Source organism: Dysidea avara, chromosome 9 (genome assembly GCF_963678975.1).
Source record: "Dysidea avara chromosome 9, odDysAvar1.4, whole genome shotgun sequence".
Classification (NCBI taxonomy): domain Eukaryota; kingdom Metazoa; phylum Porifera; class Demospongiae; order Dictyoceratida; family Dysideidae; genus Dysidea; species Dysidea avara.
Window position 1 is genome coordinate 8,683,248 of NC_089280.1, and position 125,323 is coordinate 8,808,570.

The window sequence follows — 125,323 nt, forward strand, 5'->3', positions numbered from 1 at the left end:
CACATAATTAAACTCTCAAGAATCTCTTTTCATTAATTTTAGATTGTAAGAATGGTGATCTTTGTCAACAAAGTGATTTGTCATCAATTTGTCACATCTGATCACTATTATTAGGCCCAGGAATCTAGATGTTATGCATAGGAGTGTATGAGCTCAGACACTTGCCGTTATGGTCATGCAGGGGCGTACGCAGGAATTTTGAAAAGGGGTTTCCACTTCAGCTAAGTGACTGTTATATTAGAGTAATTTATATTATCTGACTGCTCTATTAGAGTATCTCGATCTTTTCACTAAAATCATAATCCAGAACAATGCTATAAGTGTTGCTATCATGTTAGAAACTATTATTTAACTAACATAAAATAAATGTATCCTGTTTCATGACAGGTTTCAAACTTGAAGCTTCAATTCCTTGTGTGTGTGTGTGTGTGTGTGTGTGTGTGTGTGTGTGTGTGTGTGTGTGTGTGTGTGTGTGTGTGTGTGTGTGTGTGTGTGTGTGTGTGTGTGTGTGTGTGTGTGTGTGTGTGTGTGTGTGTGTGTGTGTGTGTGTGTGTGTGTGTGTGATTTCCTTTAGTTGAATGTAAATATAATGCATAAAAGTAAACTCCCACGATAGATGTGGTGACTTAACCCCTGCACCACTCACTTTACTACCAGTTAACCCAACAAAATTATAAAGTCAAAGTATAGTAAATATCAAATCGAATAAAAACACATAATTAGGTAGCAGCTATTATTGTTTGTCACATTGCTAATCCTCAACAGCTACATGGGGAAAACCATGCATTTAATAGGTCTTGCACTAGTATATGTCGAAGATTGTTGACATTACGCATACACTTAACAATAATACACGTGATATATGATGTAATGGTGTGCTGTAATTGGAAGTTTGACAGGTCATTACTTAGTGTTGAGCTCTCTGAGTTGTATCCGTGTATAACGAGCCGATCGCGTCCTTCCAGTTCACGAATCCATTGCTATACTATCTTGCCCCCCGTCATTTCTGGTGCTGTGACTAAAGAAAACTGGATGGATCTCAAGAAGCTGATTTGCTCGCGTCGTGGCCACAAGGGACACATGTCCAAACTCATCACCGGTACAGAAGAGATATTGGCCAGGCTTTCTCAAGCCCAAGAATTAGACACTAACTCAAAGCTCTCTCCTCCCGATGCTGTCCTCCTGGCGGACCTTGTGAAGCAGCTACAACTGAAAGTTCAATTATTTGAAGAACTGGACGCAAAGATAATTGACGCTACCGACGATGAAGAGAAGCTAGAAGAAGCAGTGTTTGAATCGGCTGATCTGCAAGCATCCCTGTCGGCGAAAATCGCACTATTTTCCCACACCTTGGCGACGACTTCGCCTCTACATTCGCCCGCAGTTAACCCGCAGACAGGCGTGGAGACCAACGCTTCGCCCCCTAGCAACTCTTCTACCACTAGTAACAGTTCGGAGAACCCTCAAGCCGAGCAGGACTCTGACACTCAGACCAGTCATGCGGATCACGTGAGTATTACTAGTAATCATAGTGTACGTCAGCCGGCGGTTGATTCCAGTAATATTAGCCAGTCTAGCAGTCAAGCACAACCCTCCTCCTTGCCCCATGAATCCACAGAGCCCAACTTTGACCGACATTTTGCTGTCCGCCTTCCCAAACTAGAAATTCCAGCCTTCAATGGAGAACCACTAGAGTGGCATCCATTCTGGGACTGCTTTGAGGCGGCCATCCATACTAATCCCATCCTTTCTAATGTTCAAAAGCTTAGTTACTTGAGAGCCCAGTTAAAAGGCGAAGCCGCTATGGTCATAGCGGGACTCCCACTGACTAACTTAAACTATAAACATTCTGTTGACCTTTTGAAGGAGAGGTATGGGCAGCCACACCGAATTATTACCAGTCACATACAAACTTTATTAGACCTCCCCAAACCATCCAATAAGTTGACAAGCCTTAGGCTATTCCATGACACTGTAGGGAGCCATATCCGTTGTTTAGAATCACTAGGCAAAACACCAGAGGCACTTGACACCCTCCTAGTACAAACAATGCTGTCAAAGTTACCCGAAGAAACCAAACGAAATATGGCCAGAAACCATACAAACACCGAGTGGACAATAAAAGAGCTCCAGACTGCCATCAGCAATGAAATTAGGATTTTTGAAGCAGGCCAACAAACTTCTCTTCCCAGTCATAATCAGTTTCCCCCTACAGCTTCCTTTTACACTTCGGCTACCCGTAAACCACACACTAGAAGAGAGGCTAGCAGCAAACTGAGTTGTGTGTACTGCAAGGGCAACCACACTGCTATGACATGTGAAACGCATAAGGATGTGCCAGCACGTATGGAGATAATAAAACAGCAGCGATTATGCTTCAACTGCCTTGCACACCACCGCGTATCACAATGCAACTCCAAGAATCGTTGCCGAAAATGTGAAAGCAAGCACCACACCAGTATTTGCAGTGATAAGCCCAGCAATTCGGCCAGTAACACAGTTTCTACCACAGAGAACACAGCCCTTCAGCCGGAGTCTCTAGCACAGCCACCAGCAAACACCACTAGCAATGCATCTCTCACCACTCTAGCTCCTGCTAGAAATTCTACCTGCCTACTAAAGACAGCGATTGCCACTGTTGTAGGAGCTGGCTCACAGAGTGAAGCCAATGTGTTGTTTGATGAAGGATCACAACGATCCTTCCTTACAGAGAAGCTGGTGAGTGAGCTTGCATTGATGCCACACAAGTCTGAGCACATTAGTTTGTCATCGTTTGGAGCTGACAGACCATTATACAAACAGATGGATGCAGTCCTGTTCCAGATTCGAACTACAACTGGAGAATTAGTGCAACTCTCAGCACTTGTGGTACCCACAATCGCTACCCCCATCTCCAACCCCCTTGACACAAACGTCTTGCAGTTACCACACCTACAGGGACTACCACTAGCGCATCCAGTTACAGCAGCAGAAAATTTTGAAATATCACTGCTTATAGGTGCAGATTACTACTGGGAGCTGGTAGGGGACCATATTGTATGAGGAACCGGTCCAACTGCAATGAGTTCAAAACTGGGATATCTGCTATCTGGACCAGCTCTGCTCCCTAGACCACCTAGTGCTAGTATCAGTACCCTACATGTTGCTGCAGGACATGATCAGGAGGAACACAACCTGATGAGATTCTGGCAAGTTGAGGACACTGTAACAACATCTACTAACTCGGGTAAGCAATTTTTGCAATCGTACTGTAACTCTCACATATCCAGACAGAGTGATGGTACTTACTGTGCTGGCTTTCCTTGGAAAGCGGAGCACCCCCCTCTGCTAAACAACTTTGAAGTGTGCCAGAAACGTACTCGGTCATTGGCTTATCGACTTGTCAAGTCGCCTGGGCTGCTGCAGTCATACGACAAAATCCTTTCTGAGCAATTGGCCAGAGGCTTTATTGAACCTGTTACTGAGTGTAACAAGGGCGATGCTGCCCATTACATTCCACACCACCCAGTAAAGAAGGACTCGGCCACTACTCCGATTAGGATAGTCTATGACTGCAGCTGCCGCCAGTCGAGTGACCACCCAAGTCTCAATGACTGCCTAATGCCTGGCCCTCCATTTCTAGTAGACCTTTGTGCCATTATCCTGCGCTTTAGGACTCATTGTTATGGTTTGTCAACTGACATAGAGAAAGCGTTCTTGCACGTTACACTGAAGGAGGCAGATAGAAACTTTACCCGCTTTCTATGGCTGTCAGAACCCCTTAACCCGAACAGTGAATTTGTGGTATATCGATTTAGGCGAGTCCTATTTGGTGCGGTAAGCTCACCCTTTATGTTGTTTGCAACATTACACTATCATCTGCAGCAACACAGTACACCACTATCATGCAACATACAAGCTAATCTGTATGTAGACAACGTTGTTTCAGGTTGTGAGACAGAGCAACAGGCCATACAGTACCTCGAGGAAGCAAGGTCATTGATGTCCAGTGCAGGATTCAACCTCAGGGCATGGACATCCAACTGTGTGTCCCTCAACAAGAAGGCACAAGAAGATGGCGTAGCCAGCAACTCCCATCTAGCAAACATTTTGGGTTTGCAGTGGAACACCAAAACTGACCAACTGTCCCTGATGCCAAGAGTGAATATCACCATGAATCGACAACTAATCACTAAGAGAGAGGTACTGAAAGACACATCTAAGTTGTTTGACCCTCTAGGTATTGCCAGTCCTGTGTCTGTACGAGCCAAACTTTTCATGCAGATGTTGTGGCAGCTTCATGTTGACTGGGACGAACCCTTAGATACTAGCCTCCAAAAAGAGTGGACCACCATAATTAGGGACATCCAACAGTTATCCGGATTAACAATAGCCCGGCGTTACTTTCAGAAGGGCTTCGTCAGAGAAGGCACCCAGCTACACGTGTTTGCAGATGCCAGCACCAAGGCATATGGTGCAGTAGCCTTTCTTACCAGTGGTGACCATGCAATCCTAGTAATGGCCAAGAATCGTGTTGCCCCCTTGAAGAGCCTGACATTGCCCAAGCTGGAACTGATGGCTGCCGTTGTTGCCTCCAGAGTTGCAAGGTTCATCCTTGATGCTCTACAGCAACAGGACACCCCTACCTACTGTTGGGGAGATAGCCAAATTGTCCTATACTGGCTGAAGAGCACCAAGGATCTGCCACTCTTTGTGAGACGCAGAGTCCTGGAGATTAAGGGAGCAGTCCCTGAAGCAACCTGGAACTATTGCCCTACAATAGACAACCCGGCTGACCTGTTGACACGTGGCATCAGCTTCCAGCTCCTCAGCTCACCCAACAACCTGTGGTGGAAAGGCCCATCTTGGTTAACCACATCCACTGCTTGGCCCCAATGGCAGCCAGAGCCTATCATAGAATTACATGCAGCTGCAGCCATAGCTGAGGAATTTACTCCACAGCCAGCTATCCATGTAGTCAGCGGTCTCCACACAGTCATCAATGTCTCTAACTACAGTACATTGAATAGGCTTCTGGCAGTTACCGCATATACATACAGATACATCAACAATTTGCACAAATCCAGGCCCAAGCTAGGCGGCCCACTAACAGCCGCAGAACTCAGCTCTGCTCAAATCAGATGGGTTCAAGCTTGCCAGGAACTTGTGTACCCTAAGGAGATGGCCAGTGCCAGATCCAAGAGTGACCGTCCTGCAGTTAAGAAGCCCCCACTTGTCAGACAACTTCGGTTGTTTGTGGATGACAAGGGCCTCCTGCGGTGTGGGGGACGGATTCACAATGCTCCACTCAGTGAGCTGGCCAGGTTTCCATACCTGCTGCCCTCAAACCATCACCTAACCACACTTATTGTTAACAATATGCATGTTGTTCTTTCCCATGCAGGTGTTGGAGCAACCCTGACAGCACTTCGGCAATCATTTTGGATCCCTTCAGGACGACAGTGTGTGAAGAAACTACTCCGTCGTTGCACAGTCTGCAGAAGACATGGTGGCCGACCCTACACTGCTCCAGAGACAGCACCACTCCCAAAGGTCCGAGTACAAGATGTGCCACCTTTTACAATCACCGGCGTGGACTTCACTGGTGCCCTCTATGTCAAACAGGACTGTGGAGAAGAGCAGAAGGTGTATATTTGTTTATTTACTTGTGCCACATCTAGAGCAGTGCACCTTGAGGTGGTAGCAGACCTTTCGACAGCCACATTTCTACTTGCTTTTCGATGTTTTGCTGCCAGACGATCGCTACCACAAGTGATGATGTCTGACAATGCCACCACCTACACATCAGCTGCTAAAGAATTAACAGAATTACTCTCCTCAGAGGAGATCAGGACAACTCTTGGCCGGGAAGGCATCACTTGGAAGTTTATCCCAAAGAAGGCACCCTGGTTTGGTGGGTATTGGGAAAGATTGATTGGGCTCACGAAGATGGCTGTGAAGAAGACGCTGGGAAGAGCACGCATCAACCTTGTGACACTGGAAACTATTGTTGTTGAAGTCGAGACAATTTTGAATGATCGCCCATTGACCTACATTTCTGATGATCCAGCTGATCCACAACCATTGACACCAGCACACCTCTTGTATGGGCGAAGACTCACCAGGCTACCCCATGAGCAAGCAACTACTGAAGACTTGCAGGATCCGACCTACCGTGATGCTAGTAAGATCAGGCAAGATGCTAAGGTACAATCCATTTTGCTGCAACATTTTGCCAAAAGATGGCGTCATGAGTACCTGACATCCTTGAGGGAGTTTCATCACCCTTCTAACAGAGGAGGACAGCAAGTCAAGGTTGGCGATGTCGTGTTGGTCCATGATGACTGCCCACAGACAAACTGGAAGATGGCAATAATTGAGAGTTTAAACATGGGCAATGATGGAAGAGTTCGTTCAGCAAACATATGTACAGGAAATGGAACTACAAACAGACCTGTAACAAAATTGTACCCACTTGAAGTGACTGACAAGGGTGATGCTGAAAGCATTCGTGATGAGGTGGTGACTCAAGACTCATGTGATCAACCTACTAGCAATCGTCCCCAGCATGTTGCAGCTCAACGAGCCAGAGAACATATAACAGAGTGGGTAGAACGTATCCATGCCCCCCCGGAGGATGTCGAAGATTGTTGACATTACGCATACACTTAACAATAATACACGTGATATATGATGTAATGGTGTGCTGTAATTGGACGTTTGACAGGTCATTACTTAGTGTTGAGCTCTCTGAGTTGTATCCGTGTATAACGAGCCGATCGCGTCCTTCCAGTTCACGAATCCGTTGCTATACTATCCTGCCCCTCGTCAGTATAGCTCACCTACACAAATAAATCATTTCTGTGAGCAGGTGTTGACTGAGTCTCAACTAATCACATAACTCAACTACAAGGAAAACATTAGTTATGCACAATTTCTTTTGACAACACAGAAGTATGCAATGCGTGTAGAGGTATGTTATTGTTATTAGAGCTTTACAGTGACCAGCACTGAAGGTCTGACAGTAACATGTGCTGCAGTCTTTGGATTGCCTAACCTAACAGGAACTGAAGACTTTACGTGATTACCTAACTAACAATAAGGTGTAACAGAAAAAGGCCAAAGAAAGGAAAAAATTCCTCCTACTCCAGGATTTGAACTGCAGGCCACCTGATGTCTAGTCGAGCGCAACACTAAATCTCCTCCAGGAGGGGTGAATTTTCTTCCTTTAAACCTAAGTATTTATTAAGTATGTAAGCCAAACATTCATAGAACAGGAAACAGTTGATTTACATACAGGTAGACGTGCCATGTACTGCACAGCCAAAAAACTCAACTCACTGAACAATTGCTGGATTTGCTCCCCCTCTTCACTTTTCTTGAAAAAACTGTACCTAGGAGTGAATGATATGGTCATTGTGGACACACCTTTTTGCATACCTGGAGAAGTCATCGTAGGTTGGTTTATGTCACACAGCTGTTACCGGCTATGTAAATCATAAACATATGACAATCATCAATGGTTACTATAGCAACAATACTTCAAACACACCCACCTTACAGAGTTTGCATCATGCTGGTGACACCAGACCATCACACATCACTGATATCATGCTCATGTTCCTTGTAGCCACACTGTGGTTAAAATGAGCACAACAAACACAATGTGAAATAGCTACCATATTAATGGTCAAATACCAACCCAGGGTACCTGCATAACACTTCAATTACATGAACAGTTGTGTGCCTTTCCTACTAACCATTCAATGAATATGCGGAAATTCATGGACAAACACACCCACACACACCAATGTACACTGAACACTACACACACACACACACACACGCTGCACAATACACATATACACTGCACAATACACACACACACACACACACACACACACATATTACACACTGCACACACACACACACACTACACCACATTATGCACACTACACTACACACATACGCACTACACTACATTACACACACACTACACTACACACACATGCACTATATTACAATACACACACGCACTGCACTACACTACACACATGCACTACATTACAATATTCTCACACACGCACTACACTACACACGTACACAACATTACACTACACACACATACACAATCCTTGCTAATGTGCAAGGACAAACACCAATTTTGTCCGGAAAATGTCAGATGTCCTACAAGCACTGCATACATACTACATACATACACTACACACACACTGCACACATTGCGCACACCTACACACACAAACGCACACGCACGCGTATACATACACACACACACACACACACCAAACACACACACACACACGCTGCACAATACTCAATACTCACACACACTGCACAATACACACACACACACTGCACAATACACACACACAGTGCACACTACACACACACACGCACGCGTATACATACATACATACATACACACACACATACTACACACTACACCACATTATGCACACTACGCCACATTAAGCACACTACACACATGCACACTACACTACTCACACGTGCACACTACACTACATTACACACATACACACTACACCACATTACACACACTACACTACACTACACTACACTACACTACACCACACTACACACACATGCAATATAACACAACACACACACACACGCACTGCACTATACTACACACATACACTACATTACAATACACACATGTACTACACTACACACACATACACAATCCTTGCTAATATGCTCAGACAAACACCAATTTTGGCTGGATGTCCTACAAGCATTGCATACATACTACACACACACACTAAGCACACACACACACACTACGCACACACACACACACACACACACACCTACACAGTGCTGGTTCACTAGGTAGGCTCAAATATCCCAGTAGCTATATACTAGTAACCCGCAGGAGGTTGCACCATGTCACACAGGTGAAGGTGTGGGCACCTAAAGTCCCACCTGGACTACCACCTGCTGTGGGAGATAAGGACAGACACAGATACACAACTTTACACACTCACACATACACATGCTCATCACACACACGCACACACGTACGCATGCATGCAGTACACATGCATGGATCTATTGTACGGAAGTGACTCACTCTTTAACTACATACACTACAATATGTATTCACTAGTACTATTATTCACATGCCTGTGTTTTTTCACACCTATAATTAATAATTACTGTACAAGCAAGTGAGAAAATTCTAGTGCAGTGTGAATGTTGAAATAAAATTAGAATGCATCACTTAAATTACAATCACTGACTAGCACATTTTTAATTGATGGCTTGTGACAAAATTATGTTCACACATCAGTGTTTATAGGATTACTGTCCCTAATTGCATATGGACAAAAGTCTATGCAAACTGGTTGGCAGTACAGTACCCAATATAATTCCGGATGGAAAATTTTACCTGCTTATTATGTTAGCAGCATGAGATATTGGTTGAAAAAAGTGTAGCAACCCGTGGTATCTTTGGTAGATTGTAATTTTTTAACAGGGGATCCACTCAGTAACTGAACACTGATTTTCAGTACAGCCCTGTAAAGATTAAAAGATTACTGCAGCATAGTTGAAAATTTTTGAAAAAGTGAAACGTCATCACAAAGGATTAAACCATGAAGATAGATTCACCAAAGCTGCACAAAAAAAAAGCGCAAAGTAAAAGTACTAAGCCATAGGCAGGAAGATAGTTCAATCATGGCTCCTACGTTAGGACAGCTTTAGACTTAACAGGACTGTGTGGGGGGGTAGGGGGCTGAACATTCAAATTAAAGCAGCTAGAAATGCTCCAGCACCACTGATGCTGGTGGGAAATAATACCTAATAAGTACATAAATGGCACAGTGTAGTCCCAGCTTGATACTAGTCAGTGACTGGAGGGACAGAAGGCAGAGTCTGTACTACATTTTAAGAACTTCACTTATAAAGGCAGAAATAAGCACAAAGTATATAAAACTAAACACGTACCTACACAAGCATCACTCAAATCCAACTGGTCCAGGTCAATCAACTCCCAGATGGACTCGCTCGCTGAGCATTCAGCACAGAACACTGTGGTACGATTGATTGTGGGAAGCCTAAAGCAGCGTACGTAGCTAGTAGCGTAGCTAGTAGCGTAGCTAGTATACTGCTAATCACCCCGTATTCCAATACCGTACACTACTCTAGTGCTCGTATGGACCGATAGTCCAAACTAACGCACCATGTACCTTTGGACTATTTATCCATATAATAGGTTGCGGTAGTGAGTCGTGAGGCCAAGAAGCACAAAGCGCGCGCCCACAATAATAATAATAAACACGTGACCACTACTGTGATTGATTGATTGATTGATTGATTGATTGAGTCATTTACATGAGGGATTGATTACACAATCTTTTGAAATCGGCATGGCGAAATCTCAGGCTTACTAAAAGATTCCACCTCGAAACCAGGGGCATGTAACCTTTGTGTAATGAGTAACTACCACACGAAAAGTCAGGCGGATTGTTGGAGTAGTTTGTTCCATCGCCCACCCATTTACCATGCATTAATTAAATTATTTATTCAAATGTGCATCGTTTTTTTTTTCATTTTCTTCGTCATCGCATCCCATTGAAGCGATTTTCTTATTATTATTATTATATTTGTTACTGTGCAGAAATCAAAAAGATTGTTGTGCACAGGTATGATCATAATGAATGTTCAGGTTAGTACAAAACTCATCTAAGGTAGGGGAGTGAATTACAAAGGGGGGGAGTGTGTTCCAGAGTCTGATTGTAGATGGGAAAAAGGAAAATTTATAAGTATCAATCATAGTGTCAAGCTGTTTATAATATCCTTCCCTTGATGGACGATGATTAGGTATAAAATCATTTGTGGGTTGCCATTAAATTATCTCTTTCAACCATGAAGTCGTATTGTAAAAAGGCTGCAGCTATCAGGGGCTTTTTACACAATGTATCTGTACATTTAATTTCGCTAAAAGTTGTTTGTTAGTTTATGTGAGATCGCTTTTGTGCTCTTAGAAGATTCAAACTTGCCGCCATGACATCGAGGTGTGAGGCGCCCGCCTAAATTCCCAAAACCCACACAGTGTGGAAGTGGGCAAGGTCATTAGCCATAGCGAGCTGACTGATTTGATAGACACTGTGCTGTCAACTCTTCGTTTAATCAGCAGTCACAGATTTGTCAAGTTTAATTTCGCCACGGTATGCCACCACTAACTCGTCAGCGTGACTCCGGCCCATCAGGGCCGTGCATAGCTCTAGCCAGCTGTTTCATACCCGCTGTAGTTATATAGTTAAAGTAATTTACTGCTACATTACCCGTGCACGTCTCTAATCCCGCCCCAGCCCTTCAGTGTTGACTTAAAAAGCCAGCATCAGCGCATCACCTTTCAGTCACAGCATTTCGTAGACCCTCATGACCACCCACAATTATAGAAACTCTTTAATGATAGCATGATATATTGTAATAGTAAACATTTACATTATGATAATCCCATAAAATTAAGTGGGGCTTTACAAGGCGAATTGACATTTCACTATGGGGCATTTGACAATCATTCATTAAGCACCCATGTATTTTTTCTACACTATGTCAAATCCCCCACATTGCAACTGGAGCCAATGGTGGGGATTTGACACAATAGGTTTGCCCTACCATGGGGCATTTAACATTCGGTTGTGCCCACTATAGCCCCATATATGTCCGAGGGGGGGGATAGTAAGGCAATACATTGATACGTGCATTATATATAATATGGTGCATCTACAGGGGTAAGTACATTAAGCCCGTACCTTGCGGGCCTAAGCATGTTCCTCTCCTGTTTTGAAAACTAATGTTTTATTGCCTGCCCCTAACTGGAGTTTGCCTGACACCTTCAACATCACAAAAAGGTATCTAAAAAAAGTGGTTAATTTAGCTTTGACCATTCAGTGGCAAACTACAACACTCAACAATTATATCAGAGTATACATAACTCTCTAAATCTGTCCAGTTACTATATAGTAGGGTCCATCAGATCTGCTCATATTATTATCACATCAATCAATTGATACATAGTAATTACGGTATACTGTATGTACGCATTGAGCTGAGCCCTCAAAAATATTAACTCATTTGTAGTATTGACTTACCCGCTAATCATTCAAATGCCTGACACATTATTTATAGCCAAAGTTTTCACCATACATTATAGGAAGCCATAAAAGTGTATAGCCTATTAACCTTTCCTGAACTGTTGGTGGAAGCACTTGTCTGCTCTTGGCATCTTTGTTGTCATCACCAACCATCTTGGTTGGTTGAAACGTTGAGAAAAAATCCTCTTTCATTTTTAGCTGTTTTCTCAGGGTTCAGTTCAACTTGTTTGCGGTCTGACCCACACAGCTAGAACAAGCAAGCCAGCTACGAGGCTCTGGCCTACACAAGCATAGTGTATAATCCCAGGAAGCTACTATGGCATGGGAGATTCCTGTCTAAAATTACGACGGTAGTTATATAGCCGTTTACAATGACTTAGCTATACACGAACTTACCCGGCAATTCACTGGGAGAATAGTGTGATGCATTCAGTGCCGTCAGGTGGCATGTCCATTCCGAGGCATACATTCAGTAACAACTCACAGCTGATTCGGCTCCACTTTGTCATGCACAGATTTCGACTAGACTAATTATATCACCAACCCACTGCTTCAACAAGAACAGTAGCCTTGACATTGTCGGTTCTTATTTACGTGAAACATCACGCGAGATATCACGTGAGTCCTTGCAGGAATTTGAACATTATTTTCACAGTTTGAATGAATTTTCTCTTAGCAAGTCACTTTTAGTAGTGCTTCTAAACACTGAACTTGGAAGTTTTTGCTACTAATTTAGCTAGCTAATCTGTTGCTGAAGCTGTTGATTATGCATGCATGCATGCAATGTCTCCTATGTACGTAATATAACACCTAACTGTATGTTCTCTATTCAACAAAAAGTAGTGATATCCTGTGCCAAAAACAGCCCAGCTGTAAAAAAAGGCAAGGCCAAGAATGCACAAGTACATGTTCATGGAGTAACTAAAACCAAAAGACATGATATCAAAATCTGGCCAAGAAAGTATTTACAGTATAGGCACTTTTGTGCACTCATTTTCTATATGCTTCACATTATCACATCCAGCTAGCTGTACATGTGTGCTTGCAATATAAACAATACTACTGAGATGATAAAAGATGATTACACTACATTGTTACCAAAATTACTTTAACCTAAAAATTTACAATTGGTTTCTACTTGGCCTGCACAAAAGTGCCTATACTATAAATACTTTCTTGGCCAGATTTTGATATCATGTCTTTTGGTTTTAGTTACTCCATGAACATGTACTTGTGCATTCTTGGCCTCACCTTTTTTTACAGCTGGACTGTTTTTGGCACAGGTTATTATTTACAAAAAATGTTAACAAACAAGTACACTGGAATTTTCAACTAGAGTAAGGACCATAACACATTGATAAAAAGTACTTGCACAGTAGGGATATATATATATAACACTTCTTATTGTTTTACTGTGATTTAATATTGTGCACTACTCCAGCTTGTTTCAGTACTCTTTATCGATGTGTTATGGTCCCTACTCTAGTTGAAAATTCCAAATTTTTCTGTGTACTTGTACTTATAAGTGAACTTGTAAGTGTTTAGTTACAAGTAGGATCAATTGCTGAAGTTGCAAAACTGCTGAAAATCCACTTATTGATAAGTCTGAAGACGTCTGGGTAGCTCCGGAATGCTTTGGGCCTGTCCATATCCAGGTCGGTTCCCAAGGTCGTAGACCGCTTTCACACCTCTCCATGCTTGTACAAACCCCACAGTTAGTTAGTAATACTCATGCATGTACTATTCATTCGTAGCTATAATTTAATTCAGTACTACTCAGTCTGCTTTTCATGACTTGATTTGTAGAAGGCTCGCATGTCTTAACATGCTCATACAAATGGAGTCAAGAAAAGCAGACCAAGCAGTACTGAACTAAGTGATAGCCACAAATGGATAGTAGATGAGCATTACTAACTAACTGTGTGCAGCACTCGAATAGTAAAATAACATGTAGGTATACTAATTTCTCAGTATGAAGTGGGGGAGGGGGGGGTTAGCTAACTTCATCAAAGGTTGTAATTAACCACTGTTCCAAAAGTCAGTAATTTGATTGGCTGGTTTTGCTTTCTGCACGTGGTGGTTTCATAGCAACAAACCTGTGATTAAAAAACAATAAAACTAATTGTTTAACAATTGTACTGACCTTCTATAGGCAATATCACTGTTTTTTTTTATTCCGCTTAGTGTTATATTGGCTTGTTTAAGCTGACGCGAATGTTAAACTGTCAACTAGCTTCCATCACAGACTCTCGGAGCATCATAACAACGATTTTGCTGGCCAATGGTGCACAGCATTATTCATTGTCTCGAACAACTTGGCAATAGCTTGTAGTGTTTGCAAATTTCAAACGCTTCGAAAATGGTAAGACTGATGCTAGCATTTTTATTCTGTTCTGTAAGCATTTTCTTAGCCTTCTATATATTGCATGCAATGGAAACGGAACACCAATGGAACTACGGGGACTTTTTTTTGTACGCTACTGTACATGTACTTCACTTGACTGTTTTATTAGAATGCATGTATGACTGTTCTATTAGAGTAAATCAATCAGGTTTTATGTTCTTACAAACACTGTTGGGATAGTTTGAGATAGCTCTCACCTTTTCACCTGTGAAATTAGCTACACGAAAAAATCTGATTCATGTGATTTGCATTATATTTTTAAACTGCTGCAACTTTCCAAGCAGCTAACAAGGTATACTATTTCAAGAAAAAAATTAACAAGGCATACTTCATACTTATGATAAGTGATGCCACAATATCGTATATCATGATAATCATGATAGAAGCATTGCATGATAATCGTGATAGAATATCGTGATATAAAAAACACAAATCATTTAGTGAAAAGAGACTTGATATTTGCAAAATATATTTCTCTGGCAACATATAAAACACAAGTGTCAACTTTGTCAATCATTGTTATAAATTGATTGAATAAAACTTGTCCAGTGAAAACATTAACATATTCAATATATTGTGACTAGCTATCATGATAAAAGTTCCATGATATCGCGATATCAAAATTTTCATATCATGGCATCACTACTTCATACACCCCCATATACCCTCAGCTCTGCTGTGGGGTTTGCATGACATTGGAGAGGTGTGAGAGTGGTCTATGGTCTTGTGAACCGACCTGGATATGGACTGGCCCGAAACACTCAGGACATATTCAAATTTGTCGATGAGTGGATTTTCAGCAGTTTTACAACTTCAGCAAATTTACCCTAAACACTTACAAGCTCGCTTATGAGCCTAAAACGGGTCTGCAACTCTGAAAAATCCTGTACGAGATTTCGAATCTTTACAATTTGGCAAGATTTCAAGATTTCAGAGCATTTAGAATCTAGAAATCCGAAAATAGTAGCATCACGTGATACACAGTATATGTAAAGGCACAGAATTCTTTCTCAAGTTTAGATTTTCGTCACTATAAACTTCATGAGAGTTGTGGACCTCTTGTGAGGATGCTGGATGTAGCATTCGAGTATAGAGTGTTTTCATTTCCATAGTAATGGATAATGATGTTGTGCCACGTCCACCATATTGTTGAAACACGTTGTGATACTGTACAGTGGTACAGCATTTGATATTGTCAATACAATGGTAGGCTGTGCTATTAAAGGCTGTAACAACAAATCTGGAAGAGACAAAGTTTAGTTTTATAAACTTCCAGCTGTTAACCTCATGAAGGGCCCCAGATCACTATGAAAAAAGAGGGATATAAGATGGTATTTCCAGTGGCTTATTGGATACAAAAAAGCTTGATATAACCTGTAGTATACTAACAATCACATGTAAGGCTTTAGTTAATGTGTTAAACATACTGAAACCATATATGTGATGGTATAGTGTGGGCATTATATTTGATATAAGCTATTTTAGGTATTGTGGTAAATAAATTGAAACCATATATGTAATAGTATAGTATGCATTATACTAAAGTATGACATGAGTATAATACAGGGCTTATATTAAAGCTTATTTGTATTCAATAAGCCACTGGAAATACCATCTTATATCCCACCTTTTTCACAGTGGATGTTGGAGATAACAACTGAGAGGAGGAGAGCTTGGCTGTCGGCTACCTCTAGAGAAGATTTGAAGAGTTTGGACATCGTTTACGTTTGTAACAACCATTTCGTACAAGGTGAGATTACAGACTAGTTGTGGTTTGTCAGTATTTATTACTTATCATTTTAGGTAAACCAGCTTATGAAAAGAGTAAACACGATGTTTACTGGGCTCCTTGCAAAAACTTGGGCCATAACAAGGTGAATATGAGTACTTTGCAGGCAGCTAGTGATAGGGCAACACGAACAAAGCAAAGAAGGCAACGGATGGAGGAAGCTGTAGCAACCTCCTCCACAGAAAACAAAACTCAAAGTGAGCAGTTATCAGCCTCTTCCAGTGATAGTGAAACTCAAAGGAAGCAAGACAATGCTGTCTTTGCAACTGCTGATATGGGAACTCAAACTTGTGTTGAGTACAGTGAGGTGCTAAGTCGTAGCATATCGGTACAAACCTGTCCACCCCAGACTAGTGATGTTGTTGTTCAGACAGATGATTGTCACTTTTTTCATGAGAAAAACTTTATGAGTAATGATGCTAAGGTACACTATTATACTGGACTACCCAAGTGTGAAGCTTCTTTCAACAATTGAATTTGTGATGAAGCCTTCCTGCCATGATGAAAAACGTGGTGCTCCTTCATTAGTTTTTCTGAAGTTAAGGCTGAACCTAGGAATGCAAGATATAGCATATAGACTGGACATATCATTGGCTATCATACGATGATCCGATTGGCATGATTTATAAAACAGCCGGAGAGGGAAGAGTTATGGAAGACCATGTCTAAATGTTTCCGTGCATGTTATGGAACTAACGTGGTTGCAATTGAAGGGGTCAGCGGAAAAAGGGGACATGTGCCATTTTAGATTTTTTCATCTCTTAAAAATGAAATGGATCATTTAAGACATGTGAATAATGTTGTTACTAAGTAAACAACAGAATTTAAAAGTTCAAGGCAGTCTCAAATTTATTTCTTAGAAAAATTACAGCAATTCAATTATAGCCCCAAATGCTATTTAATGCCCACCACATGGTCACTTTATTTTTCAAATGGCACTTGTCCTCTTTTGCCGCTGACCCCTTCAATTGTAGACTGCTTTGAGATAAAGATTGAAACTCCATCTCATTTAGTGGCCAAATCAGCAATGTGGTCACAATATAAACATTCAAACACTGCTAAAGTATTTATTGCAATGTGTCCACAAGGAATCACTTCTTTTGTTTCTTGAAAGAGGCTTAGCTGAAACAGTAAGTCACAAAATTTGTTAGATTTTGGTGAGGAATCACTATAAGTGGCCCAGTTGACATCAGGGAGATTGAAGTCTCCCAAGAGAATAATTGTGCTTGATTCGTTGACTAGGTTGGTAAGGTAACTATGCAGCAATTCATGGTAAGTATCAGAAGAGTTTGGAGGAATGTAAACAACACTGATTATAAATGGATTTGATGTAGAGATGAGAACAGTTAGGATTTCAACATGAGGTGGGGATGACAATTGACTACTAGTGATGTTATCCTTTACAGCAAGTAAAATACCCCCACCTCTAGAATCTCTATCTTTACGATAAATGGTATAGCCACTGGGTATTATTTCATTGTCAAATATATCTTTAGATAACCAAGTCTCGGTGATACACAAAATGCTAAAATCAGATGAACAAATAAAAGATTGGAAATTGGATAGTTTGTTGACAAGACTTCTAGTATTCATTAAGCAAATGTGCAGATCATTTGGTTGAGTGTCATGTGGGATAGAATGTTGATTGAAATCATGTAAGTTATTAATGCTGTTTCCAGTATTGACGTCACTAGAAATTATGTCAGAGTTATCATTGGTAAAAGCATTTGAATCATTTATTAAGTTAAGAGAAGTGTTGTAGGGTGTACCAGGAACTAGTCAATTGTTGGAGGACTCCATTGCAGTTTCAGTTTGTGGAGATTGGGAAAGGATGAATGAGGAGTTAATGATTTGGCCATGTAGTTTGTTCTGGACAAAGATCTTGTTATAACGAATTCTAATGACTTTACGCTCAATACCACTTTGGATTAGAGACCACCTCTCTTTTAGAAGAAGTGACTCAATTAGTCTTTCTTCTTGTGACATGTCTGGTTTGATTCTGATATCTTTAGAAAGTGATTTAGCTTTAGATAAGAGCAATGATACATCAATGGTTCGGGTTAGTCTAACTAGTATTGGGCGTGGTTTTGTAGATTGGTCACGATACTTTCCCAGTCTCAGTAGATCACGAATAGATAGGGGATTGATGGAGTTTTCACCTTCTGTAACAATGGATGTAACTTTATCTAAGTCGCGAGTGAGCCGTTCATTCCTAGGAGTCCCCTTACTACATTCATTTATTCCATAAATTACTACATTAAACTTGCGATCTCCTTGTGCTTTATCATCTGCCTTGTCAAACTTTTTAGCGGTCGTTGCTGACTGTGTCTGCCTGTTGGTGACAGACACAACAGGATTTGACTGTGTGTCCAGTTGTGACTTAGGGGAAGAGCCTTGAGGGTTAATAACCTCGTTGATTGGAGATGCTGAAACTTTCAGAGCTGACACTTTTTGAGTGAGATTATCAATGGTAGATTTTAATTCTTGCAATTGATTTTCTTGAATGCTTAGACGACAGTGTGGGCAGTAAAAAGGATCTTCTCCTTCTTGCAACATTTTGTACAGTGTCTGTGAGAGTCCGGCACATTGCCGGTGGATCCAAGCATTACAAGTACTTTCACAGTAAATTGCCTCGTGCCCCTCTGTGTCTTCAGTGGCATCAATAATAGGATCCAAACAAATTGGACAAATTGTTGAAGTATCACCTGGAGAGTTCATTGGAGGTCGTTTCCTCTTAGTATGAGGGGTTGCCATGGTGACAATTCTAGTATTAATAAAACACGAGAGCAGACAGTTAAAGTGCAATGGTTTTCTGACCTTTGGTGGTACTGTTAAAAGAAACTAAGCCACGGTACAACAGCGTATGCATCTGGGGGTCAGGATCTTCAGTGACAGAGACGTCACGTCCGTCCGGCTAAAATCAGCCTGGCTTGGTTTCCTGGTAATCCTTGCGACTAATGAAGACTTTGAGAATAGTAAGATGGCTTTGTAGACTCAAAAACACACGATTAGGGCCAGGTAACGTAGAGCACTATAGCACCAAACAACTTCATTCCCGCGTTTTTTTTTTTTACTCAAAGTTTATATTACTTCAGCTTACACAGTTTGTCAGTGATTGTAACAGAATCTTTCCGGCTGTTTAGATCTTTGGGATGCTTATTAAGTTCTCTTTCAATTGATACATAATTCATTATAAGTACTCATAGCAAACCACAAAAAATGTGACTTTTACCTTTGTTCTTAGTTGGATATTTTAATCACTTTCATTTTTCAATACCCTTCTCTCATGACAGTAAGCTAGTTTGAAGTTAAGATGGCAAGTAAATCTTTGGCTACATATGAATTCTTGTTGATGTTTACATGCTACAGGGGATATAACTATGAACACTACTATTACAATGCAAAACTTTTAAATTAAATTATAGTATGGAATCTCATCAGAAGTTGTAATACACATACAGTTGGAGGCATAATAATATTATACAGGTATCATCGGGAGGTTAAACAAAAGTATTAATACTCATTATTGCTAAAGGCACACCAATATCCCCCATTGTTATGTATATCTATGCAGTCATGATAACAACACAATTCTGGTGCAAATATACTGTCAAACTTTTCTGTTGTTCTGTAGTGTCTGCCTGACACGTGTAATTTCTTTCAACATTTTTGATGTAACAGCTATACCTACTTCATAAAATCACAAGAAAGTGGCAGTGCTAAGAAAACTCCAGAGGGGAATAGTCCACCAAGCAAAAAGTTCCAAAATCTGATCATGGTTTTGAAAATTCTGTAACTCAGTAATATGACCATGAAAATAGAAGTAGTGCGGACACTGATAATGTAAACCAATTTTCATTATTTTAAAAGTTGACTTACTGACCTATCACTTTACAACTACTGATTTTTCACAAAAGATGCATCAAGCCAGTGACAGTTTAAGATATCCTACAGTACATTTACGACATTTAAAAGGTTCACCTATGGTAAAGCAAAAAAGTTATATTACAGGGTATTATTTGATTGCTGCTTTTGAATGCATTATGCAAGCGATTATGTGAAAAACTAACAATGCATCAACTACCACATCCTTGTAGGGGTCCAAATTCTTTTCGTTAAAAATAATTATGTGACTGTCTCTGGGAAAACCGTCCATTTAAAAGTATCAAGTTTTAAATATTCAGAGTGTTGTGGCTTGCCAATGGTGCTAGCTGTGTGTACCAAATTTTCACACATTTTACTACTCTTTATTACCTTCCAGATCATCCACTGAAGAAGTAGTCAACAGCTAAGTTTCCCGCCATTTTAGATAACTAGTATTTTTAACCGAGGTTGTATCAGGCGAGCTCCAAAAGAGGTGGCCTGGAAGGCAGGAAAGAGGCTGTTTGAAAAATTGAAGAGAAATGTGTTGGCCAAGTTATGGGCCATTCAGGGCTCAAAACTAGCTAAAATGCATGAAAGGAAATTTACAGCACAGGTCATTGTCCAATACCACGAAACTGTACAGCCACACACAGCCATCTCCTGTTGGCCAGGGCTCCATCAAGACCCAAGACCACTTGTACAGCTTGTCACTTATCTTGAAAAAAGCAGCTAGCAAAAGCAGACCACTTTACTCTAGTAGACTGTGACAGTGAAATTTGATTGTGCATTCGTAAAGCTTTGTGTTTGTTTGAAAAACTCTAATTTCCTGTCTTGGGCGATAAGACCGGTTTTCGCAGATCCAGTCACATAATTATATAGCTATCTTATCCAAAACAGTCAAGCTGTAAAAAAGGATGCATCCCCCAAAAAAGCCATAAGGATGTAAAATCCAAGGAGGCAGCCAAGAAATGGCTGTGATGGTAGGTTAATGGCAAAAATTTTTGATGCCAAGAGCAGGTGGCACCAAACTCACCTGTTAAAAGTTTTGCCATTAACCTACTGTCACAGCCATTTCTTGGCCACCTCCTTGGATTTCAGCTTTTAGTATCACTTCTTTTTGTATCTTATTTGGAGCTGATCTCTCTTTGCGGGTGACTTGAAATGTAGCTGAACTTTCTACAGAGTGACTTGTTTGCAGCTTAACTTTCTACATGGTGATTAAAATGTAGCTGAACTCTGTACAGGATGGCTTGCATATATTGTTTCTAGCTAATCTCTCTGCATTTAGCTGAACTCTATACAGGGTGACTTGTTCCAGCTGAACTCTCTACAAGGTGACTTTTTAAAATGTAACTCTCTACAGTCTACATGGTGACTTGTTTTAGCTAATCTCTCCACAAGTAGAGAGATGAGTAAAATGGCTGTTAATATTACAAAGTTAATAAAGAAGTACTATACATTGCTACCAAAATAATTATTAGTCATTGGAATTGCAGGTAAAACAACCCAACAATTTGGACCAGGTGTTCCATTGTCCCATCATGGTCTCTATCTACAAGAGATTGCACTAACCTTATCATCGTGGTCATTCATCCTTGGTAAATTAACGCTCATCACAAAATATTTGCTTATTGTTTACATTAATTAATGAGTCAGTTGTTACTCTATATTGTAATCAGTAGTAATAACATACACTGATCTATCTATATGACACATATTCATGATATATACTACATCTTAATACTTCAAACATACCTGATCTTATAGAACTTTCAAACTGTATATGAAAACATGTTCTCCGTGTTCACTTTTGATTGTGGGATGTAAATTTTCATGATTGAACTTGAATTAAGAAATTAAAATTAAAATATATTTCATAGTAGCAGTAAAGTTAGCAAACAGTATTTATCGCTAGTGGCAAATTTATGGGGGTTTTAAGGTTTTCAAGGAAACTCCTTTTAACAATGATTATGCAACAGTCGAGTATTTTAATTAATTATTGTGGCATTCGCCTATAATAAGCGATGTGCATGCTTGATATGCATTTATTTTACAGATAGTTTCACACTAAAATCTTGAATTTCCTTGAGGGGGGCATGCCCCCAGACCCCCTAGCACTTCACACACTCACCCATCAGTGTGTATATCAACCTTGAAACCCCCTTTATAAATCCCTAGATCTGCCACTGATAGCTATAAGTGTACCAATGTAAATTTAACCATGTAGTTAGTCATCTCAACCTTACCAGTAGAGAATGAAATTACCAAATACGCATCAATTCACCCTGCCCTTGTTCTGTGTGTTTGTGGTGCCAAACTGTGATAGTCTGGTGTTCCTACTGCAAGTGTACAATTTAAAATTTTGATATGCACAGTAATAATATTTATATGTCATGAGAATGAACTATAACACGTATACATCTACTGTACACTTGCCATAAACCCATGGACAAAAAAAATTAATGAATTAAAGCAATCAATTAAAAGCAAAGTTGTGTGCATGTAGTTATGTAGGTATATGTATTTGCTTGTGAATTAATACTTGCAGTACTACATATATATGTATGAATAATGTATGTATGCAGTCACACTATATTGTTACTTGGAAACAGCTTGCTTTGTTTAACCTTGCTACTAACTCTTCATTAGTCTTAATCTTTTGGTACACCTCAGGTAGCATACCGGGCTTTAGCTGCTCAACAATGTGATGCAACATGTCAACTTGTTTCTGTTTAACTCCGTCATCACTTGCAAGTTCTTCGGTTTCCACCACTGGGTGTAAAATATTCAGTTCCTTGGTTACAAAACTTCGCAAGGATAATTGACCTCCAATAGATCGCTCATGATATATAATCTCAAGATTATTATCTTTGCTTGTAAATATCTTGATGTTGACGAAGATGCTAAAACTATTGCACTTTGACAGCAAGTGTCCGTTTACTTCAGCAATAACATTGGTTGATGAGCTCTGCGGTTCTAAAATGACAAGGTTGAGTCCACTTTCATTTGTGAAGCAGAAATCTCTACATGTAGCACTGCAGAAGTTGTAAGTGCTATCCTCATAGACTGTGGTAAAGGTTTGTGTTGACAGCTGCAAACACCACTCACAACGATCTTGGCAATACCAGCAGTTAACACTTTTACATTTGGTGTCCACGTAGAACCTGAGAAAACAAGTTGATGTTATATACTACTTCAATATAATGTAAAAAATCATGCTTTTGAATTGACTAAATAATAACAATTTTAACAAAAAACATAAATATATTCTTAGCTATTGTAACTGTCTTCATCATCTCCCTCGTTTTGCTTATTAAGTACCCATAAAGTACACAGGAAAATGTACCTCCCATCAAGTAGCAAATGTCGTTTTATGCATTTGATACACCATACTTCAAAGGGAAGAGAAGGTACACATGCTAAAGATTAAATTTAAAAATTAAATAATATGTGTTGTATTATGCTATAAGCCAAAACCATAGGAAAAAAACAATGGTATTAACAGCAAAAGGGCTATTGTTGGTGGCATACAGGTATCACTGTTGTTTACAAACTAGCTACATACCTTGAATAATTTTTCAGTACCAAAAGCAGGAAACAGTATCCCTTGGCGTGTAAAATATTTAGTAAAATATTGGGCAAATCACTTCTTATTTCTTTAACAACTTCAATATCTTCTATCATCTCCCTTGGCTTTCTATCTGGCAAGAATTCTAATGCAGTGAGTTCCTTTACATCAACAAAGAACCCAAATTTAATTACGACACCAGGAGCTGAATAATGTACCACAACATAGGGCTTGTTAGCCTTATATTTTCCACCATCTCCAAATGCAATAAAGTACAATATTTTGACAGGAGCATTGTCATAGCAATAATGTACAATAATGCTATGATGATCAGGAAGTCTAATGGTATGCAAATCTGAATCAAAGTGAAAACCATCTGGGAGAAAATCTAATGTAGTAGGCTGTTGGCTATCTTTGTGGGCAGGAAGTATCTTTCCACCAGTATTTAGCATGTCAGAAAACCCACTTCCTTCAATGTTATACAAGTCCATTGTTTCATTAGGAGGCTCTTGGGCACCTTGAGGACAAAACTGTTTAGGTCTTTGCCACCATGCCTCCAATAGTTCTTGAGCAGTGGAATAAATAACTTCCCAGACACCTTGGTATATTAGAGCATATCTTTCTTCACTGGCGGGAATATGAAAAGAATGAGTTCCCTTTGTCTTGTTAATAACACAGCCAGAGGGTGCAGGAACATGTTCAGATGGAGGCAACTTTGCTAATATATTGATAATACCCACTTGAGCTAGTACAAAATGTGCTTTCTGGGGATATTCAAATACTCCATCTTGTAAATTAGTAGCACCAATTGTAAACTGATAAAGCATTCGCATCGCCAAATGAATGAACCCGTGGTTCTCATCACCTTCCTTAGGCTTTGAAGGGCTGATTAAGATTTCCACCTGTGGTAAATTTTCAATGTCATCGATATGTGGAGCTTTCAACAAGCATTCTCTGCACTTCACAAACAGTTTGTACAATTCATCATCATTTACAAAAGATTTTCTACTAATGTAAGCAATCCCCCTAAAGATAATTCCAATACAAAACAAGTACAACCAACGATCATACGTAATATCCCTCGTTTGAGATAAATGAATGGAAGAGTCAAATGTAGTAGCATCTGTTGCACTTGATGGTCCAGGGTCAGTAGGTTTGGATTGTCCGATACTTGTCTCATCATCAACTTCAACTAAATCTTTACTTTTTGTATCATTTTGAGACAAGTTGCCAGCAGTATTAGCCACCTCTGCAATGTCATATAACTTATCAAAAAATTGTGGCAAAAACTGTGTTTCACCATGTTGACTTAGAATGTCTTCACACGATGAACAGAACATGTAGCGAGTTTCAGTTTTGGGAGTATCACAAGATACAACATTACCTTCATGCAATGACAGCAATCCTTTCATGTTGTTAGGTATGTAACATCCACTAGCAAATCTTTCTAAAATTTTTCTAGGACAGAAATGGCTTCGTCTTATATCTCGTGCTTTTTTCAAACACAGAAGACATCTCATGCAATCCTTTAGGTTGTTTGTAGCTCTAATGTAGTCAATCATGGCTCTGTCTAACATCCACCGATCGTCATCTTCCATTGATCCTTGATCAATACTAGCACCTAAAAGCTTAATAGTTTTATACATGAATGAAAAACAAGAATCTCTGTGTAAATACATATCAGCTTCAGGCAAAGAGACAAACTGGAGTAGTCTTTGTTTTTCTTTGTAAATGTAAAAGCAAGATTTACCAGCCAAGTATCTACTTCTGCCACACAAATCTAAAGGTGGTGAAGTTTGGATACCATTGCAGTAGCAACTGTAACACTCATGGTATCTGCCATACTTGAAGCACTCCTCCATGTATGTTAGAAACTGTTCATTGTCTGCCCAAAAAGGTAAGAGTAAGCAATGTTATCTTTTCAACTATGCAGTACTAAATACATACATGTATTTCAGAGAAAACTTTCTAAACATAGTTACTTGCAAGCAATAGTATATTTATGCATGGTAAATTATAATGTGAACATAGATGTGTCAGCAATAGAAGCAAAAGAACTGTAGCTACAAGTGTCCCCATGAGCAACAGACTGGTAAAGCACTTGTAACTTGCTGGTATACTAACTTTAAGTTTGAGCTAAATGTTTTTTAGCAGTGCTATAAAATCAAGCCAAAATTAAGTTTCAAAATCAAGATTATGCATAATAGCTGATTGATTTATTGGAGTGCATCAAGATATTTCCTGACTGTTAAATTTAGAGTGATTGCTCTATTAGAGTATCTCATTCTCATTTCTGTAAAATGTAACGAGAGGTACCGTAGATTGGGAAATTTTCGGGTTATAAAATTGCCATGTGATTAAAATCCGAAGTGTTTTGATTTCGAAAAGGTAAGATGCATACGAGAATACTTTAACGCAGAAATTTATGGATGTGCATAATCACTTCCGCGAACTCATACAATTTTCCTGGCTAGAAATAGCTATAGCTATATCTACAGAAGTATATAACATTTACAGTCCCTTGTATTTCATACTGTTTTCTCCTTGCCTTGAGTCAGTGGAGCTTAATACAAATTAACCAAAAGATTAATGGTACCAAGCAGCTGCAGCTATTGCATGCTAGCTACATGCATGAGTAGAGATCCTCGCTATGTAGCTAACCTACACACACGATTATTATGGTTACCATTGTGCTGTCATACACACAAGCATGTCCCTGGGAAAGTCCCAAATTATAGTTATGTTGGTGCCACCTGTAGATATAGCAATCCTTTATAGCTCAGGAAAATTAAAAGACTACTGAGACACAAGCAAACTACCAGATCAGTTCTTCATCCACCTCACAGTCAACCGATATTTGCAGACATGCATATACACGTGCTAATCTACACCGTTTCCAAAAATATGTAATAGCTAGCTAGCTAGCTAGTAGTGCAGGTGTAGCTACGTATACAATACTGGATCTCCGGCTAGCATTAGCCCTGGCTTGTGCTTTGGCTTGTGCTTAGTCTTGTGCACCCAGGCGCGCGAGACTAGCTTGTGTTGTAATCTGAAAGGAATATAAAATAGTAAAAGCACACTGGAGGCATATATTTAATACAAATGCAGTTAATTGCATTTGATTACGACTGGTAATTTGTAGGCTTACACTATGGTACAGAGCACAAAAAAGTAACGAAGAAGTCGTGAGGACTCGTAAATGTTCATGAAGTCTATTAGGTTGCAAACAGAATTTCTAAGGTATGCAAATAGATTGCGAGACTTATAAAGTGCTTGCATGTAGACTGTGTGGTTTGGTGGGGTTCGTGAAGCCACATATATAAAACCAAAAGGACCAATTAGTGGTCATTTAATGCAGGCTATTGGTCAGTTGCTAGGTTACCCACGACACCTTCAGGAGCAAATGTCAACAGCTTATGATTCAATTAGTTCACAAAGCTTATATAACCTGTTCGTTAAGCTTACACAACCTGTTTGTTAAGTTTATGCGACCTGTTTGCTAAGCCTATGAGACCTTTTCGTTAAGCTTATGCAAGCAGCTCGCAAGACCTTGCACTTAACGAACATGTGCGAGCCCTTGTGACTACTTCGTTACTTTTTTGTGCAGTGTACTGTAGGTACAGTGTAGAAAATTTTTTTGTGGGATTTATTTTCATATAATTGGTGCAACTAACCTGTAAATGTGGTCTCCTTCAATGCCCACAATATACACTTGCTAAGAGTGTTACAGTCATCCTCAGAGTCAGTTTTACTTTTCAACACCCCATACAACACATCACATAATTCGCTAGAATTCAGCAATTGAACAACTGCAGCATGTACTGTGTGTTGCTTCTCTCTCACTTCTCTATCTTGTTTTGTATAAACTGCTTTTTTGCCTTTCTGTACTTTACCAGATTCACTGTTAGATGACAGCACTGCTAACATACTCCAAAGTAGCAGACAACCAGCCTTTTCCACTTCGGCATTCCCACTGGTAAGAGCAGCAAACAACAAGGGCATTAGTTCAGTCTTTGAACAAAGCATAATCTTATTTTCGACATTGACTAGCATTGTCACCAACGAGACAATCAATTCAAAAGCAGAAAAAGACGTGTTACCAACTGTGCTTATCAATTGCGTAGAATGTAAAGCATCTCCAATATGAGTCAGCAAGGTGTTGGTCTCTGTTTCGTTCAGTTCAACAAGAGGTCTTGCCTCTGAAAGTTGTTGTGCAAATGATGACAGAATAGCCTTACACTGGAAAGCAATGACCCAATTGGAAGAATTCAAATATGGTTTTACAAAGAACGAACAATCCTTTTCTTCAAAGTATACCAGAAACACACTAGACATTCTGCAATTGTAAATGATGCCAACAGCCATTGAGAGCAACTGATCAATAAACTACAGGAGAAATGAACAGATAAGTACACACCACACAATTGTCATGCTGTGTACACAATGAATTATAACAATCATAAACTACTTTATACTTTAATATATAGCTAGTATAGTAAAGTTATATATTACAATTGGTATAGGGATCATACATGTAGCAAAAACAGCACTGAAGGAGAAATGATATTTGAGGCTGTGAAAGAAAGACTTTCAAATCATAAGTTTACTATCATTATCAAAGTTGAGTATGTTGTGCAAACAATAAAAAGCAGAAAGAGAGGGGCAGGAAATAAATAATTATGTTAAGCTTGCTTTTAAATAATTCCTGACTGGAAGATGTCACAACTTCAAGGCAGCTATTAAATTCCCATAAATGTTGTGTAGTTACTTTACAGATTAAAATTAAAATCCACTCTTTTTAGCCATGATTAGTATGTGATCAGCTGAGCAAGTAGACAAAGAAGAAGGCCATTCCAACAAGAATTGATAAACTTTATTTCACTGCGTGTAAATGTGTACCCATAACTCACATCCCTTTAGCCATATGAACATGAAAAAAGATTTTCTTACTAGAAAGCGATTAAAACATGTATAAAACTTTTATGTAGCACATGTATGTTTACCCAGTATGTTTTTATAGCAAAACAATTTTGAAAAATGACCAGTTTTTGTTCAGCCAGTCACATAAATTTATATCCATACAGCATCCACAACCCACTTAAACAACATATTCTTACAGGATTAGAACCACTCTGCCTCAGTGCTAACACTTGGTCTATCTGCTGGCATATAAATCCATTGAAAAGTATCATATCACAAAACTGTTCACTTCCATCAGTAAAGGCCATCAACAAGTGCTGTTGTAGCAAAAGACAATGTACAAGATCTTTAGTAGCATTGCCATCCACAATTTCTGTAAAAAATAAGTAGGATCACAAGTGACTTATTGACTTAAAAGATACACATGTATTTAGTGACACAATAGTATCAAGAGTGAATTCTCTCCATTATTAACTCTTGGTATAATTATGCATCACACAATTTGTAAAGTAAAAATTCAAATACAAAAATATGTAGTCCACATTAACAAAGCTTACAGATACACCAGTGAAATACATATACAAGGCCCATATTTCCACATACCTTGGAAAAGTATTTCAAGAAAAACATGATAGTCTTTGTAAGGCTCAACAAGAGCTACAATGGAATCCATAATTGCATGCTTCAATTGTGAAGGTGCTTTTGCAAACAGCTCCTGCACTTCAAGCAGTGTAGTGCAGATACTATTTAACGTCAAATCAGAGACTGGCTTAGAACTGTTGCCTTTCATTTGGTTGCATGCAAATTTGAATTTCTCAACAAACATGTCAGCACCATCAGGCTGCTTCTTATTATCATTATTGTCAACAATCAGCTGTACTTGGTGAGCCATGAGAGCCTTAGAGATGAACCCCTTGATGACATCAGGGAGTGTAGCTCCTAGAACATCATGTATAGAGGTCTTGCCATAGTAAGGTAACAAATTTATTGGGGTCATGTCTTTAGAGACAAAGTACTCTACAAACAACTGCTCGTAAGCACTGCGATGATAGTATACAACATAGGTAGTGTCTTTAGGAAAACTCTCAGTATCATCGCCAGAGCAAAGTGCTATGTCTAGTTGTATGTGATTCCCATCTGGGTCAGAATGATTCCCTTGGATGAGCAGTAGTTCATTGTGATTGTCCTGTACCTTCCTTGCATGACTCCAAAAGTTGTCAGGAAGCTGCTTTGGTGTGAAAACCTTTACTAAAAGCGGCAGACTACTGGGGGATGTGTGCTGAAGTTGACATTTCCTGGAGCAAAACTTTAACTGCATTCCTTTTTTATCCTGCACTGTTTGCCCATATATGGCTTTGTTCAAGCACATTTCACAGAGGTCTTTACAATACCAACATCTTTGTAAAGTAGAACACTTCAGATCCGTAGTAGCAGGAGCCCTACATTAAAAAACTATCAACACATCTTAAATGTATGCAACCAAAAGCTCACCTGTCTGGCCCAGAAACACGATGAAGAAGAGATTGCAATGATGAGAATCCTTTTTCCTTCAACATCAATGGAATGACCTTTGGTATCAGTTGTCTGACATTTGATATGTTTTGGAGTTTATCTATTATCATTTTGGAATCGCTACCAGGTAAGAATTCTTCGGCTGTCATATCATCAGGATTTATGTAGAACCCAGCGTTCATCACAAACTTAGGAGAGTAAAAATGATAAAGTACATAGGGTCTATTTGAGCATTCCCCTTTGTAAGCAACTGCCAAAAACACTATCTCACCATCTCCATCCTTCAAGTCAAAATGTAGATGGAGTAACATCTTATGGTCTTCAGGTAACTCTAGTGAAGAGCCATGTACAAATATGATTTCCTTGGGCAAAAGGTTGACCACAAGAGTTTGAGCACCTTCAGGAGATGGGTTAATTATGTTATTAAAATTCTCCAGATCTCTTTGCACAGCATCCACCAATCCATATACCATTCTCAACTTGTCATCAGGCACCATCATTGGACCAGTGACCCTAGTTGACGAAGATCGCTCCAACCAGCATTGGTAAAACTTGACAGAGGAATGCTGAAAGAATTTCCACAGCCCGGGTGGAATAATATTACTACGTTTGATATTTTCTGGCACTCCGTAAATGCCACTTCCCATACTAATCAAGCAGTCATCAGAAATATGGACTTTCTGTGAAGGTGAAAACTTTAAAACTATATTAATGATACCAGTGTGAAAGATGAAATAGTGGCCTTGATGGGGAAATGAATCGATACCAGTGGACAAATCAAATCTTACTATTCCATGAATGCACATCATGTGAAGTGTTTGATTCATAAAGACATATCCAGAATCTTGTGGCCTAGGAACAGTAGGGTTGATTAAGATGTAGATGTCTGGTAGTTTGTTATTTGGCTGTTTACCAGCATATAAGAGAAGCAAATATTCCCTGCATGAAGTATAAACCTGGTACACTTCATCTTCGTTGATGATGTCTCGTTTGTTTGACATGAGTGACAAGCTTCGGAAGATAATCCCAACACAAAACTGATGTAGCCATTGTTTATAATGCACTCTAGTACTATCTGACTTTGCAGGATTTTTAACATCATAAATCGCTCTGAAAAATTCAGGGACAAACTGGGTTTCGCCATATTTGGAAAAGGTTTCCTCACAATCATGGCAGTACAAGAAATAAGTAATTTCCTTTGGTGACTTGGCTTGTTCTCCTATTGCATCAAGCTTAGTATCTATAACTCTGTGACTTTTCTCTGGCCTCACAGCACCGGTGGTAAAAGCACTTAAAATTGAATTTGGACAAATATGGCTTCTGATTAGTGCTTTGACTATCTTACGACAAAGAAGACAACGCTTCAAATCCTTCAAATTATTGGTAGCCAAAGCATAATCCATCATGGCTATGTCTAACATTTTAGATCCTTCTTTGTCAATACAGTCAAAATCTAAAGCTTTTCCTAATGCTTTGATTGCCTCCCTAGCTTTATCATAACACGAAGCATGCCTTTGGTGAAACTGTTTTGGAGGTAAATTTTTTGGTATGGTCTTTTCCATGTGATAAAGATGATATGCAGATTTGCCTTTTAAAAGAAGTGCTTTATTTGTTATTTCAGCGACATGACAACTGGTTAGTATAAAGTCACTCATTTCATAGCACTTATAATGGTGGCCAAACTGGTAGCAACCAAGAGTATAACTCAGATGAGAAGTAATATCTAGAAATGGAACATGTACTAACAGATAGGTTACATAGACAGTGCAAACATTTATCAAAGCTTTACAGCTCAAGTGCTGAAAGTCTGTAGGACACCTGGTCCAATAGCCTGTTTAAAGTTGTTACATAAAGTATGTTTGAAAAGGTGGAGAAAGGAGTTAACCAGCTAAGCTGTGAAAAAAGGTTACATGCAGTCTTCAAAAATAATTATAGCATTGAACAATTCAAAATTACAGCCAGTGGCTAAGAAATGGTTGCAAAACTTTAACATCATTGCAGATGGCTGCCTGCTGCCACCTCCAAACACTATAGAAATTTTTAAAGGCCAAACACTCTTTTCACAGTTTAGCTGTTTTGTTCAACATATCATTTGCTTTTTTTTTGGTACATGGAGCACCGCACTATGATATTAGATGAGGTCACAGTGCAACATATAGTAGTTAGATTGTAGGGGGTGATAAGTATAGTTTTGTGCAGATACAGTGCAGCTACATAGATAATTTGATTAGGCATAAATTCAGCCATAGTTTATCAAAAAAATCCAATGAGATAACTATAATGTGTGTTCCGAATTTTCTAGCAAATAGCAATCTTTCACAATTGCACAAAGAGAAGTTTAAGTACATACCTGCTGAAGTACCAGAGGCAATAACAAATAATACACATTTGGAAAGCATGAACAAATCAGAACTATCATCAGCTTTGACAAGCTTCAAAACTGCATCACTAATCACAGAATAATAGTTATCGAGGACCTCTTTAACATCTAATGGTCCCAGCAGCACCTTCCACAATATTTCCAGTGTGACTTTCTGCTCTACCGCATCAGATGATGCAAGAAATCCAGGCAGAAGGGATATGAAATCAATATTAGCTGCAAATGCCAGTAAATTATCTGGGTTAACCAACAGGAGGTTAACACAAGCCAGCAATTCTGAAACAGAGAATTTACAATTCTCTATGGATGCGGATCGTTCAGAAGAATGAGCAATAGTATCCAATAACTTGAACAAAGTTTTCAACTCATCTTCACTTAACTTGGCCAAAACAACTTCAATTTTTCCTTTCGACTGAATCACTGAGCTTAGTATTACTCTACAATGGAACTGTAGTTCCCATCTAGAACAGCCAAGAAATGGCTCCAGTGCTGATAAACATTTGGTACCCTCAAAATAATGTACAAGCTTTTCCTCTTTACAATTATAAATGATACCGATATTGATCAATATCAAATTCTGGGCAAACTGTAATGGGAAAAATACAATAGCTACTATACTTGATACATACACACATACATACTGTATGCATTGTATACCTAGTACAAGATAATGAGAGGAATATCGTAGTTATCACCCAAGTCCGAGGCAAAGCAGAGGATGAGGGTGATAACCACAATATTGCCTGAGTGTACTGAGATATAACTACTTTATATCCCAGTGTAAATTACAGCCTCTAAACCATCATTGGGGTGATAACTGATTTTCTAGGAAGTAAGACTTGCAAGATTTGCCGTACAAGATCCTTGCCCTGTTCTTGCAAGAAACGTGCAATACACATTTACTATACAGAATTAAAATTTCTAATGAGTAACAACTGTACACAAAGGCAAAGAAGTTATTTATTCAATATTTATGTACCTTATCACCCGCAAGAGAGTTGGATAGTTCTTTGACTTCCATAAAGTGTTGCATCAGGTGTCCCTCATTTACCAGGTGTGCACACAACTTCCTACTAACTCCAGTCCAAGACATCAAGTAGTGGTGAAGTAATAGCATACAATGTCCTAGAGTCCCATCCACTCCTTTACCCAGGTCTGTAAAATAAAAATTAATACTAACAATGACAAACCATACGTTGCACCATTCAGCATGCGGGTTATCCATTTTAAATAATCATATTTGTATTCACTGAAACAATTCTGCATTAGTGCTTGTTTTATGACTAAAAATAGTTGAATAATAAATATACTTTCTGACAATCTGACAGCCAGAAATAAAGTACTTGGAGGCATGCATGTTAAATGGAAAAAATTACCAGAAAAAGCCGCAACAATTGAAGCACTATTGTTTTATATAATACTTAAGTTTCTTATAGTCAACTAGCACAGTTAAACTAATCCAGTGCTCAGCTTTACCTCAAAATCTACTGATTTCTAAACAACCTTGTAACACACACACACACACACACACACACACACACACACACACACACACACACACACACACACACACACACACACACACACACACACACACACACACACACACACACACACACACACACACACACACACGAAATAAAGGAGTGAATTTCACTAGTGATTTCTACCATACAATACTCACTCAGTGACAGTCACCCACTTTTGTAGTGACAGTCGTTCGCCATATTCATTTGTAGTGACCCCAAGTAGTGATGTGGTAAACATTGTGACCATCACAACTTATTAAAATAGTGAATATAGTGTACTGGGCTTTTGTGGTAAAAATTAGTAGTAAATTTTACTACTTTGTTTTATTGCGCAATGTTTTAACCAATATTTATACTATGTGCTTTTTTAGTGGAAAGGATTTTCAAGAGTTCAATTATGCAAGCAAACATCAAACACTATATAGCTACTTGTATAGACAGCCACAACCATTAATTAACAAGTGATTTGTACAATCAAGTGCATCAAACGTGAAAAGCAGTTGTTACTGAACAGATTGTTATATAACAATTATAACAGAGCTGATTATTATTGATATGGGGGGAATTTTCTGGGATTCCACTGAAGCTCTTCATGTGCATGTGAAGAATTGACCAAATTATGAATACTGTACACATATATGCTGTCAAGAAACAGACCTATAGCAGCAGAAGGTGAGTGGTTGTAAATGAGAATAACAAAATAAAATGGAAATAGCCATTAATTTATAAGCACAGGATCAAAGTCAGCCATACAGACAGAACATAGCCGTAATGAAACTTTTTCCAAGCCATACCTAATCGAAAGGAAAGAAACTGTTATATAGAGCAATGAAATTTGCTCAAGCAGCACTTATTGGTATTATATGCTGCCAATTAATTTTTAAAGACAAGATTACAAATTGTTTGTGACAAAGATTTCTTTATGAAATCAACAAAACATGTTTTATTATTATTTTATTATTAGCACTTTACAGTGACCAGCACTGAAGGTCTGACAGCAACATGTGCTGCAGCCTTAGGATTACCTAACCTAATTTCAGGGACTTAGACCTAATGACTTGACATACTGACTGATAAGGTGTAACGTTGAAAAAGAAACTCTCAGCAAATCCTCTTATGGATTAGGACAATGTAATGAACAGGTAAAAACCATACAGAACATATAGGCTCTGTTCTCTACTGTTCATATATCATTTAGAGAGTGGCATAGCCAGGCCTGCAGGGATGGGTGGATACACTCACCCATACCATACAACTAACCGGCACAAAATGCTAGTCCATCCTTAGTGGACTCTACTGACATTTGGTTTAATAACTGTTTCAAAATTCAGCTATATAGCTGATAAATGCTACGATGCTCTTCCTGCAGCTTATTCCACTAGCTAGTCTAATTCTACTGCATGAACGACAATAAAAGATAGAAAACACTCCTTGTCTTGTTCTCTTTTAGCTCATCTGTACTCTGGATGTGAAATTCCTTTCTTCCCCGCGATAACGCGTAATGTGGTGCATTAAATAGAAAGCACCGAAACTACTCGGATCATGTGATGTAATTATTGAACTTATCAATATCAGCTGCTGATTTACAATGAAAATATCGGGTATGCACTACTTGTCTCATATATGAACTCTTTATAATAGCAATAGCAAGCAGGTGCCGCTATCCTAAAGTGGGCACATGCCCACCTGGCCGTGGGCCCATGCTTGGCTATACATCACTGCATTTAAGATGAAAATGTTGTCAACCATCAGTACACTTCAAGCTTTAGTTACAGTATATTATGGTCTAACTCTGAGGAGTCCAACATCATTCCAAAGATTGAAATGTCAGTCACCATTTATTTGCAAACATAGATTTCTAATCAAGATACCAACATGTATAATCATCCTAATGAAGGTAGCTAGCTAGTTATGCAGATTTTTTTTTTTTTGTAGATAGGAGATTTCAAATGTCATGTGCACCCTGGCCTTGCATGAATGATACGAGTCACACGAGTAGTCTATATTACTGTCTTGCTCATGCATGAAATTAATAATATGGCTCAGTACCGATTGCATCACATAACGATACTACGTACTGCACGTAGCAGCCAACTTACCGACAAATATTTTACTGATAAATCCATAAAATGTAGGCAGAGCAAGAGAATCCGTCACCAGAAGATCGACTAATAGTTGCTTGTCTTTATCAGTAGACGTGGAGTCATAAATTTCACGTAGACCATTCAAAACGTCCAGGATATCACTCGCCCCGTTAGCGTTCGTAACGTTGGTCAATGTAGAAACCACTGTTTCTAGTAACTGACGAAATATCTCTACTGTGTCTGTGATCAATGGCTCCGACATTGCACTGCTTGGCAAGTTCAATTCTCGCCTCAGGCTCGCCCTGAAATTTGCATACAGTAAAACGTTCAAAAAAAAATTTTTTTTGAAGCACTTTTGAGTGCGCGAAATTTTAACTCTTTTATCATGTTTTTTTTGCTACAATTTTATATCCATAGGCATAGCTACACTATTTCTCTTCCTATAACGGACCGGATTGAACCGTGTATTATGCAGGACAGATCTAGAGAGCTGCACTATTATAATAGCATTTGGACAATGCAGCACATGTTGCCATCTGACCCTCAACACCACTATATTTGTATATAGCCATTTTAATTTTGTATTCTTTTATCTGGTGTTGTACATGTACATGTTATACATGCTGTGTGCACTGACTTGTGTCAGCTACTCGACACTGAATTATACTTTTCTCTATCTAGAAGCCAAAAAATCATATAGCCTACGGCTAGCTAGCACATCTATCCGGCACTACTGTCAGCCAATTTCAAAATGAAACAATAGCCTGATGGCACCCTTTAAACACAACACTGGCTAGCTACATACATGCAGTGCACACATGTGCAAGCACACGTAGCTATAGCTACACTTATTAGAAGCATTTCGATGCAATGTAATTATGTAGTGAGTGTGTATCAATTAGAATAATATAGTTATCACATTTGGTGTCGGAAGTGAGTTTGTGCAGGATTATAACAATGTGTAAATATAGGTATGAAATCTGGATAATTATATTCAGTATTCTATTGTAGCAAGTACTCAATCTCATTAATGCAAATAGTTAAACTTTTACAAATCATTACATCTCACGAGAATGCTATTCACAATATGGTACATAGTGTTATGTTGTTGGACTGGTACCCTAATTAGGTGACTAACACAAGTAACATGATGAGTCTTATCCCGATGTCTTGTGATGATGTTGCTTGTCCTTGAGACAATCAGACATTTCATGGCTATAGACAAAGTTTTGTTGTGCTAATGTACAGTTTCAAACGGTACATTAACGCAACAGACCATTCTATCAGATTGTTACACACTTTACATACATATGTATACTTGCTTGTTTATTTATCACTACCTTTACAGCATACACAAGGGTAAAATTACAGATAATATGTGACACAAGGTCCACTGGCATAGGGGTGCTCATGGCTTTGATAATTGCAGGCTCACCCAAGCCAATACGAGACCAACCACTGAATTTATTATAGAGAGCAACTTACACAATTCGATTATGGGTCACCAGCAACTAACATTGTGACTACGTTTGTTAACATGAACGGGAAAGTCCTTACAGAGCTTTACACTAGGGGTAAGCTTTGCTGTAGAGTAATTATCTTGCGTTACTCGAAAAGTGGCCATGGTCCATTGGTGAATATGCTATAGCACTACTTCTCACCTTAAACTAATGTTTATCAACTCACAGGATGGCAAGGATGACGCCTCCATCCGAATCCTGTAGGATGCAAAATCAGATGCATGGCTTTCATAACATGACCAATAATAGGCCATGGTTTAACTGGCCAGCCAGGGTTTATAAGATATGTACCCTGAAATTTGAAGTTAGGTGGCTTCATGGTACATACACCTGAAAGCTCAAGGGCTACGAGTGTGTATATCAGAAAACTCCCTTGCAGCCGTGGTATAACTGCTACATACATACATAGGGGCAGTGAAGCAGGTTAAAGTGTGTATGGGGAGTGCAGCTGCTTTTAAGCCTCTAATAAAATTACATTGTAAAGTACAGTAGTTATTATTGATATAGTCATTGTTGCTATAGGCCATGTAATTTTATTTTTCGGATCAGGAAAGTTAGCTGCAGGCAGGTGGCTCATTATTTATCACAATTGTACAGACACCCGACTGTTTTATGAGAGTTAGCTGAATGCTCTATTAGAGTATTTCAACTTGTTATTGATCACTCTATTCTGCTATTTTAAAAAGTCAACAGAATAAAACCCCCTTCCCTGACGTTGAGGTGGGTCTTTAGTCCTTCTAGCCTATGCCTAGTTATGTAAGCAAGTTAGTTTATTACTTCCATATAATCAGTAAACACTGAAAATTAATAATGGTGAAAACTTTCATGATATCACAATAATGACCAATTTAAGCAGTAAGACATAGACATATAGCAATGCGGGCGAGGGACCTGAAACATAAAATTAACAATAAGTGGCCTTATATATGACACCAACAGTGGTCCAGGGAGTTGCTGATATGAGGGGGACTGTCCATGCAGGGTATAATCTCTGACAGTAAGCAGGCTAGCCTTAAAAAGTTCACTAAATAAGTATATATAATTTTACTACAACATTGACTTATCACTCCAAAAGAGAGTTTGTTAGGAGGCTATTTTCAATTAAATAGACCATCTCAAGAATAGTTTTCTTGGCATCACTGTAACATTTAGCAATACAAGTTACAAATGCAGTCTTAAACAGGGGTGGTGGAGAAGGAGGGGCAAGGAGGGTTGCAGCCCTTGTGAAAAAAAATTATGGGGGGCTTAGCCCCTGTAGCTGTGATGGAGAGCCAAGCTCAATAGCATCAATAATTTGAGATACTCTATAATAGAGCAGTCACAGTATTCTCAGTGTAGCAAGCTATGTATGTAGTTATAAATAAGGAGATATAGTCTAGTTGGTGGAGGGCAACTATTACCAGCAGGTAGCGACTTTTTTTTTGGTCTTCGACTTAAAATTAGGCCATGGCATCACCAACCTAGACCCCCAGTCCCCCATAAAAAGGGTGTCTCCGCCGGCTCTGATCTTAAATCCTAGGTAAGGGTGATATATTCTGTGTTCTATACTTTTTGGAACACACGTTTTTGAAAGCTTGTTGACTATACAGAGTATTTGAGTGAATGAGTGTTCTATTACAGTATATTGCAGTAGTCGATTTCATTCTGAGGGAGGCTTATAGCTCTCCTATTTAGCCAACTGAAAAGGGCCCCTGATAGAATTTTATGATAGCCACAGAATCAGAAATCATGGAATCATACTGTTTTAGCTAACATTTGCACTTCATATTCTGTCAAGGGACTTTGACTGCACAAATACAATAATTGCAATGGTTCCAAAGTTGGCAACATTTCAAAATTACATGTCAAGGTGCACTTTAGTTGTTGAATTAGCTAGGAAATGAGATTACTGAAAAATTTGGGAGTTATAGTTTTTCCAACAGCTTCTTTACCCTCTTGCACACTCAACAGATTATAACAAACAGCAGATTATCATTCAATAAGATCACTCCTTACCATTTTTAAGATTCGTGATCAGTTGCTTCCACCACTCCAGCTGGTAGGTGTTGCCCAGTCCACCCACATGAACCATTTGTAGTGTGTTTGTACACTTAGCTTCTTCCTAAAATAACACAGCAGCAGCTTTCTGCAGTAGCCATACATGTGAATATACCATTTCCAGCTGCAGTGCATAGTCATTGTTAACAAATCTTATTCCATGAAATATTCTTGTCTCACTGACCACTACACTCTCTTGAAAGGACAAGTCTGGTACATAACACAGTGATCAATAGTGAGAGGGTTGATCACCTGATATAGTTTGAGTGTTACTTGTGCTGGTCAGCTCAAGGGATTAACAGTTCAATAACATAACACTATGTACTACATTGTGAGCATCATTCCTGGGAGATTTGATATGTAACTAATAATTGATAGGGAATCCCATACTTACCAGTACAAATCTGGATCGCCTAATCCATATCCTGCCAGCAAACAATTTCCTCTTTTAGCACACTGAACACCCCCTTGATGCTCCTAATATGATTGATTTGCTGGACACATTTCTCTAATCTAACAAGAACTGATAATCAACAACAGCCCCTACTGTCACTCCTAATTTTATTTCCTCCACTGAGCCTGCTTGTTTTAATCGCTCAAAAATTCTAGAGTTTTGTCTGGTCCATTTGATATTCATCATAATGGCTATATAGTATATACAAATGATTTTAGTGAATAGCTGAGTGTCAAGGAAGGTTGTATACAATCACTGGACTGGACTAGTGGACTGGACTGGTGGACTGGACTACTGGACTCAGGTATTTTCCCTTTTTTAACCAAATATTTGGGCAACTGGTTGCAAGTATTTTAATCTCATGTAGTTAGACCACTCCCCCACACATAAAGAAACCCACATGCACAAATAAAAGAAAGATGTGATCATGCCAGACTTGTCAACATTGCCCAGCTTCAGCTATGTACAGAGGTTCTAATAGTTCTTGCATGTCAACAAATCTAAAACAGAAGTCACATGCGGTAATTATAGTTTAAAGTTCAAAATGAATCAATTTGAAATCTTGTGCATGTGATTTCACTTGTTATTGCCGTCGTGCAAAAACTATAGAACCTTTTTATCAGCTATTGAATAGCAAGACAGTTAACTGTCGCCACTTAATTTAGCTGACTCCATGACTATAACTTGCATGGTTACTACAACACCACATACACATGTACTGTATGGTTTGTACTTCATGATAAGACAAATGGTAATCGTACAATAGAAATTATGCCAAGAGAGAGAGAATTGCACACAATTCTAAGATAACAGACAGTGCCAAGTAGACAGATTCACCTGCATATTTTTACATTCAATGTAGCAATAGCTACGACCAGTTGCCCAAATATGTGCTAAAATGAAAAACAAACAAAAAAAACTGAGTCCAGTAGTCCAGTCCACCAGTCCAGTCCACTAGTCCAGTTCAGTGATTGTATACAACCGTCAAGGAATCAGCAACTAGTAGTATATCCTCAAAATACCTGCAACATTGAATTTCAAGATGTGTAAGAGTCTTGTTGTGTTCCATTAGTTTAATGACATCTGGAACTCACATCCAGTTACCAAAATCAAATTTCAATGTTACAATATTTCCATTCTTTTTAATAGTACTGAAAATCTTGGAGTAGATCATTGAACCATCAAAATAATACCCAAAATGAAGATCAGTATATTTCAATACAGTAGATTTTCACTGATAACGACATGATAATCAGGTGAGTGAAAGTTAAACCTAATATACTTGGTTTTGTGCAATGCAGCAGCAATAATGGGATAAGATAATAATGTCATGCGTACATAACTCAATTCAATTTATTGCATTGGTACTGTTAGTGATGACAAGATCACATGAACTCCTTTGTCATTCAAATGATTCTGCGACAACTCAATACCGGTGAGTGTTGGATGAGCAGATGTTAACGATTTACTAAGGTGGTTAACACCAACTGCAGTAATACCATTGCATTTGAGGTTAAGATGTTGGAGTGCGCTGTCAGCATGTACATGATGCACCAGCCTTACCACTCTACTGTCCATAATATCATTACTACTAAGATCAATAGACACAATGGAGCCACTATGATACAACATTTCTCCAATCTTATCTGCTCCCACAAGGCCTAATTTGCACTCTGTCATTCTAAGATCACGAATTAAACCATTTCTTAGACTAGCAAAACAGGCAGCTCCCTTGGACCAATATCAGAGTAACTGACTGAGAGTGGTGCTACTGGTGAACACCTGATTCAGGGCTTATAAGTAGATGGTACACAATTATCACCAGAACCCACATCATTTCTAAGATAGAATTGTATCCACCTAACATCAAGTTCAACAATAGGAATAGTAACTGGGTAAGGCAGGCTAATGATTGATGTATGTGGTATGCTAAGAATAAGGTTGCTTGCTATCATTTTATATGTGACCAGATTTGTGAGAAGGTACCTTTTTCGCAAAAACAAATTGGCCCATTTTAAAACTTTGGAGCTTCATAACTTTTTTAGTATTGTATATAATAGCCTGAAATTTTTCATCAGTGCAGCTAAGGTATCTGCATTTTATGCTTAAAATTTTGATGTATAGCAGCTTTAATGTACAAATAACTATCTAAATAAATTCTTTCAGAATGGAAATCGTAAACTATAGATAGCAGCTATAACTAGTTATGATGTGGAAGGATGCTCATTGCTCAGTATGACAACTTTACCTACTATGGGCACACTCATTCAGGGGCAGATCCAGAGTTTGACAAGGAGGTGCATCAGAATAGTAGGTATATGGAGTAGAAGGGCTAGGGGCATGCCTAGGATTTTTCAAAGGTGGCTTCCACTGGATAGTATAGATGCAGGATGCAGGAGTCTGGGGGTGCAGCCCTTAGACACTGATGACAATTTAATTTTACAGGCTGTCAAAAGCCAATAGTCTGACTGTTACATATAAAATGTGCAAGGTCAATATTAGCCACTATCTAATTATTTTCCTGATCTCACACACGCACTCACACACACACACACGCACACACACGCACACGCACACACACACACACACAACACACACACACACACAACACACACACAACACATACACGCACACATAGTCAATGGAACATGTAGGCCAGTATGCAAGATAGGACATGCCACAAAAATATGTAATGTCACAATAATTATTTCATTATGCTTATTTAGCCTAGCTGGAAAGCTAGCTCAAAGAAATACTGATTAGCTTGTGCACAACTAATGTGGTTTCACAACAGGATAAGGTAACTTCCTGTATAGAGCAATCAAACAATGTAAGGTGTGTGTTCATCACATGGTTAAAGAGAAGCATGGCAAACCTATAAACTGCATGTTGGGTACCAACTTCTAAATAATAAGATAACAATAAAACAAATGACCAATATTTAAATGTCCAGGCTTTAAATTAACTGTCCCTCTCTTTCTGGAAATTCAGATTCCCCTATCTTCCCCTGTTAACAACCCTAGTAATGCTGAATGAATTTTGTTTTGTCGCTAATTTGTGCTTGTTGTTGCCATTAAAGTGTATTGTAACGTAGAGACAAAGAACTGACCAGCCTTTTAGTTAATAAGAATTAAGTTAGCCATATTGGTAAGTATTGAAGGCAAATATCACCCATACTTGCTACAAGTACTGTCCCTTCATCTGTGCTGTTACATACATGCATTGCTACCTGGAATGAAATTATTTCTGTAATTATGTGTTAACACAGATGTAGCATTTACTAAACAGTGTTACTGACTGACGTGAGCATACTTCCAATTTGGTTGACTTATTTATAGCATAAAAATAAAATTAATATGAAAGTACAAACAAGGATATAAATTCTACAATTATACCACACACATTTTATGAGGTTTGTGGTGCATATAAAACCTTGATGTAATAAATTTAGTTTTAACATGTACAGTAGCTAATACTTTGGAGGAATCTCAACTTGCATCTTCTTGTAACCCACAACATCAAATAACTGTAAAATAAAGAAACTATAGCTAAAAAAAATCATGTACTGGATATGTAGTGTGTGCGTGTGTGTACATACATACATACACACATACATATGTGCATGTGTGTGTGTGTGTGTGTGTTTGTGTGTGTGTGTGTGTGTGTGCAGTGGCGGATCCGAGATGGGGCATTTGGGGCAAATGCCCCCCCTCCTTCAAGAAATTGCATACAAGATCGAGATACTCTAATAGAGCAGTCAATTACTCTAATAAAGCAGTCACAATGCACAATGTTCATGAGGCAGTGTAGCTTACCTATGAAGCTATAAATAGGATTTTATTTTACATAACAGACGTGGTAGTTGGTAAGGATAACTATAGCTATTATTGTCATGACTTTTTTTTTTTTTTTTTTGGTCTTCAACTGGTTTTCAGCAAGTTTTTTTGGTCTTCAACTGTTTTTCAGAAAGGTGCCCCCCCTCTTTCCAAACTCTGGATCCGCCCCTGGTGTGTGTGTGTGTGTGTGTGTGTGTGTGTGTGTGTGTGTGTGTGTGTGTGTGTGTGTGTGTGTGTGTGTGTGTGTGTGTGTGTGTGTGTGTGTGTGTGTGTGTGTGTGTGTGTGCTATGTAGCTATATAATATGTACATGTGTGTGTTTGTATATGGTATTTGAATTGATAACTGATACCACAGTGTACTTTTAGCTCATTTAGATGCAACCGGCAAACTACATCATGCAAATATATTTATTCACATACAGTTTAAGGAAATTCCTTACAGGACATACTTATGTCATTATAGTTTGGAATAACAGTTTATAGTACAAAGTACAACTACACACTACAGCATGGCTGCTTAATTGAAACCTAAAAATGTATGCTCATATATGGCCACACACTTTAACACAAACCTTGTCAGTTACTGATATAGCTAGTATAAGCACTTGTACTTCATGCATGCAGCACTTTGTACTTACTATAAGAATTCTTCACATGGTTGTACCATTGAACTTAACTAACACTTATAGGGCCTGTATGCATGTATGCTCACATTTACACATTTCTTTGACCCAGGATCGACATTCATAAATGGATATGGATTGGACTTGTGATCAAAACTGAAGAAGAAAACATGCACATTACAATATAGTGTTCAACTAACTTACATATTTCACTATAGAACATATACGGCACAAAGTAACAGATTAACATTTATATACATGTATCTACTATATAGTATACATATATAGCTACATCAGTGAATGCAGGTCGATCTCTATAAGGCCAGGCAAACTTGAGTAATTGTTTCTCATCCCCGCCCGAATCTCTTTTTACCCCACCGACTCTTATTTTATTATTGCTGTTATCAATTAAGTGCACACTGACATATTTTGATGCTAAGAAGGCTGGCTATCATTTTACAGCACAGCAAAATGTTACTTGCACCTCAGAAACAGTGGTAAAACATAAGACTATAGTTCTTAAAGGGCTTTAGCTAACATATATAGTAACAGACAAGTGCCGGCATGATTTGGAGTAGTAATGAATAATGAAAAATGACCTCCAGCCCACATGGAAACCCGTGATGAGAAAAAAGTAACCAAGTTTGCCTGGCATCAAGTAAGCCAGCATAACACAAATTGAGACACAACTCATGCAGTTGTATACACCTACACTATACCTATGCTTAAATGCTTACCTTATTTCAGAATTCACCATTGACACTCTTATCAGTGAACCAACCCCAATTGAACAAGCAAAGGATACAATAGTAACCAATGGAATTACCTGTAATAGTATAATATTGGTAACAAATAAACAAACACTTTAAGAGCAGCCGGTGAGGGCCCCAGAGTGACAGACGCAGGGTATACATGATAGCCGGCTATGCCATATGATTTAAGCCTTCTCACAGGTAAGCATTCACAGAATTATCCGCCTGCGGAGATTTGCAACACTCGCAGTCTTAGCTATACTGATGATTGGTATCAAAGTAGCTAGTAAATCTCAGGCTGCTCAGCAAGTCTGCTGCTGGGATAGCTTCTTGTTGTTGTTGTTGCTGTTGTCGTTTTTGTTTTTTAATACATAGACATTCATGCAAGCGCCACAGCCAGTTTCTGATACATTTGTCTGCTTGTTTTAGAAACTCAGGAGAGCCTTAGTATTCCCCGGTGTCACAGTATCGGATAGCCAAGCCGCGGCGCTTTTACAATTATATTCATACATATCAGTATTATTAGGGGCATTGTGTTGGGGGAAGCCATATGAGATACGGATAGGATCAATGCATCAGAGATCTAGTGCAGACTACTGAGACCAGGAGCTATAAGCGCTTACTTCTGGATTTGATCTCATCTGCAGGAAGATATTGCGCATCAAAGACGCCATTTCTCAGATAGCTAAAGCTCGCTTTTTCAACTCGTCGCTTCACGGCAACTATTAAACTAAACACAGTATTCTCAATCAGAGATTAAATATACAGGCTCTTGAACCCTGTACTTCCCATGTACTCGGAAGTGCAAGGGACAGCAGACAAGAATGTACTGAAGCACGAGTTCGCGTACTTTTGATTAGCGCTAAGCGGCGCTGTGAGATAGTTTTAGTCGGCTCGGTTTTAGTTTAGTAGATACTGAACCGAAAGTCGGTTCAATAAACCGTACCTGCTATTGAACCAACAGTAAAGCTAACATACAACTAGTTGCTTGATTCTCGTGTAGATGGATCGATGACCGTCAGTTATTTTGTGCGAGATTTTGTGTTATCCGCGAAAAAAAAACACCTTTTCGGTTCAGTAACCACTTCCTTATTTTATAACTCAGAATTGATTATTAAACTAATTGCATAGGTGATTGACTGATTGTCTAATAAAGTATTCAATATCAGGTGCATTGATGACATGTTCAGGAAGGGCCTTTGACAGTCTGATAAAAGAGGGAAACAATGAATGTTGTTAATTTGATCTATAGCTGCCAAAGGTATGTATCTCATGTTGTGACCCAGTAGAAGACTGTGGGTAAGATGGTCATGTGGTACTACAATTTGCTTGTTAACACATATTTAATGTATGTAGCAAGCTAGTTCAGTTGACTTGACTCCTTTAATTATACGTTCTAAAGTTGGCCAGTGTGCGTACAGATGCATGGATTGTGACACTAGCTGAAGTTGTTATATGCACAAGCCTCATGATCACTGAGCAGCATCGATTCTGTTAATATCACTGATTATAGATGCGGGGACCAGACAGATCATACTCAAATTGCTAGCTATTTGGGTGCATAAAATTAGTCGCTATGTAACAAATTGACTTCACAGTAGTTGACATTGATCAAGGTTTAATTTTGTTGTGAAGAAGGCTTTGGTGGTGATTTTGATGGTGTGTTCAGACCATGAGAGATTACTTGTGATGGTGACTACAAGATATTGTTTTACTGCATAATAATAATAATACTGAGTGATAGATTAAGTGTCTTGTGGGTGATATATAGATTTAATTTTAGGAACATTTGGTGCCGGCAAGATGATACTCCAATGGCTCTATGCCAGTAAATGAGAAATCACGGTAAAACAACATACCATGTTATGCATGATTGTGTTGTGTTCTGTGTGTATATATGGCTTGGTTTCACACACACAGGTCAGGGACACCTGTGCATGTGCTCTATTGATACTCAGGTGTTATGATGAGTTAGTACAGGCAAATCCTCCTGGGGCAGGACTAGTAGCCCACAGAAGGCTGTACAGGCAAAGCTGTGGGCACCTGAACCTATGCCTATCACGTGAGACATGGCCAATTGGCATTTACTGATGACACAGTAAGGTAGGCTGCTTCTCCAGTTAACACCAGGTTGCCAGCTTCCCATTTAACAGCTGGAGACGTGTGCTTGCACAAACACAATTTAGCTACAGGTTTTTCATACTAAAAAATAGGGTATAAAAATTAATATTGGTATACTGACATTGAGTATGCTATATTACAATACATTGGCATTGGTATTCTGCATCAAGTGAACAAATAATGTTATTACATTTGTTGCATATAGCATGAAAGAAAGCCACTACTGCTATAGTCTGACAAAAGATATTAATTGTTTAGAAGTCTATTGTCTACAAGATTAACAATGGTTTGTGTGTGCATGTGTGTGGCAGCATAGCCAAGTAGATAGCTCCAGCCTACCTGGTAAACGAAACATGCCAGGATTGATGCCTGCAGCTGGTTATGTCCAGTCGCTATTGCTGTTGAACAAGAAACTTTACTCACATTGCTCCAGTCTACCCAGCTGTTTAAATGGGGACCTGGTGGCCTGACGTCAACTGGGGAAGCAGTCCATCCACATCAATAGGTACTTGGTGTTAACTGAGGAAGCAAATGCCAATTGTTCATGTCTCACACAGAGGGTCAAGGTCCAGGTAGTGGCACTAGTGGGACTTCATGATCAGCTGCCTACACCTTCACCTGTGGGACATGCATGGTACAGCCTCCTGCAGGTCACTAGTCCTGGGATTTGCCTGCACTGATCTGACTCATAGCAATTGACTATAACCCCAGTGTTGGTTCACTGGGTAAGTGTGACTGTGCTAGTACAGTAGCTGAATGCCTTGCCTTATGTGTGTGTCATCAACACTACTAATATGATTGGTACCCTGGTACAATCTGTCGTTTGGATTTTGTTCTGGTTTATAATCAGTGGACTAGTGAAGTGTACCAGAGTTGCACTACAGTAGTGTTGTGCGTATCAAATTCACACTAGAATTCAAACTATGGTGAAGCATCCTGGCAGTTTTAATGGGTGCTGAAATGTTAGAACCTTGTGGAGTGACATCTGTACTGGCATATCAAGTCAAAGGAGACAGGACAAAGGTGTTAAACAACATGTCCACAAGGCACTACCAGTAGTGGGAACAACACCCATTGGAAGGCTGCACTTGTGCTTGTGTGCATACGCACCTGTTCATTAATCTATAGTCACACTGCACTGCATTGAGCACATGGTGTAATTTCAACGTGAAACTGCATGTGTGCCCAAACTAACAACTGGATAGGCAATTTGCCAAATAGCTGTTATACAATTACAACCTACCAATACCACTAGTCCCTTTTTGCTAGCTAGTTAGCCTATTATTCAACTCTAGCATGCAATTAAAGTTTTTTCCAGAAAAAGAAGTAACTAATCAACAATCTATCATAACGAACTGACTAGCAACAATATGCTATGATAAAGATTGCAATTAGCTAAAACTTGGGCACAGTACAATGTAATTGATAATGTCATATAATGACACTAATATATTATTAATACATTGCAATCATTAACGTAACACCTGCAGTGACTAATACTTTGGGGGGATTCTCCATGATATTCTTGTTGTAATCCACAGCTGCAAATACCTGAAGAAGAATTACAGTATCATTTATATATGTGACTACTATATGTGTCTCTATATGTGTCTCTATGTGTTATGCTGTCTGTTTCCACTAGGTAGCTTTATCTAGTACTAGCTTCATCCTTCATCCCAGGGACACTTATATGCATTCTAATTAATGTACTTTTTGCATAAAATATAGCAATTTGCTGAGTTTTGATTCATAAAAATATTGGAAAGTCTCTTGGCAGCTGGGGGCTGCACCCCTAGACCCCTGCTTCTGGTAACTCAATATACTGCTGTTGGAACCCCCCTTCAAAAAATCCTGGCTACACTCCTGAGTACGTACATTTTAAATTTTTTACCATTTGACTAGCAGTGCCTCAGTCAAGATTCAATATTTAATCTCAAGGTATTTAGTTATTTACATAAGTCATAGACAATATATGTCCGGAGGTATATATTATCTATGGCTAAGTCTTTTTTGTGTTTTATTTATTATTATTATTACTGGGCAGGTAGTGTTTACTGATTATGCCCAGGAAAGAAAATTACGAGGGGGGGGGGGGGGGGGGGGGTTTACAAGGAGGGAACATATGTATTTACAAATGTTATTTAGAAATAATTTCTTATCAGTCAGTCATTTTAATTAATGAGGTCAATAATGAGTTCCAATCAATGGTAGTTCTTGGGAAGTAGTTATTTCGATATGCTGTGGTGTTTGTGCTTGGGATATCAATACTAGCTACATGTCTACTGAGTAAGTAGCTAATCCCTCATATTCAGTTACAAATCTCAGTCTTATCCACAATTTCGATTCAATAGCTATTTGGTTAAAAGTGGTTCCTGGAGATGCAATCTTGGAGGAGCATGTCCCTATACCCCCCTATACCCCCCTAGCTACTAATTTACACACTGCACACATTGTTCCCTTTCTATGCACCCTCCAAGAACTGCTAGAACTGCTTGCCAAGAACTCCTAACTACCATCTTTATTCAGTTCATTTAATGCATGCACAAAATTACTATTAATGTGTATAGTACGTATATCAGCCACATGCATGTGTATAGTGATACCATTATGCATGCCCTCCCATCTGTATATACGTAGTTGTAAAAATAATTTTAGCCACTGCAAAGCCTATTAGAGATTACCTCTAAAAGTGTGTGCATATTATTCATTAAAATGTGCATTATCACCGGGGAACAACCTTGAAATGCATATATATATTATTTGAATATAGGCCGGCAGTTCACTACCTGATTAAGATTTTTTTTGTAGCAGTTAGTCAGTTATACAAAGAGGTTTTTTGCTGTTAAAAGTACTATAGCATTTCAGCTAATGTATAGACAATTAGTGATAACAGTACACAGGTGTGAAAAAACAGATGTGCTTGGTTTGGTTTCATTGCAAGCTTAGAAAGTTGCATGAACAGACTGTGCATTTAGCAACATGTATAATATTGAAAATGTATGACTATTAGCAAGAGTTCATAATATATATTATATATGTACCACTTTCACACCTCGGATCAAAGGAAAGCCAGTGCATATATATCACATATCGCACTGACTCAAAATGTTAACGAGATATACGCACTGCCACCAGTGTGTATATCTCGTTAACTTCAGACATTGCACACCTAATAGGAGTGCACGCTATATCCAGAAATGATCAAATTTCTTTGATGTTATACTGTTATCTCTTCTCTTATATAGGGAATCAAGCAAGCTGTGATTGTGGGATTGAATTCTGCCAAACAACCTGTGATTGTGGGATTCAATTTTAATACATCAACAGTAGTTTGTTTTTTACTTTTGTAACTGTAGCAATTAAAGTAACATAATTAACACTAGTCTCTTAAAATTGCTATATTAGCAAAAATCAAATCAAACTACTGTTTGATGTATTAAAATTGAATCCCACAATCACAGTTTGTTTGGCAAAATTCAATCTCACAATCACAGCTTACTTGGTTCCCTATATAAGAGAAGGGTATAGCAACTAAAGATTTTTCCAATTAGGTGGGTCTACATGCTAAAGTAGAACATATTAGTTATACCATGGGAACTTGTGCTTTGCCTGTATATACGCACTCGAACTTGGGCCTGCGGCCCTTGTGCTTGTGCGTATATATCAGGCAAAGCACTTGTGCCCGTGGTATAACTATTACATATATTTATATAGGGAGGGGAGGGGAGGATATGAACTCTTGCTATTAGGTTATAACCAAATTGGAGCAAGATGCATTTATACAAATGAGCCAAATTGTAAGATCTCACTCCTCGGTTATTTAAACATATTTGAAGTCTCTGACAATAGTCCACAAAAATAAATAATTTAGTGATACCATGGCATCATGCATGTTATAGCTATAAACTTTTTAAAAAGTTTTTTTTTTACACACTGCAGAGCCTTCTAATTTCATGACTATCCTGTAGCATTGTGTGCATATTACTCATGAAAATGTGTATCACGTGCACAACCTTGAAATACATATAATTGTTCAATTTTTTACTTCAATGGGATTATTAACGGTTTACCCTCATGCAGATATTGTAAATGCTAGACCTATAAATAGTTTAAAACTTTGTTGGACAACTTTCTTATTGATTTTAAATTTATTTTTGTATAGATATTGCTATCATAGGCATAGCAACCCGGGGGAGGGGCAAGGGGGCTTTTATTTATTTTATTATTAATGCTTTACAGCACAAGTGCTGAAGGTCTGTAGGACACCTGGTCCTACAGCCTGCTCAAAGACTTTAGCTACTTAGACTTTAACTACTTAAGGTGTGTTTGAAAAGTTGGTTGTTGGCTGGAGCCCCATTGTGGCTTTCTGATTGTAATTGCAAAAGATTAAGATATTATTCTAATAAAAGAAGCAGTGTAGCAAGTTGTAAATAAGGATTTTGTGCACTTTATCAGTGATACGTACATGCAATGTATATTTGGTGGAGGGCAGCCAATCTTAGGCCACTCCAAATAAATTCTCTATTTCCCGTCCACCGCCCGCATCTGGTTACTCTCAGCTCTAAATTAGTCCATTATTCCATATTCTTCCATTATTTTCTGGTTATTTTTGCATACTGACAGACTCATATCTTGAAAACAGTGTCAGCTCACGTGTCAGCTCACGTGTCAGCAGTGCTATCATGTCAGCACAGACTTCACGTTTATGCTACTTAAAAAGGAAAGAACAAGCTTAAGCATGGTTTTTCCAGGCAAATCATTGAATGGTTTGAAAATTATAATGAAATAATGGAAATGGACCGCCCGCATGCAAATATGCCTGAGTCCAGGACGGGAAACAGAGAATTTATTTGAAGTGGCCTTAGCTAGCAGGCATTGCATTTTTTTTTCTCTGTTTAACACTGTGCCCTACCAAATCAAGAGTCTAAAGCTCCATATCTAAAAACAATATCTAATTGATTGGGTATACAGGCTGTGCCTCTACCCTGTATCTTGATCATATTGATATAGTATTGTTTTTGAAAGGAATGCAGTCCACTCATCGTTGCCTGGTTGTTGAAAAAAATTTTAAACGCATCATGTATGTGCATGCATCTTAATTAATTCATCACATTAGTTTCATACCCCATTCCACTGGAGGGGGTACGTGTTTATCAACTAGATATCATGTGCACCTTATAATTTCTAATCAATATAAGCATGCAGTAGCTAATAGCTAATCGATAATTGTCAGATAGCTATGGGGTTGGGGTGTGTGTGTGTGTGTGTGTGTGCTGCTGGCAACTGGGGAAGCAGCCCACCCAGCTGTAGCCTGTAACATCAATGGGTACCTGGTGTAAACTAGGAAAGCAAATGCTCAACTGTTCATGTTTCATAAATTATTATAGCAGTTCATGAAGGTCCAGGTGGGACTTCAGGTGCCCACACATTCACCTGTGAGACATGGTACAGCCTCCTGTGGGTTACTAGTTCTGCCCCAGGAGGATTTGTCTGCGCTGACTCATAGCACCTGAGTGGCGCACAGGTGCCCCAGTGTCCAGCACTGTGACCGCGTAGCGGCAGCTGAAAGCATTGCTTTTTGTGTGTATATACCACACTATACATTGAGCACATTTAATGATGCTTCACTCTCTCAACACAATATTGTTCCATTATATTATAAACAAACTGTGACAATAAAAAATTGAAAGGAACTACAAACAGTCACTATACAATCTATAACTACATGCAGGGTATATAATAACACTAGCCCCCTATTGTTACCATTCAACCAATACATCTTAATTCAATAAAAAGTACCGGTAATGGGAATAACTAAACAACAATCTAAATATAACTATCCAGAATACAGATTCCTTATATGTATATATACCGCAAAATATGAAATGCTGTATAGTTATACTATAATTGGATTTGTGATTAATTGTTGAATCTAATAATATACTAACAAGTATACTGAAATATATATACAGCACAAAGATAAATCACAGGGTATAATACTAATGACAAGTTGCAGTGGTCACAATGTACATGATTTAACCATGTACAGTGACTAATACTTTGGAGGATTCTCGTTAATCTTCTTGCCGTAATCCACAACTGCAAATACCTGAAGAAATATAGTAACAATAATTGCACTTGTGTATTTACAAAATCTAAGCATTGCCTTTTGGCAAAATACACGTGGAGATTGTTAGCCATGCCAGCTACGTAGATGCATACTCATTTCATAAATACAGTGTATATGTCAGAACACTAACTCATAGGTTACACAAGGCATTAATAGTGAATTGCTCATTTGTGCCATCAAAGCTAGTCCTATGGTGTCATAAGAGAAAGAGTCAAGATTTGAATGGATTTGTTAGTCAAATACCAAAAAATTTTATTACTGTGGAATACGCTTGCTAAGCAGACAGTAAGTATATAAACAGAATAACTTGAGCAAACCATATACACACCCATGGGCATTACCCTGGTTAACAACATAAACTACATAATTAAAATTAATAATAATGTGTGGGTGTACAGTACAGTACAGAGTACAAGTTTACATTGTTAACTAGGTATAGTCCAGAAACCTGATAAATACACAACACATATTAGGGAAAAGGCAACCATGCATTAATTGGTTGCATTTTACTAGCTGTCAACTATACAATTATATGCTCTCTTAATTACATACTTGGACACTCCTTGTTGTTTTCCTTATAGCATATTTATATTCCCAGCAATTATTTGGGACCAACTGTTTCAGTGGCGGATACAGGGGGGTTGGGGTTTGCAATGGTTTCAGCTGAAACCCCTTCTGAAAAAGTGCACGTGCCCCTAATTTATTTACGATTCGTGTGAATGATAAAATCATCAACAGTTTTGCATAGCTAGTGTATCACATTGGAAACTGTTCTACTGGTCAAACTTCAGTTTGCCTTTGAAATCATTAAAAATAGCATTACGGCATTAAGCGCCTCTAAAAATAATAATTATTTTAGTTCAAAACTTTCTGCAAAGGCCTGGATCAACTATGAAACAATGTTTTGGAGTGATTTTTATGATTCACTATAGATCTATGCATGTAGCTATAGGCCACTGAGCTATAAGACTGAGTTAACAACCCCAACTGGATTTATAGCTAAGTGGGATCACAGTTATTGAAAACTTTCTGAACCTGAAACCCCCTCTGAAAATTCCTAGACCCACCACAGTGTTTATATGAGAACCAATTATGGTGTATAAATATATACTGATGACATGTGTATAGTGCATGTGTATATACAATCCTATAGTAGCATCTCAAATTATTGGATCAGCCATTCATGCGCAACTCGGACACATATCATAACACTCACCTTAAAACATTTGTTTGAGTCAGCATCATGTTTCAAAAATGGGTGTGGGTTGGAATGCCGATCAAAACTGAAAATAAAATTTATACTAGTAGTAAATTCACAAACGGTGGCATATATATATATATTCAAACTCAGTAGTTGGTATGATAGTTAATAAGGTAAATGAATGGTGGCCATGTACCAAGGTTCATAATTGTACACTTTAATTACATGGGAACCAGAATTTTTTGCTACAATATATAGTGGTTTCAGCAGTAGAACTGAATGTATAATATTTGGTACCAAACTAGCTCTTTGGCTGTATTGCGTCCCTTAATTCAGAGTTGTCAAGAGAGAGTACACTTCCATGTCCTGCGCCAACTTCATAGCTATAGAAGCAATGTGCTACATGCGGCTTTCAGCCACAACCCTGCATGACACATTATAATCATTATTATACCCAAAATTCTTGTCAATATGTACAGGAAAAGTGGTAATTTTACTAGCCAAAAACTTTTGCCCTGCAGCATAATACATTATATATAGCTAGTTAACACTTACTCTGGCTAGTCCAATATATTAGATCACACACGCAGTATGATGATCATACTAAGATACTCATGATCAGTATAAGCCATGCATTGATGAACATGAGCGCACACATAACTTATCATTATAGCACCGATTAAATAAATAAATATATACTGATATAACACCATCCTGATTTATAATGAACAAAAAATGAAATTACTAGAAGTACTGACATGTATATGGATCCACATAGCATTAAATATAGCCTATTATATAGATAATCAAGTCAGTTAACGCTGGCAGAAGTATTTATGGTATCGGTAACACAACAACACCTACCTGATTTCAGGGTGCACCACTGATATTCTCACAAGAGCACTGATTCCCATCACACAGCCAGCTGATACAATAGCAACCAATGGAATAACCTACAGTGTTGTAACAACAGGTACAGAGGTAAGGGAGGCTCGAGTAGCTGAGAAGTGTGTAAAGCTAGCTAGTGAACTTGGCGAGCCAACTCAGGTTCTACGTATAGATACTGAACGAGTGCATCCACCCTCCTTTCTTACTTCTGGGCTTCGTCTCATCTGGCGGACGATGTTACTCAAGAACGCCATTTCTGACACTTTACTCGTAGTGACTAAGCGAGCGGAACCTACTTAGAAGCAAATACGATATTTGCATACCAGCCAACATACCGTATGTAGCAAAGCGTGAAATGTAATTAGCGCAAAGCGGCGAAAATCACGTGATCCTTTGAACAGAAGCTGGAGCAAGAAATACCCTAATACAACGTTCACAATTCTCAGCATTGCACGTGTCATAACCAGCTACAAGAGTAGTAGCCTACTTCATATGTTAATTTCACAGATCCAGTCTACCTGTATAGCATACATCACATACAGCATATCAACGGTATAATAATAACATCTTTAAATATTTGTTACAACAACCAAAATGAGTGTTCTACAAGTGCCTAATACTCTGGAGGATTCTCCCGGATCTTCTTGTTGTAATCCACACCCTGAAATACCTGGAAAAGAAACAAAATTACAAAATATAGCATATTGTATAAGCGTGCTCACCGTTCATATACTTGAGCATTAGAATACACTAATCATTATGCAATAGAAACATTGACAAATTTTGATTAATTGTCCTTTCGTTTACCAAAAGCTTTTTTTCTGTCCAAGTATATTTTCAGCTAATGCTATTTATATGCAATGTGTAGTGACACGTGATGAAGCAAAGCAACACCACAGTTCTATACCACCACAGTTTCCTACTATACTATGCAATAGCAGGATTTTTTGAGGGGAAAAATTTCATGATTATCACGGATTGGCAGCTATCCACAAAAATAGAGATTTGTATCAAAATGACATTGTTTAAGGCAACCAGAATAGATATGTTGCACTGTATTATGACATAAACAACTACCATATACCCAGAAATTTTGCGGTATGTATATTTCATGGTTATGTACTGTGTCAGGATTTTTGCATTTTAAATTTCACGGATACCTCTTAGCCCACAATTTAAATCACCGTTGCTTGATATATTTCTGTTTTCGACCACACAATTACAAAGGGTCTGGATTGAGTTTTGTGTCATACAGATTTCTAATGTGCATCTGAACCAAGTAGAAAATCTCTGCCTAGTCTTGCAGTAGGCCAGCTTCTTTCATGAGCCACGCCCACTTTAATATTGGGAATGTGTGGTACTGTTTGTAAGCACATGTGGAGTCCACATATGTCTACAAACACTATCACACACCAGGAGCCACACTAATTCATCAGTAAGGTGAGTTGAAGTTTGTAGGACACACAAATTTTCATGTGATAAAATTTCTCTTTACTAACCGCAAAAACTGTGCAAATTATGTACCGCAAAAAATATAATATCCAGGTATATAATAGCATCCTGTGCCACCACAGGTTCTTTGATGTTCTCGGTATTGCTGGGGGCCACTTGGCATACAATCCAAGTCTAGTGTTTGTATTTTTATGCAAAGAAGTAGAAACAATAAATCTCACATGTACAACTTGTGCAGAAAACACACATTACAGGCATGTGTGTGTTGTGACAATTACAGGCACTCACCTTAAAACATTTATCAGAGTTGGCACTGTAGTTTCGGAATGGATGTGGATTAGAGTGGCGATCAATACTATAATAAGAAAAAATTTTTAACAGATCAGATCAGTGACCCACAATATCATCAATCCATGCACTACAGTGATACGCCAAACACTTGGTTATAGTTTAAGAGTGCACATCAACATATCGTAAGCATAGAAATTTTTGTGGTGTATAAATTTTCACGGAATTCGTGGTTTGCAGTTGATCCACAAAAATTAATCCGCATACAGCTGATTCACAAAGATTAATTAATTTAGAAACTCACATCTCAGCTCGAGCAGGCCTAATAACCACCGCCACCAATGCACTTTCCTAATATAATAACGTGCATAATAGCATATTAATTCTATGTAATGCGTGACGTACGACCTGACAACGACACGTGCACTTATTCATCGTGTGAATAGATAGTGATGGCCTTGTTCAACCCGTTTCCTCTGATTCCAGCAGGCAAGATTCTTTTGTGGCGAGTCAACTCCACAAAATGGTTTGCTTAGTCCCAGCCTAGTGCACCAGCGTAAACAGAGTAGCAAAGCTGTTAAGCTGTAGTGACCTTAAAGCGCAAATTTAGCTCCCGCTGTTCCTCGAGAAAATAAACTGGCTCGTTGAGATTAAACCACGAAAATTATACCCACGAAATTTAATACACTTGCAAACTTGTCTTTTTTGCAGACGAAAATTTTACGCACGAAATTTAATACGCTTACGGTAGTTGTAAACAACCATCAGTGTTGTGTGATACAAGCTCCTGATATTGTCTATCATACTAATCGCCCTATCATTTTACCACAACACATATATCAGCACGAAGCTACGTATGTCAATAAATCAATGACACGTAGCATTCAGTACAACACAACATAGTCCCTAACCAACACTCTCTACTGCAAATAAGTCACTACTAAAGAAACACGCTACTGTCTTAAAAATTGTTTCTCAAAAAACTTATCTACATATACTATCATGCTTCGTGATATATGATACTAGACAAAAATTATATCACCATATAGAGTGTCTTGTTCAAGATAGGGTCTGGTGAATTTGCTTCTGAGTTTTGTAAACCATATAACAAGTACAAAGCAAAGTTAGAGGAATTTAAAACTGAGATATCATAACTAAATTAAAGTATAAAGCTTGTTCAAATCAAATCCACCAAATTTCAGTTACCAGACCCTACGCTGCCAACCAACCAGTAATGTCACAAATTTAAAGCGGTGAGGCAGCAGCCTGGCCATACGAGACTAGTGCCTCCCCCTTTTAAAATTTGTTAAAGACACAGCAATTTTTAAAGCAGACCAACTGATTACTAAATACAGATAAATATGGTAACACAATTCCATCACTCTGCAGCATAAAGATGTACATACCTCACTTCCGGATGTACCAATGCATTTCTAATGAGGGCAGTTCCAGCTAGCAAGCAGCCACCAGATATGATAGCAAACAATGGGATCAGCTGTAGTAACAAAATTACTCAGATGTACACATGTTCTATTTTGCTATACAGTGGGTTTGTTATACATAGAGTATACTTTCCAACAGTGGAAGTATTTTACTCACGTGATGTCTCTGTACAAAACCATATAGACAGTCACCATATATGTGGCTGTCTCAGCAAAAACCTACCTAGTTTGCACAAGCAGGCATTTTGAGAAAAATAAGAAATTTTAAAAATCATAACATTACGCATGCTACAAAGAAAGAATATGCAAATTTTAATTGAGTCATTACTCAGAGAAGCAAGACTCAAATCAGTAAAACCATACATCATCTCATGCGCTGGAGAGTTAAAAAATCTTTGTTTTAATTCTGTAGCCCTAGTGGTATGGTCACATGAATTCATTTATGATGCGGTAGACGTAAACAAGACCGCTGTCATTTCTTCAATAAAACTGCCTTCATGCGTATACATGCACAAGTGACTACACAAGTGACTACAGGGTTTAAAATGTAGTTTGGTTGATTTGCCAATTCATGGTGAGCATTTAAAACCAAATCCCAACTCTGTTGGACTAATGCAAACGTAAGTTATGGCTGCAAATGTAAGTACCCGTAGTCTATTTTCAGTCTAGTCGCTGTTTTCTTTGCTCTTCCTATTGTCTCGCTAGTGTTATAATTCTAAAACTACTCACCACAATAAGCTGAAATTTTGGTGATCTATTCCTAAGATAATGCTGAGAAAATAAAATATCTGAAGTTGTGTGAACTAGGCATGTTTTGCCTGAGATGGTCACATACTGTGGTTACAGGCATGAACTTATTTCTAATGGCTATATTTGTCAACTGGTTGTAATTTGTCCACTTGTAATGAGACAAATTGCTTAACCTAGCCTCGTACATAAAGTGTTATATCCAAATGAAAAGCATGCTCTGAAACCAATGCTGCATAGTATAGGGATGGAAAGGTGGAATATTCCAATAGACACAAATTTTAAGAAATTATCCAAGCCACATGATTAGTTAACCATTAAACAACACATGTACTGATGACCAGCACGCAAGAATTCAAGTACATGTAAACAATAAGCGTACTTTCAAAAGAACTGAAGTAAAGCACATAGCTATACATGTAATTCATTCTCAATGTACACATATTGTACCTCTCTTAACCCTTTAAGGACCGCTGCCGTAATATTACGTCCAAAGTAGGTATTGCTCGAAAGACCAGCACCGTAACATTACGTCCAAGATTATTGGCAGTAAACAAAGAGCTATAACTCCGCAACAAATGAAGCTATTAGATCGAAACAGGGGCCACTGTATTCGCCATTCACAGGCGATTCTTTTGATATATAAGGCCAACTTATCACGCAAAACTAAGCCTGTGTAAAATTCCTAACAAAGTACATACATTTAATATTTACACAACAATAAAACTAACATTGTAGAAATCGCTCCATAACTTTGGCTGTGTTCATCGTATTAACTTCAAATAAAGCTCAGAGTGCTCACTATTTAGAGGCGAATAATTTGATATACAAGATCACGTGATGCGGTTTTAAAAAACTAAAATGGTGGACTGTTTTTATTGATTGTGTCACAAAGAAATTGATCGCGTGTAGGTGTTTGAAACTCACCTTAGTGCTTTTAAGACATTGGTTCTACACTTTGGTAAGTTAAATAATGTTGTTTATTATTGTCAGGCGAGTCTTTTAGTATAATTTGTTATACAATTTAGCACTTGTAGGGGCTTTGTCAATGCTACAAACTTATTATATTTTTAAAAAACACTAAATGCGCAATAATCATAAAACGTGTGGGCTTTCAGGGTAGACTATGCACACAATTTTTGGTCCTTAAAGGGTTAACAAACTCCCTGAATTAAGGACACAATAGAAAAAACCTTCATAATAAAGACAAAAAGTTTGGTGCCAACAAGTCTGTTTAGTACATTTTTTTTACCTCTGAAAGAGGAAAACTTCTATATTACAGCAAAAAGTGGCCAAAAATTCTCAGTCCCAAAATGTCCGTAATAGAGAGTTTCACTGTATAGAGTCAAAAGGTACAGTTAAGGTTACGGGTTAGGCGCTTAATAATAGGTTATTATTTTTCGATGCTTGATAATGGATGGTGTAATATTGGCACGAAATTCAAGCAGGTGTTAGTGAGAAGGTTGTTAACTTTAAAGCGTTGTATAGCCACGTGATAATAGCGGAGGAATCATACAAAGTGAGTGTTAATAATTTACTGCGGAAGGTAGACAAGCGTAAAATTAAGTCCTGCAATATGGTTGAACCAGCGTTTAGCGCTACTGCTTAATGTGGTTATTATTCATCAAAAGTAGCAGCTGTCAGCCAATTAGCACTAATTTTTTATGTCAGTGTCTATGGGTGGTTATATTATCTAGGTCCTGTCGTGGAGACTTTGTGGGAAAACTGTCTAGAGGCTGGTTAGTTATCGTATCTTTCAAGGATAATGGCGATTAGTTCTGCTACGGAAATACCGCGAGTGCACTACAGTGCTGTTACAATCGACCTAGAAATCACTAAGTAATAGCTTATTAATGCTGAATATCATGGTCTGGCTTCCCATGAAACCTGGTTTTTGATGAATAACAACTCAACAGTTTCGCTGTTTAGTGCCTGCATTTCTGTACAAGTGCATCCCTTGTTGAGTGTATCACCACTTTTGGTATTTCTTGTACGTTAATATACCATGTTATTTTAGTGTGTTCTTCCGTGCAAAACGGTTAAAACAGAACTATAAGCAAAGCGCCTACAAAAGTATTTAATGGGTAACCCGTAACCTTAAAGTAACAATCTGATAAATAACCACTTTTAGCTGGACTTCATGCACTCTGTACAGTTAACTCCACAGCAATGGTTCTAGTGGCATGTAGTAAACCACTGAAATATGTTATTTATACTAATGCATTGGCAATAGAAGCACAAAACGTTATATTCTTTACCTGAAAACATAGTCTACAAGCAGTATAGCTGCTTAATCACATCACTTTCTCTATCCTAGCTGTTTACACTATAACTGCTGTAATAAAAATTAATAACGACATGGGCTGAACCCCCTCCCCAAATAACATCACTATGACGTTAAGTGTACCAAAATCAGTTAGGAGATTCCCCCTAAACAGGCATTGATAAGTCCCAATAAATTGCCAGCATCTAATGTGTCACTACCAAATATTTGCCTCTTACAAACTCTTTAAACTTTTGTGACTGTCCTGGGAGACTTTACCGCTTTGTCCTGAAGTAAGGCTAGTAGTCATAACTACAGACAACATATTGCCCACCATAAACCTTAGCAACTGCACAGATGTTTAAGTGCACAACTTCTGTCTTCAACACCGTTGGAAAGTATACTGTATGGTTAATACTAGCAACTTGTACAAAGGGCTGCGCATTAAATGGACTACAAACAAATACAGACGTACATTTTCCACGTGAAACAATATACAACCTTGTGAGCAATATGTATACAATACCACCCATGATAGCACTTGCACTTGGCAATCTAGCTCATTAAGGCTCAGTTAGGATGAGCTGCTTTAACAAAAAGCAAGAATGTATTAGTACAACCCGTGCACGCGCAAAAAAACTCAGTTTAACACAAATTCCTTACTTCCCTGTGATTCCCCATCTGCTGGAGGACCTTGCGCACCATAGACGACGACATTTCTCGTTCGGCTCTCTTCTCACTCTCTCTTCGTTAATATACCGTAAACATTCAATATGTTCTAATTTTTCAGTGAAATTCGAGCGTCTTTCGTTGCAATGGGTAACCAAATAACTAGTACTGCTCCTACACAAATTCTACCGCTGGAAAGTTATTTCAATGAACTACAGGAGTATGGCAAGCCGCACAGGTGCTGAATAACCCTTATTCTAAGTAACGCGCACCATGTATAGAATTGTGAATATTTTAATTGCTTACCTATTGTATTTTGAATGTATGATGATCATAGATTTCTACATGTTTGTGAAGCTAATTGTGTTGTTTCTAGTCTTGGAAGTACTCGATTCCTAAAGGTTGCCAGAACAACTCACAAGTATGTGTGTGATAAATAGTTGTGATTTTGTTGTGTGTGTGTGTGTGTGTGTGCGTGTGCACATGTGTATGTGGTGAGGCAGCATAACCAAGTGGCTAGAGCACCAGTCTGGTAATTGCAAGGATCCACATTCAATGCTCAGCTACTATTGTTGTTTCTTTGAGCAAGAAACTGTACGCACGTGCAAATTGCTCCAGTCTACCCAAGATGTTAGTCTGACCACCCTTTCACAAATGTGTCTGGTGAAATACAGATCCCATATCATCTCTAATGCTGAAATTCTGCACTAGCCAATTTATGCATGTCAATGACGTTAACACACAAATTGCTTCGGCAATGCAATGCTTTTATTTGAATTGTGTAAAACTCTGACATAGACATAACCACCAGTTAATGTACACTGTCTGATTGAATTCCTTTGAAATGATATGAGATTTGACCCTTACTTTATGCGAATGAGTACTCTCTTGTTAACAGAAGTGGTGGAGAAGTTGTGGTAAAGATATTCCCCAAACATGACACCTCAATTCAACTTGGAAAATTTGAGAAGGAACTTGACAGTAAGTTAGCCATGTATGATAAATATACAGATACATTGTAGACAAAATAAATGAATGAGTATATGAGACATACAAACTTTAAACTACAGTATAACGTTGTCCCTAGTATGCTGCACGTACGTAAGTGCTAGAAGTTTTTGGGGACAGCTTTTGTACAATATTGGCCATGGTAATACATTTCTTTGTTACGTACAGTATATCCATTGTCAGCATGAAGCTCCACCATGCTCATCCTTGTGCAATTTGTACCATGTTCACTTTGTTGTTGTCTTTTAGTGCTTAGGAGGAAGCTACATGGGGTACCTAATGCTCTCCCGTTCTTACAGTTTTGGGTAAGCAATATGACCAACACTCTTGATATATATTCTGTATGTAGCAGTACAGTATAGGTAGCTAAAACGTTCTCCAAAAGGTATATATTTTTTATTAAATCCCCAAGTGATTCATGTTTAATGCTCTTCCCCCCCCACAAAAAAAAAGAACAAAAAAAATTTTATGCCATAAAGAAATACACAATTCTTTTAATGAACATTTAACGTTAAGAAATGGAATCCGTGAAGCCAATTATCTACAATTTCATTAGTAACCTTTAATATGTAATGCTGTGTTGTTTTGTGTATAAGGTGGCTGACAAGGCAGCTTTTCTGGTACGCCAGTATGCCCGATTCAACCTTTATGATCGTCTGAGGTGTGTGTGTGTTGTGTTGTGTTGTGTGTGTGTAACTGTGTATGTTGTAATATAACTTTCATATTCTGTAAACGTAATGTATTCATTAATCAGTCTAGGTGCCTAATTCAGTGTGTATATTGTTTGCATGTATAACTTGTATATTTGTACGATGTGCATGTGGTGTCATCCATATGTTTCATGCTGTTAGTACTCGGCCATTTCTGAACACAATGCAGAAGAAGTGGATTGCCTTCCAATTGTTATCAGTGGTCCATGACTGTCACAGTAGAAAGGTACTAAACAATAGCTATGGTTGCTCCTCCTACTATATTTCATGATGCAAAGTTTGGTTTATAGTGAGCTTGTATAGTCATTCTATTGTCCATTTCTGCCTTTACAAAAGACACCTTGGAATGTGGACATACACCTTGATAATGAGAACTGTTTTTCATTGTATTAGCGTTAATAAGGACAACATAGTGTATGTGCTTAGACCACTGAACACTTTAAAGATACAGTAAAAATGTGCATGAGCAAACTTTCACAACTATTATGCTTAGAAAGATTTCACAGAGAAACTTTCATGATTGCTTCATCTACATACAAGATGTAGCCACCACGGAACATCGATACCACAAATTAATATAAATTTTGCAATTTTATTAACTCACAAAAATAAACGAGTGCTTATTTTGCACGATTCCTAAGTGTCCAGTATATATAGCACAGTAGACCCTCAGTTATTCGACCCTCGTTTATCTGTACCCTTGTTTATCCAAAATTGGAAATGACTGTTCTGTTAGAGTATTTAGAGTACAGGTGTATGTTCTATTAGAGTATTTCAACAGTGCTCATTTTCAAAAATGTGCTTGTCTGCCATTCAGTGTGGTTCAAAGGTACTCATGTGATATATTGACATGTATATACATTGTTATGTACCTTGAATGTAGTGTATTATTACCTCTCTGTGTGTACATGTTACAGATAATTCATGGTGATATTAAGAGCCAGAACGTATTGTTAACTGGCTGGGATTGGTAAGCCATTTACACAGTAACTGTACAAAGTGTATGTGTATGTTGTAGGGTTCTGTTGACTGACTTTGCTTCCTTTAAACCAGATACTCTGCCATCAGTAAGTACACGTGTGTGCGCGCACGTACACACACACACATGCACACACACACACACACACATGCCACCACCACCATTACACATTGTACAGTAAACCCTCAGTTATCCGACCCTTGTTTATCTGAAATCGGAATGATGACTGTTCTATTAGAGTATTTTGAGTAAAAGTATATATATATATTCTATTAAAGTATTTCAACAGAGCTCTGTATATAAATGTATGGGCTTCAATTATCTGAACAATTCACTTATCTGAACACTTTTACCATTTCCTGAGACACATTGGGGTTTGGATAACCGAGGTTCTGTACAGTTGTACAAAGATTCATATGTAGTTGCCTGCTAGCTGTTATTAAACCCGATCCAACTTATTTCAGGATAATCCAGCAGAGTACGCCTTCTTCTTTGATACATCACGGAAAAGGACATGCTACATTGCTCCAGAGAGATTTATTGATGACCAAACTAATAGTGGTGTGGCCCTTGAACCAGCTGACATCTTCTCACTAGGGTATGTACAGCCTTCTAGTTTGAATTTTCTCAATAGCCATATTACTGATTGTTTGAGAGATGCATGCATACATGCACACAATGAGAGTTAGCAATTTTAAAAGTAGTCCTTATTAGGGACATCCTTGGTAACCAATATAGTGAACCTCATCTCTCTGAGCAACAGTTATCAAACATATTTAGCCAATCTCCAACATGATTGTACTATTAGAGTAGTTGACTGTTCTGATAGCTGAAATGAGTACACTGTAACTTTTACCTGTGCTTTTTTGCTTTTATTCTGATTACCATTTCAGCTCTAAACACTGTGTAGTACCAGGGTGAGATAACCAAGGTTCCACTGTAGGTAAATGTCAAAATGCAAACTACCTTTTATACAAGCCTTCTGCTTTCTTACATGTCCCCAGTAAGCTAGTAACATATTGTATAACCTTGATTTCTTCAGGTGTGTGATAGCAGAGATGTTTGGGGGAGGTGCCTCATTGTTTGACCTGTCTAGTTTACTGGAGTATCGTAATGGAGAGAACCCGCCATCTCTACCAGAGTATATCAAGAAGATTGAAGATAAGGGCATAAGGGTGAGTACAGGATATTTAAATGTGCACTTCATGACTTCGTAAATAAGTTACCAAGGCCATTTTTTGTAGTCCCATTTTAAAAGTCCGAAAGGATTTATTTATTTATGTATACGTTGTAAGCCAGTCAAAATTTCTTGGCCTTATTGTGCTGGTAGCTGCATTACAGAATTAGTGTGTAAACTTGGCCTTTATAGAGTGGTGGCCTTCTATACAGATGGCTACTAAGACAGCCCCCACTCTATACACATATACACAGCATTGTTCAATTACTCTAATTAAAGCATACACCTGTTGACAAAACACTCTAATAGAACATTCACTTTCATGTTCAGATAATCAACCGTTCAGTTAATCGGTGTATCTTCTGTGTAAATTTTCTGTAAATTCTAAAAGGCATCCAAGCACAATGTGCTGTATGACTTGTTTCTAAGAGGCTACATTATTCATACGTCTTGTGAATCGGTGTCCAACATTGGCATCAGCACATGGGGCAGCATATTTGTTTGTGTATTATACCGTATGTACGTACATAGCAATGTAGGTGTTACATTTTTTGAAGGGTTATTCAGGACCACCCATCACGAGAAAACTACAATTGTAGTGAAATATCACTTACCATACAGGTCACGTATCCATCACTTTTAGTAACCAGAAGAGGTAATACTGTACTACATTGGTGAAGGAAACTCGCGTAGTCTCTAAACCAGTCAACTTTAAATATCCCAACTTAACAGTAAAAATCTACTTCTCTACTGCATCATCATCAAAGTAGTGATGCATGCCTTATACATACAGCCTGTACAAGCAACCCAGCTCAGCTATCAGTATAATAAGCATAGAAGATATTGTATTGTTAGGCAGTTCCTTGATAGTATAGTGGTGAGTATCCCTGTCTCTCCCACAGGAGACCGGGGTTCGATTCCCTGCCAAGGAGGTGGTATTTTGTTTCTTAGCTGCTACTCACAATACAATACCTACACACAGTATTGTACACAAATCCTAACGCTTACCATTGCAAATGACTTTTATGACTGGGATTAAAAGTTGTGAAGTCAGAGCAAGAAATGTCCAATGATTGCACCTTATTCATAGCTTGGTTATTTTGACATGTAATTGTAGATATGTATCTGTATTTGCTTTTAAGTGGCAAGTATGACCAAGCCCTGCACTAGCAGTAGGTTGTGTCACAGTTGTAGTACATGGCAAATTCATAGAAAAAAGCAACTCTTACAATTCCTTATCCCAACTCCAGCTCATCAGTAGCACATGGGGTGTATATTAGCACACAAAACAATATTTTTTCCTGCAGTTCCTTGGTGGTATAGTGGCGAGTATCCCTGTCTGTCACACAGGAGACCGGGGTTCGATTCCCCCCAAGGAGTTTGCTTCTTTTTTTTCTTAGCTGTACTGCTCACAAGCAAGGTGTTTACAGTATACTTTCATCATTTTACATAAAGTGGGATTTTTCATGAAAAAAAAGGGTGAGCCTTAATAAACAGGGATGAAATCTGAGGTTGCAGCCAGTGAAAAATAATAGCAGTAGTGGACTAATGGCAATTAATTTTAACAATTAGAGAGATTAAAAGGTAACAAGTTGATGTTGTGCTACTTCTAAAAACCAGGCACCCATGCAATTAATACTGTCCCATTCTAACTAGATTAATCAGCCGTGTATATAATTTAGTTTATATTCATGTTATAGTTATTATTAATTCAGCTAGATAATTAGAATTTGTAAATACTGTAATTTAGTGTATTTCGTAATTCATGAATTATTTTGTAATTCGGTAATTACGTTGCTATGCACTGCTAAGGAAGCGTAACTATAACAAACCACTTTAAACCACAAATTACGCACAGAAGTATCTTCTCAACTGTTTTATAGTGTGTCTATTGTGTTTTCTCATGTGAATTGTATAGAGAAAGCCTCGAAGCTGCCCTTCATTTTCGTTCGTGTAAGTATGGGTAATGCCCCCCTTTCAACTCGAAGGATACGCTACCTCTGGTAGCCTAAGAGGTCTTCAGTGTTGTTTTAAAGTTGTTAAACGTCTATAAAACCGAAAGGGAAGACCGTTTAAGAAGTATATGAACAGGTCGCCATACCCGTATTTCAGACCTCCGAGAAGAAACCACCTCAGAGCAAAGTTATGTGTGTGGAAGTTTAATACAGACTTAATTTAGCTTTCAATTCTTACATGCTGGCTGCTTTTTATAATTTTTTACGTTTTTGCTCACGTGGGTGCATACGGACAAACAAACATAGGTAGGTAGGTAGGTAGGTAGGTACACACACACACACACACACACACACACACACACACACACACACACACACACACACACACACACACACACACACACACACACACACACACACACACACACACACACACACACACACACACACACACACACACGTTTTTACGAAAACAATTTCAGTAAACCAGGCGCGCGCCCACATGGTTTAAAAATTAGGTGATGTCCAAGCAACTAAAGCAAGTTTATACAAATATCTATCACATTGTACATTGTTCAGACACTATGACCATATATAGATGCAATAATGCTTACTGGGTATATACAGTGATGTGGGTACACCCATGTATGTGGTACATGTACAGTATGTCATTATTTGTGTACAAAATCCCTAATGTTACATCACAGACTTTGATGTTATCCATGTTTCACTTTACTGCATAGACAACTCACTTTCTGTACAAAGTTCACTTAAACTACTTCACTATGAGGTTGTATTGCACACTAATAGAATAGTTTAGCTGCAGTAAAACATTTCTGCTGGTTGTAAACTGTTTTCGTAACCTTGTCAGCTAAAAGTGCGGTTCGACCTCATGGGCTTGTATTGTATATCTTTTCCACCAGTGAGTACAAACTAATTTGTACACTAAATGCATGACGCCTGGCCACATAGGTTCTGTCCAATTTATCCAGTAGAATTGCACTGCTTTGTAGTAAGAGGTGCAAAAAGTTACCGAAACACAGATCCCGTGTACACCCACTTCTGTTTCCAATTCCAGTATATTTCAAGCACTGACTGAACAATGATGGTACGTATGATATTTTGACTACTGCACCTTTTTCATAGCTTCGGTATTTTGGCATGGATATCTGTTAGATGTTAGACTGTACTTCACAGCAAGTCTGAGTGATCTGTTCATAACGAATTACAACAAATCTTTATTTCTATGACACAAACTCAGCAATAATACCCTATATATACCCTATATTCATGAGCCAGCTCAGCTATCACTATAATAAGCATAGAAGACGTCATTTGGTTAAGAAGTTCCTTGGTAGTATAGTGGTGAGTATCCCTGTCTGTCACACAGGAGACCGGGGTTCGATTCCCCGCCAAGGAGTTTGTATTTTTTTTGCTACTCATTTGTATGGACACACCTTAAAGGTGACTGGACAATGTAGGGTTTTCCATGCTAAGTTGTACATGACCCAGCTAATTTATTAGCGTAACAAGTATAAGGAATTTTTTTATATATATTTGAGTAGGGATCATAGAAATAATAAGCAAGTAAACAAGGGAGGTCATCTACACCTGCAGCTATACTAGTGAACAGTTAATTCCTTGTAGCCATGACTGAAGTAGGGATTAAATGTCCACTAGTATAGCTGCTGGTGTCGATGACCTCCCTTGTTTACTTGCTTTTTATTTCTACCCTACTCAAATATGAAATTTCTTTTTTATTTACTATTTTGTAGCAATCACTGGTGAGCCATGCATACTTCATCAAAGGAAAGAATGGCGCTGGTCAGACTTACCATGTATCAATCACTGGAAAGTGTTATTGCCATTCGCTTCATTTTCAGCTTTGTTACACCTGTTGTACAGCGTTACAAACAAAAAACAGTGCAAGAAGTGCCTCAATTCAGTTACTATGCAAAATAAACGTGCATCCTGAGTATCAATTACTGGGAAGAAAACGGCTATTTCGCTTCATTTTCAAGTATGTTCTACCCGTTATATGTCATTACAAACAAAGAACAATATGGGAAGGGCCTTTGCAATCAATCCACTAATTATACGGATGATTCTCGTAAAGGCTAGCTTGCACTGAAGCCACCAAGGGTTACCACAAGTCAATGCCTTCGAGGCAGTAGAGAAAGAAATAGGACACAAAGGAGGACAAAGGAAAGTTTATGATGTATGCACTGTAGCTGCTGAGGTTGGCAAAATGGCTCGTCTTAGGTTGAAGCAATGTCGAACAGTGAAGAAAAATCAAGTCCGTAACTGTAACCATAGTTGAGTTATGCTTGGCTGAAGGCATCAGTTGGTCAGATGTGACACAAAATCGACAATGATACCATAATATACTTAGATGAACTAACTCAACTATTTGTATAATAATCAAAGAAGACACTGTGTTGTGAAGTAGTTCTTTGGTAGTATAGTGGTGAGTATCCCTGTCTGTCACACAGGAGACTGGGGTTCGATTCCCCACCAAGGAGGTATTGTTTTTTTTCTCAGTTGCTGTTCATTTATGTGGACATTCCTTGGAAGATTCAAAGGATTACACACAAAATGTAGGATTTTCCATGCTAAGCTGTGTTGCACATCATGACAACATTTAGCAATAACTTCTACTCTATTAGTAACTCTTGATACAGGTTTTTGCAATTGAATTCGGCGACTTTGCAATTGAATTCGTCCCGTTTGCAATTGAATTCGTCGGTTTTGCAATTGAATTCGTCCCGTTTGCAATTGAATTCGTCGGTTTTGCAATTGAATTCGTCCCGTTTGCAATTGAATTCGTCCCGTTTGCAATTGAATTCGTCGCTTTTGCAATTGAATTCGTCGCTTTTGCAGTTAAATTCGTCCGTAACAAGAATGGCAGCTGGAGCAAACACGAAAACATGATGTAGCAGCTGCTACAAGAACTTGTTCATGTACAACAGTAGTAAACAACTCTTTATAAGGCAATAATTCTTCCTCTACAGCCTCTCCAGCAACATTCCAAACATTCCAAACTCTACTACGCTTTTCGCAATGGGTGTGGTCACTCGCGAGCAAGCTAATTAACTTGTCAGACAGCTATCACCTTCGTGTACCACCAGCTTCAATTACCTTCTAGTGTCTCAAGTGTAACTCTCCAAGGCATAAATAGTTCATCTCATAATGAACGGGTTGGTTTCTTGCAGCCGTTTTGTTTATGACGAATTGTAATGCAAACGCGACGAATTCTATTGCAAAACCGACTAATTCAACTGCAAAACCGACGAATTCAATTGCAAACGGGACGAATTCAATTGCAAACGGGACGAATTCAATTGCAATACCGACGAATTCAATTGCAATACCGACGAATTCAATTGCAAACGGGACGAATTCAATTGCAAACGGGACGAATTCAATTGCAAAGGCGACGAATTCAATTGCAAAAACCTGTAATAAACACATGGTTGTTAAGCAGTTTCTTGGTTGTATGCTGTCTGTCTGTCACACAGGAGATTGGGGTTCAACTCCCTGCCAAGGAGTTTTGATTTGTTTCTTAGCTGCTACTCATGATGTAAACACCTGGATGGGTGTTACTATTCACTGGATTGGACTACTACACTAACATACATGTATTTTTGGGTTTTTAACTTTGTACAGATTTATTAAGTCTTGCTATAGCTATAGGCCTTTACTAAATACCAAATATGAAATAAACAAAAACTGTCTTCTAGGGATTTCGCTTCTGCTCTACAACACCTATACGCTCCTTAGCCGTGTGTGTAGTAATGCTGCAGGACTGTGATAGCGATGGTCATCAGCAGCTGCCAATGATACCCTTGAATGACATACATAGAGCGACCATTGGGCTGGATACCATATAATCTAAGAATCTGAGATACACAGTCTAACTTGGGTTAAAATACCTTTAATATACAAAATTGTCACGCATCAATGAAGTTCTTTCTGCTCTTTACATGTACTAGATGGCGCACTGTACAGTATTATTTGAGACTGAATTTATTAGAAAACTGATTTTATTAGAAATGCACTGGTGTATAGATTTGTAACTCTCTATCACTAGTTAACCATTGCCATCACAGCCTTGCAGCATTATCACACACAAGGGTAAGGAGTGTATGAAATCCCTAGAAGACAGTTATGCTTATTCCACTACTCATATTCGGCATTTAGTAATGGGCTAAAGGCTCACTGTCTCTGAAGGTCTTTAGCTAGCAAGACTTACCATAAAATGTGCAAAAACCAAAAATATGTCAGTCCAGTAGTCCAGTCCAGTGAATAGTAACATCCTACCTGGATGGTTCCAAAATAGGGAAGGTACAAACAATGGACTAAACTACTGGAATGTATTACTGGACTGGTTTTTTTTTTGTTTTGTTTTTTTGGCGCATTAGCCATCATACTTTCTTCAATGCACTTGTTGCTTCCGTGGTGTCTGCAATATACATTGTACAACATTTTCCATTGCTTCCACAACTGTCAGTCTGTAAATATCTTTTTGCTGGGATTAAAATATTGTGAAATGAAAGGTAGCACCCAAGAAATGTCTACTTATTGTCCTTTTTGAAGATCACACCTTATTCATAGCTTGGTTTTTTTGGCATGTACGTATTTGTATTTGCTGGGCTTGCTTATTTCCTCTTCTGTGACAAGTCTTAAGTAAGCCCCATACCAGTAGGTCGTGCCACAGTTGTAATACATATGTGGTACATGCATGGTTAAAAGTTGAATAACCCTTACAATTTCTTAAGTGGTAATTACAATGATATTCCAAACTAGTGCTAAGCAGTTTTGATGTTTTAAAAACAGTATGGTATTGTCAACTTGATATTGCGGAATGAGTAAGCTATTGGCATGCATTAGTTGATGATCTGTAGTTATAGAGTCCCTAATCACAGTAGAATTGTGTTGAAAACTGATTGTAGTATATACGTATCCATGCAAGTACACTTCTTCATACAAGCTTATTATTTAATAAGACTTAGAATCCACTGTATTTGCGGTAGTCAAATATTGGACAGTATCAAAGACAGATACTGCGGTTTAACTAAAATATTGTCGTATTGCTCAGCACTATCCCAAACAACATGTACTGTTATCCCATACATAAATATTTATGTGACCCAACTCAGCTATCAGTACAAGGCGTGTATATTAACACACAAAGCGTTACTTTTTCCTGCAGGTCCTTGGTAGTATAGTGGTGATTATCCCTGTCTGTCACACAGGAGACTGGGGTTCGATTCCTCGCCAAGGAGTTTTTTTTTTTTTAATCTTAGCATAGATATACAGACAAGTACCCGGGATTGGAATCATCCGGTTTTTCGTGCCGGATCATTGTTACCGGAAGTAGCAATACCTTCGAATTTATAACACAGAAGACTACTTCTACTCTTGTGAGTACTTCCTAAAACATTAATACTTAGTTGCCGTACGCTATAAGTCTGGTTCCCTGGATAATGGTGGCTACGCATCGAGGGACACACCTACAAACCAGGCCCTACCGCTAATTAACCAACCCCTTTCGCGAGGAAGGCTTACCAACGACTAAACAAACACTCTCACATATTGAAATTTTACAGAAACGTATTGTGAATGGCGTATTTCACTATCCCGCCTTTTCGAAGGGGGTAACAATGATCCGGCGAACGCGTTTGTATTGAAGTTATTGGCTCACGTGAGATGATTCCAATCCCGGATACTTGTCTGTATATCTATGATCTTAGCTGCTATGTACATTGCAGGTGTCTGCAATATCCATTGTACACAAACCCCAGGATTTTTAATTGCAATCTGTCAAGATGTGAATAAAGGCAAAGCTGGAAAGTCATAAAATCAAAGGTTGCAGCCAAGAAAAAAATTTGACAAAGCAATTTATTTTAACAGTGCTAAACATTTTGGATACTGCACATTTTTACTGCTTGGCTATTTGGCATGTAATTTGCAAGGCTTGCTTTTTCAACAAACATATAGTCATGATTGAGGAAGAATGTTGTACTTTGCAGCAAGTCCAAGTGATCCCCACACTAACAGTAGTTTTTTTTTGTCTTCGTGACAAATTCACAAAAAAAAAAACATCTTACAAAAAATTTATTTATGTGGCACCAAAGCACCAATGATACTCTTTATTCCATATATAGACGGGCTGCCTTTTAAATCGTGGTCATTTTAACCAGTGACGCTCTCTGAGTTTTGTAGGTCAAAAAATGTAATATGGCTAATGGCGGTGACAAACATTTCGGTTAGTTTTAGCATGTTAGTGCTAGTCAACTTTTAGTACGGTGAGTATACAGTATAAGGGTTGAGCTACAATATAGCATATTCATCACGTAAGGTGAAGAGACATGTCCTGTCCCATAAGTTATGATAATCTCATCAGGTTTTAGGAAGCAATGAAAATTTGCACTGAAAATTAATATTCTTTGTAAAACCTACATGAAATGGAAGCGCATGTTGTACAGGGACCCATCCTAAAACGGCAAGCTTTCTATAGATGAGCCAGCTCAGCTACCAGTATAATAAGCGTAGAAGATACTGTTTTGTTCAGCAATGCCTTGGTAGTATAATGGTGAGTATCCCGGTCTGTGACACAGGAGACCGGTGTTCAATTCAAGAAGTTGTTGTTGTTGTTTTATTTTATTTTTTTCATTTGTTCTGCTCACACTGCAGACAGGTTCTGACATAACTATTTAAAATACTGTCAAGTACTGTTATACAGCTACAAAAATAACTGTTCTGTTTTCTTTGATATCAGTGATTTCACTAGTACGGCTGTGTGTACATATGTTCTATCTGGCTACATTTTATCCAGAACAGTGTTGCTCAGACATATAAATACTGTAATAATGGTAGATGTAGGATTGAATGTACATACACTTAATACCTGCTGTTCTGCTGTACTAGCTAGCTTATAGTACATTCTAATTAATGTGATACTTTTGTGTGTTTTGTGTAGCGGCTAGTGAGACATATGATACAGAAGAACCCGAAGGACAGGCTGAAGGCATATGAATATCAGCAGATTTACAGAAGTGTGTACATGTTGTAATATCAAATGTTTGTAGTGTGTTGTGTGTTGTGTGTGTGTGGTGTAGTATAGTGCATGTGTGTAACCGTGTATACATATTTGCATCTTTCGTATGTATGTATGTATGTATGTATGTATGTATGTATGTATGTATGTATGTATGTATGTATGTATGTATGTATGTATGTATGTATGTATGTATGTATGTATGTATGTATGTATGTATGTATGTATGTATGTATGTATGTATGTATGATGTATGTATGCGTGTATATCTGTATGTATGTATGTATGTATGTATGTATGTATGTATGTATGTATGTATGTATGTATGTATGTATGTATGTATGTATGTATGTATGTATGATGTATGCGTGTATGTTTGATGTATGCATGTGTGTATGTCTAGTCAAGTGTCGTACACCCCTATGCATTATACTGTGTATACCCACAGAGGTGGCATTTCCTGATTGCTTCTACAATTTCCTCTTCCAATATTTTGTTGATTTCACAAAGAAATCCTTCACCTCACCAGATGAAAAACTGCAGCAGTAAGCTGTCTGTGTGTAACACACGTGTATTCACTGTATACTCAGACTTGGGGTCAAATACAGTGCATAGTATTTAATCATAAATACTACCAAATTTTGTCAGGACAGTATTTAAATACAAATGCTTTCTGAAGTATTTAAACACAATTTTTTAAATACTTTGTTGTTGTTAGGTTTTCCAATTGACTCATCTACTTGATTGTCTATCTACACTGTACACATGTTATATCTTTACGCATAACATCGTTATTTTTGTTATTACTGTAAACTACTGCTATTAAATTGTAAGGCAACATGCTAGCTCTATGAATGTACAAGGGGTGTATGTGTATTGTACACTATTGATTGCATCTATTAAACATCAGTCTTTTATTTGTTAGCCTGCATCTCTCAGATTGAAATATTTTCTGTGTGGTCTTTCAGTAGGTGCATACAAAGCTGGCACAAAAATTGAGTTGCAAGCTATGCCAACAGGGAATGTTTAGTTTCCAGTACTTAAGTGCATCCTTCTCTTGCAGTAAGCATGGTGACAATAAATATTCTTCGATGTGATATGATAGTATTAGAGGATACTGTCTCACCTATCGAATCATTGAAAAGGTCATGTCTTGGCTGGGGGCTCTGACTCCTAATATTCAAATGACATTGCTTATGAATGTTGTGATCAAAGATCTTATTTTAGTAAAACTATTTGAAGTGATTGTAAGTATTTAAATACATTAGGAAAGTATTTAATTATAAATACAAATACATCCAGTTTCTTACAATTACTCAAAATTTGTGTTTAATAAACACAAATACTCATGTATTTGATCCCAAGCCTGACTACCAATGACTGTTTAATTAGATCATTTTGATGTAACTGTATGTTGTATTAGAGTACTTGATTGGAGCTCTGAAGTACACCGCTTGTTTTGTTGCATGTAATGAATAGTAGCCACCATCTTTGTGTACATGGAATTGTAGACGTTATGCATAGATATGGTTGTTAATATTCCTGTTGTGATGAGATTGTGTTGTTTTTTGTAATCCCATCTGTAAATTAGATTTACATTTTGAATTCTGTAAGTATAGTAAATTAGCTGTTTTAAACTGGATGTTTTGACTGTGTGTATACTGTATATAGCAAGTAACGCTATTGATTTTTAAATTTTGTTTTAAGATGTGGTGGCATTTTACCATTGATCATTTGTGTTACTATGAATGATTCTGTATAAATTATATACTCTGTGGCATCTAATAGTATTCTAATTCATTCACACAGATTACACACAGACATGGACAACATCATCACCATAGTGATACAAGATGGAGAAGTGGATGAGGATGGATCTGATGCTGGAGGTCAGTGTAAGAATGATAACCCATCTAGAAGACTAGTTGTTGCTGTGTCCGTGTGTGTGTACTGTATAGTGTGTTTGTGTCCGTGTGTGTGTACTGTATAGTGTGTTTGTGTCCGTGTGTGTGTACTATATAGTGTGTTTGTGTACGTGCGTGCACGTGCCTCAGTACATAGTACAGTGTAATGTAACTATACTATTCGTCCCTACAGATATCTTGGTGATAATCCTGTCAGCCATTACCTCATTTCTAAGAGTTGCTAAGGTTAGTACTAGACACTACTCTTGTAATTACTGTACACCCCCTGACCTAATAGTGAGCCATGTTATAGAAAGTTTTACTACACACACACACACACACACACACACACACACACACACACACACACACACACACACACACACACACACACACACACACACACACACACACACACACACACACACACACACATGCACACACACACACATACACGCACACACTAGTACATACAGTGTAAACAAGACCTCACTGCTTAGTATTAGGTGTAAGGTATGTACAGAAGTTCTGTGTATTTAAATCACAACATTTGAAGGCCCACCTGTGCATTAAATATAAAGTTTTTAAACACTCTTTACTGGAACCAATTGTCCAACTATTGCTGGAACAAAATCAAATTATGTAATTCACAGCACTAAAATATACAGAGGTATGGAGCATGTTTAATGATTTTGTGTGTGTGTGTTGTGTAGTTTGCCAAGTCAAAGTTACAAGCTCTAGAGATGATGAAGAAGATCAGCCATCATGTTACTGACCATTGTATAGTGGAGAGGATTGTGCCATTTCTGGTATGTGTCATATATGGTAGGGGGGGTACTGATATTGCGATATCTGTAATATCGGTAAGAAGTGCTGATGTTTCAATTATGTACCATAATTGTCGCCAAGTGGGTATTTCTGTTATACAAAAGGTAACGTTTTGATAGACACTTTTATGTTGTCTGTTCTTAGATTAGAACCTTTTAAGATCAGATGCAACCCACTGCCAATAACTCCTGTGTGTATATATGTATGTATGTATGTTGTGAGGGTCTTCTATTTTTTTTATTAAATACAATGCCAAAACTTGAAGCTTATAAGCAAAACTATTATGCTTTTGTACAGAATGGCCGCTATTGAAATTTGTATTGCTCGGCTGCATTTGTACATTATACTGTGGTTGTTTGCATACTTTTCAGGTTCATTTGTCAAAGGACCAGTCAACCCGGGTCAGAGCTGATAGTGTGCGACTACTAGCCTACTGTTTGTCTAGAATAACCAACCTTCCCAGGAGGTGTGTGTATTGTGTCTGTCTGTATGTCTGTCTGTTCGTGCTGTGCATGGTGTGTCTGTGTGTATATATAGTATGTATATCATTGAACTAATTGTGTGTCTTTTTCATTCCAGTGATGCTAACCTATTCCCAGGATACATATTTCCACAACTGGTAAGTGAAAATGAGTGTACCTATTTGTCACTGCTTTCTAAATTCTAGACAAGTCACATGTACAGTACATGTACAGTACATGTACAGTACATGTACAGTACATGTAGTGGTGGGTCCCTCTTTAAGGCTACATTCAATAGATGTGTACCTCTGTCTCTAGTCAGTACAATTAGTATTTTTAAGCAATCCTTTAGAGAGCATTGATAGTATCCATCTTGAAAGGGTTTACATTGCATGTAGAGGATTTTGGACTTTCCCGTTACACGTGTATGCTTAGTAGCACTGTACGTCATAAAGTGGTGAGTGTATTAACTTGTTTAGAACTCCTTGGTGGGTGATCCTGAAGTTGCTGTTCGTGTGGCGTATGCTGAGAGCCTGGCTAGTTTAGCAGAGACCTCACAAAGGTGTGTGTGTGTGTGTGTGTGTGTGCGCGCATGCGTGCGTGCGTGTGTGGGTGTGTGCACTGCTTGCATGCGTGTCTGTGTGACATCATATTGCTAATGAACCTTTCTCAATTGTAGCACCCTTGCCAAATGTGCTATATATACTATTGTGTTTCCTTTTGTATTCTATGATTGTCTTTCTGTATATGACACTGTATGTGTATGTATATAGCTATAGCATCTTCTTTGTACACACTTGCATAATGGGATATGTTCTAGGTTCCTTGAGTTATCACAACACATTGCTAACCAGTCAGCTGATGATGCTGCCACTGCTGTGCAACTACAGGTGGGTGGGTAATGGGTATGCATGTGTGTTGAATTGAAACATACCACTTCTGTAATAAGACCACCTCATTATAGTGGCCATTCAAAGTAAGTCCCAAGTATAACTAAGATATATGTACTTCATGACCCTATTAACAAAGTTATCTGATTGTTGAGGTCAGGGTCTTACAGTGAATGTGTCCTGAGGTTTCACTGTACTGTGAATAGTCACCCTTTGTACTCGTTATAGGCTCAAGGAAGTTACGACACAGAACTGGCATCACTTCGAGACTCCATCCAGTCCAAGGTGGTCAACATATTCAGCGATCAGGTCAGTGCTACCACCTTCCCCTATTGCTAGCAATACTAGCCCCACCCCCACTATTACTAGCAATACCAGCCCCTATTGCTAGTAACACTAGTCTTATCCTACTGTTGCTAGCAACACTATCCCCACTATTGCTAGAACTATTAACCCCACCAATCTATCACCAACATTATCATTGCAGGAAAATGTGGTCAAGAGGGCACTGGTTGAGTCTGACATAATCAAGTTGTGTAGGTTCTTTGGACAACAGAAAAGTGAGTCTTACACCTATTGTATGTGCAGTTTGCAGACTTTAAAATTCGATCTGGATCTGCAAAAACCCAACACAATTGTGCATTTTTTGGATTCCTGTTTATTAAATAGTATTTTTAAAAGTTGTTAATTTAAAGGTGAAGTAGGAATTTGGCATTGAGAAAATAATTGTTATAGATCATGAGCTGAAGTAGGGACTTTCCCACTGAGCTATGCTGTAATACCATCATTCATCCCTTGTTTCACTACTTTTTGTTGCATAGATCCTACTTCATTTTTAAATTAATATTTTTTTTAAATACTAGTTTGTCTAGTTTTTTTGTTGTAGCACAGCTAGCTACAATGTAACTTGTGACTGTTGTATTAGAGTATATCTCGAGAGGTGTGCAGCTAGCCTGACCATAAGGGGTGAGGTCATCTTGTTTACTGTAAAGTAAACAGCTAGATTGGTAAAGAGGTATGGTCTCTGTACTCTATCGCTATTAGTCCACCTAGATCTTTAGTTGATGGGCTTGGTTGCGAACCTATCGCTAACTTGCAGATATCTTAGCTAGTATATCTCTTATAGTAGTGCCCAGAATGAAACGCTTCTGAAACCCAGCTCTGAAATAATTCTGTGGCATCTTTATTATGTTGCTGAAAGAAAGTGTTGATACAAAAAATTTATGCCTCAATATGGTTTCGTTGGATGAAGAAGAAGACAAGTAGCCCGATTGAAGATGAAAGAAAAGACAAAGCACGGAGGGCCTACACTCGTCAGAACCCCAAAAGGCACATCCCACTGTTGAGTTTGTTGTTGTGGTGTAAAATGGTGGCCGTGTGCTGCTTCGCTTGGCCTCTAGCCTTGTGACTGTGGTCAGTGAGGCAGTCAGTAAGGCAGTGAGACTAAAATTTGAGTTTTGGCGATTTTTAAAAATTTTATATCAGCCACGTGTAAGTGTTTTGTTGTATTTAATATTGTTTTACGTATTATATGGACTAGTACTATTCCGTAAAGGTGATTTTCGTGGTGTAAAATGTCTCTAGGATGATTTTTAAAGGTAGAATTTTGGGTGGTGCACGAAATTTTCACCATGATCTCTACTTAAACGGTATGGTACTTTTGTTATTTATAAACTACTTAGCCAAGTGCATGCTCTGGTAAAGTTTCAGCCTCATATTGGGAGTTACAGCCCTACAAAGTGGCAACAAAAATCAAATTGTACAGCAAGTATGTATGGGGAAATTAGACTACAGTCACTTACTAAAACAGTTGTAACTTATGAGTTCAATGATACACAGAGTTGAAATTTGCACTATCGTGTTTGCTATGAGTAAAGGAATCAACTACTGGGTAAGTATTACCTTGTATCACCTTTCTTAACTACATACAAAGGTGAAATTGGTAAAGAAAGATTGATCGCGTACTATTGTTCTCCGACATGATGTAAACAAATGCCCATATGTTCCTTATCCTTACATTTACTGCAGCAAAAGAAAAGTCTTCAAGCTGTTTTTGAGTAAGCAAACAGGATGATATCCTGGTGTTTTATTGTTAGGCTCTTCACAAAATTTAATATGCTACTATTTCACCCATTGTATTCAATTGTAAAGTTATGCTTGCATGATTGTGTCGGGGTTTTTGAAGATCCAGTCACAAATTGTGCATTACCTACTTACTGTACATAATCCCTTCCATTTTTACTAAAGCTCCATTCCTTGTAAATGTCTTTCAAGGCTATGTCATGCATGTGCATGCGTGCAATTCATCTAACTAAAGACAGCACCAGTAAGTCATCACAGAAGAACTTAATGTAAACTACAACTCTAATCACACACGCGCGTGCACACACACATACGCACGCACACATGTTCACGCATTTGGTAGTATAGTGTATGTTCAATGTCTAAAAGTAACTTATAATCAAGTCACTTTAGATGTTTACTGTATTGTTCCTTTCTTGAGTGTTTAGTTTTAATCAGATTTGCCTTCCCTTGCTCCCTACGTTCAACTGATAGACAGCCTGCGTACCTGTTTTAATTTTAATCATAAATTTTGTATGAATTCCATTCCCAATGCCACATTGTTCTAGAAATTTTGATACTGGTCAGGTCTAGTGTATCTGCAACACTTCTGCGTACTGTAAGTAACTCAACAGAGGTTGTTCCCTTTTATGGTATTTTAATGTAGAAACAAACAACGTAAACTCACACACATGCATGCACGCACGCACGCACATACCTCTATGCTGCTTCTTTGACCAAGAAATGTGATAATTTTAGTGCTTGCTTGTCCTTCATGTTTGTTAGTATCATCTTAATATCAAGATAAACCAACTGTTTTCTTTTTGTCACTGTAGCTAAGGATGTACTACTGTCTCACATGATAACATTTCTCAATGACAAGGTGTGTATGTGTGTGTGTGTGTGTGTGTGTGTGTGTGTGTGTGTGTGTGTGTGTGTGTGTGTGTGTGTGTGTGTGTGTGTGTGTGTGTGTGTGTGTGTGTGTGTGTGTGTCCAGTATACTTGTGTCTGTACTAATACTAACTGTCAGGTGATATCACAATAAATAAAATTTATCTCTATGTAATTCAAAATACGGTATGTATCTTACAGGTAAAGTTCTTTTCAAAAGGTGGGCCTTGTATTCCCCTCCCCCCCACTGTACTGTGTACTGTTACTAGCAAACATTTAATCCTTTTTTGTCAGTTACAGACATAGGGCATGCACTTAGCTCGAACATTTGAAGCTTTTTCTCAAGCACTTGCATAAGACAAGCATACAATATTTCAAAAGCTTCGAGTACAAAATAAAGTACTTTAAAATTGGAGCAGAGCACACAACTCTTATTTTCATGTCTGTACATTCTTCATTATGTGTGCATGCAATGTATTCTAAGCCACTTTATCAAAAACCTTAAGCACAAACTCAAAGCAGAAATGCTTCAAAACAAATAGAGCTTGAAAGCGCTCATCCAGAACTTTAAAATGTGTACTTGTAGGCACAAGAGTATGCTTGTAAGTGAGTTCCATTATATGAAATGGGCCAACAATGTCATGATAACTAAAACCCACAATCACAAGTGATATGATAATGTATATAAAGGACAGCCAAAGGCTGACAAACTGTCACTTGAAAATAAGTAATGGTAATTATTTAAAATTTTTGCAAGGCCATTTATTGGCCCAAAAAGTTAAACAACGAAGTAGTTAGTAACGAGAGTACCATATTTCCTCATATAAAAGCCTGGGCATGTACTTCTTACAAGTATATTAAAAAAATTGAAATTTTCAATTAGAGTAGGGACCATAACACATCGATAAAAAGTACTGAAACAAGCTGGTGTAGTGTATGATATTAAATCACAGTAAAACAATAAGTTATAGTTATATCCCGGTACGAGGGTGATATCATTGTTATTACACGAGTCCGAGGCGGAGCCGAGGACGAGTGTAATAACAATGATATCATCCGAACATACGGGATATAACTATTTTATATCCCAGTGCGCTGGAGTGCACAGAAGTTTACGGATAGTAAATCAAGTTCCGGTTGGAGTTCCCGTCACTGTGCTCAAGATTTCGTCCGAATTGTGTGGAGATTCTACTTCATAGCTACAAGAGAGACCTTACATACTGCCTACAAACTGTAGCGAAGGGCGGTGTTATGAAGCAGCGGTTCCAGGTACGATTCGCTTTCGTCAGAAGTTAGTATGGTGGTGTCGCGTGGTGTGCAAGAGAAAAATAAAGACCAACAAGTGGCTACCATAGTCCGAGATAGAACGATGAAGCTAGAGGAAGTTAGTTCTTCACCATAGTGACCGTTGGGAGTGATTGCTGGAGCGAAAATCGTCACGGACAATTCTTGACATTTATTAAACTATCATATTGGTAACTTGTAGTGTTATTATGTAAAGGATTAACAGTTTTCTTGTAAGATTTAGCTAGTTTTAAGTGCTGTATTGGTGTGTTTTGTATCAATATTTCCTTATTTGGCTCTTTGTTCCATTGGTAAACAATGCCATTCGCAGTTATTATGATGTCACGAAAGAGACTGAGTGGCTCCGCAACAGGGTGATAAGTTAGTTATCACTGGGTGATAACTAATATATCGTACAGTAGCAGCGCCGCTCTGTCTAGCTGTATGGTTGTTATAACCCAGCGCGGTGCTTTGATACTCCCACGCACTGGAATGTAAGAAGTGTTATATCCCTACTATGTGGTTTTATCAATGTGTTATGGTCCTTACTCTAATTAAAAATTTCAAATTATTTTTGTGCACTTGTTTGTTAACTCTTTTTGTAAATAATAATTATGACTAGTGAACCTATGCATACTGTATCAAAAGACAGAAATGGTGCCATGCGCCCCAGTTATATCAATTGTCGTCTGAAAAGTGAAGTATCCATTACGCTTCGTTGTCGGCTATGTTCAACCCATTACACAGCAGTATGAATCAAGAACTATTCGAAAAGCACCTCTACAATCAAAATAGCCACTGTGAAAATACAGATGATTTCCATTACGAAGAGAAGCCATCACGTGCTACCGCCAAATCGACACTTTTCGCTGTCAGCAAAGATGAATGGGACACAACGGAGGACACTGGTAAGTCCATGAAGAATGCATTATACATACTGCGGTATGCCAAAAGGCATCTCTCGGGCCGAAGCGACATCAAACAGTGAAAAAATCAACCAGTAGCCATAGCTATTATCGAGTTACGCTTGTCTGAAGGCATCAGTCAGTTAGTTACTCAGTCAGTAGAAAATTCCGTTAAATAATTGTTTTTAAAAAATTCCATAGCAACTTGTTGAAAGCATTTCTGGTTGATCTGAAAGCTTGTTTGGGCTTAGTTTTACCTAACCAATACTGCCTCATCGTCGTCAGGGAAAATTGAGGCTTGTTTTTGGGTGATATTATTTTGTGGGCCACGCCTACTCCTTTATGGTCCCTACTATATACAGTACAATATACAATACTATCATACTGTATGATAAGCCATTCGTGAACCAGCTGAAAAATCTTGTTGCTCCTTGTAGCAGCTGCTGTTGACATAGATATGACAAGTCACAGATTTCAGTAGTTGTAGTAAGGCTTGTTCGACAATTACACTATGTATTAAGGTAGCACCCCCTGAACTTCATTTAGGACCTAAATGCTGCTTTTATATGAGGAAATATGGTATGTAATAGGGAGGGAGAGTGTCGAACTACACTATAGACTGTGAAAAGTGAGCCCGTAAAGTAGCCCACATACCTTTGTTTCTTCTTGTAAACCTGACCGCTGTTGATTGTTTGGTCTGCATGGAATTGCAATGGCTGAAATTCCATCTAGGCATGTTGCTTTCACTGGTAGAACTGTTGAGGCAGGGGATAGCAACCATGGGGAAACCTTGATGTTTGTTTTCCAGATTAGCTGCTTGTGTCTCTCTCTTTGTAAGGCAAGTCCCTCTGCGAGATATACCATACTTTTCTCGAGTACACCGCTCTTCACTCAGTAGTCATGTATACAAAGTGCACCCACTGTGCTTATAATTAGTCACCAATAAATACTAATCACTAAGTTGTTTGAACAATGCTACAGGTATAGGACTGTATGGGCTCATTTTTCACAGCGTATAGCACAGTTCGACACTCTATATACTCTTGTTAGTAGGGATAGACAATTTTTGATTAGATAATTTCTTTAAAATTATTGGTACTATCTGATACCATTTTGGTTAGAAAATCAAGCAAAATATACTGCAAACACAACACATGGTTTATTCATATAATTATAAGCAATGAAGCATGAAAGTACCATTTACCTATAGGAGACTAAGATGTTCATAATACCAATCATAGCCAATTTTTTTACTAACTGGTCATGTGATTTACCAGTATCAGTATTGGCTCTTGAGTATTAATACTCTCTTTGAACTGCATCATATCAGTGGTGTTGATAGTTTTGGTACTGTATTGCCCATCCCTAGTAGTAGTTAGGTTTGATGTTTTGTTATGTTTTATAGTGACCATCATTTCTTTATCTGTGATGGAACCAGGGATGAAGTGAATGGCATCGAAAATCTTCTTTGGCATATTTTATAGGTTTTACTGTATATGTACAAATTTTCGAGGGATGTAATTTTCACAGATTTTGTAGCTGCTTTGCTCTCTGCAGAATTTTCCTATAAACTGTAATTCATTTCCACAACATGTTTTGGTCCTCATACTGTAGGGTACATCCCTGGGTATTATTTTAATCCTTATTACATTACTGGTAAAATGACACTGGATACGTAGCTATGGGATAAACAGTTCAAAAATAAGTATTATTATAGTTCTTTGTTTACAACCATGTGTAGCAGCAGATATACAGTATTTACTTGGTTAAATGCCACGTTGTTAATTTACCTTACTTCCAAAAATTGGCACAACGACTTCAAAATTGACCACCACTCGATGCTTGAAAGCAATGTTAAAGCTTTTATTTTCAAAATCAACTGTGGCATCACTCAAGTGTGGCTACTATTGAAGGTACAGTGTGTAACCAAAGAAATATGGTATCGGCCTTAAGGATTAGTGGAGATTCAAGTTTGGTCATTGACTGAAGTAATTAAATGTGTGCACATGTAGACGTCTTCCCTTGTCTGAGTACCCATGACCCCTACATGAATTTAAAATTACCAATGTTACCTTAGACTTTTTTTTTTTTTTTTTTTTGAGTTTACAAACAATTCTTTACATGGAATATAAACATTAGCCTGTTTAGATTGACATCAAAGACTAACTACACAAGGATAAATTCTCCAACTATATATATTATAGTTTGAGATTCACTGATATGACTGTTAGCCAATATTCTGATGACCAATATTATCTAGCCAATTAAATAAACCAATCCGATATGATAGCAAAGCTTCCCTCAGACAATTTGCTAAATGGACTGTAATCAACAGTTGACAATACACTAACTTGTGTACATAAACGGCATCTTTACAATGTTTCTAAAAAAATTACTATAATGACTTGAAACACAGTGAGAACTTGTAATGCAGCCAGTTACAATAAGGGAAGGGGCATCTAGGGCAGGAAAAAAGGGAACTACAGCCAGTTACAAGCCTATGTTAGTGAATTTACTGATCTTGTGGTGAAGAACACTTGAGAACGCCTGCTAAAGGAACTGTAAATCAACAGCACAGTGGTTGAGGCATGTCTAAGTTTATTTCTTGGATGATTTGAATACGTTTAAGGGTCCAATACAGCAGATGGAGGTTGAGAAACATGAGGAAAAACAATTGCGATGGCGCCACTGGCAAGATATGCACAAGATATTATCCCTGCCAGGCGGAGAAGCAACTCAGGAAAGTGTAACAGTGATACCATTGTTTGTTACTAACCCAGCTTTGTAAACAAACTGAACTAATCTTACTTCAGTGAAGCATAATGAAGCGTGAGTTTTGACAGTATGAAGCACTACAGGCAACAACTCTTGTTAATTGTTTTCCTGCAGAACGTTTCAGTACTCTAACATGATATAAAGATTAATTGCATGACTAAACCCACGCCCCAATCAATTACTGAAACGCTAAGTAGCTATTCTGCTTCATTTTCAAATATGGTCCACCCGGCATTAAATATACCTCTGTGATCAATCCAGAAATTGCAACTAAATGCGTGCCTCGACTATCAAATAATGAAATTTAAAATGGCTATACCACTTCAGTTTCAGCTACATGCATATGTTCCACCTATTATACAGAATTGCTAATAAAGAACAGGGCAAGAAGTACCTCTTCAGTTAATTAAGTGTGAATTTAAGCACCAGAGCCAAGACATATTACCACCAATCAAAACCTATATTGTAGTAGATGAGACACCAAGGAGACTAAGGTAAGTCCATGATGCGTGAATTGTAGTGCTGTGGTTGCCAATAAAGCACATCTCAAGTTGAAGTAACATCAAATAGTGATAAAACCAAGGCCTTAGCCTTAAGTTACATATGGTTGGCTGAAGGCATCAGGCAGTTGGTTAGTAAAAATTTTATAGAAACTTAGAAGGGTTTGGAGTCACTCTGAAGACACTTATGGACTTGGTTGTGTCTAACTAGTGATGTCCCAATAAGAGATTTTACCCCCCCCCCCCCCCCCCCGAGCTATCCAATCAGCAGATACTGAAGTTCACATCGTGAGACTGATACCAGAAGTAAGGATTTATATAATTCCTACTCTTGTGTTTGAGTTACACTATATGAAATAGAAATGAAATGCCAACAGTGTCATGATAAATATAACCCACAATCACAAGTGGTTTGGTAGTGTATATAAAGGAGTGTGAAAGCTTGACTTGCATCATACATTAAGGTAATAAGTTCAGTAAAGAATTTTGGCCCTATATATAAAACAACAAAGTAGTTAGTTTGATGGTGGATCTTGTCTTGATCTGTTCATCATTACATTGAATAATTTCCAAATGGCTCAAGGCATGTAATGCCTGCATGCTATTAGGAATTACATGAGGAAGGTGAAGTTGAAATATCAACATGTAATTGATTAATTACAAGGTCATAACAGCCATTTATAGTCCACGTGACACAAAAAGATCAAAAATCTTGACCAGTATAAAGGCACCACATGGCTCCACTTGACCGGTTCTTTGAAGATAAAATGCAATGATGAACAATCACTCCCTGCAGCTTGCCTAAAAGCTATGTACATAGTGTGTGTATACATTAGACATGAGTACATGTGTAACAATGTCCAACTGCTGATAGAGTGGTAAGCAACACACAAGTAGAACAGCAGCATGAAGAAAAAAGACAAATGTACAGTGTTAACCACACACAGGGACGGGTGGGGGGGACATGTTGATATTTCAACTTCACCTTCCTCATGTAATTCCTAACAACATGCAGGCATTACATGCCTTGAGCCATTCGGAAATTACATTTCGGAAGGCTCTGTTTCATATGAACATGTAAGTTTGAAGTTACTGGGAGTTGGCTGACTGAACTGTACACCCGAAGGATGTTCTGTCAGTAGTCTCCCTCTTATAGAAGGTTTGGAAGGTGCCTGTGGATGATCAGTCAGCCACATTCAAGATGTCTGAAACAGATACTCCTGCCCAAGCTGCAGAAGAACCGCTCCTCTGACGGAATGAGCCTTGAAGGTATTAGTATCAATGCCTGTTTCTGACAGGCACGTTTATAACCATCTTGTGATAGTAGAACTGGAGACAGGAGAATGCTTTCCAATGAGTGAGAGAAACAGGTAACTGTTTGACTGGTCTTTTCTATATGAAGCAGTTCTCTCCTCGTAATCTCTAAGTGATGTTACTGGGCATATTTTCCTGTCTGATGGAAAGGATGGGAACAAGAAATTGGCTATAGCTTTTGAAGGACGGCTCTGTTTGGAGAGATGGGTGGGTTGAAACATCACTCCATTGTATGTATATGAACGTGTAGAGAGGTCTAACTTTGATAAATCTGCTGATCTTGATGGTCGTGTCAGACACATCGACATTGCTGACTTTAAGGTAAGTTGCCTTATGCGCTTTATTTGGCTTGCAGCTTCGATGTAAAACTCTTGAACTTTCTTCAGAAAGTATTGTACATCTGGTGCTCTGCTCATGTATAGCTGTAATGGCAGGCATAAAGCTATCTTTGTACCCATGTACATTGAAGTTAGCGGCAGCAAGTTGACTGTTGAAGCTGGATCTATGTTTTGAAGTGGGGTTTGCTTCCAGTAAGCTTCTTTCATATAGCAACTTAAAAATTCCTTATATATTGCAACAAAGCTTGCATGAAGACAGTGTATAGACACTTTACTACTCTGAAACATCAGGTTCAGGCCATTAAACTTGGGCAATACAAAATCTAAAAAGTAATAGTACAATTTCCAAATAGGATTCTGCATTAATGACAAAATTTTCTCAGTGACTAGCAAATTGTCTTTCTGTGTAGCTGCTTGAAAATACTGTAACAGCGCATCCCACTGTTCAATCATTCTAGACACACAAGAATGAAGGGATAGCCAACGTGTTTGACTAGCTCTCAGCAATTTGTGTGGTTCTGTCTCAGTGAAGTACTGAAATTGTTGTAGTTCTGACTGCCGTTTTGCACTATGGCAAAAGTAATTATATACATCATGTAATAAATCTTCAGCTGTCCGTGGCAGTTTCTCACAAGCATGTGATGCACACAGGTGTGCACTATGACATATACATCGCATGAAATAAATATCTGGAATCCTTTTTTTTTAACGCGATGCTACACTATTGTGCTCCCCAAACATAACATTAGTGGTATCAGCGGCAAAACCAATTAAATTACCTACAGGAATTCCTTCCTTCTCAAAGGTACCACAAATAGTTTCATATAGTGTTTCAGCATCGCCACTACTTAACTGCACAAGGTCAAACAAATCGCATCGCACTTTTTTGGCCTCCTTATCATACACTCTTGTTACAATACCCAGTTGCTTGCATACAAAAATATCTGTAGTTTCATCTATGATGACAGAAAAGTATGATTTCTTGAGAAGTTCTACTAACTTTGTATGATAGTGGGATGCCAATGCATTCTTAACTACACATTTCATCTTTGTTCGTTTACACTTGAAGTTAGCAGCTATTTTTGAGTCTGGACATAAAATTGGCAATAGGTCACTAAGATGGTCCATTAGATTAAAGGACAAGTCATGCTCACTAAGAAACGCAGCTGCTCTTAGTTCAGCATCCCGAACATTTCTTTCCATTGTTTGATCCACCAATACTGCATCTATTCGGACCAATGTTGGGTCAATCAGTTCACCGACTCGCTGCACATGATATTGGGCTCTGCTGTGTTTCTTTAGAGCAGTAACTGTTGCTGCCAGTTCTTTCTTACACACCTTACAATATGCTTTATCTGGCTTACCCTTCACTTGCTCTAGCCATCCTTTAAACATTTGATATTTCTCCCACTGCTTTCGATAATTCTGCTTGTAGTTTTTCTTCTTTTCCACTTGCTGTTTCTTTGATGGTGGTGGGACAACCTCACAGTCACTATCAGTGCTACTTTCTTCTTCCTCTTCTTCGTATTCTTCGTTTAGTCCACAAATTCGCCCAACTACTGAACTTGGAGTACCATCCATGTTATACACGTGCTAAGCGTGGTGCTAAGTAGCGCGCCAATTCTAGCGTGAGTCATCATCACGTGTCCAGAATTTTCAAAATGTCAACGGAGCGAGCTACAGAACAAGTCGTTGGTGAGGTCGTTTGAAATGAATGTGATACAAGAATTAATTAAACCGTGTATTCAAAGCAAATGAGCCCACTAGGGCTAAAGTGTTAGCCAGTTCACTACGTGAGTGCGGATGGGAAAACCATGTACAGGAGGTGAGCCAAAGCAGGGAGAAGTCATTCAATCTGTGTGAGGACAAAGAATACACGTCGATGTGAGGTGCTGCTTCAGTGTTACGAGTCACGTGACATGATGTGGCTAATGAAGTGATGTCTACACTTTCGAGGTATCTGGTCTAGATGGACTGCCCTTGCCACCACCCCAGCACTAGGTGTTAAAGTGCTGGACAGCTGGGAATACCAGCAATCAAACAGGACCACCTGGCTCAGCCAGGCGACCCTTGGAGCAGGCCAGATCGATATGTGATGTTATAGGACAACGATTAGAAGAACGATGACCCCTCAAACACATCACTGCAGATCTCAACAAAGAGAAACAAAGTCTACATCGCAGCCAAAAGAGACATCTACTGTAATTGATGGAGCGTTTCTCAGCCAACATAAAAGCTAGCTTCCTAAATACAGTTGTAGCAGTGGGCCCCATGCCACCTGTTGCCGCAAACACTAAAGGAGGTAGCAAGTAGCTATAGTACACTGGTATATATACAGCTGTAAGCTAGCTGCGATGAACAGCAGCATGTAGCTACCTAGGCACAGCCATGCACTTTCAAAACATATTGTGTATGCTGTAGTCCTCATGAAGGTGGACTCATATACGCATTTTTAGTACCTTGCACGCCAAGTCCACCTATTTATAATGTGTGGGCTTGGTGCATGCTGTGTTCGGAGTAAAAAGCATGGGACTAAGTGGTCTATGAACTTTTTATGAACAAAATAATTTTTTTCTGTGAACATTTAAAAAATTTATCTGGCAACACTGAGTAAAATTGCCATTCTCATTTTTGCAAGGCCTTTATTGGCCTAATACACAAAACAACAACGTAGTTAGGTTTGATGGTGAATCTTGTCTTGGCTTGTTGATCATTACAAATGCAAGGAAAATGTTTAATTAAGAAATCATAGAATTAAAAGCAAGGAAGATCACCTACACCAGTGGCTATACTTACATGTGACTCTCTGTGTGTGCATGCATGCGTGAGTGTGTGTGTGGTCTGCATAAATATTGTTTATTATCTTGTTGAATAGATTGACTGGCAACTTCATGGACTATTCTTTGATGCTATTGTTGACATAGCCTCCTACGTTGGCTGGCAAGGAGTCTCCATGTTGAGGCCGTTACTAGACCAAGTGAGATACCATGTTCTCTCTATGTGGAGGACTTCTAACAGAACATCTTTGTCATTCTCAAGCTTTAGTACTAAGGCCATATTCATATGTTCACAGGTGGACCATAGTTAGTACTGCCCCTATTTAAAAGTTTAACTGTACAATTGCTCCCTACCCTTTCTGTGTATATGTACTGATGTACACCCTGTACATTGTATTCTCCTGGTTATGACAGGGACTGAGTGACCCAGAGGAGACGGTAGTGTGTAAGGCACTCGAGGCTATCACAGTGTTCTGTGAACAACACTTGTTTGATCACCAGCGACTGCTAGAAGTGTTTACTGAGTCAATTCCCTTCCTCTGTCACCCAGTGAGTGTGTTAATTAATTATTTCTCTGTGTGTATGTGTACGTATCTGTAAGCATATATCAAACTTACTACATGTTACAGTGGAACCCCTCTATTGCGGACATCTTGGTTATTAAAGAAGTATTCTGATTTTAGTGTAATACAAATGGGACCATGAACAAGTTTCCTGATTATCGAGGTGTCCACATTTCATAGTGTCCTTTTTTTGAGGGGTTCCACAATAGAAATGTCCATACATACTAGAGGTGTGCGATATATCGAAAAATTATCAATATCGCATACCCCTAATGTATCTGTACAATGCATAGCTTGTTCTGTTATGTAACTTAGTAGTGATATTTAACAAACAATAAGAGCTTCTGTAGGTATGAGTGCACTGATACTTGTTGTAGAACATTTGGATCCGTTATGGATGTGTCGGGTTAGTATGTGCAGTTGCCAGGCAACTAGACAATGTAGATGTCCTCTGTTACCTGCTACCCAAGCTAGAACTATACATCAGACAACCAATCATCCAGATTAGGGAGGAAGTGAGTGTGTGTGTGCGTGCGTGCGTGTGTGCTTGCATGTGTGTGTGTGTGGTCTGTGTGTACGTATGTGTGTATGTGTTAGTATTTAAATGCGTACATTATCTGGCTGGGTGCAGGCAATGCTGTTGAGTGTTCTGAAGGATCCACTACCTCGTGCTTTGTATGATTATGTATTGAAGAGTAGTAAACTGAATGAGATCATGGAATGGTAAGTGTTGTGTAGTGAGTGCATGTGTAAGTTATATATATTTATTAAACAGTATGGTAGCACTGTTTAGTAAGTCACACAGAGCTATGTTGTAATAGTATATCTCTTGTTTTGCTAATTTTTATTGCTGGAATCCTACTTCACTTTTAAATAGCGTCTAATTGTACTAGTAAATCATCTAATTGTCAATATTCTCACAGCCTAACAGACAGACAGATAGCGAGGAACTTAGCAAGACCAGGCTACCTAGTACAGTACTCCAGAATAGATAAGGACCTTGAGTCTGTGAGTGTCAGCTATACACATTTTTTGTCAGCTATAATGAATGTTATTTATTCATAGATATTCCAGCGGATGAAACCACTTGGTTTATGTGACCACCACGAGGACCAGTTAATGGTAATGTAACATGTGACTTGGAGGAGGGGACCTTTTTCATAGATTTTTCATATTCCCGAGTTGGTAACTCATAATTTCCCGTGAATTTTATCAAACCTGTACCAGACTACTACAAATAGGTTTTAAGATAGCAGATTATTACTTTACAGTTATATTCATAGTATCAGCTAGCCTATAGTAACATGTACAATACTTGTGCTGCATGTTACAATCCCTGAATGGACAAGGTAACCAATATTACACAGGGGTATTGTTACAGGCACTAAAAGAGTCAATGAAGAAAGTGAACTACGCTAGGCAGTAGTAAGAAACTTGTGTGTGTGTGTATGGAGTTTACCACATGCAAGCTCAAGTACTCTAATACAACATACATTTATTATTTTTTTGCTCTACAAAACAGTCTCTTTTCTTTCTGTCAAGGGTAAGATTTGAATAGTCGAGACCTTTATTACCAGGATCAGATGTTTTAATGCTTCAGATATTTACATGCATACAAGCATGTGTACATTGTGGGACACCTGAGCTAGAGTTAGGTGATACACATCATATACTGCTAGGATTTGCAACATTGGAAATATTTTTGTGGATTTGAAAGTTCCTGCCCTTCAAAATTTAGCCACACAGTACTTTATCTTATAAGTATGCAGCGTAGATGTAGCAACCTGGGGGGGTGGAGGGCGGCCCTATTGATTTTCTGGTTTTAGTTTGTAAAAGGATCAAAATACTCTAATAGAACAGTCAGGTGCTCTAATAACGTAATTGACATCAGAAGGCTAAACTTTCAAAATTTTCCTACAAGGGCCATGCCCCCCCAGACCACCCTAGAGAGATCATGTTTCTCTTGCTGAGTGTGCGCTGTACCTAGCTTGAAACAGAGTCCCCTATCTTAAAATGTCTTGCTACACCATACATGTGTGTGTAGTAGTAGTTCACTTGATATTTTGGTTATGTGGTGTGTTTATGTGCACACTGTTACAGCGTGATGGACGTTCCTAAATCAGATGGTGTCACTAATTTGAAACTACATTCTGTTTCACTGAATGAGAAGAATTTGAAGCAATTTGCTGATGGAGCTATAGCCATTGATGGAACAGGATTAAACACACCCTCCAATACTGGCTCAGTGCAAACTGCTAAAAAGTATGTCATATCTCTAAATTTAAAAAGTATTTTCAACCTCTGTTTGCAGTAGACGAAGTAATACTATGCGTCATAGCAACACTATTGCTGTTGATTCCAACCCAGTAGTAAGTTTTAATTGAAAAGTAATTTAAAATTATTTTAAAAGTTCTCTGTCTAACTAACTAAAGTGACAATATCTCTTTACTGTAGAATGATGACTGGAGTGTAATGTTTGGGGAACAACCCACTTCAAAATCATTGCCACCTCCAGCAAGAAGAACATCCAATCAAGCTTCTCCGGTGCCAGAGAGAAGCCACGACAACAGTAGCACAATTAAACCTCCTACAGCAGAGAACCTCTCTGCTAGCACTGGCTCCATAACTCAGGACTCCTTGGCCAGTCCACTACCAGCCACTGTTACCACTTCAGATATTGTGGATTATGGACGTAGTAGAACAAGGGCCCATAAGAGGTCTCGCTCTTTGGAGAAATCTGCTAACTTAAGTACTAAAGCATTGGATACTGTCAATACCCAAGCACCAAAATGTACGTATGTACGTATGTATGTATGTATGTATGTGTTCTCTCACACTTTTCTTTATCAGTAAATAACTCATCTAATATGAATATATTTGGTGTAAATAATTCATTTAAGGCCACGAAAAGTTAATTATATATTTCTGGTTCCCTTCCTGGTCATTTTTTTTGTTGAATGAATTGTGCAATCACCATACAGTAATTCATAATATTTTATATCTGTTGAAAGGTTTCCATCTTATAAATACTTTTTTTCTTATAAAGATGCACTAACTTTATACATCAACTTTGTTTTTCCCTATACTGCTACGTCAAATGTAGTGTACCACATCAAAAAGTTGATATTTTAAAAAAAGCCTGGTCACCTGGTCATTTTGGGGAATTGGTAGGACCAGAAACATAAAATTAATTTTGCACGGCATAATATGACTATATTTACGTACGTACTAACACCCTAACCACTGCGTACACTACAGATTGTTCATTGCATACTTCACTACATTTCATTAGCTGCATTGAAGGCCAAGTGTTCTACTGATCTTGATGAGCTGTTAAACTTCAAGGTGAAGCAGTATGGTGAAGGTAACAATGATAACTTGTAGTGTTACTATTACTAATAATATTGACATTGTAGATATGCAGGTTATGGAACTGACATCAGATGATTATCAACTGTTTAACAGCGTCTCTGGGTACAGTATATGTGTAGTGCGTTGTGTACGTGTGTGTGTTTGTGTGTGTGTTTATTTGTGTGTGTGCGTGCGTGCGTGCGTGTGTGTGTTTGGCTGATTTACAAACTCCACTGCCATATTACGTACACACATACAGGGAGTACTTTGTGAATACAATGATTAAGTCTAAAGTTGTGTAGCTTTAATGACACTGGACATTGTAGATAGTATAAAATATATGACAGTTATGTAACTGTTATTGTACATATCAGTAATTCCATTGAGTGAACAACTGTCACCGTAATATCCACACGTGTTACTACTAATATGCTTGCGTTCTCTTATAGGTGGTCTCCAAAAGGACAACTTATTGCACATTTTCATGAACACAAGGCAGCCATTAACAAGTTAGTAAGATCATAGACAGTGTGCCCTCAGGTTATCTGTGCCCTTGGGTATCAGAAACTGAAACTACTAAACAGTGTTACTGCTATGCCCTATTAGAGTAGTGGATAGGAACTCTATATTTAAACTTAAACAAATGGGTTGAACACTTTTAGTCATACAGGGGTTAGGATCTCTACTACATTGTGTGTGCATCTCCTGTTGTAATCCCCTCTGTTATGCACTACCCTCAAGAATCCGTACCACAAAATACCACAATTTGTATGCGACGTTCTCAAATGATGGAACAACCAAATTATGGGATGGAAGCAAGGTTGAGGGGAAAACCCTAGTCACCAAATCAAAACTAACCTATCACCAAGGTAACAACCCAATACTTGTAGAAACACTTCAACTAAACTGTGTTGCCTTTTTCAGGTGGTGGCCGTGTCAAGACAGGTACATTCTGTGAGAATGGTAGTTCATTAGCTTGTGCTTCTGATGATGGGCTAATAGCATTGATCAAGTGAGGCTGCTGTCTCTTATGTTAGTACAGGGAGAGTTGATTATCCTAACCTCGATTATCTGAACTCCAAATGATTGCTCAATTAAACATTTTGTCAACAAGTCTTTATGTAATGAAATAGATCAAAGCTCTGTATATAAGTGAACGAATGATTGTTTATTTATGTAGGTTTCTCATTTTACAAACACCCCTCCCCTGTATTAATCGGATAAATAACTCTTCATTGTATATGTTTTCGTAACAATTGTGTATTGCTAAATTCTTGTGTGTTTGCGACAGAAAACACATGCAGATGATGGTAGCATGCACTTTGCTATTTTCCCTTACATACATTGCTCTTAGGTACATGAAGATATAACGAGTGACCCTTGCTCACCTTTGGCTCTTGACTGTTATATTAGAGTGAACTTACTTTTTGTTTTGACAAGTGTACACACGCACACACAAACCTCAAGACATATGAATTGTCAGTTATCTGAACACTAGGCAGTTCTCAGAATATACGTACCATGTGTCACATTTACATGTGTGAATCACATGTGTTTCATGTGCCTATGACCATCTCAGCGAAAACCCGTGTAGTTCGCACACCTCCAATTTTTTTTTTTTAATTTCTCAATATTATCTGCATTGTCCAAGGAATGGTTCACCAAAGTTTCAGCCTTCTGTGGTGAGTAGTTTTGGAATTACAGTGCTAGAAAGTAGGAAGAAGAAGGAAATCGATTTGTACAGTGACTATACTAAAAATAAACTACAGGTGCTTGCATTCGCAGCCATAACTTCAATTTGGATTAGTCTACAAAGTTGGAATTTGGCTTACAATGTTCGCCATGGATTGGCAGATCAACCAAGGTATAGTTTTAGCCCTGCAGTCACTTGCGCATAGGCGTATGAAGACAGTTTTGTTGAAAAAACAGCGACTATTTTGTTTACGTTTGCTGCATTGTAAACAAACGCAAGTGACACGCAAACTAATGGGGCTGCAGAAATGATACAAAGATTTTCGAACTCTCCATGAGTAGGCGAATAAGAGAGTTTTAATCGATTTGAATCTTCCTTCTTCGAGTACTGGCCTGATAAAAACTTGCATATTTTTTCTTGTAGCACGTGTAATTTTATGAATTATTTTTAAATGTTGATTTTCTCAATACGCATGCTTGTGCAAACTAGATGAGTTGTCACTGAGATGGTCACATATGGCATTTATTATGTCAGCGAGGCAAACACAAGAAGTTGAGTCTGTAATACTATTTTTTTGTCAAGTATGTTCGCAATTTCTTATAAAATGACTTGATCATTAAAATCTGCATCTACAACAGTACGAATAACTTACCGGGAAACAAAACAGTGTTGATATCTAAGTGTGGCCAAGAATGAATGTACAGTTAATGTAACAAACTGTATGTACGTGTGTGCGTGCGCGCATGCGTGTGCACGCGTGTGTGCATGCATGTGTGGGTGCATGCGTGCGTGTGTAAAATAGCAAAGAGTGAAATGTAACTTGGATCATTAAGTAATCATCAATCTGCATTCAGTATTTGTATGATTCCCATCAATAACTACTACATGTACGGTTGTCTCACACATACAGGACAGAGCCAAGGGAAAAGTCATCATTATATTCCAGACAACAACTTGATGTTTACAATGATGGGTATGCTGTAGAGATCTCTCACTTTAGTTCAGGTTTGTACTGACTGTAATGTACAGCTAGACCTCTCATAACTCAGATTCTTCAATAAGTACACAAGGAAAAAATCTTCTATAAGAAGGACAAAACTTTTGGTCCCAACAGGTCTGGCTCCATTTGTATTACTGCTGAAAGAACACTCTTTATTGCAGCAATTTTGATCAAAAATTCTCAAGTGTCTGCTATAGGGAAATTCCATTGTATACCTTTCTTGCTCTGAATACATATGTACCATTACTACTTTTCATAATTCAAATTGTTGGCCCCAAAAATCTCACTGTTTAAACAAATATTCAACAGTTTGTCTGAAACTCAATGAGTAGTTGAGGCTCAATGCCAGAGTAAGTTCCATATTCCAAGTTTCCAACAGTTGTGGCTTTCTTACCTAGGCAGGGTCTGTGATTTTATTCTGAGTTTTTGTTTCAAGATTTTAGCCTTCTCACAAGTCAAACAGTTCTAAATCTTCCCAGCACTACCACAAGTTTGTCATGTGATAGGAGTTGTAGTATGTATTAATGAATAGAAGGGTGCCCGTTTAACAGGTTCCCTTGTACACCGTATACACATTTATTACATACCTCTCTCCTATGTGTATAGGCAGTGAGAGTGTACTAGCTTTCATTACTACAATGGGTAAGATATATGGATGGGACTTGAGGAGTCAAGACGTGGCATGGAAATTATCAAACATGCCAAAATATGGTAACTCTGTAGTACAACATCTTGTGTATACGTGTGTCTGTAAATTTTAGCATACTACATAGTGTGGGCTTTTTAGTACTTGTGTCACGTTGTGTGTGTTGTACAGGTTTGGTTACTGCAATGACAGTTGACCCTCATCAGAACTGGCTAGCACTTGGTACTAGTCTAGGCTATCACCTCATTTGGGACATGAGATTCCAACTACCCATCAGGCAGTGGCAGCATACTGGACATGGAGAAACCAGTAAGTGTGTCTGTCCATGTGTGTGTGCGTAGACTGCGTACATGCATACGTTTGTGTTCACGTGTTGTTAAATATTGTGTGATGCGTCTGTAAGTGTGTGACTATACGTGCCACTCCTGTACAGGTCACATACACAGGGTACATGCACTCAGTGCTAACCCATTCCATCACGCATCAGTGATCAGTGCTATTAGTGGCAATAATGAGGTGTCCACTTGGAACATGGAGACCACCACCAGACAGAAGATGCTCTGGGCCAGCCCCTTACCACCATTTTCTAAGATGACCGATGATGTAAGTTACAGTGTATATATGCATAATAATACAGCTGTACATACAATTTTTTTTTTGTTACCTATATACACGTAAATAAGAGATTTTTTTTCTCTTCACTTCTAGCCACTCCAAAAGAGTTCAGTACGATGTTTGTGTGTGGGAACGATAGATGAGAATATGGTTATCCTGACAGGAGGAACAGACAGGAAGATTAGATTATGGGATATAACTAACCCAACCTGTTCCTCCTGTTTAGTAGCTCCTTGCAGCCGAACTGAGAAATTAACAGTGGACTATAAGTAAGTATATAGAAACAACATTTAAAAAGGAAGAAAGGGTGAATTCAAGGTGGCTGTTATCTTTGTGAGGAAAAGTGATACTGACAAAAGGCCCCTCCCTTTCTATTTCTGTATATTGAGTTTTGTAGAGTGATGTATAGGCTAAAGTACAGCAGTGTATTATTCATTACAGGGAGGGTGTCATAGAAGGTATAGAAGTGATACAGGAGAACAGTACAGTTAGGAGGATACAGACCAGTCAGGAACTAGTATCACTAGAAGATCCATCCAAGGCACATCTTGACATCATCACAGACTTGGCAATAATCAGAAGTACTCAACAGTTAATAGCTAGCAGCTCTCAAGATGGAGTACTGAAACTATGGAAATAGTCTAGCATGTTGTACCATTAATCATATCAAATTTTTATTGTCATAATGTATATTAATTTAATTTCAATTTCAGCTCTATAAACTACTATCAAACTGTTGTTTCTATTGCTGCTTTAAAAACTCAGATAATTATTTTTATTGATAAGTAGTGTAATATGGTCACCCCCAAAATGCTGGCTTCGTATATATTTCACTGAAATATTATAAATTATGGTGTTTGCTAGGGTCATTTCTCAATGTGTCACTAACCATATCATACCATGAGTTTATAATTGATACATAACTTCATAAAATTACTATTCAGTCAAAGTTTACTATTGGCTACTGAAAGTACACAAGGTTGGATTTTTGTATGGATTCACATAGTAGTGGTGCAGTCTAGTATGTGTGTAGATAAAATATTGTATACTTGTTATATCTTTGTAATAGCAAGTTGTAGGTGTCTGAGCGGGCAAACTTGAAAATGGTTTTCAACTTCGAGTGGAACTTCAGTATCGACAGCTCTCACAAACTTGTAATCCTTGAGTAGGTTGATGATGGCCATTTTTATTTTGATATGAGCCAGTCGCTTACCAGGACACATCCTTGGCCCTTCTCCAAAGGGAACAAAGGCAAATGGATCATAGGGGACCTCAGGGTTACGACCAAATCGCTCAGGATCAAATTTCTCAGGGTCAGGCCAGTAATCAGGGTTATGATGTAAGTTATGTATGGGTATGTATACCACAGTGTCTTTAGGAATCACGATACCATTGCTAACTGTGCAAGTCTTTGAACACATTCGTGCCAACATGTTTATACCAGGATATAGCCTGAATACCTCACGTAACATCATTTCAGCATATTCTATATTCTCTGCTGCATCATAAAGTGTAGCATCAGGGTTGGCATCAAAATAACTGTTGATCTCTGTGATCAGTTTGTCTTGTACATTAGGATGAAGTGCTAACAGGTAAGCTGTGTAAGTAAAGTGATGAAGAACACCTGATAATACTATCACAAGGGTTGTAGCAATGATTTCTTCTTCAGTTAGTTTGTTAGTACCGTCCTTTGTAGAATCATCTTCAGCATCAACAAGAAATTGCAGGAGGTCTTTCCTGGATTGTGTCTTGGTTTCTTTTCTTTCTTTTACAATTTTAGCAGCTACATCTTGAAGTGGGTCCCACTGCCTTGCTAATGACGATGTGGAAACAAATTGTTTCACAACTGGTGCTAGCATTGGAAAATGAGAAAGAAATGCAAACACTTTTTCTTGGCCGTACAAATTCCCAAAAGTTTTCTGCAGTGTTTCCACAATGACATTGGAAAGTTCATTTGATCCATTTTGAAGGTTACACTGTCTACCTAACACAGTACACAAAATGAATTCTATAGAGAAAGCATTGAAATGCTCAGTGACATCAATACTATCTGCCTTACTAGAAGCTTTAACCATAGCCTCTTTGAGGTTGTCACAGCTTTTGTCCATAGTCATCGCAAGATCTCGTAGCTTTTTACCAGTGAAATTTGGTGAAATCATTCGTCTCATTTGTTTCCATTTTTCTCCACCAATGGTGGGCAGAGATTTGTTATATTTCAGCAAAAATTTTAGTATGTTACAAGAAGATTGAGTGCGATCAGAAAAGATATCAAAATGTTTCACCAATACATCCTTAATAACACGAGTGTCTTGAGTAATTATAACTGGCATTATACCGAAATACATCAAGTAAGTTTGACTATACTTTTTGTGCCATTCCTCATAGACTTTGGGTGCATACTCTCCTTTTAAGACCTGTCGAAGATTTCCGAATACGAATTCTGGTGCCGGGCCAGTGATACAGCTGAACTTCTTAGCTTGTATCTTGTAGGGCCAATAGTAGTGACTGTAAAATAGATAGACTATCACCAATACTAGTACTAGTAAAATTGAAAGCAGTAAAAACATTGTTGACTTATTTCCCACATCAACTAATTATACTGCTCCAATGTAAGTTAATGTTACCATAGCAAAGTTCAATGTGACAACCCACAATTATTTCACACTCTTGTTTACACCTATATGTAGTCAATGGTTATTGTACTAAATACCCTATGTACAAATTTGGTACAGTTAGACAATGGAATTTCAAGAATGCTTTGATATTACAAAGTATGTCAGGTTTTTATTGTGGTAAGAGGCCTGTGCACAGCTGTCTTGACTCCTATATAGTAGGGCTGGGCGGTATTGGAGTTTCGCTTCACGATATATCGTGCAGAAATATATCACGATATTACTATTTATCGCGGTTATTAAAGATGACTGCTATATTAGAGTAGCTGACTGCTTTATTAGGGTATCTCGATCCTAGCTGACTGTTCTATTAGAGTATCTCGATCTTTGTAAAAAAAATTGACTAGCTAGTACTAGGTCCTTGTTTGCAGTAGTATCACGTGATTATTTGAGGTGCATTATAACAACCTTAAGGGCTTAATAAGCTGTCACAAACACTAAAAATCGTAATAATATCGATATCGTGATATTATCGTTTCACCGAAATCTACGCGATACAGATATCGTTTCATTGCAATACCGCGGTATTACTATAATACCGAGAAACCGCCCAGCCCTACTATATAGCCACAAACTTTGACAAACAAAATTGTATAATATACTTTGTAGGTTCCTACAATCACAGCTGTACTGTCCTCCCTAAAATTAGCAAACAAATGAAGCTATCTTTTAACCAAAATGCGTGGTCATTTTTATAGCTTATCACTTGTGTGCGTTGTAGCTATATACAGGTTTGGTTACAGCAATGACAATCCCTCATCATAACTGGCAATATAGCACTTAACCTCATTTGGGACATGAGGTTCCAGCTACCTATCAGGCAATGGCAGCATACTGGACATGGTGAAATCAGTGTGTCCGTCTGTGCGTGTGTACACACACTCACATGTTATAAGGTAGTGTCTGCGAATGTGTGAGTATGTGTACCATTCCTGTACAGGTCATGTACACAGGGTACATGCACTCAGTGCTAACCCATTCCATCATGCGTCAGTGATCAGTGCTATTAGTGGCAACAATGAGGTGTCTACTTGGAACATGAAGACCACCACTAGACAGATGATACCACCAATTTCCAGACCGCAGGACTCATACTTCAAATTCGACTTTCTTAAAACAAAAGGCATAGAGGTGATATGGAGAACAGTAGTCATCAGGAACTAGTGACCCATCACGATAGCTAGCAGCTCTCAAGATGGGGTACTGAAACTGTGGAGATAGTTGCCTAACGTTGTATCACATCATCTCAAACTTTGTCACAATGTGTGTTTGGATTCCAGCTGATAACTATTCATCACATGCTATCAAAGTAGCTATTACCTTAGCCTAGTCAAGGTATTACCATACCCATTATAACCTAGACCCTCAGTTATTCGAAATGACTGTTCTATTAGAGTATTTTGAGCACATATGTATATTCTATTAGAGTGCTCTGTATATATAAATGTATGGGCTTCGGTTACCCATTTATCTGAACACTTTTATCATTGCCTGAGACACATTGGGGTTCGAATAACCAAGGGTCTACTGTAATAAGGCCACCTCATTATAGTGAAGTAGGTCCTTCATGACCTCATTAATAAGACCAGGAACACATCAAATCCTTTCAATGCCTTCTTGATAAGACCACCTCATTATAGTAACCATGCATGTCAAGTTGGTCCCAAATATAGCTAAAGTGTACTTCAACAGAAGCAAGGAGTTCAAAGAACTCTTTACAGACAACTGGTGCTACCTCATTACTGAAATGAGGCTGGTCACCAAGGTGTCTCATGTGTTACTAGCATTTCACTGTACTTTTACAATACTGGCAAATTAATATGTAAACTTCAAACAATACTAAGTATATAATAACTGGTCAATATGAAGGACTATAGTTTTAGTGAGCCGACTCCTCATAGACATGAGTACTGGACCCCTCTACCAGTTGGAAGTAGTGTCCACACAGACAACGTTGAGCTGGTCCCATCTTCAACAAGAACCACTGGTGGCCATGATGGTTCCTCTCACCTGCAACATGGATGATAACTTTTGTAACACACAACTAGTACACTATACACAATAACTAGTTTACAATTCAAATTTTGACGTGTGGAGTGAAAAGGAATTATTAGCCGATCCTTTCACTTATAACCGGATCTGTAAAAGATGCATCAAGTACAATTTTAAAGTGCTACCACTTCTATCATGCATTTCCTAGTATGATGAGAATCAAGGTTTTGAAACTGACTGCTATATTAGGGCAACTGACTGTTCTATTAGAGCACACACCAATCTAAGCGCATTTGCAAGATGGAGAGGACAACTCATGGTTGGTTCAGACGACAACTTGACATTAGAAGAGTGCAGGCATCCGGATGGATGCTGTAAATGAAAAAAACTATTAGTGATTGCGACATGATGCAGGATAATGACATAATGAATTCCTCTCTCCAACAACATCATAATCTGTCAAAACATAAGCGGTAAAGTCACCTGTAAAAACAACTGGCTCTGAATCCATCTAATTGGCTGACACTAACCTGTTCTAAGTCTGCTTCCATGAGCAATAGACTGTCATCTCTCTCAGCACTACACTATGTGATGTAAAGACATGCCTGCACATCAACTGTTTTGATTGGTATTAAATAGAATCGTTGTACCATTTCAATCCTCCACGAAAACACTTATTCCCTTGTCATATTCCAGTGCATGTTCATACATAGACCTTGTAGTTTTTTGCAAACATTATCTATGATGTAATTCTATTATTCTTAGTACTTGGTTGTAGAAATGAGTGACATACAGCTACACCAACATGACAACTACTAATAGGACATGTACACACAGTGCCATCAGCAGTGTGTATAATGATACACATACACAGGCAAGGGAGTTTAACTGGTAACTGAAAACCACAACTCTAAAAGCCTATATGGCACAATAGCAATTAGCGACAGACCCTGTTGTAACTAGAGCAGTTACTGCCGGTGCATCAGTGGCACAGTGAGTACATACTATATGCACACCCAACATACAGGAGATACACACTATTGTAGTAGTGTATGCACCGATACATTATTAGCAACCATGAAGGTGGAAAATAATTCAGCTAGCAAGGACGAAGCATACAATACGAACAATATTGTTGTTCACAAGCACATCTACTGGCATGACAACTTGGGACTCACTGTCTTGGTACTGGCCACATTGTTGTGCTTGTTAATTACCTGTTTGCAGTGGGCATTGTATATAATGGTACATCTGTTTCAGCCACGAAAATACCTAATTATTACATGTGTGTACCTTTATTCACTGGCAATCGTTCAGGGACAGACAAGGTGACTTGTCATTAAGAGGAGGAGATAACACTGCACACGTCTGGATGGATGCTGTAAACAAGAAACCATTAGTGATAACTTTCAGGACGTGATGAGGATAATGGCATAATGAAATCCCCTCTGCAAATATATAATCTAGACAAAAGTGGGGACCCTTTGAATCCTAAGGCAACCAAAGTCTGTTTGGCAGAAAAGGACAAATAACAATTGTTGGATAACTGGACAAGTGATTCCAACAAGTGTAATTTTTTAAGCAAAAGTTGTTTCCACAAGTGGACAAGTGGTAGATTGGTGGTATGACTTATGGAAGTAGCTACTGACTTGTTTGAATCGGGCATTTCCTGAAGTACGCAGAATGTGAACGCCCACTGTTATTACTCCTAGAAGGGCACAGCACCCCAAAGTTCGATTTGCTAGAAGAAACAACATGTTATTTTTAATGTTTGTCCCTACACACCACTCACAAAAGTGTAGGTCAATAACTTCACCATTATTAACTCATCCACCACACTCAACAGATTCATGTGCCTCACTGGTTCCAATGGCTTCATTGGGACACATCATTGGACTTACCTCCAGCAGTGTTGGATGTGATGGTTCCAGTGGAAGTTGCGATTGTACTTATAGCTACAGTGGCAGGTGCATTTTTCACCCTAGTTGTTTGCAGCCTTCTTACTACACCCAGCTCTTGTTAATAACAGCTTTGACCTTTCTTGTTGCTTCCTTGCCTTTCTCTGACCTTTCCCCCATCTTGCTTTCTCTTCTCAATTCTTCCCATTGCTGCTTCTTTGCATCTGTTCAGCCTTCCTTCTTTTTTTTTCTAAAGTGGATCTTTCTTTGCCTTTTCTTGTTCTTCAAACATGGCCTGCATGTAGCCTTACTTTGGAACTGACCTTTTCGGTGGAGCAGGAGTACTGGGGGTAATTGGATTAGTTGCGCTGCACAAACGAGAAAATCTTTTAAGGGTGGGGTGGAATTCATAGGTGTTGATGTGATAATGTCTTGTGTTGTCATACTCTGATTTTTCTCACAGTTAATATCGAGATAACAGCGTGATCACAATTCAGAAGCAGCAACTGCTGCTCAAAGTTGTTTTTTTTTTTGATGGCAGTTGTGGAAGCAACTGGATATTGCAATTCAGGTGTAGGAATTGGTGATGACTGCTCATCATGTGAAGAGACTGGTTCATCAGTTGTCAAATGATCAATGTGTTCAGTCGGAACAGGGCTGATTGGATGGGAAAGAATCAGCTGTCTTGTTCTGAAGGGATAGGACCATTTACCTCCGGATGACTGAGTCTCATCTTAGCGTGCCACCTTAGTGTGTGATCGATTGATTGATCTTCTGTGTGCCATGCCCACTTTTAAACCATCGGAATTTAGCTTGCTACCACAGTTGTAGCCTATAAAGTGATAGATAATGCATGGAAAACGTCCTTTTAGCTTTAGGTGGTGTTTACCTATGCACGATTGCAGTATAGCGGACATGCCCATTTGCAATTGATCAATCGTGTCATTCAGTACTGCTGCTATGCACTTTCCAAAGCTTATAAATTTACTAAATAGAATTAGAAAGATAAGACTTAAGATAAATACAAGAAAACCTGTAACCTGAAAGCTAACACCGAAGCTTCAAATGTTCGAACATTTTATTAACGAATGTTTGAAGGTAAATTTCAATATTCGTCCCAGTCCTAAATAGAATCACTATCAGGGGCTACATTCAGTTTAGACTTCGACTATTCCTGTGGTGGAAGAAGCAACACAAATAGCAGAAAAATTAGGGGGATAAATGGCACCAGAATATGATGCTAGTGAGAGTGACAGCCTTCGCAAAAAGACTAATAAAATTAAACTTTGTCAGGATTAGCCTGAAAGAGATCATGACTGATCTCCATTGAGCCTTAAGTGGAGAAAATGTTGCACAGTCTAGAGGTTACGTACAAGTTGTGTGTCTATGAATATCATGTGCTAGAAGGCGTTGGAGCACAGTGGATCTACTGTAGATGTGGCAGATGGGTACATGAAGATTGTGTAGAAGGGACTGTACGTAGTGGACAGCAAGGGACAACACGAATTTTAGATAAATTTACAGAGTAAAAAATGTACATCACTTCTGTTGTGCATACCCGATCGTGATGCTTTTTGTCAAAACACTATACAACCAACTGTGTTGCATGCGGTATGTGGGGTAGTGGCAGAGTTTCCGCAAACATTGTAACTAGTCAATTTATTTTTGGCGTTTGTAGTGATGGTCAATAACGGGTACTGGTGGTCAATTATTTTGCATGCGCTTAACACTATCACTTGTAGTGAAAAGACTAGACAAAATAGTGAAATTTTATCCAAGATCATAACATAACTTTTGAAGAGACAAGCAGTCTACATACTGTAGGTAGCTAAAAAGCACAACACAGTCTCATGGAGCAGACCATTTCCCAGGAATGGTAATTTCACACTAGTGGTATCTGCAACGTTATGGATACTGTAGCTGAACAATTAAAAAAAAAAAAAAAAAGAGTACTTGGAAGTGCTTCTCCATGTTTTGTACTAGCCTGTATACCTTTTCAATGGTTATAACAGAGTTTTGGAGGTTTAAAAAAGACAAAGTGTGAAGATACATGAGTACATAGTTATGTCCTGCTATAGGACGAACATTGCCTCAATCAGTCCCAATGGTTCAGGCATAGTGGTAACAATAGTAGTGAAATGCATTTGTACATCCCAGCCAAGATCCAATGATATTTATTATCTTAGGGAGAGCATAAAACCAGTAATTGATGATAAGAGCAAATTTCCATAAGCTTGGGTATTACTTGTAGGTAGACATTGCTTGGTATATGTAGCTAACTCAATACAAATACAAACAACTCACAAATGCATCCAACTATCCTTTCTTCAAACATGGAAGGTACCAACGTTGGTTTGCCCCTTGTACCTCCAGGTCCCTCTGGAATTTTCATGTTAAAAGGATCCTGCATTAGGCGAAATGGAGGTAATTCGTGTCCGAGTCACAAACAACACACGTTGTACAGCATTAAAGCTCACTTCAATCTGTTCATAAATCGCGTCAACTTCTTTTCTTTCTAGACCAGTTCCTTGGTCTTTTACCGAAGCAATTTCACGCTTATCTGAGGAATATCTCGCTGAAAACACCCTCGTGTAGACTGGGGCAGAAAGACGCGACATAGACCATCTCAGTAGGGCCATTGTGAGCAGCAGTAGAAAAAGCCTCCTCTGATCTCGTGAGCAACCAACAAATGCAGCAAAATATTAGAATGTGAACTCTGACCCAGATCACGTGCGCAAGTTTAAAAATGGCGACTTTAAGACAAGCTGTGAGAAGGTTCTCTTCCTACGTCGAACATGTAAAAGTAAAAGAAGAGGCTGCGGATGGTAAGTGTAGTAATTGAGAATGTTCAGTGTTAATAAGGTAGGGGCGGGCATTTCCGGACAAAGTTTGCACACGCATTAGAAATTTGTTCATTCCTCCTCGAAAGAAAAACGGATTTTAAAATGCTTAGTGCCGAATTGTAGCTAATGAGCTAGGCTATCGGTGGTATAAATTGTGGGTGGTGAAGTATAGGGTACTAGGAGAAAGAGCAGTTTAAATTTGTAGTTTGAGAAATTGTCAAAATTTTATGTGGCTGGGGTTTCCGGACACCACTAAAAAAAGACGTACCTGCCATTGTTATGGGAAATGCTGCACTCTATTCAGTGTCAAGGCCCAGCAGAGACTGATAGCATTCTGTTTGTGTGGTTACTTTGTTGGTGACAGCGATTTTTAAGAAGCAGAACTGCTGCCAGCCTTGCTCGGACCGTGCGTCTGTCTTGCAGCACTTTCGAAGATGCGACATTTGATCTACTGCTTGGAAATCTGTATCAGTCCTTGCCTTAACACCGAAACAGCATAGTTAAGTAGTGTAGCCCCGCGGATCCTTGCTTGGGGCTTCTCTGGGCTGCTGGTTGTGTTGATTGTGCGTGCCAGTTAACACGTCGCAGGTAATGGGCTTGGATTCCAGTTGTACTATCTCTAAATCATATATCCGTTCACTGAATAGTGTGACTGATCATTTGTGCTGCCTATGGTCGCTTAGAATTATGAACGGTGCCCTCAATCTCCTGTTAACATGCGTAGTAAAAGTTTTTTACACAAAAATATTCTACACGCGCAAGCGAATTGTGATGTATCTCGGCAATCCTTAAAGCTATCGAAACAAAACTTTAGTATTTTATAGTACACAAGTAGAGTACTTAGGTACTTAAACCATAGCCTGATTGGTTTCTATTCCATCCTTCAGTAGCAGATTAAAAACTAAGTGTCCGGAATACCCAGCTGTCTGGAAACCCCCTTACTTACCTTACTGTCTCAATAAGTGAGAGGAGTGTACATGCTCGTATGGGTGGTTTGAAAGTGTCGCATTTACATGTACTTCAGAACAAGCATGTCAGACATTACTTCTTCGTTGTCTTAACATTAGCACGTTTAGTGCGTTAAATCAGTTGTACTGGACCCACCTATTGATATTTTTAGGTCTTCAGGGTTACTCGTATTAGGCCAGGCAAACTTGATACAAAAGTTCGGATTTCCATGTGGGCGGGAGGTCATTTTTCATTATTAAAGAAAATACTCCAAACCAAAGTGTATGTTACTATGTACTTATCATCACACCCCACCCACCCCAGGTCGGGCAGCAGGTGGAGATTTGTGTCTCCAGGGTAGGGGGCCTTTTCAACTGAATAGTCATACTGTTAGTGAATCCCGGGGTAAATGATATGAATTAGTAGACTCAAAAGTTGTCCTCAGGAGTAGCGATTTTGTCATTTAGCTTTTGGAAATCCCCACCACTGGTATAGGTGGGGTGTGACATTGATATAGGTGCATTAGAATTGTATAGGAGCAAATTTTGGCTTTCTTGGGACCACGTGCACTTTCTTTTGAGGGCTTAAATAATAACGTACTCATTTGTGTTATAGCTCAAACTAGTTGTTCCAGTCAGCTCCTTACTATTACTTTTGTATACTATCATTGCTAAGTTATTGTGATGTTACAATGTGCCAGTTTCTGAATTACATGCTTGTCATAAGCAGAGTGGATACTAAACTTCCATTCATACTTGATGTATTCTATATTGTAGCTGGGATCTCCATGTGGGCAAAAATCTCCATGTTCGTTGCCCTTCCCATGATCACCATTTGTGCAGTAAATGCCATCAAGTTGGAAAATGCACACAAAGAACACATTGAACATCATGGCCGACCACCTTTTGTGCCATACAGTCACCTACGACTTAGAAACAAGGTGTGTTTATAATGTAGTAAGTAAAAATCTGTTATGAAACTTGAAAAGTAAATCTTTTTGACATTTGCTGTTTTTGTTTCAGCCATATCCTTGGAAAGACGGAGTCCGTTCACTCTTCCATAACAAGTTCCACAATGCCTTACCAACTGGCTACGAAGAAGAGCAGTAGAGTTAACTTCTTATTAGACAGCACCATGTTATGGTAGTATATTATATACAGTTGTGTGAAATAAGAGGTTACTATATGATTATGTTAACTTTGAATAGTAAGGTTCAATCCTCTCTTGAAAATTTTCATATTGTTTCTCGATATCTTTTAATGTGCTACCTTCAAAGTTTTTTTCTATCCAGTCTGTCTTCTCATTACACAAAGAGTTGACTTTCATCTGAAATGTATTAATACACATAGTAATATTTTCTATTTAACATAACCTCTTGTGTGTTATTACAAACCTTATCATCCTTATTCCATTTTCCACTTATTTTCTCTGTGTCTGTCAGAGTAGTTTTGGCTTGTGTTATAGCTGACAACAGTCTAGTCCTGGCCTCTAAATTGACACGAGAACCATTAACCAAATACAATGGGTGATCTTACCTGACTGATCCAGGTACACCACACACTCTTCTTTCCCATACCGATCTGCTATATCCCTGGGTGTTTCATTGTGTTGGTTCTTCACTGAATGGTCTGCTCCTCCAGACACTAGTGACTTGACTGCTGCCAACTGGCCCCATGCAGCAGCCACATGTAATGCCGTATAACCTGTTGGGACATGTTATGTATAACATGAAACCCCAACATCTCTCCACATGTTACCCAAAAGAATACACCAGCATTATATTAACCTGATGAATTTCTAGTATTAACATCTATCCCGTTATTGAGTAACAGTGTGATGACGTCATCTTGGCCCAGAAGGGCAGCTAACGTGAGCGGTGTTCTGCCGCACGAATCCTTCACTTGCAAGTTCGCCTCTCCTTCTAATAATGCTGACAAACCTTCTTTGTCCTTGTCACAGATGAGAGAAAATACGGAAAGATCTTTACTAGATTTGCTTTGCAAAGACATCGCTGTTGCTAAGGTCGAACGTCGTATTTAAGCGGCGTTAATTAGAGTGTTTGTTTACATTGCGCGCATTAATTAGAAGTATTTAACACAGGGTCTTCCCAAAAATTCCTGACGAGATGTAAGTTACATTGTCTTAATTTAGCAACAGCATTGATGTCTTTTTCTCTTTGTAGGCATTACCACGAGGACGAGTGCCATCCGATGGAATTGCTAAAGTGCATGAACTCTTTACGCAAAGAACAGAAGCTCTGCGATGTCATTATTGCAGTAGATGGACACGAAATGCCAGCGCACCGCGTAGTATTGGCTGCCAGTAGCCCGTATTTTTTTGCCATGTTTACCGGCCAAATGGAAGAGTCTCATCAACGCGTTGTGCAAATACACGACGTGTCCCCTGCCGCCATGCAAACACTAGTAGATTTCTGCTACACATCTTCTATGCAAGTGGATGAAGAAAATGTCCAGAGTTTGTTACCAGTGGCATGCTTGCTTCAGATGAATGGAATAAAGGCTGCTTGTAGTGAGTTCTTGAAGCGACAACTCGACTGGAACAATTGCCTCGGGGTGCAAGCATTTGCTGAAGCTCATAATTGTGTTGAGTTGAAAGAAGCTGCAGACTCATATGCTTTACAACACTACCTAGAAGTTCTTGAAGGTGATGAGTTCCTTGAACTAAGCACAGAAGAACTGGCCAAGCTTTTAACAAGTGATGAATTAAATGTAAAAGGAGAGGAGCAAGTGTTTGAGTCAGTGATTAATTGGGTGAAACATCGTCCAGATGAACGTTCTACTTGTTTTGACATAATCCTGACCCATGTGAGGCTACCATTAATGGATCCACAATATCTTGTGACTAAAGTGAGTTCTGAACCTTTGATAAAGAACAACAGCAAGTGCCGAGATTTAGTTGATGAAGCTAAAGACTATTTATTGCTCCCAGACCAGCGTGCCTCTAAACAGAGTGCTCGCACACGACCCAGAAACCCAACAAAATGTGACGAATCTCTGTTTGCAGTTGGAGGCTGGTGTAGTGGTAATGCCATCAGCATGGTGGAACGGTACAACCCTCGGTCAGATGAGTGGAAGGTTGTGGCCACAATGATGAAGAGAAGATGTGGGGTAGGAGTATGTGTGTTGGGTGACTTCCTTTATGCAGTTGGTGGTCATGATGGGACCAGTTACCTCAATAGTATTGAACGTTATGATGCTAAAACTAACCAGTGGAGCTCCAATGTAGCACCGACCAATACTTGCCGTACTAGTGTGGGCGTGGCTGCTCTGGACAACTACATCTATGCTGTGGGAGGGCAGGATGGTGTGTCCTGTCTGAATATTGTGGAAAGGTGTGTAGTGTATGTTCGTGCGTATGTGTGTATGTATGTGTACTTGAGTAGACATTTGAGTAACAAGTATGGGGGTAGCAGGATGGGTTGGGTATACCATAATTAATTGGTCATTAATTTGTAACACTTTAGCAGACAGTAACCAACATTATGAATACCTTGAATTTAATATAGCTACAAGCTCTACCATGTGTGGTCAAACAGTAATAAGTTACACCAACAGGTTTTCTGCTGATGTTTTGTCAAAATCAAAATTCAGGTTTTGACTTTATTGAAATAAATAGTGAAATAAATAGTGAAGGTGTTATGGTTAACACTTAGAGTGGCTAATAAGTGATGTATATTGATTGTTATTCAATAACAATAATAACATAGAGGAATGCTTTATTGTGTGATAGACATGATGTATTGATGGTCAATACTGTCTGCTCCATTAATGTTTATGTAGACTGTTTTCTTTGTATCAAGTTTCTTCTGTTAGCCACAAATTTTTTAATATAAAGTGATTATGTTACTTTGAATGCATAGCAGGTTTTAAAACATGTAGTAATGTCTTCCATGGTCAGTCAGATTGAAGGCGTTCCATACTTCCTAAAGCACTACAGGGCTTGCAGGTAGTGAAATTTAACAGGTGGTAAATTTCATGTCAATTGCTTAGCAACATAACTTTTGTTACATTTGGTCTAGACTTACATAACCTACAAAGTTACCCCACACACCTCATGGTAGAGTAGGAAATTTGGTCTACATATATGTGACCAGGCTTCATTGTACAAATATGTGTGCACAAGTATAAGCCACAGGCACATTGTGTACCCACTCTGGTGTAAAATTAGAAAATTATATGCTACTTAACTTTAAAAGATAGGCAGCATTTTCAATCACACAATATTCCACTTTCACTCTGTTTTTTTTGTGTGTTTTTATTGTCCATTAAATATTGCTAGGTATGAACCTAAGACAAATCGGTGGAGTAATGTATCCAGTATGAACACGAGAAGACTAGGCGTGGCAGTGTCTGTGTTGAACAACCAGTTGTATGTGGTGGGTGGGTCCGATGGGACCACACCTCTGAACAGTGTTGAGAGGTGAGCTAGCTATTAGCATATACAGTGATGTCATCTTGTGTGCTACCAGGAGCTTATAAGTACCGAAGGCATAGCCTTGAGGCATTTATGAGCTCCTAGTGCTACCAAGCGAATGATGCTCTAAGGCCATGACAAATTTTACAGTATATGTTTCACAGATGCAGCAGGTCAGTATTTTGGCAAACTTTAAATCACGTAATAAAAACATTGTGCAAGCAGCAATAGGTGTATTAGCAATATGGAGGGAAATGGAGCTCATTTGCTTTATTTTATGTTAGGCAATGGTCTGACTTTAGCCCCTATACCTGTCAAGATTAAGATAGCGGTGACTGTCATAAATACTCTAATAAAACAATTATCTGCAGCTAAAATGATTTACATTTTTATTTGTTTTTGACCTGCCATGTCACTGCTAGAGGGCAAATAGTCCCTGAAACATGAATAATTTGGTATGGAAAGTAAGAGGCTTTCTGACATTTACAATTTGCATTTTTGAAAAGATGTATATTATATATAGTTTGGGAAGTTTTATTAGTTGTTATTTTATTATTTTTTCTACGCTTGTTAAAATTGTTCAGAATGTTTGCAATTGTGTCAGTATCTTGTGTTTGATTTCAACACTAACAGTCAGTATCTCAAAGTAAGCACTGTATACAGCTGTCCACATGCTTCATTACACAAGAGTTACCTGATGACATTGGTAATTGCATTTTATACCTAGTGTGTGTGCTAAATCCTGGCCCTGCTATAGAAAATACAAAAAGCAGCAAAGCTGATCCACATGTTGTCACCTGGCATTGCAGAGTATGGATCTGGAGATAGTACATCCATATGTTTATTCAATTTCCCCGAGGGTTTTGCACAATAGTGCTTCATTTTTGAAGGATTTTTATTTTCAGATGTTTCAAAACAGGCACTTCTCTTTGCTCTTTGAAAATAATCCCAAGTGTATCTTAGTTGTTCTATTAGAGTAATTTCCCTTGTCAAAATTGTATATTGTGATGGAATAACATGATACTGTATAACTATATGTATTATTGCCATTTGTAATCTAGTTATTATTTTTGTTAGATATGACCCCAAAACTAATCGTTGGGTATCAGTTGAACCAATGAAGACTAGACGTAAACACTTGGGTACAGCAGTACTTGATAACATGTTGTATGCCATCGGTGGAAGGGATGAGAACACAGAACTAAACAGTGTTGAGAAATATGACTATGCTACTAACCAGTGGACCTCTGTAGTGGCCATGAACTATCGTCGCAGTGGAGTAGGACTTGCTGTTGTTAATGGACACTTGTATGCCGTCGGTGGATTTGATGGCTCCAACTATCTTAAAAGTGTTGAATGGTTCGACCAGTCCACAAACCAATGGAGGGTTGCTGGCAGTATGAACTACCGACGTCTTGGAGGTGGTGTTGGTGTGCTCAAGTTGCCTGAGACTTAAGTGCACACGCAAAAATTTGTCTGCTTATGTATTATATAGTGTTGTATATATGCTGAAATTTTTTAATGCATAAACATACTGTACCATAACATATTTAGTAGAGGACCTGACCAAGTTTTGTATATACTTTATTTAGGAGAACGTATCTCAACTCTTTTGGAGTAATCTGGACTAACAACATGGGAACTGTGTCGAAACCTCACTCTACTGCAAAAATGTGAAAATAGCCACACATTTATAGTTACATGTATGAATTAAATTATATCTCCAAACTGGTCGACATTTAGAATGTACGGTAGTGGGAATACAGAGGTCATGGCCCTACCACTTTTAGTGGTTAATGATTGCTCGAGTCCAATTTTACAACTACTTAAATTTACACAGTGAAAATGGTAACCTTTATGACTATAGATATATTTAGGCTTGCTGTAGATTGTAGTTTTAAAATAGGTCACACATCCTGTAGTAGAGTTTCTGTCGTACTTAAATTTCCCTTCACCTCATATTTGTTATACAAAGCACAGACTGCAGTGCGTGATAACAAGTGCATCACTGAAAGTACATTTACATCTGACAGACCTTTGGGTCTGAGATCACAAACCCAGGAAGCAGGGACTAGCATATACATTGCCAGTTCTTTCAAAGACAAATGCTTCAATGCTTGAAACTGATGTGGCATCTTAATATGCAGCTTGGACCCATAGATGCTGTTGGCACAAGTTCAGTGGATGTGTGTTTTCTTACATTTGCTGAAGTATAAAGTCTATATAGTTTGAGGGCATTGTTACTGAATGCAAAAATATGTCTCCTTTTGATGGTTTCAAACACTTCACCAGGAATATCTCTGCCATTTTTACTGCATGCTTTGTCAGCTGTGGGCAGTCAAGTTTCACAATCAGAAATCACACCCAGCTACAGTCAGTGCAGGGAGGTACCTCTCTCAGTGCTCTATGTATAATTTACAAATATACTCATCATTCATTCCTGAAGTGTGGACCAGCAAGAGGCCAAGATTGACTGTGATGTGATGCAGCAATCATAGAAAGATCATCACCTGATGACTGTGATGATGTAGGCCCTTAGAATGTCCTGTACATGGAACATCATGCATGCTTCCTCATGTGTGCAGTTGAGCCAACAAAATGGAGAAACATACTCAGTTAATTGTTAACATCCATGAAAGTACTTTCAGTACTGAGTACCATTAGGGATGTCGACATTAAATTTTGTTGAGTGCCATCATCTAGGACATTCATTTGTTATGTAAAGCAGACGGTGTCTTCCTACAGTTTAGTAGTCAATTTTTTTTGATAGCCTTGCAGCTGAACATTCAGTCAGGCCCGTCTTAAGGGCCCAAATTTTTTATTAGTATGGTCATTATTTCTTAAAAGACTGTAAGTGAATAACAGTAAAAAACATAATCCTTTACATATTCAGACACTTATTTTAGTTCATGCATAGTTTTATATTAGGTTGCACATTTTTAGTAGAAGAAACAATCTAGCTACTACTGCGGATTAAATCATTATTACAGTCATGTCAAACAACTTGCAGCCATCCGCGTTATATAGATCTACTTCCTGGCACTCCAGATGAAGCCAGCACACACTATGATCAAGAAACCAATGAAACTCAATCCTATCCAGACTTAACTTGCAAAGTCCAAAGTTTATTTGAGCAAATAACGCAATTAGAAGGCAAAGTTACCATTGTATTGGAATATCTTAAACAGCTAAACATATGTTCTCCCCCTGCCTCTCTCCCATCCTCAGAATCCTCACTCCAACGAACTCGCAGATCGTGAGTCAAAAATGTAATTTAATAATCTATAACCTGCCAGAGAGCCCTACTCCAAGTATGAATGCCGATATATCCATCTTCATAGACTTGTATAAATTCCTGGGTGTATAGACACACAATTTTCTTCAATCACTTTACTTGACAAATAAGATTAGACCTCCACGTGTATGCTTAGACAATGAGGTAAATAAATGGAAAATCTTGCCTCAGTCACCCCAACTTAGATTTGATGGAACAATGTATATGTCAACCCTGACATGACTGCTGCAGAGAGGAAAAATTAACCAGCTGTTGCAAGAAGAAGAACTAAAAGAAAGAAAGAAGAAAGAAATCTAGTTATCCGGAAAAATAAGATAGTATCTTTGAGTGTTCTCAGGAATCAATAAATCTCTCAATCCACAGCACGTGGTTTCAACTACTGATGGTATAGAAACTCAACTCATATTAACTAGATATTGCAGAATCATCAAACATGGCAGAGCAATTATTACAAACAAATAATAATAATAATGCAAGCATATTAAATGGGAACACTGAAGAGCGTAATAGGTAAAGCACTTGAATAGCTACCAACAACATATTATTAAGTGAGCAAGTTGGCTTTAGGGTAGGAAATGCATGTGAGGCTAAGCTAATATCAGTTGTTGAAGATATACAACTAGCCATCCCAAGTTGGCATAATCTTTATTGACAGCATTTGATACAGTTCCGCTTATAGAAATACATACAAAATATTGAGATGGTACAACATCATGCTGCTCATTGGCCATGGGTTACTGAAGTCAAACTACAAATATAAAAACAGTGTTTCAGTTAGTAGGTTTACAATTATCCTCTCTCCAACACCGACGATATGTATGATAATATTGTTTACTCCTCATCAGTTCTAACAATTCTTTGTTACTTTTCCAACACTACCTATTCCACCTGCCACCATGTTCACCCTCTCCGTTTTGAGATTCCTTTTTCTCCAGAACAAATCACTACAAATTTAGCTGTTACCGCAGATCTATCTGTGATTGGAACAATGTACCCACTGACACTATTAAATCCCAAGTATTTTTAGATGGATTATAATTTGAGTAGAATTCATTTTGTGATTTGTAAGCTTTTCCCTTGTACTTTTCAGTATTCATAATCAAATAATAGGTGAACATTTTACATTTCGGTTAAAATTTGAGCATATTAATTTGACACCCACACACAAAAGAAAAGTAGGTTTGCATAACCTATGTGAGACTGTTAAAACTGTGACAACCTATAGCTATTAATTTTAATGGTACACACAAAAAAAGTCTAATATGTAAAAAAATTCCAGGTTAAAAATTAAATACAAATAATATTCTCAGGATTTAGCTATATATTTAATATTTGTGACCTGATTTGTGAAAAGGTACCTTTTCCACACATTGTACATACCAGCAAACAAAATGATGTAACACTTGACCCTTTCTACTGATTAACTTCCTCCGAGTATCAAAATGCAGCCAGATACTATAGCAACACTCATGGAAAATTTCAGGTTATTATATACCATGATTTAAAAGTTATGAAGTTTCAATAAATAGGTCAAATTTTGTGTGTGAAAAAGGTACCTTTTTGTAAATCCGGTCACATTTTATTATCAACTTTTCTCAGCTTTACCAGTTAGGCAACACAGAAGGGAGAGCCTGTATGAGGCAGGGGCGGTGTAGCAGGCCAAAGAGTGAGGGGGCCAGGCCAGCTGTAAGTTGAAGACCAAAAAAAAAAGGTCACAGCCTGCTGACAATAGCTGTTAATCTCCTTATTATAACTACACATACATAGTTAAGTAGCTTGCTACACTGTTTCTCTGAATACTGTGACTGCTCTATTAGAGTATCCAGATCCTGACTGTTCTATTAGAGTATCTCGATCTTTTCTTGCAAACAGTGTCCCATAAAAGTGGGGGGCCCTGGCCCCCCCGCATATGGTATGAGGTATTTACCACTAGCCTATATAGGGAATTGACCTGCTCTCAGGAAAGTCAGGATGGTCTAAATTCCTATTGCATATACATACAGCTATTATGATTATCAAACATTCCTACATAGTGAGCTATTCAATATCCAAGAGCTTAAGTTTCTTGGATTAAGATTGCTTTCAAAATAATACACTCAACTATCAAAATTGTCTTCGGTCCAATTGAGGTGAAATAGCATGTAAAATCAGCAGAAATACCCTCAGATTTAATCAGTATAGCTAGTTTCAAAACAATTGATTATAAAAATATTCCTTGTTTTGTATTGTTTTTTTTGTATTAATGCTTTACAGTGACCAGCACTGAAGGTCTGCAGCAACATGTGCTGCAGCCTTAGGATTACCTAACCTAATTTCAAGAACTTAGACTTAGTGACTTATAGCTGAAAAGGTGTAACAGAAAAGGGGCCAAAGTAAGGAAAAAAATCCCTCCAACCCCAGGAATCGAACTGCAGGTCACCCAATGTCTAGTCGGGTTTTGAGAATGGGTATGTCCTAATATTCCATCCTGATTTTAAGATTATTAGTACTTTCTGGTATCACAGTGCCAGTGCATGCAATGTCTCACACAAATTGTTTATTCAACAAATTCACATACAGTAACATTATGCAGTGCACGTAGTGAGTGCACTAACTGATCAAATTCAATAATTATGTACATGATACTCAGCATACAACTCTACCAACCATAGCCATAGGATCTGGCTTCACAAAATTGCACTATTTCAACTTTTTTCTGTCATGTAGACCTTCACTCAGTCACCCCCAAATTAACATCAAGGCTCGGGTACCATCTGGCCTCTATATATTCTGAAAGGATTGTGAAATGATGCGAGTCTAAACAACTACTGCCTACAATTAGAAATATGGTAATTTGATCGAGAACGTTATTATGATTATGAAAATAATGAAATAGTTACATGGGGACTTTGTTCATATCTGACCAGAAACTGTGCTGGACATTGCAAGGAATTGAAGTATTGATGAAATGAACACGCATGTAGCTACAGTACATTCTATTTTCTTGCACTGAATGGTGTTCAGAGGGATTTTTTTATTGCAACAGCTTTTTTGTAGAGGAGATTCCACCTACCTGTATGCCATTATATACCTGAAATTCTGCTTACAGTTATATTATGCTAGCATTGTGCCAGCATTACCCTCACCTTCTAATAGGAATTAATGCTAGCGCAATACACTCAAGCCTAAATGACACTACCTGGCTACCAGCTATATATACATGTACTTAAGCATTCAGTAGATAGCTGGCAAACTATGCTTGAGTATAGAGGACATTTTCTTCAGTAAGTCACATGCAAACCATGAATATATACATTAATTTGTAAGGTTATAATTATCTAATCCAAAACAGCCAAGCTGTAAAAAAAGTGTGCGGCCCTCAGAAAGGCTATGGTGAAAAAAGATGTGAAATCCAAGGTGGCGGCCAAGAAATGGCTGTGATGGTAGGTTAGTGGTAAAAATTTTAATAATGACAATTCAGGTGAATTTTTGTGCCGCTTCACAAAAATTCACCTGAATTGTCGTTATTAAAATTTTTACCATTAACCTACCATCACAGCCATTTCTTGGCCGCCACCTTGGATTTCACATCTTTTTTCACCATAGCCTTTCTGAGGGCCGCACACTTTTTTTTACAGCTTGGCTGTTTTGGATTAGATTTCATTTCTTTTTGTATTTGTATACCCCAAAGCCGGCCTATGGCCAGCTTTGGGACTTTTTTAACCTATGTTTTTTTCTTTACTACAGGAAGAAGAAAACATGAAGTAGATGTACTTTAAATATTTTATCAGTAAATGTACAAATTATATATACTGTATAATACATATGTGACCGGATTTGCGAAAAGGGGTCCAATTTGCCAACTTTGACAATTGATAACTTCAGATTGGAAAGAGCTATTGCCTTGATATTTGGGCAGTGGTGAGCACCACTATAGCTGAATACATGGTGAAATGTTCAGGTTAATAATTATGTTACTTGAACACTGAGTTATGGTCTCCAACATTTACGGAATTGGATGTGTGTGGAAGACCCCTTTTCGCAAATCCGGTCACATAATATTGATTACAGAAATCTCCATGGTGGTTTCTTTGTAACTGAACACTCTACAAGGTGACTTCTTCTAATTGCTCTCTCTACAGGGTGAATTGTTTGTAGCTGAACGATCTACAAGGTAACTTCTTCTAGCTGATCTCTCTACAGGTGATGTGTTTGTAGCTGAATTTTGTATAGGTGATTTGTTTGCAGCTGAGCTCTTTACAGAATGGTTTCTTTGTAGCTGAACTCTCTAAAAGGTAACTTCTTCTAACTGATCTTTCTACAGGGCAATTTGTTTCTGGCAGAATTTTCTACAGGGTGATTTCTTTGCAGCTGAACTCTCTACATGGTGGTTTCTTTGTAGCTGAACTCTCTACAGGGAGGTTTGTTTGCAGCTGAACTATCTACAAGGTAACTTCTTATAGCTGATCTCTACAGGGTGACTTGTTTGTAGCTGAATTCTGTACAAGTGATTTGTTTGCAGCTGAGCTCTTTACAGAATAGTTTCTTTGTAGCTGAACTCTCTACAGGGTGATTTGTTTGTAGCTGAAATCCCTACAAGGTAACTTCTTCTAGCTGATCTCTCTACAGGGTGATTTGTTTGTAGCTGAACTCTCTACAGGTGATTTGTTTGTAGCTGAACTCTCTACAAGGCGATACTTCTAGGTGATCTCTCTACAGGATTCCTTGTTTCTAACTGAACTCTCAACAGGGTGATCTGTTCATAGCTGAACTTTCTACTGGGTGATTTGTTTGCAGCTGAACTCTCTAAATGGTGGTTTCTTTGTAGCTGAACTCTCTACAATGTGACTTCTTCTAGCTGAACTCTCTACAAGGTGACTTGTTTCTAGCTGATCTCTCTACAGGGTGACTTGTTTCTAGCTGAACTCTCTACAGGTGATTTGTTTGTAGCTGAACTCTATACATGGTGGTTTCGTTGTAGCTGAACTCTCTACAAGGTAACTTCTTCTAGCTGATCTTTTTCACTGCATATTTGTTTGTAGCTGAGTTCTCTACAGGGTGATTTGTTTGCAGCTGAACTCTCTACATGGGAGTTTCATTGTAGCTGAACTCTCTACAATGTGACTTCTTCTAGCTGAACTCTCTACAGGGTGACTTGTTTCTAGCTGAACTCTCTACAGGTGATTTGTTTGCAGCTGAACTCTCTACATGGTGGTTTCTTTGTAGCTGAACTCTCTACAAGGTAACTTCTTCTAGCCGATCTTTCTACAAGGTAATTGAGTTTTTTGCAGCTGAACTCTTTACATGGTGGTTGCTTTGTAGCTGAACTCTCTAAAAGGTGACTTCTTCTAGCTGAACTCTCTACAGGATGATTTGTTTGCAGCTGGATTCTCTACGTGGTAGTTTCTTTGTAGCTGAACTCTCTACAATGTGACTTCTTCTAGCTGAACTCTCTACAGGATGATTTGTTTGCAGCTGGATTCTCTACGTGGTAGTTTCTTTGTAGCTGAACTCTCTACAATGTGACTTCTTCTAGCTGAACTCTCTACAGGGTGACTTGTTTTTAGCTGATCTCTCTACAGGGTGACTTGTTTCTAGCTGAACTCTCTACAGGTGATTTGTTTGCAGCTGAACTCTCTACATGGTGGTTTCTTTGTAGCTGAACTCTCTACAAGGTAACTTCTTCTAGCTGATCTTTCTACAGGGTGATTTGTTTGTAGCTGAATTATCTACAGGGTGATTTATTTGCAGCTTAACTCTCTACAAGGTGACTTCTTCTAGCTGAACTCTCTACAGAGTGATTGATTTTTTTTGCAGCTGAACTCTCTACATGGTGGTTTCTTTGTAACTTAACTCTCTACAGGGTGATTTGTTTGTAGCTGAACTCTCTACAGGGTGATCTGTTCATAGCTGAACTCCCTATAAGGTAACTTCTTCTAGCTAATCTTTCTACAGGGCGATTTGTTTGTAGCTGAGTTCTCTACAGGGTGATTTGTTTGCAGCTGAACTCTACATGGTAGCTTCTTTGTAGCTCTACAATGTTACTTCTTCTAGCTGAACTCTCTACAAGGTGACTTGTTTCTAGCTGATCTCTCTACAGGGTGACTTGTTTCTAGCTGAACTCTCTACAGGTGATTTGTTTGCAGCTGAACTCTCTACATGATTGTTTCTTTGTAGCTGAACTCTCTACAAGGTAATTTCTTCTAGCTGATCTCTCTACAGGCCGATTTGTTTGTAGCTGAACTCTCTACATGATGGTTTCTTTGTAGCTGAACTCTCTACAAGGTGATTTCTTCTATAGCTGATCTTTCTACAGGGTGATTTGTTTATAGTTAAACTCTCTACACGATAGATTCTTTGTAGCTGAACTCTCTACAAGGTGATTTCTTCTATAGCTGATCTTTCTACAGGGTGATTTGTTTGTACCTGAACTATCTACATGATGGTTTCTTTGTAGCTGAACTCTCTACAAGGTAACTTCTTCTAGCTGATCTCTCTACAGGACAATTTGTTTGTACCTGAACTCTCACATGATTGTTTCTTTGAAGCTGAACTCTCTACGAGGTGATTTCTTCTAGCTGATCTTTCTACAGGGTGATTTGTTTGTAGCAGAACTCTCTACAAGGAAACTTCTTCTAGCTGATCTCTCTACAGGGAGATTTGTTTGTAGCTGAACTCTCTATACATGATTTGTTTGCGGCTGAATTCTCTACATGATGGTTTCTTTGTAGCTGAACTCTCTACAAGGTAACTTCTTCTAGCTGATCTCTTTACAGGGTGAATTGTTTGTAGCAGAACAATCTACAAGGTAACTTCTTCTTACTTATCTCTCTACAGGGTGATTTGTTTGTAGCTGAACTTTTTACAAGGAAACCTCTTTTAACTGAGCTCTGTACAGGGTGAATTGTTTGTAGCTGAACTATCTACAAGGTAACTTCTTCTAGCTGATCTCTCTACAGGATGATTTGTTTGTAGCTG

General features: G+C 38.4%; 10 protein-coding genes, 1 long non-coding RNA gene and 2 other non-coding genes across 15 annotated transcripts in view; 5 read left to right on the forward strand and 8 right to left on the reverse strand.

Annotated features, from left to right (window-relative positions):
• The window catches only part of LOC136266213 (uncharacterized), a 10,890-nt gene extending 1,302 nt beyond the window's left edge, over positions 1-9,588 (reverse strand). Inside the window, exons 1-5 of one of the 2 annotated variants that reach the window (XR_010705965.1) lie at positions 9,413-9,588; positions 8,832-8,961; positions 7,536-7,614; positions 7,420-7,466; positions 7,321-7,373 (exon numbers count right to left, since the gene is read on the reverse strand). This is a non-coding gene — a long non-coding RNA (uncharacterized lncRNA). The other variant, XR_010705964.1, reaches the window with a different exon arrangement.
• A 13,036-nt stretch (positions 9,589-22,624) lies between these two features.
• LOC136266098 (uncharacterized) lies at positions 22,625-36,482 on the reverse strand. Its single transcript, XM_066061062.1, has 9 exons — positions 36,191-36,482; positions 33,542-33,717; positions 32,533-33,148; positions 30,162-31,905; positions 29,274-30,109; positions 28,868-29,043; positions 27,425-28,136; positions 23,748-25,635; positions 22,625-23,346 (listed from the first exon to the last, which is right to left on the reverse strand). Exons 1-9 carry the CDS (start codon positions 36,435-36,437, stop codon positions 22,773-22,775), a joined length of 6,969 nt encoding a protein of 2,322 aa, XP_065917134.1. The 5' UTR covers positions 36,438-36,482; the 3' UTR covers positions 22,625-22,772.
• Positions 36,483-43,498: 7,016 nt separating this feature from the next.
• LOC136266250 (cytochrome c oxidase subunit NDUFA4-like) lies at positions 43,499-46,168 on the reverse strand. The gene is made up of 4 exons (XM_066061257.1): positions 46,022-46,168; positions 45,384-45,472; positions 44,736-44,802; positions 43,499-43,712 (listed from the first exon to the last, which is right to left on the reverse strand). The coding sequence occupies exons 1-4, from the start codon at positions 46,070-46,072 to the stop codon at positions 43,656-43,658; spliced, it is 264 nt and encodes an 87-aa protein (XP_065917329.1). The 5' UTR covers positions 46,073-46,168; the 3' UTR covers positions 43,499-43,655.
• Positions 46,169-53,431: 7,263 nt separating this feature from the next.
• Positions 53,432-56,102, reverse strand: LOC136265603 (cytochrome c oxidase subunit NDUFA4-like). The gene is made up of 4 exons (XM_066060484.1): positions 55,945-56,102; positions 55,715-55,803; positions 54,866-54,932; positions 53,432-53,628 (listed from the first exon to the last, which is right to left on the reverse strand). The coding sequence occupies exons 1-4, from the start codon at positions 55,990-55,992 to the stop codon at positions 53,572-53,574; spliced, it is 261 nt and encodes an 86-aa protein (XP_065916556.1). The 5' UTR covers positions 55,993-56,102; the 3' UTR covers positions 53,432-53,571.
• A 182-nt stretch (positions 56,103-56,284) lies between these two features.
• LOC136265602 (cytochrome c oxidase subunit NDUFA4-like) lies at positions 56,285-62,809 on the reverse strand. Its single transcript, XM_066060483.1, has 4 exons — positions 62,594-62,809; positions 58,885-58,973; positions 57,479-57,545; positions 56,285-56,408 (listed from the first exon to the last, which is right to left on the reverse strand). Exons 1-4 carry the CDS (start codon positions 62,645-62,647, stop codon positions 56,352-56,354), a joined length of 267 nt encoding a protein of 88 aa, XP_065916555.1. The 5' UTR covers positions 62,648-62,809; the 3' UTR covers positions 56,285-56,351.
• LOC136265601 (phosphoinositide 3-kinase regulatory subunit 4-like) lies at positions 62,691-101,069 on the forward strand. Of its 2 annotated transcripts, XM_066060480.1 has the most exons (44): positions 62,691-62,837; positions 62,976-63,020; positions 63,498-63,580; positions 63,857-63,912; positions 64,204-64,268; positions 64,459-64,543; positions 65,235-65,287; positions 65,336-65,384; positions 65,761-65,894; positions 66,339-66,471; positions 75,411-75,486; positions 75,937-76,033; positions 77,298-77,377; positions 77,586-77,638; positions 78,106-78,201; positions 78,592-78,686; positions 78,800-78,839; positions 79,161-79,243; positions 79,502-79,571; positions 79,800-79,880; positions 80,059-80,131; positions 82,469-82,515; positions 92,515-92,616; positions 92,831-92,965; positions 93,357-93,494; positions 93,611-93,702; positions 93,903-93,987; positions 94,045-94,101; positions 94,361-94,404; positions 95,080-95,241; positions 95,291-95,348; positions 95,434-95,770; positions 96,272-96,343; positions 96,396-96,453; positions 96,780-96,839; positions 97,072-97,199; positions 97,255-97,342; positions 98,934-99,028; positions 99,630-99,734; positions 99,841-99,978; positions 100,103-100,272; positions 100,378-100,438; positions 100,501-100,553; positions 100,726-100,867. In XM_066060480.1, exons 1-43 carry the CDS (start codon positions 62,746-62,748, stop codon positions 100,530-100,532), a joined length of 3,903 nt encoding a protein of 1,300 aa, XP_065916552.1. In that variant the 5' UTR covers positions 62,691-62,745; the 3' UTR covers positions 100,533-100,553; positions 100,726-100,867. The 2 variants fall into 2 exon arrangements, with proteins under 2 accessions (XP_065916552.1, XP_065916551.1); XM_066060479.1 differs by having other exon boundaries at positions 100,378-100,553; positions 100,726-101,069.
• Trnad-guc (transfer RNA aspartic acid (anticodon GUC)) lies at positions 69,777-69,848 on the forward strand. Its single transcript has one exon. It is a non-coding gene; the product is annotated as a tRNA-Asp (tRNA).
• Positions 70,879-70,950, forward strand: Trnad-guc (transfer RNA aspartic acid (anticodon GUC)). The gene has a single exon. It is a non-coding gene; the product is annotated as a tRNA-Asp (tRNA).
• A 105-nt stretch (positions 101,070-101,174) lies between the features above and the next one.
• On the reverse strand, positions 101,175-102,939 carry LOC136266287 (cytochrome P450 3A56-like). The gene has a single exon (XM_066061300.1). It carries the CDS (start codon positions 102,849-102,851, stop codon positions 101,337-101,339), a length of 1,515 nt encoding a protein of 504 aa, XP_065917372.1. The 5' UTR covers positions 102,852-102,939; the 3' UTR covers positions 101,175-101,336.
• A 1,814-nt stretch (positions 102,940-104,753) lies between these two features.
• Positions 104,754-109,550, reverse strand: LOC136265643 (cytochrome c oxidase subunit 5B, mitochondrial-like). The gene is made up of 3 exons (XM_066060543.1): positions 109,324-109,550; positions 109,151-109,250; positions 104,754-104,966 (listed from the first exon to the last, which is right to left on the reverse strand). Exons 1-3 carry the CDS (start codon positions 109,483-109,485, stop codon positions 104,836-104,838), a joined length of 393 nt encoding a protein of 130 aa, XP_065916615.1. The 5' UTR covers positions 109,486-109,550; the 3' UTR covers positions 104,754-104,835.
• LOC136265644 (cytochrome c oxidase subunit 6A2, mitochondrial-like) lies at positions 109,515-111,868 on the forward strand. Its single transcript, XM_066060544.1, has 3 exons — positions 109,515-109,671; positions 111,414-111,577; positions 111,660-111,868. Exons 1-3 carry the CDS (start codon positions 109,593-109,595, stop codon positions 111,744-111,746), a joined length of 330 nt encoding a protein of 109 aa, XP_065916616.1. The 5' UTR covers positions 109,515-109,592; the 3' UTR covers positions 111,747-111,868.
• Positions 111,770-112,697, reverse strand: LOC136265642 (ankyrin repeat domain-containing protein 45-like). The gene is made up of 4 exons (XM_066060542.1): positions 112,424-112,697; positions 112,173-112,340; positions 112,031-112,125; positions 111,770-111,963 (listed from the first exon to the last, which is right to left on the reverse strand). The coding sequence occupies exons 1-4, from the start codon at positions 112,644-112,646 to the stop codon at positions 111,826-111,828; spliced, it is 624 nt and encodes a 207-aa protein (XP_065916614.1). The 5' UTR covers positions 112,647-112,697; the 3' UTR covers positions 111,770-111,825.
• LOC136265641 (kelch-like protein 20) lies at positions 112,552-116,620 on the forward strand. Its single transcript, XM_066060541.1, has 4 exons — positions 112,552-112,764; positions 112,820-113,989; positions 114,937-115,077; positions 116,149-116,620. Coding segments are annotated over exons 1-4 (1,692 nt in total). The 5' UTR covers positions 112,552-112,762; the 3' UTR covers positions 116,528-116,620.
• Positions 116,621-125,323: the final 8,703 nt, after the last annotated feature.

Coding starts and splice junctions, on each gene's coding strand:
- LOC136266098 (XM_066061062.1), bottom strand. CDS start 36,437: ATGTCGGAGCCATTGATCACAGACACAGTAGAGATATTTCGTCAGTTA. Junction 31,906..32,532: donor TGCCTCTGGTACTTCAGCAG/GTATGTACTTAA, acceptor TTCCATTTCTAG/ATATTACTTCTCATCTGAGT. Junction 29,044..29,273: donor TCTTGAAATACTTTTCCAAG/GTATGTGGAAAT, acceptor TATTTTTTACAG/AAATTGTGGATGGCAATGCT.
- LOC136266250 (XM_066061257.1), bottom strand. CDS start 46,072: ATGGCGTCTTTGATGCGCAATATCTTCCTGCAGATGAGATCAAATCCA. Junction 44,803..45,383: donor ATGGTGAATTCTGAAATAAG/GTAAGCATTTAA, acceptor TTTCTTCTTCAG/TTTTGATCACAAGTCCAATC. Junction 43,713..44,735: donor GGTCAAAGAAATGTGTAAAT/GTGAGCATACAT, acceptor TTTATTTTACAG/TTATTTGATGTTGTGGGTTA.
- LOC136265603 (XM_066060484.1), bottom strand. CDS start 55,992: ATGGCGTTCTTGAGTAACATCGTCCGCCAGATGAGACGAAGCCCAGAA. Junction 55,804..55,944: donor AGATGAGACGAAGCCCAGAA/GTAAGAAAGGAG, acceptor ACAACACTGTAG/GTTATTCCATTGGTTGCTAT. Junction 54,933..55,714: donor GTGGTGCACCCTGAAATCAG/GTAGGTGTTGTT, acceptor TTTTATTTTCAG/TTTTGATCGGCATTCCAACC.
- LOC136265602 (XM_066060483.1), bottom strand. CDS start 62,647: ATGTCGTCGTCTATGGTGCGCAAGGTCCTCCAGCAGATGGGGAATCAC. Junction 57,546..58,884: donor TTGGTACATCCGGAAGTGAG/GTATGTACATCT, acceptor TTCTTATTATAG/TATTGATCGCCACTCTAATC. Junction 56,409..57,478: donor ACTCTGATAAATGTTTTAAG/GTGAGTGCCTGT, acceptor TTTCTTTTCCAG/GTATTTCAGGGTGTGGATTA.
- LOC136265601 (XM_066060479.1), top strand. CDS start 62,746: ATGGGTAACCAAATAACTAGTACTGCTCCTACACAAATTCTACCGCTG. Junction 97,343..98,933: donor GGGCTAATAGCATTGATCAA/GTGAGGCTGCTG, acceptor TCACACATACAG/GACAGAGCCAAGGGAAAAGT. Junction 99,979..100,102: donor TACTGGACATGGAGAAACCA/GTAAGTGTGTCT, acceptor ACTCCTGTACAG/GTCACATACACAGGGTACAT.
- LOC136266287 (XM_066061300.1), bottom strand. CDS start 102,851: ATGTTTTTACTGCTTTCAATTTTACTAGTACTAGTATTGGTGATAGTC.
- LOC136265643 (XM_066060543.1), bottom strand. CDS start 109,485: ATGGCCCTACTGAGATGGTCTATGTCGCGTCTTTCTGCCCCAGTCTAC. Junction 109,251..109,323: donor CGATTTATGAACAGATTGAA/GTGAGCTTTAAT, acceptor CGCCTAATGCAG/GATCCTTTTAACATGAAAAT. Junction 104,967..109,150: donor AAGGATAGTTGGATGCATTT/GTGAGTTGTTTG, acceptor TCCATGTTGCAG/GTGAGAGGAACCATCATGGC.
- LOC136265644 (XM_066060544.1), top strand. CDS start 109,593: ATGGCGACTTTAAGACAAGCTGTGAGAAGGTTCTCTTCCTACGTCGAA. Junction 109,672..111,413: donor AAAAGAAGAGGCTGCGGATG/GTAAGTGTAGTA, acceptor TCTATATTGTAG/CTGGGATCTCCATGTGGGCA. Junction 111,578..111,659: donor ACCTACGACTTAGAAACAAG/GTGTGTTTATAA, acceptor TTTTTGTTTCAG/CCATATCCTTGGAAAGACGG.
- LOC136265642 (XM_066060542.1), bottom strand. CDS start 112,646: ATGTCTTTGCAAAGCAAATCTAGTAAAGATCTTTCCGTATTTTCTCTC. Junction 112,126..112,172: donor GGTGTACCTGGATCAGTCAG/GTAAGATCACCC, acceptor GTGTCAATTTAG/AGGCCAGGACTAGACTGTTG. Junction 111,964..112,030: donor AATGGAATAAGGATGATAAG/GTTTGTAATAAC, acceptor AATACATTTCAG/ATGAAAGTCAACTCTTTGTG.
- LOC136265641 (XM_066060541.1), top strand. Junction 113,990..114,936: donor TGTCTGAATATTGTGGAAAG/GTGTGTAGTGTA, acceptor AAATATTGCTAG/GTATGAACCTAAGACAAATC. Junction 115,078..116,148: donor CCTCTGAACAGTGTTGAGAG/GTGAGCTAGCTA, acceptor TATTTTTGTTAG/ATATGACCCCAAAACTAATC.